This window comes from Sprattus sprattus, assembly GCF_963457725.1.
Source record: "Sprattus sprattus genome assembly, chromosome: 8".
Taxonomy (NCBI): Eukaryota; Metazoa; Chordata; class Actinopteri; order Clupeiformes; family Clupeidae; genus Sprattus; species Sprattus sprattus.
The window spans coordinates 14210908-14344131 of NC_137927.1; the positions used below are offsets into that span (position 1 = coordinate 14210908).

Consider the following 133224-nt stretch of genomic DNA (forward strand, 5'->3'; position numbering starts at 1 on the left):
TCACTCCACACAGCAACATAATCTCAACTCTTAATCATTGTTTGATGCTGCCATCCTCCAGTTCAACCCTGACAATTGCTATATACCAATGCTAAGTCATATTCTTCTGTGTTAAAAATGAAATTCTACGGAGCTAAGACCTAAAATGTCATTCAAAGGCCTAATAAACCTCTGTCTCAGAGTAGGAATAAACTTGCCCATCCTCCTGCTTAACACTACAGAGAGTGCTCCTTTATTGTGTGGTCAGCAGTCCCTCAGACCTTGTCTTTCATTAGGGAGATGTGAACCTTTTTTTCTCTGGCACAAGGAGCCAATGAAGGAGCCAACCTTAAGGAAGGCGCACTAAAGTTAAAAGGCATCTCCCAGCCATTGAACCCTATGCCCATTATTACCCTGCTCACCCTGAGGATAAAGCTGTCTGTTTGACAGTCCTCCACCCTTTGGAGTTCTGACGAGGTTCAAACATAGAGCAGGGATGAAGAAAACAACATTTTAGAGGAAAAGAAAGTCTCCCATTTCTTTTTTTACTTACTGCATTTGGTTTTGATGGTCTGTGATTGATTGGTCATCAGTTGATGCAAGGTGTGTTTGTGGAGGTTACTGGTGAGAAAATTGCTTGCATAGTACTGATTTGACACCAGCAACCCTTTTCTTCCGATATCCTTAGGCAGCTGACCCAGCTTGGGAAAATTCATGGATACTGAACTTCTTGAAGGAGAGACTTTCCCCAAAACTAATGTAAAAAAAATTGTGCTTATGAAGCAGGAGAAGGTTTACCCCCACCTCCACCCAATCAAATTTCAATTATTCCGTAGCAGGAAGAAACACTTTATTATGGAAGCTCACTGTATTCTTTAAAATCTAGTATTTTCCTCCACCAGGGCCAAGTAATTAATCATCCATACATGTTATAAAACATCAGCTTTCTGTGGGCAAGCTCAGTTCTTCCCTTCTGTTGTCGAAATGTGTGAGTGATTACCATGGGCCTAAATATATTATATATTCCAAAGTGTGGAAAATACACATATGGCGTTGTCTTTGAAAAAGCACTTTATTTGAAGGCTAAGCGGAAAAGGGAATGTGGTAGATAGAAGTGTCTCCTCTAATATGCAGGTGCCACACACTAATTCACAGGACTGAAAGACAGAACTAGAGAAAGTTCTAATGGTGGTCAAGAAAGCCTGCCAAAAGATTTGCCAAAACCAGATGTATCTTTAATGTGGTGTAACAGTTCTGTACAACTATTTCTGTATATCCCCCACCTGTCTTGTCTGCAGAGAGTGACTGAGAGCAAAAGAAAAAGCGAAGGAGGGGAAGAGAAAGAGAGCACAACTTCTTTAGGTCGTTAGCAACTGACCTGAATCCAGTCCACCCACTGATGTCGGTATGCGTGTGTGTGTTCTTAATCATCTAGCAATGGCAGCATTCTTCAGAAACTAGATCACAGTGTCAAAATAAAAGACTTAGTAAGGATCAGTGGGAAATCACTGTGGAAATTAAGCAACCAGAGTTCAAGACTTCGGAGGGATGGAGAGTGGGAGGCTTTGAAACACAGGCACTTCAGGGCGCAGAGGGGGTGACATAAAAGGAAGCTTATAAATGCTTGCATTCCCTTACGATACACACAAAAGAAAATGAAAGATAACTGATACTCGGCTGAGGACAGTAAGGGATAGAGAGAGAGAGAGAGAGAGAGAGAGAGAGAGAGAGAGACTAAAGCAATCTGCAGTTCAGGGAATAGAAAGCAAATATAAATAATTCATGCCTTATTTCTGTGAAGGAGTACTGTCCTGCAGTTTAAATATTTGAGTCCAAACAGGGGCTTTGTGTGTTCTTATATACAGGTCTGACTGAGCAACACAAGCTACACTGGTCTCACACTGGACATATAAAGACACAATATCATGTCATGTCATTTAATGGGCCTTCATGAGGTAAAATGGAATTTTTCGCTATTTACTCTGTGTTATACACTGATTTTGACATGAACATGTTCAGTGCTTGTCCACTGGCCAAGTTATAAAAAAAATGGTTTCCTACTTGATAATGTGCTTATTCTATCACAAGCGTTCTTCTCTTGTTGTTGTTCTATTTCCACAAGCAACCTAAACAGGACATAAAAACACAATGTACCATCGCGTAACTCTGATGAACTATGACCTCTAGGGATCAAGGAAATGCTTGCTGACCAGTGGACAGAATGTGTGGCATTGGTTTTGTTCTTCAAAAATGCAGACAGGTTTGTGCACCAGACCAGGGTCTTGCAGACGTCATCAGATACGTTTCAGTCAAGGTTGGCCAAACATACAATAGCTCTAATATGAACAGAGATTTGGTCCCAGTCCTGACAACTTTGCAGAAGTGACAAAGAAGATGAAGAGTCAATGCATCCATATGACATTGAACACACCACGAAAACACACACATACACACACACACACACACACACACACACACACACACACACACACACACACACACACACACACACACACACACACACACACACACACACACACACACACACACACACACACACCACAAATTGTGTGGGCACACACTGTACATCTTCGATATCTAACTGTGTCTTTGATGGGTTTTCTATTTCGCTATGGTGCATGTCAGGCCATAAATAAGAGCACTAATGAAAAGCTTGAAATAAAATGACACAGGGTGTGTCTGGTGTGCTTCCTGGGCCATCAGGAGGGGAAGAGGGGCAGTATAATGGGAGATCGGTTTCAACCTCATTTACACTTCCCCCTTCTCTCCTCACTCCCCACTCCCTCACCTCCGCCGCCACCACCACTGCTATGCTTCAGCGGCCACTCTCCCGGTGCGGAGGTCAATGCTATCCAGACCTTCCATCTCGCACGGCACCCTGGTCATAAAAAGACATGTCGGCCCTTCCAGAAATAGCCCCCAGGACCAGATACAGAATCCTGTCTGCCTACGTCACCTTATCGAAGAGAGAAGGAGCAAGAGAGAGAGTGGATTACAAGACCTAAAAATAAATGTGAAAAATGACTTGTACTATCTGCCTGAAGTCACTCACTCTCTCTCTCTCTCTCTCTCTCTCTCTGTCTCTCTCTCTCTCCTTCCTCTCTCACTTTGCTTCAATATTACAGCGTTCAAGGGTCAGCGGTTAAGGTTTCGTATCGGGGGAATGGAATTAGCTACATCATGCACCTGGCTGTACACAAAGCAGTGCAGTGGAGAGTAGTGAGAAAAAGCGGGTAGGAATTGTCAGCCATCCTACGAGTTTGGCCAAACGTACAGCCAGGGTATTTAGATAAAACATTTTTTTTTTTAAATCACATCATCTACGGCATATCGGTTAAACGTTATATGTTTTGAGAGAACTGGTTTGGTATTTTGATGCCCATGTATGACAGACCCTCTATTATTCGTTGCTAAGAAACATTTCTGCTCCCATCCCCAGTGTCTTGGAGAGGAGGGGAGGGGATGGTGAGGTGTCTGCCGCTCATCCTGTGACGGCACTGCGCTGTGTTTAGATTCATGTTGCACAATGCAGCGCTCAATTAACAGCTCTTCAGTGTGCGCTTTAAAGTTTTCTTTCATCTTCATCTAAAGCCCCTGCTTTCAATATGCAGAGATGGGTGAGATCCCTCATTCTCAGCAGGGCCTCTGTTTATCCTCTCCACTCTTTCAAAAACCGTTGTCTCTCCATCACGAGTGCCAGGCTAAGTGCCTGAGCATTAATGCAGATTTTAATCTCTTTCATCCATTTAAATGAGGGAGAAAAAAAATAGTTAAAAAGAAAGAAAGGGGCTTGAGGTTTGTTTAATCTAAAATACATTCCTGAAGGCCTCACCACTTTTTGGTGTGCGCTTCTTTCCTTTCAATTTTGTGCATTGCCCGGACAATGTGTGAATGTCCCTATGCATGTTTTTCTTTAAATTGCACATTAAAAGCCCTTGAAACTGTGAAATAATGGTGCTTACAATGAATTGGACCGTCTCCTGTGGCACTGTCAAGTAATGGCAGTGATGACAATGAACCTGCCAGACTTACAATACAGGTCTGCATTGGCAAAACGAGCCTTCCCAAGGTAGAACAAGTTTCCTCGGAATTGAGAGTTTGAAGAGCTGTCTCAATCAGTGGCACACCACGGCTGCATTGTCTTGGAGTGGCCAACTGCAGTCACCTCCGACTGACGGAGCTGAAGAGAGCAGCGCGATCCACAACGCCTAGCAACACAATCAGATTACCAATGAGTTACGGTTATTGTCAAAAGCTGTGCGTCTTTTCGCCTCTTTTGTTTTTCATGGTTCCCCAAGGACTTTGGCCTTTCGCCCTAATTGGTTCCAAAGCACACCCTAACACAACCATCTTGAACAGACGCCTATGCTGTTCATCTTGGTGCGGTTGTAAAGATCACTTTACAAACAACACAAACGCCTTAATAAGAGACCAGGTGGGTAACTGATGTGGTTACTAAGTGGCTCATTTGCATCCTTTAGGCATATAAAACAAAGCAGCAGGAGGGGGCTTTAAAAGGGCCTGCAGACTTTCTTATGAGTACAGAAGAGCCCTGCTGGACGCTCCAATCAGTCATCAAACTCTTCAGGGGTTTTGTTTCATTCTTTCACCCTCACTCTTTCAAACACACACAAACACACACAAATACACACTCTCTGTCTCTCCCTCTCACACACACACACACACACACACACACACACACACACACACACACAAACACGCAAAATGTTAAAATTTTAACAATGAATATTAAAGTGAGCACCTATGGCTTTAGTTTTTGAACTGTCAGCGTAGCCTGTGTTTAAAGTTGATGGTAAAACTTTCCTGTTGCGAACACAAAAGCCAACACATCAACCTTCCCAATAAGATCTGAATGAAACATGATTCATCACTTGCAGTCCTTCTTTGCCACGCTGGCATGGGATTGAAATACAGTCGAAGCTTACCATTTTGCCAGAAATGTTTTACTTTTAATGGGAGGCAATGCACAGTGTAAGTAGTGCTGTTTGTAAACTATTCCTGGATGTTCAAAATCTCTACACAGTGGCAAATTCTAATCTGCCAACCAGCACACACCCACACACACACACACACACACTATCTTCTACACAAGCACTCGTTTGTACAAGCAGACTTCCAAACCATGCTATCACAAAAGATTGTGAACTTAGCCCCACTCACACCTCACACTCACAAACGCACACGCACACATCTCTGTTTACCAGGAAGAATGGCTCAGGACCCCAAGCTTTTAGAATGAGGACAGGTGTCTGTTTTATCCATCCAGTCTCCTTTAAACCATCTCAGTCTGCCCGCCACCCACTCTGCCAGGCCCCTGAAGCCCATTAGGCTGTTTGGAGTTGTTTTCCAGGAGGGCCTCGGCACACAGGTTGCTGGGCTCGTCTCGACACTCCGCCGCATCTGCCTTCCTTTTTCTTTCAATTCTCGTTCCCTAGTCAAGCGCAGGAGTGGCTGGCTAATGGTGTCTCTCAGGGGAGCACATCTGCTGTTTAATGTTCTGCTGTGGTTTATGGAGGCATCAGCGTGCGCCATAAGAACCGCACCTGCGGAACCGTCCAAACAAGAGGAACAGCACTCTTATTGTAAAACGCCCTTGTAACATAAATATTTCTCTCTCTTAACTCTAAACTCCCATAATGAAGCTGACAAATTCTAACCACATGTCGGTGATACATGGAGGAGAGACGTGGGGGGATAAAGAGAGAGAGAGAGAGAGTGAAAGAGAGAGAGAGATTGAATGAGAGTGAAAAAAAAAGAGCAAAAGAGAAAAATGCACTCCAACACAGGAGGTGAGAGGGAAATTTGAAATAGAGCACAAGTTCATGTGTTCAATATAAGAAGAGATGCATGCATAAGTACTGGGATGATTGGCATCTCTAAGACTACACACTTACATTAAGCACGCCAGCCTAAGCTTTGAATCTCATCTAGCACTGTATCTCAGACATCCCGAAATCACTCCCAGCTCTCACCAGCAGCTTGCCCAGATTCTCTCAACATCACTCACGGCCGTCTTACCCACCGTTATAACACAGTGCCGTCTCAATGTCCATGACGTTTACTTCAGTCTCCTCTCTCCTCGTCCACTCACCCCTCCCCAGAATCACACTGAGCGAGGCCAGCTCCAGCTCTCCGTCCACTCCACTCCAACATGAGTAATCACTCCAACATGAGTAATCACCCAGACCATGGATGACAGATGCTTGCTACGATCATTAACAGTCTGGGCAAAAAAAAAAAAAAAACAGTGCTTACCGAAAGATGGGAACTGCATATACAAGCCACATGCTGTAGTGGAAAAGTATTACCATGGGAGTGTTTTAGTGAATGAGGAAAAGCGTCCACGATCTCTTAAATAGATGAAACTAAAACAAATCTGGGCTATTTATCAGTGTACCTGCCTGTAGAGCCGCCATGCTCCATCTTCCATATAGGAATTAGGTTCAAACAAAAGAAATTCTTGCACGGAAATCAAGGTAGTGCTTTCTGAATTTCCGCTAACTGAAGTCAGTCCGAGGGAAAGTCTCATAGCCGGCCAAGAAAGTGAATGAATGGTTTGAGAGAACTGTATGCATTTCATCACTGAGAGGACATTTGACTTTTCCGTCGGCATTGCCACCCGTCAAACCAAAGTGTACTGGAGAGCTTGCAGACCAGTAGATGTCATGTTGAAGATTTTATGGTGTGAAGATATGTTAAACACAGTATGAGTAAACCCCTTGTCAGTCAACAGTTCTTAGGTTACAGGCAGTTCACATGTCTGATAAATCATACTTTAGAATGAAGTCTGATGGAACATAATATAATGCTGCGTTGTGTGTACAGGGCAACCGCAAATGGTTTTCGAATTCATATCTCTCTGTCCCTCTCGCTCTCTCTCACACACACACAGACAGACTTTAGCCAAACTGATTTTATGCATCATGACCATAACAAAAAAACTGTGCTCTTTTTGGGTTGTGCGTCTTGGAGATTTAACCCACTGTTACTGGCATAAAACAAAAAGGCCATCTGTTTTCCTACAGATTTGCTTATTTCACAGCATATTAATACAATTTTAGTTTGACAAAAACTGAAACAAAACTGTTATGTCATCACAAAAGATTACGGAGTTAAATTAATAACCGAACAAGAACAACCGTCAAAGCCATAAAGCAGTAAGGACACAATGCAAACATTAGACAAAACTGGAAATGAAACAATCATTTGTTCATAGTGCATCACATTAGTTCTAAGTTTGACAATGTGAAATGCTGAGGTATGGAAATGAATGTTTTTACTTCATAACATTATCTTATAAATGACTTGTTTGCACCCGTGAGTAACCATAACGATCATATCAGGGATGCTCTGGCCCGCTTTAAAAGTAGATGTACCTTGTAACACAGCAGAGGGGGAAGTGTTTGTTTTTTGATGCATCAAATAATGGGAGTATGAGACTGCCATTACAGGAAACTTTCTAATTCACTTGTGCCTTAATAAAGTATGATCTATAGCCAGGCGTATCGTTTAGAACCTCAGCCATATCTAATTATCTAATTTCAACTGCAACAGTTTGGTCTTTGTGCAAAATCGAGATCGTTAGCAACCCCCAGGCCATAGCTTCATGCTTATATCCCTTGGAGTCACTAAGCATTTTATAATGTCTGATTTTAAGAGAGAGGTTTTAGGGGTGTGTTAATGGTAATGAGATGATGGGTGTGTGTGAGTGGAGTGTAGGGGTGTGGTGTCAGAGATGGTCAAGACCCTGCGTCATTAGATCATAAAACCCTTTTAAAGTGTCAACCTGGACACAAGGGTTTTTAATTAGGCTGTTAGGCCATGAGAGGTAGTCCAGTTCTAATTCAGTCTGTCAGCAAGCATGTATGATTGAATGGTAGCCCAGGTAAAGGAGTTGTGTCTTAATTCATGGTACTGCGCTCAGGAAAAAACCTCAACAGGTGCACAAGAACTAGGAATACGTTTCTCATTTACTCCCTGATGAAAACATTTACAAGCCATTTAAGCGGTACAATATAATGAGTCCCACGGCACCAAAACACACAGACTATTCATTCTGAAACAATAATCCAAAATCCAACACAAGTTACCCTTCCCTGTGAGTGCATCGTTAAATCATTTACACACTTGTAGCCAATATTGCCTCAAACAAACGTGGGAAATGGTTGGTTTTTTTATGGTCTCTGGGGAGAACTGGCATCGATTGCTGATTTAATGAAAGCTTCTGTTCCTTCTGGCTCCCTGTGCTTTTCCCATTCCACACTCTTTCACGTCACTCCGCTTAAAATGCCTCCCTTAATCAGATTTCTGTTAAAAGCCGTAAATAGAATCATGGCTTGGTTGCCAAGACACGCTCCCCAATCCACAGCACTAAGCCAAAACCTGTGATGGGTTCTGTCTCTCTGTTGCAACAGGCAAATAACTGCATGCAGCTACAGTTACTCAACTCTGAAATGATAGCAGTAGCCAAAAGGGGTGACCTACTCCACCACAGGTAGTCACACTATGACCTGCATAGCATCCCAGTCTGGAGTCAAGCAGTCCACGTGGACACAATCGTTACATTAATAATGCATTTGGTTGACCCTATTTGAAACACAGTTTCAACAATGCTTGTTTTATGTGAAGTAATTATTTTGATAGATGCCCATCCACACAGAAGTAGTCTCTGTGAAATCCAGAGTGGGACTTTAACACTGAAATATAAAAATTCAGGTTTTTGAGAGGGCTGTTCAGCAAGATTTACATCTGGAAGCGTTCACATCAAACAGATCTTGGCAAGGTCAGTGTCTCGAGCGAAAGAAAAGATGCTCTGTTTTCAGGTTGATAGGAGGTGCACAAATCTCAGCCATCTCACTCCGTGCACAGTTTACACTTGCCATATTTGAATTGGAGGTACTACTGTGAAAGTCAAACACAAATTGAGAAAATAAAAAACAACCTGTGATATTATCTCAGCTAATCACGCTGTGGGGTCTCTCTGAACGCTATGTTGATTCTCCAAATATTGACCCATGAAAGGTCATAATATTAAACTGAATCAGGGCCGCTGCATGGTAGTTCTGGGTGAGCCTCACACATTCATATCATGTGGTTTGTCTCGTCCACTTTCAACTCCCATCTATGCCCAGAGGTAATGGGCATAAGGTTTATTTTTTCACATTTCCACAGTGAAAACAAACCAACCTAGGGATGTCACGTGGACTTGGAATTCTCTGCTCAATTAAGGAGTTCTGTAAAACTGCAGATCTACTGGGAATGTGAATGATGATTTAACTTTCATGTCTCCATTAATTGATACATAAACACTTTTGTTCCTACTTTTAAATGTTCCAACTTTGTTTCTGAGAAATCATGTTGTTGGTTAGGTCATACGGTTTTTGTATTGTGGTAGGAATAAAAAATAAACCAGACGTTTCTATGTAATTCAAAGATAACGTTAGCAAGCTACCACTGATTTTATCGAATCGGAGGCAACTAGCATTACCTCAGCTAACATTGCTACAGCTACTCCTGCTAAAGTGGTGAGAAACATCAGCGTATGATGGCTCACAACGGATTCTGACTAAAGTATAACAATGGTATAATGCACTGCAGTGTTTGTAGAGCGGTCAGGATGAACAAGAGGAAAACGTACCAGATACTACCAGATACTTTGTTTTTTAGGCCAAAAAGTTTCTTTTGTGACTTTGTTGCACCTAGTGGAATTTTAACGCCAATATTAGCATGTTTCTATAAACTAAGGGGATGTGGTGTAATTTCAAGCTAACATAAGCAAGTGGCTAATGAGTGTTAGTGTTACAATCAGCCCTACTGAAGAGTGTTCTGTGCTTGGATAGGGTTAGGCAAAAAAAGGAGACCGAAGTTCACAACCAACAAACTGCTTGATAGACAGAGCGCTGACATGCATGTTTGTCACAAGACATCAAAGAAGACACACATGTTATGAACTCATTTGCGTTTTTAATTTGAATAACAGAGAATAATGAAGTAACTAATTTAAGTGTAACTTCTCCCCCAAGTCTGTGCCTAACCCACTGCATTATTCTGGGAAATGCTTTAAAAAAAAGTGGGCAGGGGGCCGAGAGGGTGGGCAGACCATCTCGATTAGCATATGAACATGAGCGCAGTTTCACTTACACTCAAGGGCAGGGTCTGGGGGAGTGGGCCACCAATCTCTAATTAGAGGGCGTTACCATCTAAATGTAATGATGTAGAGAAGTGCCAAATGGTCAGCAAGGCTCACGCTGGGTGTCCACGGTACATACGTCTTGCGTTTAATCGCTATGCGACAAGTCGCCTGGGGGCGTGGGCAGAAAATTAAGTTTGGCTGTAGCAATGTTCAAGTATATGATCTTATTAGCAGCTAGCTAGCTAGCCACTATGTGCTCGAAGGTTCCATGTCAATGTTCCGAAAGCCCATTATTCCGACAGCCCGCTGTTCCGAAATTGTGAGCACAGCAACATGAACCACTACAGCCCACATGCACATGAACACACAATCATAAACATATAAATGCCTTCATTTCACAAGCATGAACTTTAATTCAGAATATTGTTATGGCATGGCATTTGCATTGCGATGATACAAATACTTGTATGATAACCAACGCATGCACGCCTTGTCAGTGCTTGTAATGTCCTGCGACAATCTCCCTTGTCAGTAATGTCCTGCGACAATCTGCCTTGCCATGCACGCCTTGTCAGCGCTTGTAATGTCCTGCGACAATCTGACAATCTGCGGTGATTTCCTTTGCACGAATGGTTCCCTATATTCAAAACCAGAGTAGGCTAAATTAACAAATATTCCCTAGCAAAAGTGATAGCCCAGTGAGAGTCTCAGCTCCGCTGCGCAAATGAAATGCTATGTGTGTTTTGTGCAATTTAAACTAGTTTTAAAGTATGCCAGGGGGCTTTTCTTTCGGAATATTGAGATTTCGGAATATTAGGCTTTCGGAACACTGAGCCGTCCCCGTGCTCCAATGGGTTTTCGGTTAAAGTTTTCGCGGCAAGCTAACAGTTATAGTTCAGAGTTCAGTTAAGATGTTGCGCTGATTACTTTAATTTATAATTTGTGTATTTATTCTATCTAAACCATATATATCAGCCAGTTCAATCACGAAAATGTTGTATGTAACTTATTTAGCAGCTAGCTAGCTAGCTACAATGTGTTTTCAATGGGTTTTCGGTCAAAGTATCAGCGGCAAGCTAACTAATAGTTGAGAGCTTAATTTAAGACCTACAATATCCGTTTGACCTCACAGCATTCGTGTAGCATATAAACAACAAACCGAGTCGATTAGACATTTAAAAGTCGTGTAGATAACCTTTATTCACATTAAATATGTCCCGGTAACTGAGTCCCGAGACTCCGCCATCTTGTTTAGATATTTTTGATTACTCCAGCTCCTATGAGCTACGTTGACTTCCAAATCACACACACGCTGAACTGATTGGCTCTCAGCAGGCAGCAAGCCGCCTTCATTTGCATAGAGTTAAAAAATCCCCAACTTTCAGCAGGCAGCAGAGACGACTTTTTCCTCAGCAGGCGACAAATCGCTTCCATTCTATCCCAATGAGAGCGTCACGATGTCGCGTCCCGTGGACACCCACCGTCAGGGCTGATTTAAACCGGCATTTTGAGACATTTTCAAAACATAAAATGACAACTTTTATTAAATAGTGATTTTGTCGAAATAAACACCTGCACTGATGCGTTTTATCAAAGTAGTCATATAATTTAGTTTACAGCTCAAAAAACACATAGAGTACAGTACCTCTTTAACATTTATGGTCTTTTCTACATCTGTTCTCACAATTTGGCAGGGTCCTCCATGCATGCTAAGGCCCACCTTAACTTGGCAGCCATCAATTCCTGAACGACCTCTACCTACATGATTTACAGGGTTCATACACATTTTGACCAATAAAGTCCTCTGAAACCATACATTCTCTGTAGGTGGTTTAGTGACAAACCTGGGTAAGATAACTCAAAGTAAGTGGTAAACCTCCTAAAAGAAGACCCCTATGGCTTTGTTTTTCTAGGAGAACAAAGTCATATGGCTCTTACATTTTGAAGTTACATCTAACTCTGACTTATCTTACTTAATTGTGTCACTTAGCCACATACTTGGAATACACCCCTGGATTAATGTAATTCTTTCTCCCTTTTGTGTCTAATGTTAGTGTGAGTATCTGTCATTTAAGTGTTGTGTTGTGTGTGTAGCCCCACTTATGTTGGTGTACCTGTGTACCTTCATGGTGTGGGCTACGCCTGTATGAGATCTCCTTTGTGCTCAATTCATTCTGTGTCTGTTTAGTGGCCAAGACTTCGGGATCTGCTGCATGAGGCAAATGGCCAGCCACCTGGGTCCTGGACCATCACACAATGGACCAAACAGTGGGGCTCAGCCAACACCAAGCTACATGGCTACATCGAAACACCGTCCACAAGGCCTGCAGGACACAACCTCAACAGAAAATCCTGGGTACGATTCAACAGATGCTGGACAGGACATGGACGCTCCAGAGCCAACATGCACAGAATGAACCTTTGTGATGCCCCTGACTGCCCCTCTGGAGCCCCGGAGCAAACGGCTGATCACATCATAAACGACTGCACCAAGTACCAGTGCCCTAGTCTTCAGGCACTGTCTACCCTGAACAGTGAAGCACTGGCATGGCAAGAGGACACAAGCTTAGTTATTTAACAGTATTGAGATGTATTTTGTGACATACAAATATATATATATATATATAGTGGCCAAGAAATGGCATTTCTGGGATTGTGCAGTGAATGTTATATGGGACCCTGCTATTTAACCAGACACCTTTGTGTCTGCCTCCATTCTTCTGGGCCAGCTCACCACATTAGTGTCGGAAGTGGGATAATACCCCCTGGAGGAATGGAGAACCTACTACTGCCATGGTGGTCATCAGGGAGGTCACTACCCCATCATCACTTTGCTTGTCTCCCCAAGACTTCAAGAACTTTTCCAGACTGTTTTCCTGCCTTCCACCATTCCATATATCGAATGCTAGCTTTATGTCTACCTAGCCTTCTGGAATACTCTGGTCGCCAACGTGCAAGACGTGCAGGCAAGTAAGCAGCTAGACAGGCAGCCAGGTATTGGCATTTTTGATGAACAAAATTATTGGACAGGCTTTTTACAGCCCTTCAGCCCAGACAGAAGAATGAAAAAGAATCAAAGGGATTACCAGTTTGAAATGGATTACTGAGAGCAGTTAGCTGCAAACAAGCTTTGCATTTCACTTAACCATGTCTGTTAGCATGTGTGAAGAAGTGTCCTGGTGTCGCTGTAATGAAGAGGAGCACTGACTGAGCACACCCACACCTTCAAAGTGGCCAATAGGAAAGGAGCACGCCAAAAAAAGAAGCAGATGATTCTTCTGGGTGGGCATACCCCACCCCCCCACGTGTTGAAATGAAACATACCTTGTCCTACTGGATCCTGAATCCACTAGTGAATGAAGTCTAATCCTCATTGTGTACGGCCAGTCTGTATTTGCAGTCAAGCGTCTACATTCATGGTATTGGAATCCACAAGACATGACAGTCCACGAGCAACAGGAATTCGACTCCTACCCCCTTGCTGCATACACTGTTGAGCAAAAGGGATTATTTAATTGAACTCACAGTCATTAAGAAATGATACAAACATAGTGTGTACATGGACACAATCAGAGGAATTTTAATGAGGGACATTTATTTGAATACTTCGTTGTTTTCCTTTACTCACACTGAAGCTAATTCTGTTGCAAAAAAAACAGTATACCTAAGAATGACTCCTGCTCTGTACACTAGTAATTGCTTATAGGTGTTTGACACAAAAAAATTTACTTATCTCATTGTAATAGGATGTAATTTGATTCTTTGCATGCCTAAATCCAACATAATCAACATCTTTTTCCAATCACAGACCGATCAACATGTCTGCCAGACTTCGACGGCAAATAATACATTATTTCTTGTTACCCCATGTCAGGAATCCCCCAGACTATGGTGGAATAAAAGCATATTCGAACAAGAGACACTTGCTGACGCTCTGCTTATGAAGCGCCTATGTCTGAGGGACCCAGTATCATTTAACGGGTTATACTGTATGGTTGGCAAAACAGTCAGAAGTACAAGTTTAGCGATTACAAAGCAAAGGTGAAACACCTTGGACTACCAGAGCTAAATGTAAACAGTCTGAAGAAAAAAATCAGCTGCAGATAACTCCAGCGCAAAAAACTTGAAAAAAAACAAAGAAATCTGATGTAAACCACCTCATCCTCAAGGTGAAACCCGTGAACATTTATAGTAAAATATGTCTGAGGAGATTATTGAGGTGTCTGAGCCAGTTATCTAATGTTAGCATGCTACTACCCACAAGGTTAAAAGCGAAGAAAAGTTGTTTGTTTGTCTTTTTTTTGCTTAGATTTTTTCAAAGTTACCGAGAAATAGACACCGTGCAATGTAGGTGGAGGTGTCTGAGCAAGCTATCTAATGTTAGCATGCTACTACCCACAAGGTTAAAAGCGAAGAAAAGTTGTTTGTTTGTCTTTTTTTTGCTTAGATTTTTTCAAAGTTACCGAGAAATAGACACCGTGCAATGTAGGTGGAGGTGTCTGAGCAAGCTATCTAATGTTAGCATGCTACTGCCCACAAAGTATACGGCGATGGGTTAGCCCTTGTGAAGACCGTATTACTATTTATGCACAATTGCACCCGCTGACAAGGTAAGGTACCTACATTATTCTGGTGCCCATGTGCATTAAGGTGATAATTTAAAGACGAGCTGCTTCTGTGATAGCTAAATTCAGCTTGACAAATGCTACATACAACTCTTAAATAGAAACTTTCCGCCCAACAATCCCTCAGCTCTCTCCATTTTCAACTACCGTCTCGATCTCTCCTATCTTATTGACTGCAGGCACGCGGCGGTTTCGTCTCAGGGGTCAATGCACACAGGGAGTAAACAAAGTTGCGTTAACTGCGTTAAAATAATTTATCGCATTAATTTCGGCCACAATAATCTCATAGATTAACGCTGTTACTTTGACAGCCCTAGTTTTTTTTACATACTTGTGAAATGTGATTTTATTACAGCTATTTCTTTGATGATTTAGCATACAGAAGAATGCTATTTTTTTGTCTCAGGGTCTGTCTAGTCATTGTGGATTGTTTGATTTTTGTGTCTACCCCTTTTTTTAGAAATGGTGCTGGCCACCTCCTATATTTGTTCATTATTCTTGTCAGGTATGTGGATCCATGTAGACCTTTAGACTGCTTATAGTTGTCCTCTGGTTTTTGGGAGGCTTAGCAGGTATTTTTATGAAAGATTGTGACTGCTGATTGTTGTCCTCTGTTTTTTGAGAGGCTTAGCAGGTATTTTTATTAAAGATTGTGACTGCTGAATCTTGTCCTCTGCATATTTAGCGGCAAAGCAGGTTACATTCCTTGAGACGGCTGATTATTGTCCTCTGCTGATACAGAGGCTGAGTAGGTGTCCTGGATTTTTTGAAGAGATATTAAAACGTATATTTTTGTCTCTGAGCTTTTTGGGCCAAACCCACATTTTGACGGCAACCCGAGGCTCTGTCTGTCACAAAGTGACAGTGGTTTAGACAGACTGCCTATAACATTGCACCATCATCAGGAGGCCAGAAGAAACAGAGTTAAGTTGCAGTTTGACATAAATTCTTATCTTCTGTGATCTTATGTTCAATTTAAGTGGTACATAATAAAAGTGACGTGAAAACGTTAGGTGTGAAAAAAAATTGCTGATTTTGTTTCTATCCCGTGATGGCAAAATTGCAGAAAAACTGGAGGGACTGCCTCGAGTGCCTTCTACAAAAGCCATGGTTATTCTAAGGTTAAATGGTTACCGAATGTTGCTTTAACATGAGTTCATATTTACACATGCTAAAAGCCGCCAACTGTTGAGATGGTTCCCTAAGCTAGAGTTCGCTAGGAAAAGCTACGATAGGTAGAAATCCTGCAGCTTCATAATTAGACGAGTTCATATTCATTTCCAATTAAAATGAGTTAATATTACACATGCTAGCAACTGCCAACTATAATGATTCCCTAAGCTATAGATAGCTAGGATAGTTCATAGGTTAACTGGCCTGAGACCTTGCATGTTTTACACCTACTACTCTAAGTTCAAAGTTCAGCTGATTCCGTGTAGACTAAGGGCAAATTAAATGAGCAAGAACACTAATTAAAGAGCATAAGGAACATTATAAAGTCCAAAGGCTGTTTTGTTCATACTTCAAGGATGACAGTGTCTTGTGTGAGCACCTCTGAAGATGACATTATAACATACATCCAACAAATCAAGTCAATACAGAAAAAAACCTTGTCCTATGAATGGCATTGACCCAATTACAGACGGATGAATGCATGAACCATTTCCAAATAATTAAACCGTCTAGCATATCAACAACATTAGCTTCAATGCTTCTATGCTAGCCAGCACTGCTCTTTCTGGCCTTTGAAGGCAATTAAGTGATGGGCCTGAACAATTATTTCTCTTTTCCTAGACATTGATCTTCTTTTTTTGGCTCCTAAGAGGCTATTTCTCCTTACCACTCGAGACATGCACTCAATGAGTCCTTCTTGATTAAAATAAATCGCTGAATAAAGCCTCTGAATTCTGCATGTTCACTGCTTGAAAGAATGTAAAATGGGGTTGAATGGCATGTGTTTAACAAATAGCCTCAAACTAAGTGGAAGACTGTCCTTTGACTTACAACTTCAATGTGCATGGTTTCCCTCAAGTAGTGCTATTTTGCTGCTCCCTAAGAGCTACCACAGATATATATATATTGACAGCAAAATTGGGCCTTATGATAAGGCAATGGCAAAAAAATTGAACAAAGCTTTAAAAAGTGCCCTTTCACTTAAATGATTAAAAAGTATCTGCTGATTTTCATATCTCTTTTTTCTTGACTACTTTTGGGATGTTTTAGGATTTAAACTAAATTAAGGCTTGATTCACATAAGCAGGGGGAATACCACCCCCTACAGTTAGACTCTGAAGCCTTAGAGAATATTATGGTGAATACAGTCTTCATATTAAATGTTATTGACATTTCCTGAGATGACTCAGTCTCACCGTTTCCATCAACTTGTCAAACTGAGGTCCTGAATAGACCACATTGAGCCCTCCATGCCGAGTGTAATATATTTGGAAGCTGCACTTTGAGGGGAAGAGAACAGCCAAGTCCCTGAATGGTACATAGATGAGCTTAGGCCAAACCTTTGAGATGTATGCTATAGTGATGGTTAGAAACACATAGCATTAGTGGTAACACATAACACTAACTTTTTAGATGGTTGGTTTGGGTGCGATCCTGCATGGACATTCCTTTTAGGAGACATCCCAACACTTTCTTTTTTTCTTTAACATGATGGAAGGTTCAGGGTTGTTCCATCTCACTTAGAACCATTTAAATCACCATAAATATCTAGGGAATGTGCAAAAGCCTGAATTGTTCCTTGCTGAATGCAAGGACTAGTTATAAACAGTCGGCACATTGACATCAATTATTTAAGCCGACAGTGTCTTTAGAAAATGCCCAAAGCCACTTAGATTTGTTGTCAATGCTCTGAATACCAAAGCATTCAAATGAGGTGCAATACAATGCTTATAATACAATATGTACTTTTACTCTGGCTTTGCTGCCCTAAAAGTTTGAAAAAAAGGTTGAAGTTGTTTGGAGCATCTACGCAAATGAATCAGCTGTGGTGATGTATTACAATGTCCACTTTCTACTTTCTTTAAAATATTTAAGTTTCTTTTCCTTCCCTGTTTATTTAGCCAATTACGCCCCCATTTTTGTGATTATCACTGAGCGTCTCCTCCTATTTTATTTCTTTATTAGCTTTTTTTCCCCCATGGCACATGTCAAAGCATCACTCACCAAACACCTCTAGACACTAAAATTATGATGGAGGAGTTCTATGTGCACCCATAAAGAGTGATTATTTCCTTTCAAGACACTCAGTCCCCACCTCAGTCAAAAAAGTGCTTCTTGGACGCCAAACTCCACATGATAGATGAGCATTTCTTTAGTGCAAGGCCAGTCCTAGTATGGTGCATGCACTGGAGCGGGTTTATAGAGTCTTTGATAGATGTTGTTTAGAGCAATATAAGCCCCTCGTATGCTAGTGTCAGCACCTGACCTCACCGCAGTGATAAAGCTATCAGATATAGTGTGTGGAATGAGACATGAAATATTGAGAGGTAGGCCACCATCTTGGAAGAAACTCCTACACCTGGCTCCATACCAAAACTGGAATTATAACACGGGTAGATGGAATTATAACACGGGTAGATGGAATCCACCATTCTGAGAGTTAGTTCCGGGGTGTGCTATATTCTACGGTATAGTAACTGTACGACCTGTTTTCATCTACCTGAGCGTTCCATATCAGTACGCACTCAAAAGGAAATATCTATCCAAGATGGCGGTGTGTTGTGGCTAATGTAGTGGGGAGTGTTTCATGTGAATTAAGCTATCTACACGACTTTTTATTTGTCTAAATTGACTCGGTTAGTTGTTTCTGTGCTACGCGAATGTTGCAGAGTATTGAAAGTCTTTACTGAAAGTCTCGAATATTATTTGTAGTTGACTTTTAGCGCTTAGACCAAAAACCCATTTGAAACACACGTAGCTTTTGTGCTAGGTCTAACAGACGTTAAATTCCCAATGCTATTTGTCTGTCGCATAGCAACAGCCACACAAAGGGGGACTATTTTCTCTTGGCTACTGAAATGCGATACACAACGTTTGGTGTCTACAACTTTTTTTGTCCTGAAAGGCAGCTTACTGTTTACTTTAATTGTACTTAATATTTTGGAGTCGCTGGCAACCGTGTTATAAAAGCAATAAGGTACTCGAGTCAGTACGGTATCGTCAATAATGTACTTGTTCGAGGGTTTGCCGGCCCTCCGCTGCGCGTCGGGCCTAACAACTCCCTCGAACAAGTACATTATTGACGATACCGTACTGCCTCTCGAACCTTATTGCTTAAGAATAATTCAAGTGTTTTCTAGTTCAACTGCCCAACAGCAGAAGGGATATTGAATTCAACTGTAAACTTACAGTAATTCAAGTATATGTTTCACACTTCCTGCACAAATCTTTACAGAAAAATATTGTCAATCAACCAACAAAATGGGTGGATGCCCGGGGTGATTCACTTGTCAGCCTACACCCTACAGCATTCTCACGATATGATAATTTAGTACTGTCAGATAATAAACAGCCTAATAAAGCCTTATACATGAACAGTGCTACAATGTCCCTGTGTTAGAAGTGTTATGGAATACATTGTGTGTCCCTTTACATAATAGAAGTAAGAACAACCTCTCTAGTAAATCTCTATTTGAAAAATGTGTTCTACCTGAGTTTACAAGTAATGGTTATTAATAGTACCACAACAGCTTAATACTGTTTTTGTTCACAAGGCCTTTCGAATGTAATAGATGGAAAGTATATCAAGTGAGGATTCAGGTGTGACAATGAGGGAAGAAGTAGCCTAGTCTGGTGGGCTGAGCCCGAAGGCTGTTGTTAAACTAATATTTGAAACAAAATTAATTTGCAGACTTCAATCATTGGAGGTGAGGTCTGAGGCTTTTTTAAAACTGTTTAAGCTGCTACCTTGGTTCCATAACGTGAATACCGTACTCACCTCTGATGTATGGAATGTTCTTGGCAAAGGCAGACCGGCAGAAAGAGTTTACCCTACTCGATAATATTCTACCAGAATCTAATGTGCTAGTATTAACTACATCGGCAGTCCCAATATAACATACTGTACACAAAAGAGTAAGCTTCACAACGAACATCCACCAGTATACTAATTGTATTTACTTAGTAACGGCTATGGGCTAATTCACGATAAATGGCTAATCGCAATTAACATTAACATATTACATCAAGCAGAGCGAATACAAGTGCGGGAAAATGTATAAAAGGAGTGTACCTTACAAATGTGTATACTGGCGTCTCATAGGTTAATCTGCCCATCAATCATATGTTTGGACGTTTTAGAATTCCAATAGATCGAAACATTCACAGCTGGAACAGGGTGCCTGAGGTCTTCAATGCAAACTTGACCTGAGGTCACAAAAAGTCCCTCCCCTTATGTTAAAGAAATTTGGCAGGTGATTTCACCATCAGAGAACAATCGAAAGAGAAGTAAGGTTGGATTGTGTTGGATGTGTGTGAACAACTGTATCACTATTCGCTTTTATACCTAGAGTAGGAGGTCTCCCATCTTTAACAGGGTTACATACATTTAACCCATCAGAAGGAATCTAGCCTAGTTACGTTGCATAGTCACGTTAGCCTAGTCCGATTTGACTTGGGTATCTACAGCAATTTCTTAGCCAATATTACATTTGGCACAATAAGGAAATTAAAAAAAATTTAAACAAACAACATACACACGCAAGAACTCCAAAGAGAAAGAAACACAGAGAATGGTCCATTCATTTTTTCAGATCCGCTAACTGGAACATGTGTTAATTCAACCAAGTCAGGCCTCCCAACAGGCGGACTCGAGCCACCGATTAAGTTGAGGTGTTTGGGCTGGAGCTCAACAGCCACCTGAGCTCCTTGGCCGATGGTGCAGGCAATGCAGCACAACACAGCTGTCCAAATAGACTCTCAATGGCCAGACTTGCTTTTGCCCTAAGAGGAGGCATGTCGTAGACACGCTAAAACCAGCCATATGAGTCAGGCACCCATGTCCTCCACACTCACCAAAAGGGAGGAGTAAATTCATTCTTCCTTTTTTTTTGAAGAGATGTAAAGCAGTATTTAAAGTACCTTACTGTACCTCACCTTACTCAACTGGGGACCTGTCCAGGCAGGATTTGGTCACTCTTTAATAAAGTCTATTACTTCTTCTTTGTACACCTCTTGAATATTCTACAAAATATCAACACATCAAATATCTTTTTATATTAGCATAACAGGTGAGGAAATGTCTCTATGAATTTAAAAACAATATAAGGAATTTTGGTCTATATGTTGTATGTTCCATGAAATGCTTTTTTTCCTTGATTTATTCTGCTTGTTAACCTGATCCTTCCTGTAGATTCATCATCCAATAAACCTTAAAGTTTTCATCCTTGGTGTTATGCAGGATGAGAGGAGAAGCAAGAATGGAAAGCCAAGTAAAATCTGCTATTTATCCAGAATTTAAAAGAACTCAACTCTTTCCCTAAATAACATACAACACTGTTACACTTACACACAACATATCCTGGATTCATCCACTGCTTTTCAATAAGTTGAATTTCAGAACAACCATGTACATTTGTGTGGCAAATAGCTATACTGTACTTGCATGCTACCTGCTGCCATGTCACTTTTATAGTCAGCACAATATATGTTTAATTCCTTCAGCATGTTGGCCTTTCCGAACAGAATGAAATGATAAGCCACAGGGACTAAATATGGTTTGGGCTTCAGACCATGGCGCTACAACACTTAAGATTACGACGCTACAACATAGAAACAAAAGTAAGGCATAAGCCCCATGCTGGTTCAGCAGGCTGTATATGACAAGTCTTTCTATATTCAGCAGCTGTCGATGACAACTTAACTCTGACGGTGAAGGAACTGAACAAACCACCAGTGGCAGAGCTGAAGTAGAACGCCAAACATATATGCATGCAAGCTGGCCACACAAATCCTTGGCTGAACACAAACGTACCGACACATGTACACACAAAATGACAAACACACACACATACACACAGTGGACGTGCCAGTCCATGGAATTGGTTGGTAAGGGGCCACACGGCAGCTTTCCCCCTCAGGTCTGTAATGAGATGTTCCATACCCAGCTGGTGGTTTGTAAATCCGCTTTGGCTAGGGGGGTGACCATGTCAGGGGAGGCAAGGCTTTAGGGGGAGCCCAGCCAAAGAGATGTGGGGTTTGTGTGAAGCTGAAGGGAACTTAATCCAGTACTCAAGGCTGGACACGGCTCTGCATGCTGGCGTCTTCAGGCTCCAAGGCCCTCGGAGTACAAAGGGGCCTCCCTCTCTGTCTCTCTCTGTCTCTCTCTCTCTCTCTCACTCACTCTCTCTCTCTCTCTCTCTCTCTCTCTCTCTCTCTCTCTCTTTCTGTCTGTATCTCTCCCTGCCGATCCCCTACTCTCCCTTGTTCCATCACTCTCCACAGAGGTCCACGTCCTGGCCCCCTCCTCTGCTTTCCTCGCCACATGTATAGAGAGAAAGTGATCGCCGGGGCCTGTTGTTGTTGGACGCCACTGGCGGCGAAGGCGCCAAACCAAACGAAAGAAGCCGGAGCTGAATGACACACAGGTCTCCCTCTCCCTGTTTCCTCTCCTCCAGCCTCTTTTCCTTGCCCCCCGACCCTCTACTACTACAAGCCTGCCTCCTCATCCAGACATGAATGAGCTCAGCCGTCTCTCAAGTGCTCGCTCTCATTCTTTCCCTCGTGTTGTTCTGCTCTCCACTTCTAAAGCACCGTCTGCCTCTTTCAGCAAGATAGATTTCCTCTGATGCACGCAGTGTTTTCTTAACAACATGGCCACCAGTAGGGCTTTGAAAAGATAATGGCATTATGCTCCATGTTAGACTGGCAGAAGCAAGGGTAAATAAATTGAAGGCGCAGTGGAAAGAAATGTAATTGTTTCTGCTGGTCCTGAGGTAAATCCCATGATTATCAGTCTTTTTTGGACTTAGTACTCAGTATTCTCACAAGATATGTCTATAATACATTTTAGAACAGTAAATGCATGACTGGAACACAGGTGAAGACATATTTTTCAAAATACATTCAAAGTTACCAAAGTGAAAATTCACAATGTTCCACCATCAACAGTATCAACAGTACTGTGCAGTATAGCTAATAGCATATATTGTTTTACCAACACCAAGGCAAATAATTTATGAAACACATTTGAAAACATATTTAACTACACATAGTGTGTAGGCTATGCACCGTACACAGAGCACACACAGGCACTAATTGGAAACATCTCTTTGGTTGACGAGAGGAAATGGAATATTACGATAAAAAATAATGAAGGGCCACATCTCCTTACAATTCCAAGCCTAGATTCTCCAGCACGGCCCACTGTAATTTAATCATCATAATCATAAGTACAGAGAATGGAAAGCTGGAAAGAAGGCCGTTTGAAGCATGGAGACTTTGACAGTCTGGAGAGGGAAAACCAACTGTCTGATTCATCCACACCCTTTCTGAAACTGCTTTTTAAAGTACACATACACATTTGATGAAGGCATGTGCTGCAAGAAAAATAAAGAAATCTGATGATGATTTTTTTTTTTAATTGCTAACATATGAGAAGACCACATCACCTTCAATGCTCACATACTATCCCTCAGGTTGTCTTTATATCAACAGTTCACTTTGATTAAAAAGGATTGCATCAAAGGGCACCTCGGTTGTATCATTGCAAAGCCTTACATCTATTTAAACATTCCTTTGTTCCCATTGATAACCTTCATCCACCAAATCACCAAATACATACATGAAAAGCCCCAAAACACCATTTCACAAAGGCAGCACATCTATATGGACATTCAGTTTTCACAACAAGGTGTAATTCACTTGGTTAACAAAGCTCAAACCATTATTTGTATGTGGATTCATCTCATACTTTTAAAGAGGTAGTGCTTGTTATTAAATGCTGAAGCCTGTATTTGAATTTGTCAAGTTAAGCAGTCTGCCTTACTGTTGGACTGGCATGGACCAAAACGTATCACTCAAAAGTGTAAAAAAAGCCGAAAATAGTTTATTTGCATGTAGGGACTAATGAGGGGGTTTCCAAAATAAATACGCTTTTATGAATTGCCAAGCCATCCCAGAAAAGAGGCCACACAGTGAATTTCCATCACATACTGTAGATGAAACATACGTATATGGTGCAAGTCTTGTGAAATCATGCAGGCATGTCAGATGGGTTCAGTAGTGATGGAGATTTGTACGGTAAAAATACTACAGAAAAATAAATAAAAAATAGTAGATAAAAATATATACATTTCAAAACAAAAATCCTGCAAATGCTGTCCTATGTGGCACCACAATCTAGCTCCACTTGGGATCTCTTGAGGTCAGTTTTTCCTTCTGTGGTGAGAGCATTAGAACAGTGGAGAAAGAGATGGACAGAGAGAGGGAGAGCGCAACCAGTCTCGTGGTTTGGCAGAACAGTTCATCTGAAGATTGATATGGTAAACCACAGGAGATGATGGTGCTCTCCATGGTGGAATGACAAAGTGTAAAGAACGAGGTAATATTTTTAGGACAAGACTTAGAGAGTGAGACAGAGATGGATAGACAGTAAACATAAATATAGATGCTTACAAATATACCTGCAGGAGTAACCACCTTATGAAATGGGTACACGCTTGACATGATTCTTGTAGATTGTCTGCCTTGTAATCCTGGCCAGGACATGCTCTTTCCAGTTCTGGAAAATACTTCCAGCAAGTACTCCTTTTTCATCAAAGACCTACGTGGCTACACCGGCCAACATAGTAGTCATACAAGGAAATAATCATTATTCAACCAGATATCCATATGCTGTACAGATTACTGTTGCCAGCTGAGATATGTCCATTCCTAAGGCACGGAGAACGACTCATACAGACATGGTACTGCCTTTGGCAGAGGTGTGCTGCATGGGTGAGACACCCAGCTTCTTGGGCTGATGTTAAATAACACTCACTTAGCCTAAGAGAGGCGAAACAGAGCCAGGCGAATGGGCAGGGCTGTTAATGGGGATGGATGAGACTCATCAGTGAGGGATAGGGAGAACTACAGGGGTGCACAGAGGCACAGGTGCGATTCAACGCCTCCCTCCATGGAGGGTGTGCACCTGAAGACGGGTAAGAAACAAAACAAAGGGCAGAGAGGGGAAGGGATGGGGAAGCTACTATGTCAACTACATCATATCTTCACAGACGTACTAGTTGTGAAAGAAACCCTGTGTCATGGCAAAGAAGTCTGTGTAGAGTGGCAGGCCAATAATGGCACAGAAGAGCATCAGTTTTTTCACAACAAACAAATCTGGTTACTGTCAAACATTCAGTGTTTCAAACTTCAGACTTCGACTATCTGCCAAACACAAGTCCAATACCAGAGTATGACACCAGCTCTATCTGTGTGCAATCAGAAAACCAACTTAGAGCTGCTTTTATGCAAGGATGAGCAAAGACAGAAATATCCCATATCAGGCTTCATAGGGCAGACAGAGGCTCCCCCATGTGGCCAGGTGACAGAACTCTGCTGTCCTGCAATGGAAACCATATGAGAGCCAGCAGAGCTTGAGTCAGGCATGGCACAGTGCATCAAGAGCACATACAGCATGTCATTCCTAAGACAAAGAGGACATACCATTTATTTCAATCAGGTGATTCTCTTCTAGAAATAGAGCATTTTCAGATGAATAACCTCTCAAAGGACTGGTGTGCTGTACTTTAAGGATGTAGTTTATTTGGTATTTTTGGGTAGGCTAGGGTATGTGGATAATACAAATTTAAGGAAACTGTGTTATGTGTATGCTTCAGTTAGTTAAATACAAGGAATGGATCATCTTGCTTCAAAAGTATGTTTCCTTTGCATTCAGGAGTTATCACTAATAAAGTATGCATAGTAGAATTTACTGACTCATTTACCTCATAGTAGAATGTATCTGACTAATTAAGTAAATAGTGTACATTTTTTACAAGAAGATATAATGAGCTTAAAATCAATATTCAGTAAGAGTTCCTGATGTTTTAGTATATACGTAGAATTTGTGAAGGTGCCCAGTAGTATTCCCCTCCACAACGAACTGCAGGCTTCAGCAAATATTCCATGGTGTATATTTTAAATGATTTACATTTGGTAGCTGCTATATAACAATATGTGGATTCTGCTAAACGGAGCACATTAACATGTTTTAGGTGTATGCATGGGCATCTTACAAGCAGGCTCCTCTGATGTCAAAGTCCAACAGCACTAGTGGCAATTACTATTGACATCCTGCTAATTGTCACTGAATAATTAATATTTAGTGTCCTCCAGTAGAGAGGGGCAGAGGGAAAGGTGAATATGCCTTCTCTGGGCATCAAATCAATTTAATGGCAAATCATTAATCGGGAGTAACATTGTTTCATTTAGCATGCAAGTGCTGTTCTTCTCACAGAAGCAGATTTTAGTCTGGGAAGACACAAAACAAAAATGGGACCTCTGTTTCCTAAATATGGTTTATAAGCCCGAGACCAGGGCTAGAACATGGCATTTAAATAAAAACACACTTCTGACATGTGTTCCATACTTCAAGACACCTGTCATACCAGTCATAGGTCCTCATGGAGTTTGTGTTAATCACTTAGCACTGGTGCAGGGAGGGAGTGAGTGAATTTCATCTTGGTTTTAATGAAAAGGGTTTGACTGCCATCTACTGGCCCAACTAGGAAACTCTGAAATAACTATGACTTGGAGAGTGGCGTATACATCAATGTACAATTAATTTATCTTTCCCCAGTCATTTGTTTGAAAGTACTTACAGTATTTCAGTATTACAGTATCAACCTTCTCTTTACTTTCTGACCTTTGCTCAAATTAATATGCAAAAAAAAAAATCTTTACCAAATTTTTACAATTCTTGATGTAATCATAAACATTGATAGCTGTTTATATCTGCCAACACATCTTGTGAATATAATAAATACTGTCACTTTTCAATCAGATCCATAAAAATCCAAGTTATATTAATTTGATATTTGTGAAAGTACACCACATCGCTGAATGCATGCTACCTTGCTGCTGGGGTAAAATTATGACATGACACCTCCAATCATTCTTTTTGATTTCTCTCATGGAAATGGGCTTGTCAGAGAGCCATTAGAGCTAACTCAAGCTCGGGCTATCTGTTATGCTTCACAATGACACTTGATTTATTGCGTCTAATGAGCCCCTATTATTCCCAGTGCAAAATTAATGTCTGATTGGGCAAGCCTGGTGTTCATCATTGAAATGTTTAGCTGTCAAAAAGCATCCCTCCATCGACAAGGCACATAAGCCAGAAAGGTGGGCTCGGTTTTCAACACAACATCACCATCTAATGCTTTCAGGTCTAAACTGCACCACTATCTTTACAAAGCATACAAGTATACCTTGGAGATGTAGATGCACTTTTTGTATTACATTGTTTGCAACAAAGCTCAGTCCAAGCAGTTCTGATATGCCAGATATGTGTTATAGTTAATCCAACAGCACATACTGGACCCACAGCACTAGACACTATACTTTGACACTACATACTTAGCTTCACGTTGCACGTACTGTAGTTAAAGATACATTTAATGTACTTTTATATTTCAACACCATGTCAATGAAATTAACTTACATAAGTTGTTCCAAAATAACACATTTAGTTTATGTACACTCAGTTGGTATGTATAAAATGTGAGCACTGGAAGTAAACTTCCGTACTTGTAAAAGAGAATTTGTTCCCATTCTTAATTTGGTGACACTTTTCAGAAATTAGTTTTCCTTTTTTTCATCAAGTTCATATTACGAAATTGTCAATTGTTTTTTTAAATCACATCTTCTCCATTTGCTGTAAATGTTCTGTATATTTTTTTGAGCTAAAGCTCGTGGGCCATAGGCCTGGATATAGCAGGTGGCAGCTAAATCAGGCTTTGGTTTCATTTCGAGGGACATGTCGTGTTTATCTGTTTTGGCACTGTCCCAGGGCAGAGGAGCATGTCTGACCTGCGCTTATCCAACCATTTATTCCTTTTTACTTTATCCTCTTTATGACAGCAATAAGGCAGACAAAGCCAGATTCTGTAGTGATGGCCTCCAACAGAACACAGATGATTTAAGCACACTCTTGTAACATATGGAACACTGAAGGCTAGCCAAGGAGAGCGTAGTAGGTTTTTGACCACCACAAGTAGTGAGTTTAAAACCAAACCAGAAAACTGTATTTAAGCTGTAAGCTCGTATTTTATAGTTGCTCAGATTCTATCAGAACTACCACTGTATACAATTCTGTAGGGTAGCGTAGACTAGACGGCAGCACACTGTTTTCAAATGATTGCAAATGTTACGGCAGAGGAACTGGGACTTTAACCCCTGGCCTTGTGACTCTGTATTGAGTGCCTCTAAACGTGTGCCAGTCCTCACCCTACAACAGCACAACCACCAAGGCCACGGTGAAATGCATACATAACGCAAACAGCAAGCAAACCAGCTCTGTACCTCCAAAGGGTAGCATTTATTTATGTGGATTATCCTTTTCCATGGCTATGTTAATTATGATTTTGTTAATGAGTAAGGAGCAGCTCATGTGACTTTTACACGGACCACTCATGAAAGTGTTAACTTCACTAAAACAGTTGATATGGTATGCCAGTAAACACAAATGTGTGGCATATACATGCCATAATAACCGTTTTAATATTATCCAACCTAACCTTTGCTCCTCCACTTGGCTTGCGTACTCTTGCGTTCCCTTTCCTGACATTCACTTCAACTCTGCCTGACTGCCTGTCACATTTCATAGCACATAAATGGTCCAGAACTACATGGAAGCTTTCAGGCTTCTGGCTTTCTCTTTGTCAGACTTGCAGACGTTCAGAATGGACAGTGTGCCACTGATGACGTACAGAAATAATTACTGGGGGGTTGCATTCACTCTCCATGCTCAGACTGCAATGTCATATTTTCCTTCAGGCTCACACACGCCACAGCAGTCTGTTGAGCAGGGACAAGACCAACAGATTCGGATCAGTGTGGCAGAACGGACATGAATCTGTTCCTGTCAGCCGAGATGACCCACTGCTCTTTGTAGTTCTCCATAGTCACACAAGCCCCATTAGGCAAAGATGCATTTGCTCACCAATGGCCCATGGCTGGCCTTCACGCTTTCCCCATCCATTTGTCTGCCTCCTGACTTTTTCAGCAAAGTTTAGGAGGAGAGGATGATTTGAGTCGTACCACGTTGGCCCAACCAAGCATGGTTTTTCCGATCTGCTGGGCCTGCTGGAAGTAGTGCCATGGAAGATTTCGATTAGGAAGGATTTTCTATCTCTGGCCCAGGGGATGGTTTGGGCCTATTTCTCACCAAAAACAGAGGTCAGGATAGTCTGGAAAGACTGGCTCGGCGAAAGAAAACCAGAACAGAACGTTACGCTTTGCAAACCAGCCGTAAGCTATGTGTGCATCTGTAAAATAACTTCAACAAGGAAAGTGAGTGTGGAAGAAATTACACTTTTGTTTTGCTTATCAGGTGACAGTGAGGTTGCACTCTTTCTCTTTTTGAACTGCCTGTCATATTTGAAGGGGAGAGGTGATATCATGGTGTTATATTTGAATGCACTGCTGCCACATCATGCAGGGCAGTAAAATAAACTAAGAAACTGAGCATTAAATGACTGTCTCTGAGTTAATCCTAAGTACAGTTTGACAGAGAGGTGCACCACAGTGTTTCTGTGTGGGTGTGAAGTGTTGCTCCATTGTGCTGAGATGAAGCAGGTAGCACAGATGAGGAGGGAGCAGAGTGGCCGTGCAAATGTGTCTACACTGTCTTCATGGAGAAGAAAAACATCAGGGCACAACATGGCCGTGATGCTCTCACGTAGTGTTGACACCCCACAAAGGTGCATGGGATACAGAATGTCAGTGCACTGCAAAAAGGCAAATAGCTATCTCACCGTATAGGGACATGACACAGCCAAAGGTCTTTTTGAAACTGGTTTATGTATGCCACAACCTCTGACTCTAATCAAGGCTGACCAAAATCATATTGAAGATCAACATATTCAGGAGAAGATTTGGTCTCTTGGAGCGGAATGAATGAAAATGACTTGGTTATGTTTGCTTGCCTCTTCAGCAGTGCTACTACCCCTCCATATAACTCTGTCTGCAGGTGGGAACAGAATGAATGAGCCAAACTGTTCTAGAGGAGGCCTCCTCAGGAGGGAGAAGAGAAGGTTTATGAGGGGGTGGTTCAGAGGCTCAGAAGGCTTGTCAATCTCCAGTTCACAGTAAGTAGAGGGGAAATGTATGGGAAAAAACGCTGTCCATGATGGAGAACACTGACAAAAGTTAGGTATCCTGCTAACTGATGTTTTGTGATGTATTCTGTGTTGTGCCATAAAGGATGAGGGAGAATGGTGAGGTGTGTAGACAGTGTGTCATCAAAAGGTTTTTGAGATACTATTAAGAAGATACAAAATCTATCAACAAATGGTAAGCCATACAAATGTAATACCTTATATACAATACATAGCTAAATAGCTTTAAGTTGCCATTAGTTTACGTAACATGTGCTTGAGTTAAACAGTTATAGTCAGTTTTAGGGTATACGAGCACTTGGCTTTTTTAAATTCAGATATTTATCACATTTGTCCATAACTGTTTGTGGCTCATTTATCATTTAGAAAGTTTCAGAATAGTTGTAAATATTACTGTAAATACTACCTAGCCTACTTACTAACCGAGAGTGAGGTCATACCGGGAAATATCAGACTGAGGCTGTAACGTATTGACCAAGCGATAGCGAGGTTGATAAGGCAAAGCCGTACGGTTGAACGGTTGAGGTTAGTAAGTTGTTTATTAAATGGCAGTTTTAGCTCCTTTCATTTGTTAAATGAAAAGAAATTGTGAATAGACACCATGTTGTTTTGTTCAGCTCTCAAGTCGAGACGACACAGTTTGTTTTAGGTGTTGCCTAGCAACCAATTACTTGCTAATTTCAAGTTCCAATGATAAATAGAAAACAGACAACATGGCTCAGCTAAACTGGCTTTAATTTACAGTAAAGTAACAACACAAGTGATTCAAACTATAGTAGTCTAGTCCTCATCATTACTTTCAATAACACATTTTCGCTGCTTCTGAATTTCCTCATGGCTTTTGATGTCTATCAATATCGCTCATTTTGAAGATGACGTCAGAGGGCAATCAGGATCCGTATCAGACTGGCAGACCGGCGAGGAGGTCAATAGGCGGCTGGCATGACTACCCATTAGCCAATCAGAACCCTTATACTGTCGTTGCCATATAATAATATATGGTAAGTGCCTTTGAAAACTGTAATAAGCATTATTTTTGCCAATTTAAAAGTTATTTTCTACCTTTTTCTTAATTTGTGACAGAATTCATGTTACTCCCTTCTGTCAAGTTCACCTTCTTAATTTTGTATTGTCAGGCCCATTTTTTATACATGAAAGTTTGGGCTTTAAAGAATGTGAAAACATTCCTAAATGTATTAAATGAGAAATCCTCTTATTTCAGCTATCTCCATACTCATGCTGCAGCACTCCATCAATCTACCACCTCCCCTTTCCAAACTGTGTCTTTTTGCCTTTTCTGTACTCCCTATGGTTAGTGATGAGGTAGGCAGAACTCTATCAGGCTTTGTGTCCCTGCAGCTATGAAGATGGTCTATGAGTCATTTTTACACTCTTCAGTGCTCTTACCCATCATCACAACACTTGCCTTGGCATAACATTTCCTAATGGCATGGGACTATATTATGAGTACGTCTGTGCCTACGCATCTGTCCTCAACAAAAACACAACATACAAACCAAACATAAATATAAGTTTATAGGTGCATATCAAAACCAAACCTGAAACAACACCTAAAATAGGAACACATCCCTAAAGACCCTAAAGCCAATAGCAGATTTAACATTTAGATATGTAAACATATGCTTGTCTTGCCTTGTTATCTTCACCAGTTCTAACACTTTTTTTAACACCATTTTGGTGTAACCGTTATGTTTGCTGATTTTTATTTTCGATTTGTACATTGTTTTCCATAGCCAAAAAGATACAATGGTTTCCACAAAATGAAAACAAGTCAGACCTATAGTTATCTGTCCCATTATCTAGTAGTCATCTTTATCTTTATAATCTGCTTATAGCTATCTGTTGCTGTACAGTCTGTATGTGAGAGAGAGGTGAAAGTGTCTTTGCTTGTATGGTAGTGTGAAATATTAGTTTATACAAGAGGCAAAAAGGCATCCTGCCTGTTAAAACCCAAAATGCACAAAAGACTTCTGAAAAAAAAAGTAAAACTCGCAAAACCATAGAGGAAATTCCCAGAGAGAAACAGTGTTGACCTTAAAAAGCCTCCTTCCTAGATGGATTCATAGCATGTCTTTCTAAAACAGACCATAGTTCTCACAGGAGCCTCTGGAGTCCCATCCAAATAGGATTTCATATATGTGCTCTCAATCATCTGAAAGGTCATGATAAAAACAAGCCACCAATAGCTGCAAAAATATATGCCCTAAACAATACTGTTATTTTCAATGGTAATATCCACCCAAACAGTGCCATACAGTAGACTCTGCCTGGACTAATGATCTCAATTCAGGCAATTGGTAACAGTAGGTTTCATGCAACATAACATCACAGCATTGTATGTTTTATTAAAATTCAATGCATTTTGACTGATCTTGTCAAAAAAGTCAGAGACAAAATTAAGACAATGTGCCAGGAAGTACATTTACATTAAGTCATTTAGCAGACACTTTTATCCAAAAGGACGTACAAAGAAGTATGAAAAGGTGAAAGTAATAACAGGTGGAAGTATAAAGAGGTGGAAGTATGAAGAGGTGTCATTGATCACTTCCAGGTTATCGCAGCTAAGAGACTTCTCATCTTCAGTGTGACCACCAATGTTGGGCAAGTTACTGAAAATTAGTACTTAGTTACAGTTACTAGTTACTTATTTTAAATGTAATTGAATTACTTCACCAGTTACTGTATATCAAAAGTAATTAGTTACTAGGGAAAGTAACTTTTACGTTACTTTTTATATCTACGTTTAAAGTCATGAATATGAACACTACAGAACAGTCAAATCAAGCAGTAGTACAAAAGTCCCCTTTAACAATTAACTTAATACAAAATAACTGTCTTAGTCATTTAACAGTGTTTTTTTTACTCCATTAGGCCCAATGAAGTTAAAGTGATTGGCTTACAGTATTAACACCATATAAAAAGTAGGGGGATACAAAATAATCAATTAGTGGTTCAGTTAACCAAATACCCTGAAACACCCACACAGTATTCACAATATGCTAAATATATCATTAGAATAATATCTTTATAATACATCCTACTCGCTGGCATGTAAAATACGACATTGTACTCAAATGCAGTTGGCCAACCCATTTATCTTGTCTCCATAGCCACAACAGGGAATCCCCACCCTGATTAAGGTAGGAACTGTATAAGTTCCCACTGGTCCCGGTAGCGCTTCTTTCCCCGTTGCACCGACAGACAAGATAAGGGAGGTATGTTTGTCTTCATTTTACGGTAGTGCGGCCACGATTAGGGACCATGCTGCTATTGGTCAATCTGCGATTTCGACTTCCGGCTCCAAAAAATATGCGCATTTTCAGCGCTTGCATGTCAAGAAACACAATTACTAGGTTTCACTCGATTCACTCGATAAAATGGTACACAATTAGCATTTTCAGCGCTTGCATGTCAAGAAACACAATTGGTATGTTTCACTCGATAAAATGGTACACAATTAGCAGTTAGGTTTCAGTCGATAAAATAATAAATAAACTGTTTTTCATTTAGGAGACAAACTGCCACACAACTAGTAGGGAAGTTTCAGTCTTGCTTCAGCAGGGAGACGAACCTACAATCTTCTCGTTTCTAGACTGCTTCTAATTACTAAACTGCTTCTCTACCTCCTAGACCACTGTCGGTTGATAGTGAAAGGATTATTTATTTGGTATTTGTCCTGCCCATAACATTAATTATTATTTATTATTATTAGTTAAGGCACTGGTAATATTGGCATGGCCCATACATACACGTACCAGTTTAGGCAATGTACAGCTAATATTGGCATGGCCCTTACATGTACGGACCAGTTTAGGCACTGTACAGCTAATGTTGGCATGGCCCTTACATGAACGGACCAGTTTAGGCACTGTACAGCTAATATTGGCATGGCCCTTACATACACGGACCAGTTTAGGCACTGTACAGCTAATATTGGCATGGCCCTTACATACACGGACCAGTTTAGGCACTGTACAGCTAATATTGGCATGGCCCTTACATACACGGACCAGTTTAGGCACTGTACAGCTAATATTGGCATGGCCCTTACATTTAGGGAGCAGTTAAGGCACTGTACAGGTTATATTGACATGGCCCTAGTTAGCAGGTAGATTTCAATCGATAAAATAATAAGTAAGAATCATTTGTTGACATTTACATATTGATTTAGCAGACGCATCAGCAGGGACACTAATTGACACACAAGTAGTAGTGGAGTTTTAGGCGTCGAAGCAGATGCTTCAGCAGGGAGACGAACCTACAATCTTCTCATTACTAGACTGCTTCTTATTACTAAACTGTTTCTCTACCTCCTGGACCACTGTCAGTTGATAGTGACAGAATCATTTATTAGGAATTTGTGACGCCCATAAAATTAATTATTATTTATTATTATTAGTTAAGGCACTGTACAGCTAATATTGGCATGGCCCTTACATGAACGGACCAGTTTAGGCACTGTACAGCTAATATTGGCATGGCCCTTACATACACGGACCAGTTTAGGCACTGTACAGCTAATGTTGGCATGGCCCTTACATACACTGACCAGTTTAGGCACTGTACAGCTAATATTGGCATGGCCCTTACATACATGGACCAGTTTAGGCACTGTACAGCTAATATTGGCATGGCCCTTACATACACGGACCAGTTTAGGCACTGTACAGCTAATATTGGCATGGCCCTTACATTTAGGGAGCAGTTAAGGCACTGTACAGGTTATATTGACATGGCCCTAGTTAGCAGGTAGATTTCAATCGATAAAATAATAAGTAAGAATCATTTGTTGACATTTACTTTTTGATTTAGCAGACGCATCAGCAGGGACACTAATTGACACACAAGTCTCTGAATGATGCTCCTTCTCCAGCTCCTTTCTCCTCACACTGACCAGAGGAGGTTCGGGCTTATATAGACCAGAGAGGGGCTGAGAGGGATGTTAGGACATGCCTCAGGGGGGGACTAGAAACTGTCTACAAGATTGTTGGGGCTGCCTGGAAACTTTCTCGGGGGTATTACCTGTACAGTGCCTTTACTGGTCCGTAGATGTAAGGCTAGGGCTGGGCGATATGGGAAAAAGTTATATTTCGATTTTTTCCCCCAAAAATTTTCGATTTCGATTTTATATCACGATATGAACAAAATCACCCCAAATTTTTTTGAAAAACGTACATGCAAATACCCGCATTCTGGTGCATTTTACCATGTTTTTCTCTGAGATGTAAATCATGTTATCAGCATATCAAATTCACAATTGATATAGGTTTGGTGGCCTGATAATTATGTTGGCTACATTCAAACTGACCACCTCATTAAAGTATGACTGTTCAGGTCAGAAATGGCCAAATGTGTATTGAAACCCAAAGTCTTTAAGGATGGAAGCTGCCAGAAGTAAACGGTTCACGTAGGGGAAATAGTTTTCATACATGGCAAAGCTTGACAGCATGCCCAGCACACCAATGTTTATTTTATTTGTGGCATTGACATCATCTTTCGTGTGTGAGTCAAAGAGAGGTATACAAGTGAGTGACACATTAAAAAAATGGTGAGTGTGTGTTTAGTCGCTGCTGTCGTTAGAAAAACTGCCATTAGCTAGCTAACGTTAACGCCAGATTAGCTCACGGTTGTTATGGCAATAACAATACGATTATAGCCAGATAATGTCCATTGGGTGGTCCACTACAGGTAAAACTTGGGCAACTCTGACTTACTTTCCTCTTCTTCGAAAAAAAAATCCGTATGTCCATTTCTGTGGTCTGCTTCTAGCGCGACGCTCCGATCAAATCAGAGAATGAATGAACATTAATGACAGTTGAATCTGCGTGCGCGATGAGGCTGCGTAGTACACCAGGAAAACGCGGAGTGGATTTATATTGCTGTGGGTATTCCCCACTGATAAAGTTGAACGGATTTAATTGTGAAGCAATGGAAAGAATAATGGACTAGTAGACCAGCAGTCACGCACGCACTATTTTGACTGCAAAAGTGGGGGGGTCGAAACGACTTGTTTTGAAAAGTGAGGGGGTCTTGTCCCCCCCAAATTACATTGTCGCGACGCCCATGGGCTACGTGCGGCGCTGTATTCGCGGGTCTGTGAAAACATTGATTTTTTTTTTTTTTTGAAGGCGCCGTCTAATCGAACGTCTCATTTAAAACCGTAGAAAAAAATTACATCGCGATTAAAATCGAAATCGAAAAATCGCCCAGCCCTATGTAAGGCCATGCCAATATTAGCTGTACAGTGCTTTAACTGCTCTGTAGATGTAAGGGCCATGCCAATATTACCTGTAGAGTGCTTAAACTGGTCGGTAGATGTAAGGGCCATGCCAATATTACCTGTACAGTGCCTTAACTGGTCCGTAGATGTAAGGGCCATGCCAATATAACCTGTACAGTGCCTAAACTGGTCCATACATGTAAGGGCCATGCCAATATTTCCTGTACAATGCCTAAACTGGTCCGTAGATGTAAGGGCCATGCCAATATTACCTGTACAGTGCCTAAACTGGTCCGTGTATGTAAGGGCCATGCCAATATTAGCTGTACAGTGCCTAAACTGGTCCGTTCATGTAAGGGCCATGCCAATATTAGCTGTACAGTGCCTTAACTAATAATAATAAATAATAATTAATTTTATGGGCGTCACAAATTCCTAATAAATGATTCTGTCACTATCAACTGACAGTGGTCCAGGAGGTAGAGAAACAGTTTAGTAATAAGAAGCAGTCTAGTAATGAGAAGATTGTAGGTTCGTCTCCCTGCTGAAGCATCTGCTTCGACGCCTAAAACTCCACTACGACTTGTGTGTCAATTAGTGTCCCTGCTGATGCGTCTGCTAAATCAATATGTCAACGAATGATTTTTACTTATTATTTTATCGATTGAAATCTACCTGCTAACTAGGGCCATGCCAATATCACCTGTACAGTGCCTTAACTGCTCCGTACATGTAAGGGCCATGCCAATATTACCTGTACAGTGCCTTAACTGCTCCGTACATGTAAGGACCATGCCAATATTAGCTGTACAGTGCCTTAACTGCTCACTATATGTAAGGACCATGCCAACATTAGCTGTACAGTGCCTAAACTGGTCCGTACATGTAAGGGCCATGCCAATATTACCTGTACAGTGCTTAAACTGGTCCGTTCATGTAAGGGCCATGCCAATATTAGCTGTACAGTGCCTTAACTGGTCGGTACATGTAAGGGCCATGCCAATATTAGCTGTACAGTGCCTAAACTGGTCCGTGTATGTAAGGACCATGCCAATATTAGCTGTACAGTGCCTAAACTGGTCCGTGTATGTAAGGGCCATGCCAATATTAGCTGTACAGTGCCTAAACTGGTCCGTGTATGTAAGGGCCATGCCAATATTAGCTGTACAGTGCCTAAACTGGTCCGTTCATGTAAGGGCCATGCCAACATTAGCTGTACAGTGCCTAAACTGGTCCGTACATGTAAGGGCCATGCCAATATTAGCTGTACATTGCCTAAACTGGTACGTGTATGTATGGGCCATGCCAATATTACCAGTGCCTTAACTAATAATAATAAATAATAATTAATGTTATGGGCAGGACAAATACCAAATAAATAATCCTTTCACTATCAACCGACAGTGGTCTAGGAGGTAGAGAAGCAGTTTAGTAATTAGAAGCAGTCTAGAAACGAGAAGATTGTAGGTTCGTCTCCCTGCTGAAGCAAGACTGAAACTTCCCTACTAGTTGTGTGGCAGTTTGTCTCCTAAATGAAAAACAGTTTATTTATTATTTTATCGACTGAAACCTAACTGCTAATTGTGTACCATTTTATCGAGTGAAACATACCAATTGTGTTTCTTGACATGCAAGCGCTGAAAATGCTAATTGTGTACCATTTTATCGAGTGAATCGAGTGAAACCTAGTAATTGTGTTTCTTGACATGCAAGCGCTGAAAATGCGCATATTTTTTGGAGCCGGAAGTCGAAATCGCAGATTGACCAATAGCAGCATGGTCCCTAATCGTGGCCGCACTACCGTAAAATGAAGACAAACATACCTCGGATAAGGACACGAACACCGTAAACAGGTGGTAATTAATTCCACGCGTTTTCTGGTTAAACAATAAATGTTGGAAACCACGATCGGTGTCCTACCCTTCTTTCCATATGTATGCGCGATTGTATACAAGAGCAATTTACATGTGTTAGCGGCCGTGGAGAATGGGAGATAATTGCGGTTGTGTGCGTGCGTGATTGTATGCAAGTGCAATGTGTGTGTGTGTGTGTGTGTGTGTGTTTTAGCGGTCCTGGAAAATGGGAGACACAGTTGTGTACAGCCTTGTGCATAGTAACGCGGGTAACGAACTCATTTCAATTTCAGTAACTGTAACTGCGTTACTTGATTTAAAAGAATACTTAGTTACCGGCTCGTTACCGCTAAAAGTAGTGGAATTACAGTAACGCGTTACTTAACGCGTTAGTCCCAACACTGGTGACCACAGACAACCAGTTGGTATACATGTACACATTTGAACTCATTCATCAAGATGGAAAATGGAAGGCACTGATCGGGAAGGTCTGAGCCACCTGTTTGCAGAACAGTAAAGCTTTATTGAGCTGGATGAGTACACCACCTTCTAGAAGAAGAACATCTGATGGCATCCAAAAAGCTGGTTGTGTTCTTTTTTTATATTCTGTGAAAATAACTGGCGTGAAAGATGATGCCGCCTACGCACTCCTCGTCTTCGCAAGCCTCTTTGCTTCTCACTCTGTGTTGTACCAAAGGCACACAGCGCATCAGATCTCTGAGCTGCAAGTCCCCCCATATACAGAAGACTGAACATACAAAGTCATGCCAGGCTTGTCATCTACCTCTGCTCTGTCAAATACCCTTTAAACCTGTTTTAATACATTGTTGCCAGTATTTCTGGAGTCTTAACACATTTTTAAGATTATTATTATAATAATATATACAATAATAATATATCATATATATATTATATATTATGTTACAGTGTGTAATATATATTATATATTATACATTATTATAGGTACTGAAGCATCATGTCTTCTCCGTGTGCTAAAATGTTCAATCAATCAGCTCCTAGAGAGCGGAGCCAAATTACGATATATGCACTTCTGCATGTGTATGTGTGTGTGTGTGTGCACGTGTTGTGTGGTCAGAAGTCTCGCTACCGGTTTCCTGCTGAGCCAGCTCTCATTTCCTCTTCATAGGTAATACAGGAATAGCCAGAGGGGGGAGACAGCACACACATGCATGCACATATGCACCTATAGAAACTGGCTCTAAGGCTGCCCAAGACATTACTGAAGAGTCTTTAGAGACTTTAGAGTGACCATGGTGTAAGAGGCCTGGTTCCCTGATAGCAATCAGGTCACCTGGTATATAAAACAATAGGTATAATGAATGAATGTAATGTATTGTTATTTGTTTGTGCTTCATTTTATTTCTGTGTGTGTGCATCTGTGGGTGATGCACAACTCTGAAACGGTGAGGTTAGCAGTCATAGCACGGTTCACACTGTTATTCACTCACCCACACTCTTTACACCTCTGAAGTACTATGCACCTCGGACTGGCGGAGCATGCTGATGTGTAATGATACAACTTAATCTAACTCATCTATTTCATTTAATCATTTCAAGAAAGACATGTTTTCATGTTCAGTTCCGAGAGAGAGAAATTCCTTAAAGAAAATATACACAGGACCTTGTGATAACCTCACGGTTAGTGACGAAGAGAAGGGCCATAAACACCTCTAGCTTTGGTATATTCACGGTTATATCACAGACCTAGTGTGCATTATTGCTTTCATAGTGCAACTGCCACCCTTAACATTTATCTTCTCTACAGTCTCAACCAAGGTTCACCTTTACTTCTGACTTCTCTCCATGTTTGCAAGACTGGACCTCTGGCTTGCCTACAATCTGTGTTTGGTTGGATAAAGAGGCATATAGCCTGCAAGCATTTAGTGAATTCAAAGCTAGACACAGCGACTGAAGGAAGGATATGACAGAAAAACTCATGACATTTTCTCAATAACAGTGGAATATGTAGCAAGAATATCATGGTAGAACTTCTACCTTGGACTGTGTGGCATAGGAATATAAGGACAAACATAACTTACCTTCAAACTGCTGCAAAAATGTATTCTATCAAAAAGCAACTTTTTAAAAACATTCTATTAACACTTTATTTACACCGCAGTTTAATAATGTATTCTCTTGCTGTCTTCCCTATCAATACGGTAGATTTTGCTACCATGATAATACCATTTGATATTGTGAGCGGATCCTGTTTGCTTGAAACACACATTTAGAGAGGGACTGGGAAAGTACTGAAACAGTGCCACCAGGGGGGTAAGGCTAGTGCATTATTTATATTTACATTTATTCAAGCAGTTGACACTTTATTCAAAGCAACTCTGCTTTGTCGGGGTTAACATTGTTTTTTGATCCGTCCCTAGTAATGGTCCCACTAGGTTTCAAACCCAGGGCCATGTGTGCTACACAGTGCAGTGCAGGAACACTTCACTTGGCACTCTCTATACTGTATCTCTCTCTCTCTCCTAGTCACTAGTTCCCAATGGTTGTCTTTTAGTGTTGTTGCAAGGTCAGAAGGTCATGCAACATTTACAAGAATTAAGCAGGCTCATGTAGTTCAACAGCAAGAGAAGATAACAACTCAATTGGTCATGTGTTCAATTCCAATGACACGACAATGACACACACACACACACACACACACACACACACACACACACCCACATACACAGTTCTGGTTGTGAACAGAGATCTTTTGTTATCTGACATGGATGACTAGGAAATGGAAGAACGGCTGGTTGAAGGTGTAGGAATCGTTAAGAGTTTGACGACTGAAGTGATGTTGCAGCAAAGCAGTCTGAGTTTCTTGGAGAGCAAGCAGATGTAGACGTTGTGATGCGTGATGTACACATGGACTTTGACAAGAAGAGTGAGATGAAGGAAACAACTTCAGAAAGTTTTGCTCAAACACCATCTCACTCTCGCCATCTCTTCCCCCCCCCCCCCCCCCCCCCCCCCCCTCTCTGTATATATCTACCAATTCAATTTAATCCCATTCATCTAGCTCTCTTGGCATGACATCAGTCTATATTGTACTCTTCTATTGCCAAAACAGTTCTTTTTAATTCTCGTCTCTCTTCATTGCAGTTTCCTGCACTACCATACAACATGTCCTGCAGAATGGAATTATTTCTCGCTTGCGTGGTCTAGTGGCATTTTAAGGTTAATTGTGTGACCTACGGTCATGGTCAGGCCCGATCAACTCTAAGGCAATTTCATTGGCTCAGAAAAACACACAACATGTCAGTCAGATGTTGTTAATTGTAACAAGATAGCGTAGAGCGAAAACAACACAATATACTTTTTAAGTGAAATAGGCTGTGAAATATCACTTATAATTTATAGTTTTTTCTCCATACTCTATTTCTTTATGCCTTTTTGCTGTAAGACGTGTGAAATGAAGACATACGATCCACATGCCATCACCTGTCCTAACTGCAGTAGGCAGTGTCTTTTAAAATCGCTTGAGAGATCAGTTCAAGGCTCAGGTGGACGTTGGTACACACCATCCGGTTGCTCTAGGTTTTGAGACAAGTTTGTTGCATATATATAGTACAAGAAACATAACAGTGCACACATGCAGAAGACCCGCACACACTTACAGACAGACAGACAGAGAGACAAAGGGACTGCAACAGATGACCCTCCACCCCTGGCTGTTGCCCTTGACTCTGCCCCAGATCGACCCCAGAGTCATCTGCTGTTTGCATGCTGGGTTAATCTGGGCAGATCACCACTTGTTTGTTTTGTCACAAGAAAACCTTTCTTCAGATGAAAAGCCACTTGAGTCATCAAATTAACTAACTAGGCTATGCAGCTCAAAGCAGACAGAACTTCTTCCCGTTTCATAATCTTTTCCTTTGTATTTTAGAACACTGTGTGGCCTCATACGAGTATTTTTGGTTGTATAAAACTACAAAATACATTTTTTAATTGGAATATAATTCTTCATTTGCTGCTTGTACTGCTTTTAATGCCAGACATTTGTGTAAAGGATACATTGCTGTGCAGAGAGCGTGAAATCTTATCTACACAAACTGGTTTCAATGTGTCATGTTTATTTTGTATCTGCATGCATCACAGTAGTTAGTTCAGTCAGCATGGGTGTGACACTACCTGTCTGTCAACTGTAGTCTTTTGGTGTCAAGAGCAGTGTGTCCAGCACATTAGATGCTTAGACACCCTGACTGCCAAGCTGTGGGTGGATTGTTTGGAGTACAGAACCAGCCGGCTGGTAGAGTAAGTGTGCCCTTTAGAAGCTTCTGCCAAAGCTTGCTTTGACTAGGCTCCATGTCTTACAGCCCTTTACTGTAAATACTAACAAACTTTTGACACACAAGTAGCATTCACAGAATAAGCCTCTTTTGAGCTGGTCATGGGTGTGAGCACCTATCCCTATAACCTAATTACTATGCTGACGTAGGCTATGAGTAAATCTCTTTCATGGAAGCCTACCTCATTTTAACCACTTTATTATTATGAGTAGCAGTTTTCTTCAACCTCTTACTACTGTATATCACCATAGTCAATTATTTTATCAACCTTAATACATGTGTTCCAATTCAACAGAGGTGAACCGCTGAGGGTTAACCAGCAGAATTCATATTTGAGTGAAAATATAGAACTCCCAACCCCTCAGCTCTCTTGGGGATTTACTCATCACCATACAAATGAGTTGGAGGAGTCTCTCTGTATTCATATCAAACATGAGTAATTTCTTGGACAATTGATGATACCACTGCAACCCAGAGGAGCAAGTTAACCCTGTTTCTGAAGAGGTGCTCACGTCAGCCATGTTTAATTAATTCCCTATCTGTGTGCTTAGAGTATGGGCTTAGGATGCCTGACTGAATTATTCATTCAGGCACTTTAAACACATACTCCCCTCACCTTGGCTACCTGCCAGCATGATCTCACTTTAACTATTTTGGGGCTTTAAAGTGATTATGGTCTTGAGATTTCTCCAGGTCGTTCCGCATCAGATGTCAAGTCACCCAGAGGTCTTTATTGATATACCGCCCGTATTTCTAAAATTCCATGGTTGTGATAATGTTTTGCTAACACATACTTCCAACCCGGTCCTGTTATTTAATCTGAGCATGTGTACGGGAAGATAAAAACTATTCATTTTAGTTTGCAGGACTATCAACTCATGAGTCCTGAGAATACAGATGTAATTGTGAGGAACTGTTGGGGAAAACCCTCACATTTGGGCAATTTAGCAAAGACCAAATTCAATCTCTCAGTTGACAGCTTTGTCATTATTCCCGAATGTCCCTGTTGTCTTCCTGTCTTCCTACCCCCTGATGTACCTGAAAGAAGTGTTTTGGTAATGTTGTGCCAAATGTCAGAGAACTGTGAGGTGTTCATAAATTGGGCTTTTACCTCTGATAACAATGAACTTCTGCTACTTCTCTTTGTATTCAATAACATTACATTGCTGTGAACTTTGCATATTATGGTATGAGCACTATTTTTACTTTAGAGGTATGTTATACAACATACTACAAAGCATTCACAATTCATAGGATGATATATAATTCATCTGGTGGTATAATTGGAATAAATGCACATTGGGTATTTTAGACAGGATCATGAAAGGTTCAACAAATGAAGTTGAAACCTTTTTTGCATAGCTATTATTGAGGTTCTCTTTTCACATCCAAGACAATGTTGCTGGTTTGGTTGTCACAGACACTGTAGTTTTGCTGTGCACTGGTATCTATCCAGGTCATCACTTCAGTTAAAATGTCTTTGAGAAATCAAGGGGTCTTGGGAAGGTTTTTTTTCTTCTGGCCATAGTCTGTGTTAGATCTGGCAGTGACCCATATGAAAGCTTTGTTGTTCTGGCACTTTTATATCAAAGAGTTATTTTTGACTAAACCATTTTCCTTAATACTGTACATAGACACAGTGAATACATGTCTTCTGAAATAGTCCTGAGGGTTTCTCAACCCACCAGTTATTGGAGTTGTTTCTCTGTTTAATGGACATTGCTACTTTTATTCTCAAATAGTGTGGTATACCCAAGGCTCTATCATTGGTCCTGCCACTCTGCAACCCTTAGGCCACATAATCCACTTACATATTTCCTTCTTTTGCTCTACTGCTGACCTTCTGTCATGTTTGGACATTAAACCCAATCAAACTGATTATCACACCAGAAGGCATAAATGGCATAAGTGATTTGATGTTGCAAAAGTTAATTTGCAAAATTCTTACAAAAAAAAGGAAGTTCATGCTTTCGGCTGATAATTTGTTTTGCCCCTGGAGTCCCAAAGATCAAACTGGGGAAAAAAAATTGAACAGTCGGCCATACAAGTTGATAGAGAGAGTGAGTAACTGTCAAAGGTAGGAAATGGGGTAAGACCAATTCTAGTGATGTGCACAAGTTTAACTGAAAGCAGGACACTTCTGTTTAAGTTTCTGTTTCTTTCTGCATCAGTGGAACAAGTTCCTATGAGGCTGAATGTAGAGCACCTGACAGATGTTTAAAACATTCATTCCTAGTGGTTCCAAAATTACACATAAAGATAAAGAGCTACCTACATTTCCATGCCGTAATTATATTACCCTTTCATACGGTTTTATTTTTCAGCATTTCTCTCTGCTGGGCACACTGTTTGTGCTTTGCTCTGTAAAATATGTGAAGAATTATTGGCGAATTAATTCACAAATGTCCCTGTACTGAAATTATGTTGAATTAGTCATACGTGGAGGATGGGTTTGTGGCTAACCACGCACTACTTTGCTGGAGCCCATTTGCACTCACTGAAAGAGACACTGTGTCTGGCCATGTTCCGTACATGAAAATGGTTATATATACCATATACCTCTTATACCTTATACCTCTCAGACAAATATTTGAATCACAGGTGGAACAAATTGTTACAGTTCAAATAGAATGAATTGTTTTCCTGCAAATTTCACATTGCCTGGTATTGCATAGATGTACAACTATACAATATGACAGACAACACACGGTCAATTTGAAAGACTATTCAGGGACACAGGAGGGCAAATATATTGGCTGATGTGCAGTAAAATGGTGAACAGATGTGTCTCTCTTTTCGTACAGTGCAGCAGAGCACTAAAAGGAAGCGCCTGTTATACTAAACCTCTTTGTTCCTCTGAAAGCCAGCGATGGGAATAGAAATAGAGAGTAAGTATGTCACATATTCTCAGCTGGACCCGGTCAGAAAAGCTTTCCATACGCTGCGTGCTGGAGTTTCTGAAGCCTTTCTGCATATCCAATAGTATATTGTCCAACCCAAAAGAGGACAAATCAAGCAATGCAATGTGGGGCAAATAAAAGTGAATCAATTAAGTGAAATGTAACATAAATTAGTAACCTTTGCACTGTATATGGTCAGTACAGAAGTTGTGTCGCAGATAAATGAACACAGTATCGATGGGAGGTGTACTGGGAGGCATACTATTACTGGACGATGGCAGGACCCATAACAAACAAGCTCAACAATGGTCCATATGATGTATGTTAACGCAACTTATACAAAAGCTTGACTGATTGTTATTTTTTTTCTCTCTCTCTCTCTCTCAAAAAAAAAGATACTTCCTTTAAAGAACTGAACAATGAGCTCAGGTTTTGTTCAAAATGTAGGTGGTTATGAACATACAGGCTATAAGGGGGATTTAAAGATATCTGTCACATTGGATGACCATGATTATATTTTGAAATGTGTTTTCCAAGATAATGGAAAAGCTGTGGACTACACAATCTGAAGGGGATTTGTTGTAATTTTGTCTCACCTCTTTTCTCGTCATCTTAGAGACCAAGAAGACGACTGTAAAAGGAAAAACTTTCATCCGCCTCCGGAAAAAGACCAGACTGAATTAGGTGCCTTCCTCCAAGGTGCTTTCCAGTGGAATGGTTTTCTGTTGTCAGGGGAAGGACACATTGCGCCCCATCAGTTCCACAATGTGAGATTTTCCAACAGCAGCACAAACATTCTGAGTAAATTCATCATCACATACCAGGGCCAAATTAGGCCCTTCAGTAAGTGTAACCACACTCGACATGATAACAAAAATGATCACCTGTTCCATAAGCAGTGCAGCTATCAACACTCAAACACTCCACAATTAACAACAATGCATCACAAGAGATGTAGAGTCTGATGTATTTATGTCTCCGTAAATTAAAGTGTTACAGTGGGTACTTGCTTCCTAAAGGAAAAGGAGATAAGACCCTAAATTGGATATTCCTCAGTAACTCTGTCTTTGTTAAGGCCAGGAATGTTTGAATTCTTTGGCAGACTGTTGACATATAGGTGCAGGAGCCAGCTGAAGGCTTGCCAGGGAATCACTCTTGGTCTTAGAGATGGAAGTGGAACACCTCCATCAGGAGAGACTACTGAACAGGATCGGAACATATAAGTCGAAACACCTGCATATTAAAGAGGTCTTATTCCTCATACCTCGGTTATTGTTCTCTTATCTGATGGAGGTGGGCTTTGAAAGTAGTTGGTTCATAGGTGCCCACTAACCAAATTCACCAATTGTATTCGATTGCAAAAATCATCCCAGGAACCTGGCTAGCTAGTTGCACTTGCATAGTGGTCAGTAACACTGTATCCATTACAGAAATGTATAAATCCTTCTAATGTTGTTTTATAATCACTAAATATTTACATAATAAATGTTTATAAATACTTAAATATAAAAACACACTACACTTAATTTGTATCACATCATTTTAGACCGTCTAAAGTGGCTCACTGTATAGTAAGGCTTGAAGGTTATGTCTGCTTTCTTGCAGGAACTAGAATGCCTGGGATAATAACTGTCAAGGCCTTAGTCATTCCGTTACACCTAGGGAACATATAACTGTAGCTATTACATGTGTATTACTATATTATAGCAACACACATGTACATTCTAATTCTATGCAGATTGTATTGAATGCTTTTTGGATTCTCATTTCTTACATGTCTCACTATGTAATTGATATTTATACTCTGCAATTACTTCTGCGATCAAATATGTTTTAAAAAGTCACATATGGTGTTACATGTGTGATGTGTAACACTGTGAAGGACATCGCAAGACAGGGTGGGTCTGGCACAAGGCTAATGTGCCTGAAGGCATCCGCAATGGTGGACAGAGTATCAGCCAAAAACTGCTGAGGCAACCAAAGGCAATAAGGCATCTGTAAGTGGAGAACTTGTGAGGGTGTCCAGCTTTACACAGTGCACTAAGAAAAGCTACGTAACTTATTTTAAAAATGCATTCCATGGCAGAAACTCTGCAATTATGCGCACTGTCTTTAGAGTAGCATACTATACCTTTCAGGGCTATCGTGGAGCTCTACAGCCAAAATTGGTAAATGCCCCTTTGGCTCATTTCAACACTATTAATGTAATGACATTTATAGCTCATGAAAACCTTCCATTGACCATTGGATGGATCACAATCTCTGGGAGACAGGTTTTAAATGCGTCTCTTTTAACTTGTTGGAGAGATGGAAACAAATGTGTAAAATAAAATGTATAGAGGCATCCTAGTTAGTATTCACTATTTAAAAAAAAAAAAAACTAGTTTTGGGCACTTTTGAAAATGAGAGAATACAGTATATTCAATGAACGCAGGTCTGTCTCAAAACCGCATTCACTGCTACACATTTTAATGCACTAGATAGAGTAACCACAATGCACGTCTCCATCACAAAGTTTAAAGTGATTTGTTTTTGAAGTCACATTATATTGAGTCTGTTATTTCCTCCTCTTATGAACGCTTGTAGAAACAGAAGTGGAATGCGCAATCCATTTAGGTTTGAATATACTTTAAGTTGCTGTGAGCTGTGCGCCATGCCTCGTTGCTCGTTTATCTGTATTTATTAAACAAGTAAACAAGGTCTCGGGATGTTCATTTGTCAACTCATTGAGAAACATTAAATGGAGACCAAATGGGTGCCAGTGCATGGAGTCAGCCAATGGTAGCCTCTGTGTAGCGGAGTCCTGTAACCTCACCATTGGTTTGTGAAGCTAATCACCAACGAAGGAGAGTAAAGAGCGTTTTAGAGATGACTAGGTTGACTAATTTCCATACACCACTTCGTAATGTACAAACAGCACCGCCCCGCTCTCCCCCCTACTTGTTTGTCTTAAGTGAGGAACAATCCATCGCAGCCGGGCTCGATTGACACTGTCTGCTGATCTGCTACTGCGGCTGGCTCAGAATAACAAGGCAGTTCGTTAATACCCGTCTATCGGGGCTTTCTCCGATACACCGAGCGAGAGATAGCGAAAAAAAAGCTAGAGAGGCAGTCAAGAACATCGCAACGACCAAGTTCCGCACCCAATGATGGCTTCGGGAGATCTTTATGAGGTACTGTAAGCCCTTGTCAGAGGGTTATACTTCACAAAATAGACGAATATTGGAATTAGGAAGTAAGGGGAGGTCCTCTTGCATGGAAAACCTATGTCTTAAGCCTTTTAACACGCAAAACTAACCAATCCACTAAGCAATATGAGGATGAAACCTTTTCGTTTTTTCTGTCTCGCTGGGTCTATACTTTTGTCGGGTGTCTAGCTCGGGGCCGGGTAAATTTGATAGCGGCGGTAGCGAAAGATGTCAACTCCACGTCCCCAGTCTTTAAAGTCGTGATAAAGTAGGCTATCGTAACATGACAGCACAGACATATTTAAGCTGTAGAGGGTTTGATGGCTTGGGCAGTGTACGATTATTTTTTTAATTAGAGGAAGCTTAAATATTGTTGTTCATGTCAACAAATTTGTAACACTCCTTCAAATAGCAGGTGACCACGTTTTACCACAGTGTTTCGAAGACTTCACGTGGATGATAGAGCATTTGACCCACTGTCTTGTTGAACTGTTAACAGTCTGCCTGCACTTTTTTAGTTGACCAAGTTATTTCTACTAGTTTGTTAAGGTTGTACGTGTTTACCATTGATTGGCTGCAATATATTATTCAGATAAGGCTTCTGTGAAAGTTTTGATGATAAGATTTATTTCATATCACCTACGCGTAGTCGGTTAATATTAATTGTAATGCAAACGTGTATTAATAAGGCAAACTAATAGCCTACGGATACAGCCACATCTATGTTTCAGTTTCCTTTTGCGTTGTTGCTTTCGTCATAAAATAGCCTAAATTGCTTCGATGCGTCATTCAGGTGGCCTCTGATCACGGTTACATTTGGTCACATGTTTGTCCAGTGTGTTGGGCTATAGCTCTGTGTCTGTTTGGAACAATTCGTTAGGCCTACAATCAAAGGTGTGACGTGTATTTGAGGTAATGAGAAATACCAACATGAATACGTAAAGTAAAGCCAGGTGTTTTTGTGCTTAGGTGTATTGGTAGGTGTCGACTCCGTGCCGACGTTCTTTGTCATATTTGGGAAATTATTCTTAAATCGTCTATACGCAAATACTTGTTGACTTGAATGTCAAGCTAGGGTGTTGAGAGACAGATAGAGACCGACAAGGTAAACGGAGTTCGCCTCAGAAAACGCAATCCTCCTTTTTCACCATGAGATCTACAGGTGTCTCAATGGCTTAAAGGCTGTCTGTCAGAGTTTGATGCTTGCATCCTGAATTACGTGCGCATTTGCAAATGTTGCAGTAAATTACCCATTTACAGTTTTTGTGGGTTAAATAGAGACCGACCATGCTTTCGTCCTATTCCTTGTAATATTCCATAAATGCACCTGCAATGGTATGCAATGTCAGGTTGAACTGAAATTGCGAGCTGTGGAACTTTGAATCCAACAAATACACATATCTAAATGAAAAACAGATGTTGTCTTGTGCCACATTATAGTTAGTCACTGTTTTTTTTTTTTTTTTGTTATTTAGCAACTGGATGTCTTGTCTGACTTGCACTACAAGTGATGAATAAAATGTACGCTTGTCGACCTGCCAAAACTGTAATATGTAGAATAAGCCATCAAAACAGCATGGATAGCTTGAGAGATCTAGAGAGAGTCTAGAAATTGTCCGAAGCTAATACTAAAGTTGAATATCAAATCAATACCTCCGGTTGTAGAACCGTGAAATGATGAAACATGTGGCTGATGAGGTACTCAGTTGCACTTGATCCACCACCACCAGAAAATTACTTTGGCCAGGTTTCCTCCTCCAATGCTGCACTTGGAAATTCAATGGTTATTTCCTCCTATTTGAGATATCTGAACAAAGCTGTGCTGTGTTAAGAGACCGTATTTTTGATGCAAATTAGTTTCTGCTTAGCATGATAGTGTGGAGGCTGGTGGCAGATTAATCATCATTGCATATGAGACTGCATACTATAGTCATGAGAGACATAGTCATTGAAGATCAAAGAAATGAAATAGAGCTTGATGACATAATATCAGTCTTAGTCAATGCAAAAATGTGTTTTACCTACATGCAAATTAACACTTGTATTTCAGCTGTTAGTCTGCAGTGACTTTACCCAGCTATTTTGGACCACACTAGGTCATGTAATTGGCCATGATTCTGTGTGGCATGGATGATTGGAAGACATTCCATGTTGTCATGCCCCAGCTGTTAGTCAACAGACTGTTGAGAACCACAGAACATCAAGAAAAATTGTGCCACGTGTCAGTATTATTTGAATAAATGGAAAGGGGTAGTGTCTTTGTTCACACAGGGTCATGCTGTAATTGGATATTGTAATCGCCTGTGCAGTTGGCAGGGGTGATGGGTAGCAAAGTGGTAAGAAGTACATTTTTGTCAGAGGCACCTTTAGATCTTTGGTATTCCCAAAAGATATTCAGCTGTTAAACGCTGGCCTGGTTTGGCCCATATTCGACCTTTGGTGGGAGGAAACATGCTTTGAGAAGATTACCACCATGTCATGTCGATCCTGGAATCCTCACCACACACTGAAAGAGGTCCTTGAGGTTGTATCCAGCCTCCTGCAGGGCTGTGGATTATCCTGTTGGTTTACAACCAGTGTAGTTGACAGGCCACTAAGGCTGGCCTCAAGCAGACCACAAACAAATAATGATGTGCTGCGTTTGCTCTGGGAAGGTCGCTGCTCCCCAACTACAAATGTTCGTGTGCGGAGAACTGTAAAGAAACGGGGGACAGCTCATAAAGTTCTGTCATTAGACTGGTTTACTCACGGTGTTGCATTATGATGATTCATTTTCCTTCCCATTAATATGGATCTGTTGGAACAGAATTATTTCAGTGACACATGGGTGTAGGACAGCTCTTGTTGTTTTAATGAGGCTTAACCATTACAGCTGCATTCACTGTCCCACTGGCATGTTGAAATGGTGAGAGAGGAGCAGAATGACACGAAATGAGGGTCTTTGTGGACAAACCGTAGACAAAAACTATACAGTCATAATTATGATGGAAAATCTTTAGCAAGTAGGCTGTTTTCATTGGTTATTTTATTGTGAGCATGTTAGTAAACCCTTTTGCGGAAGCATGTTCATTGCCCTTGTTCACTTGAATAAATGACTAATTTGTTATATACATCGTGGAAAGCACCTACGCTGAACCCGTAGGTTTTATTCCTTTGTTTGTCAGACATTGCGAAGGTCAGCAATATGCTCATGTGGTGTAGAATTCTAGAAAAACTGTATGTATTCTAGCTAGTATTCTAGTAAAGCAACAGTAAGTGTGGTAAATGACTTAGAGAGTATTTTTATGATATACCTGAAAGGGGTCAGTCTCTACTTGTAGCACTACTTTTCACAAGTGTTTTATTTTTTCAGTTTGATATTCTAACCATAATTTGGATGGAGTCCAGTTGCATTGTACAGAATCATTTTGAATTGAAGTATACTAGAGAAAAGTGAATTGTGTTAGTGTAAGCACAGCTCCATTCCACACATGTAGCTAGTACACCATAATGTATATTCCTGACCTTAGTTGCTCTCAAGACATGGGAAACTGGTTGATGCTTTGAAAGCTTTTCTTAAACCGTTTAATGTTTTTTATATTTAATCTTTTGTTGGAGAGTAGTGCAGAAGTTGGAGTAGCCCCCGGCTTGTTGAATGAAGCAGGATTATCCGTCTAACTGGCCTGGCATTAGACAGTCCTTTAATTTATTCTTGACCTGAAGGCGCATTAGGGACTTGCATGTTCTCATGAAGACGTCTCAGCAAACACTCATTCGTTTCCCTTTGGCACTTCTGTGACTAAATAGGCGCCAGAGCGGTAATCACTTCACTGTGGTTAAGGTTTTTATTTACTACAAGGAGCTCTGTGGCTATCATGCACAGTTCCTTCTTCCTCTGACGAGAGGAGAACTGTGCAAAGGGTAATGTGATCAGTAAATGTAAATATATATCTTCTTGCAGATCAATATGTGTACATACTGGAGCATAGGTCCTCAGAAATACGTTTTACAGTTCTGTAATATGGAGAGATCTCTCTGAGCTAGTGAAAGTAATGTATGTTTAACCTTTCGCATGACGTGAATACATGCAGCATAGTATTATAAGAGAACTTCATAATCATTGAAACATCTCCCTGTTGTGCTCCAATCAGGATTATACACAGCAGTGATGTACCTACAAGTGTGTCTGACAACCCTTACACTGACAGCCTACTCTACATTCAACACCCCAATCCAGAATTTTTTCACTAGATGGAAGTTGACCAAATGAGGCCAATGCGTCAGACTCTGTCAGCAGCCATTATTAGTCGAGACAATTTCTACAGAAATGTCTGCGCTGTCAGGGTAGATGCACCACGCATGCCACTTTTCAGATGCCACTTGATGCTGCAGCTAATTAGCCCTTTCACTTGGTGACTGCCAGTGTAACCAAACCATGCACCACAATTTTTTAACAAAATGGGTTCATGTTTGTGCCTTGTCTTGCCACAACATTTCACACTTTCAGTTCACATTAAGTGAGGAAAAGAAAACAGACCATTTACCAGAGTTAAAGGATGTAGAAAGTAAATAATAATTATGACTTGGTTGATAGTGATGAATATGGAGTAGCACTACGAGCTTGAACGGGATTAATGTAATTTGTTGCCTGTGCCAAGTCCTTTACAGTATAATGCATTAGTTACACTGAAATATTCATTGGCCATGATAGATGCATAAATTGTATACTTGTAGCATATATTAATGCTAAATAGGTGGATTTTTTTTGTTATTTTATCTCTGCTCAGAGCTGTCCTCAAAAGGTGATTTACAATTACAATTGTAGTTGCCTTTACAGATAAGTCCATTCATTTATATTTCAGTTCACAATGGCATGATATAACTGATGAAATATCAGTTTTTATATGAAATATTTATATAAATAAGAGCATTTCTTAGAATGACATCATGTTAAGCTGTGCCAAGCTGTGCCATGATCAGCTGTGCCAAGACTGACATCCTACATCCTGTGCGTTGAAATGGACATTGTATTTATGGTTTGTTGAGGGTAAACATTGCCTTTTTGCTGACATGATATCCACACATTTTGTAATTCGAGACAGATGGTCCTCACGGCAGTGTCCTCTGATCATAGCGAACAAAAACATTGTGTTATTGGTGTTTAGGGTGACCGACTGGTTAGTGCATCAGTGCAGTATAGAATGATGATCTTTATGCAGTGAGGAGCTGATTTGTCTTCACCTGTCATAAGGTAGGGCCCAGAGCAACCATCAAGCCAGTGGATTCCTGCTGCTTCCATGTAAAGTGAGTTGCTACTGGTATGCCAGATAGAGTTTTCCTTCAAGGTTATTTAGGTGAAGATGAATGGAAGGAAATGTTAAAACTTAAGCTGAAAATACATGTAAGCACCATGGATCAACAGCCTTTTATATTTTGCTAATTAGCTTGAATTTGGATCCAAAATGATGACACAACAGTGTTAGGACTATTAACAGGTATATGGTTGCATTAGTGGAAGCAGACAAAATTACGAAAATGTATAATTAAAAAATATTATATAATGTGTTATTTTGTTACATGTTGCAGGCAGGGAACAGGTATATAATGTGAAATAAACTGAAGTTTCTATGAGAAAGTGGAAAACTTATTTAGACAGAAAAGGCCATTAAAGAAGATTCCGAAATGACCAAGAGCATGATTAAAGCAAATAAATACACTGAATGACTGAATAAAATGTCCTACAGATATACAGGTGAAACAAGCAGCTTTCTTTGAATCATCACTCCATATTGTGGAGTTCAGTGTTCAAAAGAGCTACACAGCAAAGTGTTTTTCTGAAACCACTTACTTTCTTCTCAGACCAGTTGAACATTTACTCTGTGCACTTAGCCAAGGGTTGTTAAAAGGGAGCTACCAGTACAGTAGGCTTTTGGGAATGGAGACACCACCCATCCATGTGTGCATGTTCCTTACGTCCTATTGCCGTCTCCAATTTGCGATACTAAGAGAAGGAGAGAGACAGATAGAGAAAGGGAGAGAGAGAGAGAAAGGGAGGGAGGGAGAGAGAGAGAGAAGGCAGAGTGCAAAGCACAGATGTGCATTCAAATGGCTCCTTATTAATGGTGATCCTCAGGCTTCAACAAATTATTCTTTTCTTTTCAGTCTTTTTTTGGTTTTGCGCTAACTTTTTTCTTTTGTGCAGATGCAGAAATCCTCACCTCTACCTTTAAATTCTATATTAGTTCCAAACCAAGCGCATTTGAAGCAGTGTGTGTAGGTTGGAGGATGCTTCCAAAGAGAGAGAGAGAGAACATTTGGACTTGAGACAGAACGGAAAATCGCTGATAGAACTCATCTGTCCTAGCTCAACAGAAACAGTGTTTTTACGCTACATCAGAATTAGGAAAAGTTTTGGAGCTTGTCCAGACAATCCATCAATTCTGGGAGTCAGAATCTGGCATTGGCACAATTGAAGTATTTCACAGAAAAACTCATCTCTATTTTTGGACACACAGACCTGCTCACATTATCTTAGAAACACTGTTTCATATATGCAAGAGACATGGTTACAAAAAAATGCAGATTTCCATTGTCCTGAAATGGAATACCATGATCTATTGCTGGCTAAACTGAACTGTTTGTTAAAATTTTTCCAGTGTTTAGAATGTATCAGTCCAATAAGTCGAATGAATCGCTGTTGAGAGTAGAGCTCCTTCCAAGCACCATGAAATGAGTGGAGGCCTATGTAAAATAACTACGGAAATGTGTTAGCATATGAATATAAAACAGATTACGAGCAGTTATTTTGCTTACTGATACCATAACTTTCATACACCACATCACGACATGTGGTCTGAGAGTTGTTTGTGTGATCTCAGGTGGGAAAGGTGGGCTGCTTGCTGAGGTTAGCACGCATGTCCCATGCCTTGCTAAGAGTACGAGGTTGTCTTAATGTTGCTGGCTTCTGTCAGTTCAGGCTTAAGAGTGGTCGATGGCTAGCTGAGGAGTTGTTTACCCCCACTTCTCCAACGGCTCTGCCAGCTTCCTCAACGTCTGGTTGTGCTGCCATCTGTGTTGCTGTTGCTGCTCAGTGGGCATTTGTCGTCACCCCAAGGCACTGACAGAGGTTTCGGGGACATGGAAAGGTGTCATTTATCGCCCTTATCAAGAGGCTGAGCTGTGCTTGCAAAGTTCACCAGATGTTTGTTCAGCTGATTGAATTGAATTGAATTGAATTGAATTGAATTGAATTGAATTGAATTGAATTGAATTGAATGCCTTTATTGTCACTGTACTTTGCAATACAATGAAATTGGGAGCGCTACTCCACTAGGTGCTTAAATACAATAAATAATCATTACAAGACATATAAAACACAATAAATACAATTTAAAAAAAAAAGCAGTAAAAGGAGCAATGACCAGGTAGTGCAACTATTAAAGTGCAAGAAGTGACAGTAAGTGGCTGGGTTTAGCTATGTTTGTTTAGAGAGACTATTGCGTTTGGGAAGAAGCTATTTTTAAATCTTGTGGTGCGGGACTGTATGGACCTATAACGCCTACCAGAGGGTAACAATTGAAACAAGTGGTGGCCGGGATGAGTGTTGTCCTTGATGATGTTCTTGGCTCTTGAGAGGGTGCGGCTAAGTGCAATATCTGACAGGGGAGGGAGGGGGCAACCAATGATTTTTTTCTGCAATTTTTATTATTCTTTGTAGAGCTGTTTTGTCTGCTGCAGAACATGCAGCAAACCACACAGAGATGCCGTATGACAGGATGCTCTCAATGATGGATCTATAAAAGGACACCAGCAGCTTTGTATCCAAGTTGTTCTTCTTCAGTATCCTGAGGAAGTAAAGGCGCTGCTGTGCTTTTTAAATACTTGCTGTGGTATTAGTTGTCCAAGAGAAACAGTCTGTGATATGGATGCCCAGGAATTTGAAAGAGTTGACTCTCTCCACACCCTCACCATTTATGAGGAGAGGTTGGGGGGAGGTGTTGTGTTTTCTGAAGTCAATTATGAGTTCTTTTGTTTTTGTGGTATTTAGGATGAGGTTATTGGCGGAGCACCACTCAGACAGATTCTGAACTTCCTGTCTGTAGGCGGACTCGTCCCCGCCCGTTAAGTCCGACCACAGTAGTGTCATCTGCAAACTTTATGATAGAGTTAGTGGGGAATGTTGGTAGACAGTCAAAGGTGTATAGTGAATAGAGGAGAGGACTCAGCACACAGCCCTGAGGTGAGCCGGTGCTAAGTGTGATGGTGGAGGAGAGATGGGGGCCAGTTCTAACAGTCTGTGGGCGGTTTGACAAAAAGTCTTTTATCCAGCTGCAGGTAGATGGGGGTAGTCCGAGGGTCAGCAGTTTGTTGATCAGGATGTCGGGGATGATTGTGTTAAAGGTGGAGCTATAATCCACAAAAAGCATCCTTACATAACTGTCTCTCTGTTCAAGATGGTTGAGGGCAGCATGGAGGGTAGTGGATAAGGCATCATCTGTGGATCTATTAGCCCTGTATGCAAACTGATGATTGTCCAAGGAGTAAGGGAGAATGGCTTGTACATGTTTGAGTACCAGTCTCTCAAAACACTTCATTATGAGAGGGGTAAGGGCCACGGATCTGTAGTCTGCTAGGCTTTTTTGATGATGATGATGGTTTCTTGGGTATAGGGATGATAGTTGCTGATTTCAGAGAGGAAGGGACAATGGCCTGAGCAAGAGATATGTTGAAAATGGTGGTAAATACAGCAGAGAGTTCATCACAACATGCTCTAAGTACCTTCCCAGGTACCCCATCAGGGCAAGCAGCCTTCCTGGGATTCACTGCTTTGAGAACCTGTCTCACTTCGTGTTGATGCCTCTGGTGGCCTAGAATCAGGTTCATGCTCCTTGCTGGCCCTGGGACACTGCCTTGATGAGGTAACGCTCCTGCTCCACATGTGACCTTCATGACCATGGTCTTCTTCTGCTGACTTGTGGCTTTGGACCAGATCTGCACAGGTTCTCTGCACAACTGTCTTGCACTCTTCCCAGGACCTCTTTGTGCGGCAACCTGCTGATCGCTCAGTACACCCATGCCTGTGCCCTACACCTGCGCCCAGTACAGACATCCACCTTTGCTCTTTATCAGCTGGTCCCTGGATTCGCTTAGTGTACAAGATGGATTTTCTCCTGCGTGTATTCAAAGCTGATGAATTTCAGTGGAAGCTGCAACATGTTCTTGCCAAAGAGGCCCGAGTCGGAAAGCCTTTGATGGAGGCCCAACCACTTCCTAATGTATGTGTTGGAGATGCCATCCATCCTGCTGGCTACTGATGATGGAATTTCCATCCTATCATAAAGCCGTCTAGGTAAAAGCACATGTGGAGGATGCTGAAATACTTGGCTATGATGTTGCTATTATGGTGATGGATGACACGCAAAAAACACATATAGGTCATCCCTCTCTCTTTTTCCACATTGTATTTGCTCGCAGTTCATGGAGGAGTGTTCAGTGCATCCTGGGAAGCCTGGTAGTCCAGCCTTTTAGCAACTTGTGTTAATGTAACCATTGCCCTTGAGGAAGCTGGCCAGAACTAAGATCTTTCCTTCCACGTTTTACAAGGCAATGGAATGGAATTTTGCTCTTTGGGAATGAAGACCCCGATTGCCCGTTGCCATTCTAATTATGGGATGGCCTGGTTCTCGTAAGCCTTCACAGGATCTTTACCAGTTGGGGGCAGTTCTTATACAGCTTGAAGGTGAGCCCATTTGGCCCTGGCGATGAACCTGATCTGATGACCTCTGATCTTGCACAGTCTCGGAGGGGAGGTGTCTCATATATGATGTTGCCGAATATGTTCAGTTTGCGCTCAACTTTCCCTCGGAAGGACTGCTCCAGGACTCCGTACAGGTGTTGTAAAAGCTAAAATGAAGCACAGTAAAAGAACAACAAATCATAATTATAAATGAACTTGACCAAAACACATAGAACAACCTCAGACTGGACTAACAGCAGAACCTCAGACTGAACTAAAATGCCACTAAAAGGGACACATAGTTCAAACCTAGGTAGAGTCAGAATATAAAAGAGAGTTTTTAGTCTGGTTGTAGTCAGCAGCTGGTCTGCAGGCAGCAGATCTCCCTTGATGGAACATAATGGGTCACGAGACTTGAATTATTGGCTGGAGCAAGACCATTCACAGCCTTAAAAACAAACAGTAAAATCCTACAATCTATCCGGATTTCCCTAGGAGCCAATGTAATGGAGCTACATTTCTTGGTCCTAGTTGGTCTAGTTGGCACATTTCCAATCAGCTGGACATGCCTGGACGTGCCATATCGTTTGCATGTGCAAATGACAAAAATCAGGTCACAAGGAAATAAAGCAGACAATTAAAGAAACGCATGGATTGGAGCTAGACAGAAAAGGTTATGTCCTCAATCTTTGGTTAGTTGTATGAACCCAAGCCTTCCCATATTTATCTTGAAAAAAAAACTTTTAACGTTCTCTCCTTCTCTGCTCCTTTCAGTGAATCATATGGTGTGATGATAGTTTTGTTTGGTTTGCCATGCATTCATCTCTTATGATGCTTGTTTGTAACTAAGAGCCTAAAGTCTTAGCTGTTAATTCATGACCAAAACTGATATGTCTGTGTTTTGCACCAATATAATTCATAAGCATAGCTATACACCTAACAAATAAGGAAAATATATGGAGTGTTGAAAGCAGTTAGTTTGCCTCAAGTCTTTAATGTAGTGATAGGTGAAATGGACAGAACAAAAGAAGTAAAGGACATTAAAGAATAAGAAATGGCGATGCTGGTTCACTGTTGGCACATTTATGTGAAGTAGTAAAACACAACATGTTTTAACCCTCCATTTTACAGCCACCAATCTGTGTGTGACTACAGTCTCTTTTAATGTGCAAATATACTGTATATTGGCAGTTATCCACCATGCTTTGAATTATTGTAAGTTAACAAAAACATGATTATTACTTTAGAAGTTTGTTGAATTATTAGTGAATGTTCCAAAGCTGTACTGAGGTAACTTATGGACATACTGTACTGCCTATGGCCTCTTATCTCAGTCCACAGTGGTAGTGGTCTTATCTCACCCATGCGACATGTTACATCATGTGGCATACAGTTTCATCTGTACACACTAAATGAATTAGTAAATATTATCCTATGCTCGGACTTGTTTTCTGTATTTGACTCAAAACATATTCTTCTTACTTTATGGCCTTACTTTTAGATATTATTTGCTATATGTGATACACTGCTAAGTCTAGCATTGAGGTATTGAAATTTGAATTACACCAAACTCAAAAAGGATATTTATTTTGATCCCAAACCTTAACACTTAAAAGCATAGTTTTAATATTTGTACAGCTGTACAAAGAAGAATGGACATATATATGAATCAAGTCGAACAAGCAAAAAAAAACGTCACTGGTAAGATCCTTATTTCAGTCTTAATTCTGCACCAAAGACACATATTAGAACTGAGTGCATCTCTGTCTGATCCTAACTGCTCTCCAAAAACAAAAATGCATTTCCTTCATTAATGCCAAACAGGTACGATGCATACAACTGACATAGAGAAAAGATATAGCATCAAGCACAGCTAGAGGAAATCTTGTTTGCCTATCTTGAAAAACTGTATTCAGATTCAAAAAATATTACATGCATATGTTTGAGGGGTGAATTGTGTATTTTTTGTTGTCAAAACACCATCAACCGCTGTGCAATTATGAAGTCATGAAAATAATCATTTTTAACCATTTTTCTCAGTATTGCTGTGCATTCTGTTTCTCCATTTTAGTACTTTGTATTCCATTTGCAACTGTAACCAAGACCTTGCACAAGCATCCTTATAGTTCATTTTCATATATATATAAATATGTATTTACAGTGCAGTACAGTGCTTTTCAATTTCACACTTTCCTATATATCCTAAGTTTAGTTTTAGAGGTGTAAGAAAATGTTGATACACATGTTTTATGAAACTGTATCGATTCTTAAAAACACTATCAATTTTTAAATTACTCTCTGTCATCAATTCCCCCAGAATGTGTTTTGATATCTGACGGGGCATTTATTTGAGTTCTTGTGAAAATTTCGCCCGACAGCCGCACCAGGGCAAAACTTCTTCTCTGACCCGCAGCATCAGACAAACAGGTAATGACGGTATTTGTACAATCCCCCGACGTTGTTTGGTGATGAATTAACCACAACATTAGCGCCGCTCAAAACATTACGTTCCAACTGGTCCGACGTTTCCTAAGAAATAAACAAACTAAAAACTCACGAAATCCGTGATTTCAAATCCTTGTCCAGCTGTTAACTGACGTTTGTCATGTTTAATGAAGAGAGAATGAGGGAGAGAGATACAGGCAGGCAAACAGACAGACAGGCAGGCAGGCAGAGAATTTAAAGGCAGTTTTACTGTTCTACAAATTAAACAAGTTCACTAGTTTTGTTTAATTTAAAATCATAATTATTGAAATGAAAGGTAGGGACCTAGCTGCTTATGCTTCAATTCTGTCAGAAAACAGTAAAAAGAATGTGTGTGTACTGTGTTGTCAGCTTTATAGAGATTATGTAAGTCACTCTTGATTATTATGCACAACATTGATTTATCTCATTTACAAAATTTGCAGCATAAAGCCAAGAAAAGCGAGACTCCAAAAGCAGAAGGACAGGGAACTGCAGCAAGCAGGTCAGGGTAGCAGCTCCCTTTTATCTTGGATTAGGCCACTAACTAGTAGAACAAATGAGGGAGAAAATATTCGACTGTTTTTTATAAATTTAATTTAATTTATATTTATATTATTATTTTTAATTTTGGCGGTGGTTGCCCTTTTTTTGGTTTGAGCACCTGCCCCCCAAAATGTCTGTGCCTGGTTGTCTTTGATGTTGCTGTGTACAGTTTGTTCAGAAATGCTAATACTATACTTCTCAAACGTTTTAAGGCTTGAGAGCAACAAGATGGTTTTGATCCTTTGAAGTGCTTGTAGACCCTCATAGCAACTACCCTCAAGGATGGATATGTTGGAGCATAAATAACACAGGGCAATGTACAGCTGACTGTTGCTGAGCTTTGAAATGTCTTATACATGTTTCATTGGTTGTCCCAAAGATAATAACATCTCGGCAGTGCAAATCTTTTTCCATCAAAGGTTCACAGGTAGTGGTACTGGCTACAATACGACATGGAACATTATAGTGATAATGAGGTTACATTGATTTCGTAGTCTTGAAACTGTGAGCCTAGGTGACTGCGACACAAATGTCTTTGTCTTTTACCTTTGCACGATATGATGTCAGATAGGCATCTATGGCAAAATAATTCCAGTGACCTCTTAGTGAACCTGGATGGCCAGTTGAAACGACAGATGCAGATGATGGGGAGAAACTGAGACAGAGGGGAAAAGACCAGTTTCAGTTTGGTCTTTCTGTGAGTGGTGTTTCTCCATTGGGAGTATTCCAAATGAGCAAGATGGCAGACCTCAGGCCTCCAGACTGAGTGTGAGCCATGAGGTACGGACAGGTGTACTTGTACTAAACAGCCACATGCAGTGACATGACTGAAACAGCAGTCAGTGCAACTCCTAATCACGTCTCATTCATTCTCAGTCTTAACAGGATCCCTCAAAATGAAGTGACCGTGTTTATTGACTGTGAATCTAACCCCTCCTTTTTTTCAGGTGGAGAGAATAGTGGACAAGCGCAAGAACAAGAAGGGGAAGTGGGAGTACCTGATCCGCTGGAAGGGCTACGGAAGCAAAGAGGACACCTGGGAGCCCGAGCACCACCTGCTCCACTGTGAGGAGTTTATTGATCAGTTCAACAGCTTGCACCTGCACGCAGAGCGCCGCACCAAACCAGCATCCAAGTCCAGCGGGGGAAGCCCTCGCCACCTCAGCCGCCCAGGTGCCCCAGAGCACCCGCGGGGTCGAGGGGACCATCGGAAGAAAAAAAGGACTTCTGTTACGGGGCCCACGGCTGGAGTTGGGGTCGGGCTAGGGCTTGCGGCTGTTGGAGGAGGAGGAGGAGCAGGAGCAGGAGCAGGACTGGACTCCCAACATAAACCCAGAAAGGTGACAGGGAGCAAACCGACTGGGGACAGAGTGACCAAAACTATGACTTACAAGAGTGTGCCAGGAGGGCTCCAGTTTGTCCCCTCTCCTCGCAGCCCTAATGGCCTACAGAATGGGGATGTGGATCCCTTACATTACAGGACTAATGCCAGAGCACATGCAATGCCTGGTGAGCGGATGGAAAGAATGCTTGAGGATATGGACATCAGTGGAGCTCCTCCTCACATGGACAGACTAGGTAATGGCTTCATTCTTATTACATATTCTTATTCTGCCTTAAACTGTGGTCAGCTACAGTTTTTATAAATTATAGAGAAATATAGTATATTAAAGCAGCACAACGGAGGAATTGCTAATCGCTAACTTAACTTTTTAATTGCTATTGTGAATGAATGAAATTAAACACTTTGGTCCAACTTTAAAATTGATGTGACCAAGAACACATTAAATGACTTCATTTCAGTGCAACATAAAAAGGAAAATATTTGTTAACTGCACACAATATGAACAAGAAAAAACACAATTGAATGGAATTTGTGAGAAATCGTTGGTGACTACGTTCACATCAACTCTAAAGACATCCTTGGATTTAAATAGCTGTGGGCGTTTCTGTATGAAAACCCAGGTGCAGAGAACGCAAGTTTAACTTGAGAAACTTAATTCTGGGGAGCACTGCTGAAAACAATAAGAACCCATTTTCAGGTGTTTATGAAGCAGGCGGAGATTTTTCTGACGTTGGTCTTCCGAAGTCCGTAAGAAAACATTCGCGATCGACGGGTTGACGACCTCTAAACCTAGCGAAACCTGTTGAAATTTGCTCACAAAAACTGTCAAACATCACAGTCAAACATCAAGTAAGTGCAACACAAGACGAAGCAAGACGGCAAATAAGCTACTTACTAGTCCAGCAGAGAGTAGTACTTGGGTGGCTTCTGGAAACTTACATAGTGCAGTAATATGCCTATGATTCCTGGTATGGCAATGGCAAAGAGGCCATTCTCAATATTAAACGTCATTGTAGCGCCCCAATTTGATGACAGTTTGCAGTAGGACTCTTTAGCAGTGGTTGTTAGTGTGGACATTTTTGTTTGCAGTTTAAGCAGACATCATAGAAATACTCAAAACTGTAGTATTTGACTGCTTTGCCTGTAGTTCCTGTCCCTAATTCATCCTGTCTCTTTCTTGTCTACTACTAATATAACATTTCCAGAGTTGTATATGAGATGTTCAGCAGGTTAGTAAATTATTACAGAAAAGCCAACAGATAAAAGCTAGATAATATCAGTCAATATTGTCAGTTCTTAGTCTAGCATCAACTGTGCAATTTACTCTCTGTTCCTCAGTTCAGTATTATAGCGTAATAGTTGTGGAGTACTCCACATCAGAACAATGAAGACTCTCCATGGGCTTTCTTATTTCTGTCCGTCTCTAGGTGGTATGAGAGAGAGAGAGAGAGTCCTATTTTTGCTGTCTAGCCCATTGGCATTGCCATCGAAATAGATTCCATTAGTCATCTCCTCTGAAATTGTCTATCCTTGTTACTGCTATAATTATGTCTGTGAATGAAAGGCATCAGTTTTATATGTTTGGTTTTGTAGAGCTGCCCTAAACAAACAAATAAAAAACTGTATTTCCTGCTTCCTGTATTTCCTTAAATCTGTATTTTTTTTCTGCAGAAGCCTGAATAGCATAGCCTAAATTTGTGACAGTTTTAGGATAGCACCCGTATCGTGTATCACCTCCTTTTTTTGCGGACTGATCTTATGTGTTCACTGTAACTCCATGTGAGAGCTTCATTTCTATAGTACTGTTTGTGGGATGAAAAGAAATGATGGCAAGGCAGACCATTTATAGTGGAGATGCCACGGGTCTTTGCCTTTCCAAACTCAAGGAAAGGCAAAGACTCTGAAGTTTAATGTGATTAGGCAAGAGTTCAAGCACAGTGTAGTCAGGGCCTGTTTTTCTTTTTGTGTGGATACAATCCTCTCCAATAATTTGCTCTGTGGTTATATTGTAATGTCTTATATGCACATTCTATCTATATACAGTATGCAGTTCATTGAAGAATATCTTGACAGATCTGTATAGGTTTTGTCATTCCTCAGGTAATGAAGGTTATTTTTTCAGTTGAAAACAGCTGAAACCCCTCCACTGCCGGCAAGGCTTTAATGGCAACACTGAAAATTGTGTTGTTTATCATTTATTTTCTGCCTATGTCAATTCAAGTCTCTTTGCCTCCAGGTTACCTTTGTAATTTACTAAGACAATGGCACTATTTTGAACCTTAAACAATGACTGCACCCTAGCTCTAGAGAAAAAACGGACTTGACAGAGAAGGTTAAGGTCTCTTTTCTTTGACTTTGTGCATTGATATAATGTAAAATGACATTGAAATCAGACGGTCAGAATACTAATTGTCAACTGATTTAGAATAAGCCCTGAAAACAAAGGCAGTAACTGGACTATTTTCCTTCTCCTCATCAAGCTGTAAACACTCCACCAGTGTAGCCAACATGAAACCAGTATGGTGCAGAACCTCTTACAGAATGTCCCCTAGGATTTGTGCTCTGGGGAATTCAGAAAGGCTGGCTCCATATTGAGCAAAAGATAACCACTCAGGTGAAAATCCCCTCAAGCAGAATTCCAAAATATCTCATAATTACGCTTATAGGCCTACCATCTCTGGCTTGTTCTTTAGAACTTCAATTAACCTTTGATATTTGCACATCTATGAGGTAGCTCCAGTTTTTTTGACCGTATTACACTTGCATATTCATTTGCGAAGTTCGTTGTAAAGTTTAAATGAACTGTCCCATCATGACAGAGTTACAAATTAGTGGACCAACGAAAGTGCAGAGTACATGACACATATGTCTGAAATATCTCTCAGTTTCATTACACAACATTTGAGCTAAGGACCACAGTGATTTATCTAAGCTAACATTAACAGAATGCTGGGATATGCTAGCCTAGCAACGAGGGGTATGGACCTAATAACTGGGCTTTGGCCGTAGCAACCATCCATTAAGAACTAGTAACGGCAGTTTATTATAACACATGTGAGAGTTTGTTATTTACTCTACAGTAACTAAATACTGTAGAATACAATACAATACAACAGTGAGGCTGAGAAAGGCCTTATTTGAAGTGTGAGGCAGGCAACACTACCCCTGAAGTCTGGACCGAGGGAGAAGGTGAAAGCAGAGTTGAAGATGCAGTGAAGTTCTTGGAATATTGATCAGGAGTGAATGTTTACATGGAGAGCTTTCTAACAGCTGCTCGCATGGCATGTAAACAAGAGAAGTCTCTCCTATAGACCACTGACCCGTAGATTTGATGTATTTAGGGTTGTTTAGGATAGAGTGAAATACATAGGTGAAATCTTGCTAGAAGTGTTTTTAACAAACCCCATGGCTCTACGTTGTCTCAGGCAAGGACTTTTACCTCCATCTCAGGAGGGGCCAAGGACCATATTTATCAATTATCACAGGAATCGCTGCAGAGCAGCAGGAGTGTGCAGCCGAGCCCTGAGAGTGTCCCGCTGCTACCTGGCCAGCTGTTTGGCACAGCAGTGTGTCCATGCCTCCCCCAGCCATGCATCTTTTCTCAACAGCCTGCTACGTTGTATGAAGAGTACGTCTAAGCTTGCAGTAAAAAGACGTGTCAAAATGAGCACATCATGTTTTTTTTTGTTTTTGTTCTTTTCAGTTCTCAATTAAAAAAAGTCACTTCATTTATTTACCTCCCATAAGGTTTGTTTATAAACCAAATAAACTAATCCTGGGAGGTATTCCCTTCACAATGCATTTTGTTTCTTCTTATTCAGCTCAACTGATTGAATGTGACTCCCAGCAGTCGAGCCTGGCAGAAATCTTTTGAAACTGAAAAAAAAAATGTGTTTGGCTCACCAATGCTGGCTTAATACTGTTCAAGTCTATACCTTCCCCATTTTTGGCAAAATCTAGAACCAAATTGAATTTTAACAGTTCTGGTTATGATAACACTTTTGACATAGAAAGATCTGATGTGCATATCACCAACTAGGCTGATAAAATGACTTACAATTTGCGATTTTAACTTCTTAGAATTGGTGATGATTCCACATTCATCAACACCCATCACCCATCTATCGCTTCTGTGAAAAAACAGTGATGAATTGTCTAAATGCCTTTTGTTGGGGCTTGGATTAGGGTTGGAAGCAGTTAGACTGAAGGCAGTAGTTTTCTGAGGTGAAAAGTAAGGAAATTAATTTGTGTTTTATGAATTGCGGTGAGAGTTGTTTAGAAAACATTTATTTAACTTAAACACTTGTTAAATGTGGTCCCTGGCTTGTTGAACAATGGATGTAGGACATACAGTGGTGGCCAAAATTATTAGAACACCTTACAGATCTGAGAATATTGACCTTTTTTTTGTCTCCGAAACATTATTTAATTTCATAATGTAAATGAAACATGCAGATGGTTGTTCTGAGCACAACAAATATCAGATGAAGTGATTCCTACTGTTTTTTATCCACTTTTAACTCTAATATTTGGTAAGCCCACCTTTGGCAGCAATTACAGCAGCACATCTCTCTGGCAATATATTTCTTGAGAACTTCAACACTAATGTTATCCGATGCCTTCTGCAACTCAAGCCAAAGGCTTTCCTTTGAATGTACACTAGATCTGTCCAGTTTATTTTCCAACTCGCCCCAAATTTGCTTGATGGGTTTGAGGTTCGGACTTTGAGGGGGCCGGTCCATAATTTTCAATGTTCCAGAAGATTCCTTCTGCCACAGGTCGTACTGGCAATAGTTACAACAATGTTTAGGGTCCTTGTCCTCTTGGAAAATAAATCCAGGCCCATTAACGCCACTCCCAGAAGGTACTCCATGCCTCACCAGAATGTTATGGTATACTTTCTTATCCATGATGCCATCAATTTCGCCAAAGTCATCTGTTCCTGAGGATTAAATGGCACCCCACACCATAATACTACCCCCTCCTTGTCTAACTGTTGGCTAGAGACACTCATTTTTATATCCCACCCCCTCACTTTGTTAAACATACACTCTTCCCTTGTTGCCAAACTATTCAAACCTGGACTCATCAGTCCCCAACACTTTATACCAATCTTTCTTTGTCCATTTCTTGTTCTTTTGCAAATTTCAGGCGTTTCACTCTATTTTTCTCTTTCAGTAATGTTTCTGTGCTGCTATTCTGCCAAAAAGTTATTTTTCTCACAGGTTCCGACGCACAGTTCTTGGGAACACTATTGAACCATTAGTCATTGTGGTGTTGATCTCGTCACCAATTCTCGTGAAGTCTTTCTTCATTCCTTAAGACTGAGAATTATGAGGTGCTTCACTTCACACAGTTTATTTTTTCAGCCTCTCCCATTTCTTGGGAACACTATTGAACCATTAGTCATTGTGGTGTTGATCTCGTCACCAATTCTCGTGAAGTCTTTCTTCAGTCCTTAAGACTGAGAATTCTGAGATGCTTCACTTCACACAGTTTATTTTTTCAACCTCTCCCATTTCGGTTCTGGTGGCATGGCGGTCTAAAGTGTATTTTACAGTGCTTAGACTGAATGTCAAGTCCTTGGCTATGCGGCGGTAGCTACAGTCAGCATCAAAAAGGGCCTTTATTCGAACCTGTTGCTCACTCATTAGCTCATTCTTCACCTTAGCCATGTTCAAAGAGCAACATTTGCTTTAAGACTGCCTCTAGAGGCTTTGAATCTAAAACAATAGGTGGTGTGGCCTCAGTGACAAAACCCTTATGTTACCAATCACTTAATGCGGAAGATAGGCCTTGTACATTCAAAAGAATCACAGAGCTGCATCACCAGACTCTTGCATCACCATCAATTTAACCACGACCACACCTGACAATGATAAAACAAGTAATTTGGCTTCTTCTGTGAAGGAACATGATTGTGTGACATTGACAGTGAAATAGGCCTAGTTTGTTTTTGTACGGAAATTGACCTTAATCTATTTATGATAGCTCTATTCTATGGTTTATAGAGCATAATGATGACTTTGTAGGTATTTCATTAGTTTTAAGGGTATTTTAATGGCCAATTCAACAAAAACAACTGAAACCTCTTAAATATGCCTAGTGTTCTAACAATTTTGGCCACCACTGTATGTACCAGGGCTTTTTCGTTAATTTGCTGAGTTGTTAATGTTAGGGGTTTTGACTTCGAATTATGTTTAGGTAATGTCACCAATAAAGCGGGTCCTTGCTAGGCTACAGAATCCAGTGCAAAGTGCTGTTGGCAGACAAAAGGAAGCACAGACCAAACTATACCGAATACCCTATTTTCATTTGTGCGACATCGCATTTTTCTTTAGTTCACATTTGGAGATGTACATTTTGGCTCCTTACACTTTGATTTGGCTCTTAGATATTTAGGGTTTAGGAGCAAAGGGCTTTTTCTGGAGCCCTGATATACACATGACATATGTAAATGTAAGGGGCCACACACGTCACCATGGTCACTTGCATGTCAAGGAGGAAGGACTCTGCATGCTAACTTGTACAATGGCTGATGAGTTTCTAAACAGCTAATGTCTGGCAAGATGACACAGTACAGCTTTAACGATGGACTTGCCACTGAGAATCATTGTACCAGGCTGTTGGAACTCATTAAGTTAACTCCACCTTACATCTGAAGAGACTCAAAGCTGTTTGCTCAGTAGTTCATCTTGTAGACTTTGTTGCTCCAGCGATCAGTACACAGTCAGGATTGGAACATACAGAGTGAAACACCTCAAGCTAAAAGAATTGCTGGCCCATAAACCCATGGCGTTACAAATGGCTGTCTTTTTAGATCAGGCTTGTCAACGATAGCACTATTATTGATTCTGGACGGCATCATGGTCACTCTGTAAGTGAAAGTGTTGTGAGCCTGTCCTCAGCACCTCAAGAGACGCTCCAGGATTAGCAGTCATGAGGATATGTACTCAAGGCTGTTATATTCAAAACCACCTCGCGCCCCGCATGCAGATTCACAAAATACTTTTCTCAAAATATCCACATTTTAACAAAAACATATCCAAGATAAATATTGACAGTATATTCGTTTTTTGGGTCTGCATAATGGGACTCGGATGCCAAACGAATACACCTCCCTGCATACAACCCCCAGAGGCCTCTCTGCCTGGATGCATGCTGCCCTGGCAGGACATGTGATTGACAGGAAAATCAATGTCTTGATTGCTTGGGTCTGAGGAGAGCATTTTTTTCCTCTTACTAAGTTTAGAGCAGTCAAAGATGCTAGAGTGGTTTCCCAGAACATATACTTTGTTGAAAGATGTGAGAATACAAAAGGTATTAAATTATATTATTGCTCACTCCACCAAAAAAAAGATGGAATCCTGCAAAACATGTATGAATGATATTCAGTTTGCATTACATGGTGCCCTGGTTCAGGATTTTTCTGTGTGGCATTTTAATAGTTACATACCAATAGTTTCACATTATTGTAGTGATATGGATAATGATAATATTTTTTGAGGTTCAGATACTTAAGAGGAAATTAATTAACACAGACAGAATGTTTAATGTCTGAATGTATGGATGTGTTTTTTTTTTTACTGCAGGACTCACAAATACTTTGCAGAAGATTGTTGTAAGAGAACATAAATCCATCATGTAAAAAACTTGGTGTACAGATATTCACATTCATCTTTTTTCCCCCAACAGGAACCACTCTCGCAAATGGAGGATTAAATTTGCACAGTTCAGTGAAAAGAAAGTTGGCAGAGGACAAAGGCTACGTGTTTGACAAGAGACTAAGGTACAACGTGCGACAAAATGAAAACAACTGCCGGTTCCGAGACATTGTCGTCAGGAAGGAGGAGGGATTCACGCATGTTTTGCTCTCAAGCCAAACCTCAGACAACAATGCACTAACACCAGAGGTAAGACACTGCCAGCAGATGCACTGGAACAATGCAAGGACTGATCCAGTAGGAATAACACACAGACCAAAGCCAAATTTAGTAACAATTGTTTACTATTATCTGAAGCACAGTGGAGGTAGTCTATAACCCATTGTGCACAACAGTACACATTGCCATTGATACAATAATTATAATATTAATAAGACTTTATTTATATAGCACCTTTCATGCAAAAGAATGCAGCTCAAAGTGCTTTACAGCAAATACAGCTCAGAGGATGTATACGAAATTACAGCCTACATTAGTGTACTTGGTCACAAGGGATTTAATGTTGAAGGAAAAAGAATTAGCTATTAACGTAAAGTGTATAAAATAACCTTGATATATTGGACTACCCATTATTTGGCTGGCACAAATATGCAAGAATAACAATAATGTTATTATTACTATTTTCGCCTGTACATTTAAGTATCATTATGCTATTGTGATTTGTTATGACAAAGTCATGAAGGCTTTTCAACACCAACAGTAACATTATGCTCATCAACAAACAGTGAGCTCAACTTACCAGGCAGGCAAACTCAGTAACAAAAGATGACAAAAAAAGAATCCAAAAATGCATGCAGGGCAAAAAAACAAACGGGAACAAAAAACTAAAAAGACAACAAGCAAAGCAGCACAAAGGCAACTGGCAAAGAAACTGACTAGGTGAAAATGACTCAAAGCAAACTAGCAAACAAGACAAACTGGCAAGGAACAGGTACAAACACAGAAATACAGAGGAAAACTCAACAGGGGAGACAGATATATGGAGACAATGAACAGGTTAATAAGAATCAGGGGAGAACAGAAACTGTCAGGAAACTAAACAAAGGCGGCAAGTGACACATGCACAAACAAAAGCACAAAACAGAGTACAATATAGAGTCCTGACAAGCCTACTGTGGTATAACTTCTATAAAAATAGTTTTCACATTAAAACAAATTAGGCCTAAAGGATAATTCAGTTACAGGTCTATAATACAGAAATATAACATTAAAAAAGCGAACTCATATAAGATCGAACATGATTATCCATATCAGAAAAAATCATGTGTAGGCCTATCTGTGGTAAGTTCATGTAAGACATATTGAAAGAACAGTGGATTGTGTTTGGCTAATATGACACCGTAGGAGATGGTAACAAGTAGGCTTCTAGCATTAAGCTAAGTTTAGTAGCTATGTTTAAATAAAAGCTATGTGTTCATTCTCTGATGCGATGACTGCACAAACCTGTTAAAATGCGTTTAAAATATGATCACTCTAAACTGTAACTGTACCTGGCTAGCATCATAAGAACCAATGGATTGTGTAGTTTGTATTGGCAGTATCTTTACGTTGAGGGCGGGGAAAAAAAACAAGAACTCACAAACAACCAACTACTGGTCAAATTAAGTATGGCAGTGTCTCTTATAGAAAAGTAGCTTGTTGCTAACCTATAGGTGATGAGTTAATAACCTACTTTGTACATACATAATATTGTCAGGGCATACCGTTAAGCCTATATGTCAGATAGCTGGCTTAATTAACACAATGGACATGCACTTACCATTAACCGATCCCAAAACCGTATTTGATTCAGCCATATTTGATCAGTTTTAATTGAACATGTTAGCTGTTCAAATTTAGGATCCATGTTTAAGAAAAGATGGGATCTTTTTTTTGTTTGTTTGTTTGTTTGGTTTTAAAAAAAAAACTGTTTGGCAATGTGAGTGTCTCAATCTTTGCACGGTGATGTTGGGGGGAGGGAGCGCAGTTAATTTCTCATTGTCAAAGGGGGGCTGCCATGAAAAATCTGGATAACATGACACATAGTGTTTAGCATAGGCTATCGCCAGTGTTATTTGTAAATTAACTTTTCATTCATCATTACAATTGCATAGTAGTCTGGGAAGTCCCGCCCCACTTCTTCCGGCCAAATTGATTTTGCCTCAGAACTGGGTCTGGCCAAGTTTGCATACCCGTTCATTTCAAGATTTCCAGAATCCTTGGAGCCAATCACAAACTGGCTTTTGGCTACCTGGCGCGCCATTGGCGGATTTAAACTTACCACGGCTACGTTACAAAATCTACTGCACGGAGAGTTTTTAAACATTGGACATGGTGGCCGCCGAAGCACCGCAAAACTTCAATAAGGCAATTTTTCTTTGAAAACAGAACAGAAACTTGCCCTGGAACAATTCATACAGAAAAAATATGTGTTTGCTTTATTACCGATCGTTGTATCGTTGTATAGTATCGTTGGTCTGATTGGTTAAAGGACTGTCCAATCAGGTGGCTGAAGTGGAGCGCCGTTGAGAGTTGGCCAGACCAACTGAACAAATGGAATGCAGTGAAGGGGCAGGGAATTCCCAGACAAATTGCATAGTGCAATGAAATATGTTTGAATTCATTGTTTAAATTGGTTACGCTGGCTTGCATATTATTGAATTACGTTGTTTAAAAAACAATTCTTTATTTTTCCTGCATCAATTCAGAATCTTTCACGTTAACATAGCGAAGTATATATGGTCCTCAATACAATTTGCCAGGAATGTGAGATATACATTCTGTAAAAAAATGTAATCTGTCAGGTTCAGTTATTTGCCAAATCCTGATATCATAAATGTCTTTGAGCGCATACGAGAGACTTCGAATGAGCAGTTATTCTGCACAAGCAGTGTTAAAGCACTGATATGCAGACTGTGACCACAGAACCATTTATCATTTCACAAGGCAGTCTGCCCTGAGCACCGTTAAGAAACAAGGTCAGTGTTTTGTCAGTTGAAGGCGGGGCGGTCTTGTCTGATCAGTAAACGGAGCAGCCCTGACTGCCTCTGGTTGTAATTTGTAGCAGATGCATAAATGATCAGACCGTGCTAAAGGTCTGGAGAAATCTGTCAGAGCATATTGCCTTTTTAATGATGCTCTGTCCATGGTGCTGGAAGTTTTGACAGTCCTTCACACGACAAAAGCGGTTGTGTCTTCAACTGCTAGATACAACACTGCTGCATAAGAATACAGCAAATATATTCAACAGTGAACTTGAAAGACAGCCTTGCATTGTCTTGCTGCAGATCTATTTTCTTTCTTGTGAATGCCAGGATTTTTCTGTCACCTATTATTTGAGGTAGGCCGGCATATACCCACGCATTTGAAACACGGGTGGTCCGTTCATTTCACAAATGTTCTCAGCAGGGTGAGGGAGGCATGATAAGCAGCTCTGGAAGGCATGGCTGTCCTCCTCCTCAAAGACGGTGGGGGTGCTGATAATGCCAACCTTCAGGGGGGCGAATGATGAGGAGATGAACACTGATGAATAAGTGTGTGCTGTACAGCTATCCTAAAGCTCCATCTAGGCTTATGAAGCTATTTGGAGCCTTTTTTTCTCTCTCTCTTCTTCTCTCTCGCTCCTCCTTTGCTCATGTTGGGGCTCAGTGGACATCCTCAGTGAGTCAACATATTTAGGCCTGAAAATCCCCTATTGCTCTCAGCCCCTCAAGAGTTAGTCAGTGCAGAGCGAAGTGGAAAATGGATTGAAGTGAGCTAAAGTAAGAGAGAGAGAGAGCAAGGGAGAAAGAAAATGGTTGAGAGGCAGTATGTTATTGCTTCCTGCCATCTCTTTCCCTATGCCAATTATTTGCACTAGTTTGAGCTGTGGTGGCTATTGCAGTCATACAGTTGCACCGTTCTCACCGTCAGCCGTGAGAAATGGCCTCCATATCAGTCCCCTTCCTCTTTGTTATGGCGCTTGGTGGAGAGAGGGAGAAATGTGTTCAATGCACAGGCATGTGTAATGCATGAGACTGAGGTGTGAATGTGCATCCATAAACTTAAGCTAAGCTTTCAAAGAGCCTTGGTCTGGCAGTGTGCGGTAAAAAACTGGGGTGATCTGCTCATGTTTTTTACATTGGACATGGACAGAGTGGAGTTCCTTTCCAGCGAATGTATGCACGCAAGTCTGCTGGCCTGCAGTCTGTGTGGTAATGATTATTGGTTTGGACAGAACGAACGGCTGTCACAGTTTCCAATCGCATACAGGCTCAGTCTGGACAGCTCCTGCCTTTGGGTTGGAAAAAAAATAACTCAGCTCCTTCTCAGTCCCCAATTCACATCAAATGCTGGCATTAGGCTGAGGAAGGGCCAGGGCCGGATGCAGGGTGCAATGAGTGAGGGAGATATTAGATTTGCAAGGGGGCAAACATTTTCTAATGTTAGATCGGTCTGAGTCACAGTGATGCAGGCACACATGGATACAACAGGGGAGAACTGGGTCTAAAGTAACATTTTTTAATTTGTACTTGTGCAAGACTGAAAGGCAGTATTTTGTGACAAACAACCTACATCTGTCCTCTGTCAAATACAGATCCTACATGTCAGTCATAGTGTAGTCATAGTGTAGTCTGCCTTATTTGATGCAACTGTCAAACGTGCCTGCTAAGCAACCATAGAGGAGAAACTAAAAAAAAGAATAGGCTACTAAATTTAATAAAAATTACTTTGGCTTTAAAATGCACACTTTTCAAGCATTCTGAGATCAGAAGGACCGCAGAAATGCATTGTTTACTGTTGCTAGACACCATATTTATTGATTATCATTTTCTTTCATAACCTATAGGCCTATGCTGCCAGTTATAACCTGCAACAAAACTAAATGATTATCAAAACATTGGTACTATGAGAAGAAATAAATCCTATAAATCGTTTATTTGTCAACATCAGCGAAACATTTGTGCAACAGAACTTCCCCAGTAAAGTGAATTAGCCTTCCTACCCTGCATGAAGCTGCTATGGTGCATTGACCATCATGCTATATAAAACAACTCCAGAGAAGGCTGTCTAATGGGAGTAATCGGTCAGATTTTATGACTCGCATCAGTCATTGAAATATTCAATAAGATAAACTTCTGTTATATATTTATTTGTTTTGTTTAAAAAATCTGTTATGTTTTGTATGAGCATTATTTTGACCGGCAAGTTTGTAATTTCTGTAAATTTACTAGGCAGAAACTGAGGGGGCAGCGCTGGGCCCTAGTCAATCTATTCTCTACTTCTCTTGCTCTCTCGCTCTCATCTTGCTATGCCTCTCTTTCCCTCTCTCCACCTCTCTTGCGCTCTCTCCCACTGAAGATGGAAGCTTATTCCGCTGACCTCAATCCCTGCACTGAGCAGGATGGATGAATAGTAAAGGCTGATGTGAGCTGAGGCCTCAGGCTATGTGGCCCTCAGCCTTTCACTCACACTTTCATCCACACAAAGGATTGGTGCCCGCACACAGATGTCCATACACGTCCAGATATATTTTTATGGGCACATTAAGTTGCACAGTTGCCACACACACACATACACACACACAACCACATACACAAATGAAAAGATGTTGCAGTAGACGTAGAAGACATTTTAGAAGAAGTAAGCAGGACTCATATCTTTACAGTAGCATTCTCTGTGCTTGATTGAGCTTGTCTGATACAGACAGACCAGCAGTATTGTCCTAGAAATGCAGAAAAACCGCAGGTGACTTTGAGATAACAGGCAGAAACATTAGAGCTGCAAACATACAAACCGTCCACAGACACTGACCCTGACTGGTACATCCTACCAACTACTTTTTATGGGCACATTAAGTTGCACAGCTGCTACAAACACACACACACACACACACACACACACACACACACACAACCACATACACAAATGAAAAGATGTTGCAGTAGATGTAGAAGACATTTTAGAAGAAGTAAGCAGGACTCATATCTTTACAGTAGCATTCTCTGTGCTTGATTTAGCTTGTCTGATACAGACAGACCAGCAGTATTGTCCTAGAAATGCAGAAAAAACGCAGGTGACTTTGAGATAACAGGCAAAAACATTTGAGCTGCAAACATACAAACCGTCCACAGACACTGACCCTGACAGGTACATCCTACCTACTACCCTTGCAATACTGGATCCCTGAGCATGCACCCTTGGGTGGCATGTGTGCAGAATGTTTGGAGTCCCTCCCAGTGCTCAATTTGCACCGCTATCATTGCCCTGTTTGTCTGGGAGGCTCATGGCTTTAATTGACCCTGTGGAGCTAAGCCGGTGTCAGCCCACACTTGACTCTCTGCACACAACTCCACTGAATCTCCGGCAGGGATTACTCCGACAAACAGAACGGGAGTTGTCGAATCAAGCGTGCTATGACAAGCTAAATTGGGTCATGGTGTGTCCTTAATCAGATTAGATTATAAAAAGACAAAAAGAGGGCATCGGGGTGAGGAGGGGGGCCCCAGATAACAGTGGAGAGTAGTCTAGTTCAAAGGCTCCTTAATGAGTGTGTTGTGATACAGGAGTAGCCTTTACCCCGAGGTTGGAGCCATTGAGGGTGTTTCAGTGTTGTCGTCGGCCTCCTCCTCCTGCTCCTCCTCTGTGTTAGTGGAAGGAGGGAAGCCCTCAGGCGGATGCTGGAATATGCAGAGCTAATTTATGCACAGTGTTTTTATTTAAAATGTGCTGGTGTATTTTACAAGATGGAGTTGCCAGCAGCTCACCACCGTCCATGACGGGGCTTGTTATAATAGTCAATGCTCAATAAGTATAAAAGGTGGCCTACTTTATAATTATTATTTATTTTTCTGAACTGTACATAACATCACATCAGGTTCACACTCCTTTAAATGCAGAAGATTTCTGAAGCGGATGTAAGTAAATGCCTCATCCCGACTTCCCCATAAAGGCAGCCCATTTTGTCTCGTATCTCTCTCTCTTGCCGTTCTCCTGTGATAAAGGAGCGTGTCAGTAGCGACGGGGAAGGCGAGAGCGCCGCAAACGAGCGAACCTCCCTCTCAAGCTGTGTGTCTCCCCCTGCCCCACAGATAATGAAGGAGATGTGTCGCGCCCTGGGCAACGCGGCGGCCGACGACAGCAAGCTGCTGCTGCTCAGCGCGGTGGGCGGCATCTTCTGCAGTGGACTCGACCCCTCCTACCTCATCGGCCGCCTGTCCACCGACCGCCGGAAAGAGAGCAGCCGGATCGCAGACGCTGTGCGGTAGGCCAGGCAGACACACGCCATCGGTGCATCACATTCTCTGCACATGCAGAACTCCAATACACTTAGGCATACAATTATTTCAGCAAGTAATTAAGTGGTGAGACATACTGTCATTGGTGTTGGCAGTAGAAACAAAGTGGGGATTTACTGTAGGGGGAGTTTTGGCTCTTCATATCGGTATCCATATTAAATATTTCCAAACCTAAGTGTTTTTTATATCTCTAGCTAAAGGAAGCAGGTGTTTAACGCTTGGATTTATTTGTGAAAGTGATGATAAATGAGCAGTGGCTTTCGAGGAACAATTTGCCTCACTCGCATCACAGGTTTAGAGAGTGACTCAGAGAGTACTCTGCCGTTCTTAAAAGTTTTGCTGAAGAGTTGGAAATTATGTTTTCTAAGTCCTTCTAAGAAAAGCGGGCTGTTTAGACTTGCAGAGGAGCCTTAAATTAACTAGCTTACCAATATCGTGCAGATTGCCTTTTCTGTGATTTTCATTTAGGATGACGTGTTGGCTTATATCGGCGTCTGTCAATGTCATTGATGTACATGTAGACTACACGCAGACTACCTTAACAGAGCTGTCAACATCATCAGCTCACCAGACTCACTTAACTGATTCTCATTTCTCATTCTCAAGTCTCAAGTCTCATTTGAATATTATTTAAACAGCAGCTGACAGAAGTAAGCCTCAATCTATATCAGGGCTTCAGCAGGAAGCCTGCTCTGAAGTAGCAGGAGCAGTAGTCTGGCCAGGGCTGCAGGCTCTGTGGTTTCGGCGGCTGCTCAACTGTGAGGGATAAAAAGAGAGGATGTGATTTGTTGCAATCAGAGGTGACGTTTTGACTCATGCTAAGTGAAATACTGCAGCTGAGAAGTGGTGATAAAAATGAGCGAGTGAGTGAGAGAGAGAGAGAGAGAGAGAGGAAAAGAGAAATAGAGAGAGACTGCAAATTTGTCGGAATTACACACTCTTGTCACTATGCTTCTACAGCAACTTTGTAAGCTTTTATCGTCTACACGGAAATATGCTTACCTTCCCCACAGAACCCACACCCACCTTCAGTCTTTATGTCTGATGTTGCCAAGTCTATCAATCATCGGCAGTCTCTTAACACTCTTTAGTTTCCACTGAACCACTGTGTGGTGGAGACATTGTAGCCTACAGTGTACAATACTGATTGTCCTTGCTGTCTTTGTTTAGGGACTTTGTGAAGGCATTCATCCATTTTAAAAAGCCTATTGTGGTGGCCATCAACGGACCTGCCCTGGGCTTGGGAGCATCCATCTTGCCCCTGTGTGACATTGTGTGGGCCAGCGAGAGGGCCTGGTTCCAGACACCCTGCGCTGCTCTTCGCCTCACTCCCTCTGGCTGCTCCTCGTACACCTTCCCCCAGATACTGGGGGTGGCACTGGTGAGTGAGGACACAGAGTCTTGTCAGGGGAACTCTAATGTTGTACACTGTCAGCTCCTGTTGGTCCTACAGATCAGACTTGTGTCATGGTTACAGTGATGCTTTTTAACAACCTCTTTTGTGTGGATGTGTTTACATTTGCACTGCATTGCATACACTGAAGTTTTATACATTTGTTTTTTTTCATTGCAAACATGAGCTAACAGTTTTAAAAAAGAGTGACCCTTTAAAACCTTTAAACTGTGTCAGATTGTTTTATATTTTAGGGCAGGCTTTGTGAATGTGCCTCCATGTCTGTGCCCTCCTCCATGTCTCTAACCGCGCTGCTCTCTCACACTGGCTCTCTCCCAGGCAAATGAGATGTTGTTCTGTGGGAGGAAGCTCACAGCACAGGAAGCCTGCAGTCGTGGGCTGGTCTCCCAGGTCTTCTGGCCCACCACATTCAACCAGGAAGTGATGCTACGTGTGAAAGAAATGGCTGCCTGCAGTGCAATGGTAGGGCCCACATGAAACATGAATCTCTATTATGGGTTGACACGTGTCCAAGAGTATGCTGTGCTGTTGTTTCAAGTATTGCATTTAGGAATTGTTAACCCCTTTAAATCAACTTCATAGCATCATGTCTTCCTGAAGTTGAATTTATTTTTTTACTTTGACCAAATTTGTGTGTTATATTTCTGTTTAACACTAGAAAATAATTTTGGCGCCGTCATACGTCTCTTCCTTCTGTCACCTAGCATGTAAGCTGAAGTATCAAAACTCAAAACTGTTTCATATTAACTCCAGCATTGCATTCATCCTAAACATAATATTTTCTGAAGCCACATGTGGTCCATCCTTCGCTCACAAGGATTTGGTTCTTGCCTAATCCAGTGCATATTCCGATAATGAAATGCACCTCGGAACCTTGATTAGCTGAACAGAAGAAGGATTGTCTGGGCAAAACTCATGAGGAGGAGGAGGATTTACCACCCCTGTCTTAAGCTCATATGTCTGCTTCAAGCTTTGCGACAGGTTTATGTCTAGAAAAGCACAAAAGCTCCCTGTGTCAGTGCTGTTCTAACAGCATAGTGCAGAGTACAGAAAGCTCAGAGTGAGGGCAGCGGCAAGGTGTTGACTGATGCACCCGCACAAATTTGCATGCAGATTTGCATGGTTAACCCTTGTTGCACTGCCTGAAAAAAATAATCTCATATGAATTATGTAGCCATTTTTCTGTTGGATGTCATGGGACAACATTCACTGTGGGTGGGTGGGAATGATTAGTGTGCTCAGTGTGTTTGAAACACTCTGAGTCAATCAAACACTTCCAACAAGGTAGAGATTTAAGTAGTGGTGCAGATCAAAACAGGAATTAGCAAGGCAGGCCAAGTTTATTTATATAGCAAATCAAATCAAATCAAATCAAACTTTATTTGTACGGTACATTTAATACCAAGAGGTAACACAATGCCCCTCACAAAAGGAATGAATTCATACACATAATGCACAATTCATACACATAATTCAAAGTGCTTTACCAGTGAGCAGATACAAGAACATAATAAGGGATTAAAAAGGAAGAGTGCATTAGTTCAACTAAAAGAACATAGGAACAAAACTAAAAAAGTGGAGTAAATTTGAACAAATAACAAAAAGCATCTGAGAACAGGCAGGTTTTAGGTATAAGTTGAAAATGGCTACAGTTGGAGTACCTTTGAAATCATCTGTAAACTGGTTCCAGAGCTGGACAGCATAGCCACTAAAAGCTGCTTCTCCGTGTTTAATTCTGACACTAGGTATTACCAACAGATATCTCTCCACTGATTTTTGAGGTCTAGCTGGTATGTGCACTGCTGAAACATATCTGAGAGGTATTTCGGTCCAGCCCTATTTAGTGAATTTATAAACAAGCAGCAGTACTTAAAGTCAATTCTGTGACTTACAGGAAGCCAGTTATGTTTTGGAGTAATGTGGTCAGTTCTTTGGGTTTTTGTAAGAACTTTAGCAGCTGCATTTTGTACAAGCTGAAGCTGTCTAGTTGTTTATTTAAGAAGGCCCGTGACAAGACCATTGCAGTGGCCAACTCTGCTGGAAATAAAAGCATGAATGAGTTTTTCTAAATCAGGTTTTGACATAAGGCACACTACATTTAGCTATGTTTGTGAGATGGTAAAAAGCTGATTTAGTTTTTGTTTCACATGGTTGTTAAAACTGAGATCAATTAAGACACCAAGGTTCGCTTTAAAGTCTATTTGTAGATCTTTTTGGGTGCAAAATTTTACTAGGGACATTTAAAAATGGAAATCGGTCCAGTATTGAGAACGCTAAAACTGGCAACCACAGAATGACTGTACAGTGGAATCCTATGGAGCAAGCATGTGCGTCAAAGTAAGCCACTTGTTTTAGCCACCGACAGGCTGGTAGATGTTAATATAAGGCTCTAGCAACATGGAAATTATCCCTACAGAGATACACCTGTGTCTGTTTACTAGCCTGGATGCCAAACCAAACTTAGCCCCGCCCACAAAATTTGAGGTTGGGAAGTTCGGTCTGGCATTGCTCCTTTGGGGAGAAATTATCAGAAGGCTGGATTCTGCCGGACTAATCAAATTGTCAGGGCGGGCTTTATACGATGATGGACAGATGATCAACCGTAACGTTATCAACTACGTCACCAACGCTTGGGTTGAGTTCGTATTCAACATGGCTGCCGCTGGAGAGCTAAAATTTGGGGATTCAAGTCTGTTTTAGAAGACATTGACAGCGCATTTATTTTGAAAGCGGAACAGAGACACGCTATCAAGGTATTTTTCGATCGAAAAGATGTTTCTGCCGTCCTTCCTACGGTGTAAAATGTAATGTATCAGCTGGCCCCGATGGTCATATTACGTTGCTCTGATTGGTTCTAGGTATATCCAATTGAGCGAAGAGGCATTTCGTTTGAAACACGCCCCATGATCACAGCCCAATGGAGCAGTATCAGACTCATATTCTGACTAGAATTAAGAGTATGACATCGTCAGGCTATCTGTTTACTTCAATAACTGTAAAAAGAATATTGTTTGTACAAAAGAGAAATAGGGCCCAGGTTGAAAAAAATTCCGAAGTTTCCCTTTGGGTCGTTTTCTGTCACAATGAGCAGCAATCTTGAGTGTGTCCTAATTTTCCCCAAATTTCCTAGCCGCTTTTAGCTGAAGGAAATAGTTGTATACATCCAGCTTTTAATTTGGTGAATCTATTGACAAAGGAATTCTAGGAAACCAAAGTCGTTTGGTGAGACTGCTAGTTAGATTTGGGTGTCATCAGCATAGCTATGATAAGAACTCTTAGGGCCTGATTTACTAACAGGATTGCGCCCATTTCAGGCGTAAAATAGCAGGTGTAAACATAAAACGGTATTTACAAAGGAGGTGCATTTGAGTAGAGGCGGATATTAACGCTTTGTGGGTGTGAGGCGCAACGAGGTGGGAGGGTATAATGAACGTGGGTGTGTTGCGCTAATATATGGGAGGAGAGAAGTTAAGTGCGCCTAATGATGTATTGCGTGGTATTTACTAAAACTGCCTGGCGAGTGCGCATCTCTAATTTGCACGTCTTAACCAGGAAGCGCATTTCCATTGAGTCTGAAAACGTTGATATGGCAGCAGTTTCAACTCGTATAACACTTTTTCAGTTAAGCGAACCACAAATCATTAGACGGTACAGGTTAACCTGCCAAGCAATACTTCAATTACTGGACCAGATCAGAGAGGACATCGAACCCTCCACCCGGCGGTCACATTCCATTCCATCACTAAATAAATTCCTGGCAACATTGCAAATATTGGCATCCGGTACTCAACGCATTGCTATGGCGCACTGGTCAATATACATTTCCCCAGTACGATAGCTGAAATTAGAGACATCAAACAGGACTTTTTCAAATTGTCAACTTTCCGAACGTAATTGGAGCCATTGATTGCACCCACATCCAAACAGTCCCACCTTCAATCCACGAACACATTTACCGAAACAGAAAGCACACATATTCAATGAATGTCCAGGTCATATGTGATGCAAACATGACCGTTACTAACGTGGTAGTCAAATACCCTGGATCTGTCCATGACAGTTTTATCTTCCGGAATAGTGCCATCTATCCAAGATTGAGCAACAGGGATTTTGGAGAGGCCTGGCTACTCGGTAAATGTATTTGTTTCAGTGGGGATATATTGTAGTGAACCCATGTCCCTTGTAGAAATTATTAATCTTGCCATGTACACATCTATATTGTTTTATAAGACAGTTTATGCATTAATGCCCCCAATAGCATATTCTTTATAATCGCGTTCTTTTTAAAAAACCGGGCGGAGTAGGCACAGATTGCCCAGCGCGGATCTGGTTTGATAAATACCGCGGAAAATGCGGAAAAACACTGTGCGGTATTGTGCAACTGGGCAAAGGCGCAGATTAAGCTGCGGTCGCAATGTTAGTAAATCAGGCCCTAAAGGGCGGAGTTAACACAGATTGCCCAGCGCAGAACTTGTTTGATAAATACCACGGAAAATGTGGAAAAACACCGTGCGGTATTGCGCGCCTTGGCAAACGCGCAGATTAAGCTGAGGTCGCAATGTTAGTAAATCAGGCACTCAGTCTTCAAAGATTTGTCCAAGCTCCCGTCTTGTATATGATGTGAACCACTTGATGCCCATACCTGAAACTCCAACCCAGTATAACATTCTGTGAAGTAATATGTTATAATAAGCAGTGTGGAAGGTTCCCCTAAGGTCCAATAACACTAGCCTGACCAACAGTCATCAAAAAAACCTTTTAGTTGATTAAAAACAACTTTTTCAATGATTTTGCCAGACAAATGGTAGATTGGACACGGGCCGTTTATTGTTCAGTATGGAAGTATCTTCATCATTCTTTTTGAGTAGTGGGCTTTATAACAGCTGTTTTCAGGTACTTAGGGAATGTGCCAGACAACAGTGATACATTTACAATTTTAAGCGGGCCTGTTGCTATGATGAGAAAAACTGATTTGAAAAAGTTGGTAGGCAAAGTATCTAAGCAGCACGTGGAAGAGTGGAGATTCTGTGATGTTTCATCGTCTATCAAACTCAATTCTGACATCAAGTTGAGTTACCCTGTCTTTGTTTCTTTTAATTCCAAATGCTGAGCTGTTAGTAATTGAGAGGATATATTCTGCTTAATTTGATACATTTTACCTAATTTTAAGAATAATTAACAGATAATAAAAAAACATAATTAATCAGATGCCAACTATCAAACTGGTTAGTTAACTTCCTGACAGTTGTAAATAGCAAAGTATTGTTTGTATTTCTACTGATGATATGCTTTGCATATTTCAGCATTGTATGTGCGAAGCATCCCTTTATAGATTTCATAGATCTGGAGGTCGTATTTGAACCTCATGCTCTCAGTCTTCCTACTCTCTTTTTGCAGGAGTTTTTGAGAAAGTTGGTGCTATATGTGATATATGTTATGTATATTGAACAGTCCAACAGGATATTCAGTTAGACATTTTGTTTCCATGGTGTTGGAGCAATGTCATCCATAATATTAACATTATTTAGCAAATGATCTACAGAGTCTGAGAGTTCACTTGAGGTCCCTGGAAGTGCCTTCTTAAAGTGAGCACCTATGTGATCATTTACGTTTTCATAGTCATAGGTCTGGTCTGAATGTGTGAGGACAGAGACACATCAAAGAACACACATAAATAATGTAATTAGTTCCTGATCATAACTTTTCTCCGGATTATATGCAAGTTGAAATACCCTTATATGGTAAAACAATTAAAATCCATACAAATTACAGACAATAGTTCAGTCAGCTCATTAAGAAAAAACTGTTCCTGAGTGTGTTGATAGTTAAAACCGTTATTAACCAAATCTGAGGAGAACACTTAATGAGAGCACATAGGTATTAAAATGATATAAAAGTCACCAAATGATGACTGTAAAGGTTCTCTGAATAGTGTGGCTATTCCACCTCCTCTTCTGTCTGTTCTGTCAGCACTCATTAAAGTGACGTTTGGAGGGACTGATTCAGTAAGGATGGTAGCACCGCTTGCTTGATCCTACCCTGGTTTAGTTAAAAGTATAAAATGAACTGAAAATGCCTTGTTTAGAAGAGATCCAATGTTCAGAAGGGCTAGCTTTACTGTAAGTGATTCAGGGTTTAATAAAAGATTCATGTTGATATGCAACATACTTTAAATTAGTTAACTGTTAACAACTTACTATTTGGTTCTCTGCCCAACTAGGATGGGTATAGCTGAGTATGTAAGCACACAGTGCCCTGACTTGAACCGAGAGTTTTTATAAATACAAGATGTAACGCTTCTACCAAGGCAAGTGGTGTTCCTTTGAAGTTTTGGGATGGTGTTAGAAGGAAAGTAACCATCATTACTGTTGGCTCAGCATACAAAAACTTCAGCAAAGTTTCACTAGATGTATAATCTATGAAATGGGGTTCATTTAAAATTAAAATAGACGCGTTACTATGGGGTTCAGGCTTATTGTCTTATTGTGGTTTAAAAAAAAATAACAATGACAGAGACATCTTGGGTATTTCTGCAATTTCTTCTGTCTCCATAGGAGGCAGCACAGCATTAAACATGTGTCATCTTTAAACTTCACTTCTTACTGTGTCAGTGCACCACTGATTTGAGGTCCATTTAACATTATATAATTCAGCGCTTGTCACTTTGTCACTCATGTAACCCATGACATGTTCTGTGTGCAGGTTCTAGAAGAGTCCAAATGCTTGGTGCGGAGCATCCTCCTGTCAGTTCTCGACGATGTCAATGAGAAGGAGTGTCAGATGCTTAAGCAGCTGTGGTGTTCCACCAAGGGCCTGGAAGCGCTCTTCAACTACCTGCAGAACAAGGGCTACGAGGCCTGAATCACTGCCTCTATGCATCTACTGACCCACATCTCTGAAAACAGGGGCTGGACAGCTGGAGTCATTAAAGGGTTGAGATCGAGAGAGAGTGAGTGACCGGAGACCATCCACTGCCCAGAGAGTGGTCTTGACTTCATGTCGAGGCATGGTCAAGGTCACAACAAGAGAGAGAGAGAGAGAGAGGGAGGGTGCGTTGACTTGACCTTTCACTGCTTCAAATGTGTCCTGCGAGATGTGGCTTTATTGTGGGTCTTTTGGGTTTTCTGTGTGTTGTTGCCAGAGTTAAGCTTCTGCACTAATTGTCCTAGAGCTTCAGTTTAAAGCAAGGTCTGAGATCGCTGAGGTGACCGTTAGATCCCACTGGGAGGAGATGTGGGGCCATGGAGCCTTTCCCCGGATAGTAGGGCGTGAAGTCACCTAGAGGCAGAAAGAGTGGAGTTATTGGCCAAGAGGAAACAGATTCAAGTTTCTTTTCGGTTCTTTTGTCAATGGCCCATGGGTTACGGCATAAGCTTTCTTGCATTCTTCACTCGTGAAGCCCTTTTTCATATTTATTTCTAATGCATAAAAATGCAATGAAGTTTAAAACTTGCTATAATAGCCATGTTGGCCATGATCCTCCTTGATTACTTGATTAGCAGTCTAAGAGGGTTTTCACTTGTCTAAAAAATTCGTTGTAATGATTTTGAATCTCTTCGCTTGTGTCACAAGTGCAAATATGCTAATTCTAAACCAAAGGTTGGTGACACAGATCACAGTTGCTTTGGACAGGAATGCATTCCACCTTTACTGTTACGCGGATCAAAACTGTGACAAAACCTAATCATTTTCAAAAATGATCAATAGTTTTCTAAAAAAATGTATGTACAGTCAACGCAAAGGAGGGGGCAGTGTGCAAAGATGTCATCAGTGATACCGCAGCACAGCTAGTGCCCAGTGGTACAGAGGAGGAAATTGTGGTATCAAACAATTGTCCCTTCGTCTCCACTTCCTGTGTTTTGTCCGCCAGAAGCAACAAGCCACATGATTAATAACAGAAGGTGTCATTTATTTTTAGCCAGCCGTTGACCCCTTTACATCCACTCAGATTTTAGGTTGTTATTATTAAGGTTTAATCCAAACAATGTGATGGAAACAAATGAATATTCACATTATTTCACAATGTTTGTTTGTATGTGTTTGGCCTAGTAGAGTCAGCTCCATATAAATATGAGCGATACATCTGACATTGGTGTGTGTAAACATTGGATATGCCCTTTGCACTAAAGGTTCATTGAAGTGGCCATCAATAACAGAAAGACATAACTGCAAATGCACAGTTACCTTGAACAGACTTCACATGTCTTGTATCTTCTCACAAAATGATTGAAGAGCTAATGCTGAAATTGTCATGCATTCAGTCACTTCTTACACCAGTTTCTTAAGGATGAAGTTATGAAATATATTTTGAAGTTTGCTGTTAAAATGGTGCTCCTTACGTTTGGTAAGGCTTTTGAAATAATCCACCTAAAGAGCATTAGATGCATCGGGCTCCTTACATCTATGATGCACCAATAGCCACATCAACATCTTAGCATACCATAATGACATCATCACCACCTTCATTACGCATCATTAGTTGTTCTTCCTATTCTGTCGGAGGTGTCAGAGCTGTTCAAACAGAGAGGACTAGGCTGTGTTTTGGCTGTGTGAAAGTGCCCATTTTAAGCACTTAAATATCCAAAGTGACAGTAAACACCACACTGGATGGTTGTCAGAAGTGGCATATGAGCTCAGTGGAAAGCTTGGGGGGGAAGGAGAATATTTTTTTATTTATTGCCAGAAGATGCTTCCTGGTGAAATGTGTGTGTATATTTGCTCTTGGTTCTTTTGAAGTTTATGATTGAATTGATTTTGAGTGGTAATGTAAATATCAGAGTGGTCAAAGGTCTAGATCATTGCGCAAAGTTTGTAACCATATGTAAAATTAGGTCAAGTAACTATACATTCACATTGGTTAAAAAAATGGTGTATTTTTGTATCGAGAGAAACATTATGTCTTCTTCGTCCCAAAGTTATCAGATTGTGTCACCACACTTGTCATCAGTTAGGGTGTCCGTGTTGTGATGATGTGATGATGGTTTTGCTGCAGAAGTAAACTCGGTCTGCATGTAATGTCTTCAGGATATATGTGTATACATATATAAATATATAATATATATTTGTTTATATACAATGGCAGATGTAGTTTTTTTGCAATCATTTTTACAATATTGATACTGTTAATTGTATGAAGCTGTACACATTTGCAGTATAGTAGGCTGTTATATTGTGTAATTATGCATGTAATATAATGTAGATAATTGTCAATGTCAAATCTTTATATTTCTGATGTTTTTTTTTTGTATAGCCATAGTGAGCAATTGTAGAAATGTTGCACAGTTTATTTTTTTATTTATTTAAAGATTTTAACCAGTGATCCCTGTGGGGCAACAGTGCCATAATATTTCCCTGAAGCACATTTGAGTTTCCTTGTGACTGATCATAATCACAGAAAGATCATTTAAATGAAAGTGAAAGCCCACAAATGAATCCTTATTGGCTTGTGTTGTTACTGTGTGTGAAATGTAACTTAACAGTCTGCGTTTTTATGTAACAAAGATATTCATCTGTCCTATGAACATGCTAACCTTATCATATACAAATTTGATTGTGATGCTGGACATGCCATTGTACAATCGTGTAATCTTAGAGAGGACTAATGCGTAAACATCTATACTTCACTGAATGGTAAGTTTGTGCTGTCTTATATATACTATATACATATATATTTAAAAACAATACTCATCCACAAATAATCCACAAATTTGTCGTCCGTTTATCAGACTCATGGAAAATATGCAGTGTACATTTTTGAAACGATGTAATTACATCTTGACATTCTGTAGCAATATGAGATGCAAAAAAAATAATTTGTCTTTGACAAGTTATTTGATTTGGATATCACGTCATGAGCATCTTCTGATTTTATCTTCTCAACATGTCATGTCGAGCTTCAGTTCATACAGTCACAATTATGTCCCAAGGTTATATGAAATAAGCTAAAATGTCAACATGAAATATAGAAACACACGATTCATATTTTGATTGTAGCTCTGTAAGACAGTTCACATAAAACGTCTAAACTGATCTAAAATCACATCTACATACTCGACTGGGTGGGGGAGTCTTTATTCTTCTGATGTTTTTTTAGTTGTTGTTTAATGTATCAATCTTGTGTTAAAATATTTGCTCTGTATTATTTAAAAATAGAATCAATTTCACATATTGCATTTGGAAAATAATTTATTGCATGCCTATCTTTCTTATAATGTTTGTTGCATTTGTTTAAATTCCCTTCAAGAATATTTTGATGTTCCCCAGGCAACATTAGTGGGAGGCCAGTTCCAACACCAGTGTAGTTCAGTTCAAATGTTCTGGGTGCCTTAGAAAGTCGTTTCCGGTAGGATATGTAGAACACTGTCTTCACATTCTTTTGGAGAGAGACGGTTGCAATGAATAAAATCAAAGTTGACTCAGATATATGGCTAGTTTGTTGATTTTTTCCCCCCAGATTGGACATTTGGAGGCTTGTATGCATCATGTTCAGGTGTTATGGTACCATGTTAATGCACTGTTCTGAAATAACCCATTAATGGTAATTCATTGGAAAGGACTGTCCCACGCCACGATGGACTCATCTATACCCTGAACTTTCAGAAAAACACAGCAACAGGCTTCACTTGTGAGAACACACAATGGACCACATGCCAGATCCTCTGTTGTGGCCATTTGGTGGCTGGTTTGTCAGCAGAGAGTTTTAAAATGGTCCATCATCCCAAACAAAATGAATGTAACTGAACAGTTTCACAATAGCACAAAAGGTAGATTGTTCATCATTTTTGTCTTCTTGTAGTGCAAAAGGGCAGTGCTGTATTTTGTACAGAATAACACATATATTTAAACTACATTGTAAGTAGACGGGAGGTTCTGTTGCGCTTGCCATCACTCCTATTTCAATATCTGGTGTTTCAAGCAGTATTCCCATGAAATACTGCAACGGTTTCCAACTCGTTTTAATGGTTTGATTTCATTCAGTGCACAGTCCCTAAAGAACTGTCTCAACATAATCCCTAATTTACTTCTGTTTGAACAACTTACACCAGTATGTTCAACTGGCCCACATTATTAGATGGCGGCAGCATTAAGATGAAAATGCCTATTACAATTCTCCACCATATAAGTTCTAAATGGCACTTTGGTTTGTGGAAATTTAGCAAATGTAAACTTAACCTTGTTCATATGAAACCTTTACAAAAAAAGACACGAACACTGTACTTATGAGGCGGCCCAAAACATTACTACTGATGATGCAAGTACATTTTTTAAATTTTGGACATTATTGTATTTAAGGCCTTTATGTATGACAATTCGTGTTCAGACAGTACTTTGAATGTAGGTGAAACATTTCGGAAAAATATACATAATGCTTAGAGAATAATTCTCAGTTTGGACATTCCAAAAAGCCATGAACCTCAGAAAATAGAGCACTTTAAAATCAAAAGAATATCATCACATTGTTCCACAGGCTGGTGTCTCTGAGTCACAAAAATATCAAGGAGAGTTTCTTTTATTTGTACTGAACTGCCACACTGCATGTCAAGCAGGAGAAATATCCCCACTTCATAGTACACCGAGTCAACAAAGTGTGTTCATTTGAAATAGCTTAAAATATCAAGTACAACCCTGCATGGGAGGGAACACCGCCATACTCAAAATGTCCGGTTGCTTCTGGAGAGCTCCAGTGGGCATGGGGACTGCAGGAAGGCTCTCTCTCCAGGCAAAGGGGATCACCCAACCTCAACTCAAAACCCGTACACACACATTCAAATTCGTTCAAGAAAGCAGCAGTCCAGCACCGGTGCACTCTGTAAGATACGCCAGTCTCTTCCTAACGGTCTGGTCACCGAGGCCCTTTGCTGGAGTGGACCCCACAGGGTGGATGGACTCCATGCCGGCCCACTCCTCCTCACCAGTCCTTCTCCTTTGGGCCGGCCTTCAGCCTCTGCTGCATCTCTGCAGCATGCGCTTTGCTCTGCTCCCTCCTGGCCAGGCGCTGGAAACAGAATGAAGGGTGACATTGTTATTAGTGTTAAAGAGACAAAGCTAGTGCAGACATAGACATTGTGTGTGACCACCAGGGGTTTCTTGGTCGACATCTGCATTAGAAAGTGAGTGCTTGGGTATGTCACCCAATAACATGTAACTGACGTTTTTCACAAATGTTGCATGTGACCTCCCACACATGAGCTATATGTTGATCTTTAAATTGTTGTATGTTAATGTTACATTTTATATGTTTTATTGTCATAGTGTTATAGAGTTTTATGTTATTTTTTGGTATATGTTATATGTATGACGTCTACTGCGTAGATGAATGATGCTTGCCAAGTCTTAAGAATTTTGCTGTGCTGAAGCAATTTGGTACATGCAATAATAAACACACTTTGACTTTGACTTTGACACCAATCTTTAGATGCCCCACTATGAAGGCAACTTGTTCCTCACCTCTTTTTTAAGACACTGGCGCATGGCACGGTCGAAGTCATTACAAGTGCCAAAGAAGCGAAGGACATTGTGCTGGGGACAAAAAAAATATTATTAGACAAAAAACACTATGAACATAACTTTAAAAGGTGTACTTGTTTTCCCAATAGTTAAAAAGCAATATGAAAGCAGGGGCAATGTATACCTGTTGGTTCACATGCTTAAATTAAACTCTGTCCCAAACAAAGAAATACTCAGTTTGATTCTCATCAAGAAAATTACTTGTTAAAGAATAGTGTTGCTGAGATTAAAGAAGATTTGCAATGACAATGCTACAGGTAGAACAGTTTTTCAGACGCAAACAATTGTGTCTTAAATATGATATAGAGTACATTACCTCTTTGTGACACTCTCTGAGCTGTGTAATGACCTCATTGCACTCATCGGAGTGCAAGTGAGGAGACAGGTCTGGGTGCATCCTCAGTTAAGGTCTCACTTCTCTGCTGTGGGTTAAAACACAATAAACAAAAAGGCATGCTTCTTTATGTGACTACCAGTCTGTGGTGAAAACCGAGCTGAAAATTAGACTTAATCTACTTACAAAATCATACAGCAGAACTTAATTAAGACATTACAGAGCACAATAAAAGTGATTGCTTCTATTTTAACAATAAGGATACACTGGCCACCATCATCGTCACCACTCATGTTGAAACTTTCTTTTTTTTTCTCTCCAAGGGAGAACTTACCTGCAAGAGAGAAAAGAAAGGCTCGGTCACGGCGGATTGTTGTGTGGTTCAATCACTCCACTGCTTTCATGCAATAGCCTATCCTAATGCTGTTCTGGGAGAACAGCGCTTACGTTCACTCTCTGATCCTACAACTGGTACATGAACTGTGATCCTCCTACCGCGGAAAAAAAAACAATATACATATCTTAAAATACTACTCGGTACGTGAAATTGGTGCAGCAAATATAATACAATGCAATACCATTTTATAACTAACGAATTACGTTCTATACAGCTACAACACAGCATGACATTGAACAAACTCATTGAGCTAATTTAACAACGATGACGCAACCCTTATAGCTGAAGTAAGCAAATAAATTTGCCACAACTGTAAATTAGATTTTTCCTATCTAACTGTCTGAAAATAAGTAACGGTAGACTACACTGTTGTATAACACACAGCGTAATAGAGCCAAGGACTCACTTCCATTTCACCCCTTGAATAAAGCACGGGAACCCGGAAGTAATGTAATGGTGACGAACTTTGCACATGTGCCAATCAGTCACTTGACTTACGACCAAGTAGGAGAGAAGGATGGTTGCTTAGAAAAATAGATTATTTATCCTGGCTATTTTATGGGTATTTTTATATATAAAAGTCCGAGCGTGCCTAATTGAAAACGCTGAGTACAAATATAAAATGTTTTGGGGACAACACTTTGCGGGCGTAAATAGTTTAAAATAACTTTTAGTGCATCCCTTATTCTGTATAAATAACCCCATATGCATCGGGTTTACTCCGTTTACAAATAATTGACAATAAATAGAACTGTAAAAATGACAAATAGTGTCGTTTGACTTCCAGTCCAACAGACGGCAGTAAACACTATTTACTCACCATTTTTTTTGTGGAAGGAAGTGTCGTAGAATGCTAATCTTGATTGCCGATTGGTTGTTTTAAGCTCGTTTTGGCGGTTTGGTCTGGCTTGTGGTCGACCCTGATGATTTTTATATCATTATTGTTTAACATTATAATTGGTGTGTTTTTGTATGTGTGTTTCATTAGTCTTAACATGGATGATGGAGCAAGGACCCTTTTACAGCGAACGTTACGTAAGATACCGACTCGAAAATTAGAGGAAACTATAAAAAAGTGGTCTCACCTATCAAGAAGACAACAACAATCTCTGAACTACACCCAATCGAAATGGATATTACTTCAAAAACTTGTTTCTTTGTGTGAGGTAACGCTAACGATTTTATTCTAGCAATAAGTTCGCTTTATTTGTTGATCTAAGCAACGTTAGCTTGTTTGCCCATAACAGCTATTATACTGTCTGTAAACATGAATCTCACAGTTGTGACGAGCTTTTGTTGGTGACTGTAAGTTACTTTATCAACAGTCTGTAGCGTTAACATTAGCCAGCCAACATCTACGTTTAACTCTTATATTGCTTGCCAAACGTATCTTTGTTACGTCAATTAAGCAAACTGCATGTAGTATTTTCTTTACATTTGTTCATTAATTTATCCCAATATTATGTGTCCGATAGGAAAATGAATTAACAGTGAGACACGTGAGCGAACTGGAGATGATCTGTAAGTTAATTTTATTTCTGTCAGTGTTTTGAAAGATCCTTAATACTTTATTAGGCTACTGAGATTAATACTTTATTAGGATACCGAGAACGCTGGGCTTCTCTTCTTTCTGATGGGATGATGAGGTGTTTCTCTGTTTGGAATTTGTAATTGTTAACCAAAATGTATTCCTTGGACTGTTGAAAACAAAAACAAATCAAATATTTGCTTCTCAAACTAGATTGTATGGAAAATCCTACCCTAGGAACCTGGAAGGCCGGCCATCTTACAGATGCTGAAGGTATTGCATTACACTTTTGTGTCAGAACAAAGTCACAGTTGATTTTCTATGTGGCTTGATCTTGCTGTTGTTTTACGTGAAACTTCTAACTTTCAATCCGTTTCCTTGGCTGTACCCACAACTACAGCTGTCTGAACTCTGTATGAGTGGTTTTAACCTCACATAACAAGAGCTCCTCTTTCATAACACTTTCAGATGATGCCACGTCTCAAGACCTAATGTGTTTTAAGGAGCAATTCAAATCCCACTTGGCAGAGTTGACCAGAAATGTAAGTGATACATTTTGCAATGACATACAGTAAACCTTCCTTCAAATGCAATAAATCCTTCATGATACAGGCGACCTCCTCAAATGTCTGTCTGTTCCATTGCTTTTTTTCTCTAGGTCTCAATCAAAATCAAGAAGCATGAGAATGAGACCATTTGGATACGCATCGCTTGGGGGGAGAACTTCATCAAACCTAATCACTTAAAGCCTACATATGTGGTTCATGATCTTCAAACCCCATATGTTTTTATCTGCAACTTGAACTCAAAGAACAAGCCACTGTTGTACCAGGTAGTTTACCATTTAATCATTTTCTAGATCGCTACCTATTTTACAAGGTTGTTATTGCATGTACAGCGTAATCATTGCATTCATTCTTCTATAAGCTTCACCTCTAATACACTTAAGGTGTTGAGGTGGTCTCCTCCATACATATGAACATATTTGAAAAATTAACCCAGAAAAACAATCAACAGTCTAACAAAGCTTTTCAATTCGACATTGTTATCAATATGGTGTCAAACCTATCAGACACTTAAAACCTTTTTAAATGCAGAGGTGCAGTGTCTCAAAATGAACAAGAACATAGTTGTACATAATATACCTAGCAGATAGAAGGAAAATCCACTGATGAGTCATTACCACACTCTTGCATTTACATCTGGCGGGAAGGCATTAAAGTGGGAACTGGGAAGACCATGTTGAACGTTCCAAATTCGGTGTTGTTCTGATTGCGCCTTAAAATACAGTACGCTTCGGAAATAAGATAGCCTGCCTGTTTCTGTAAAAAACATTGACAGATGAAGTAATGTTTCAGTGGGCTCTTGCAAGCCATGCACATTTATAACTATGTTCAGACTCAAGCAAAGGTGGAGTGCCTCATGAACATGTTCATGCTTATCATGTCGGATAGTAGTAGTCTTGCTTCAGTTTAGTTAGCTGCTAGCCTGCGTCACACCTCCTATCTCGCCATAGCGGCTCTCCCTTTTACATAGACGTTGATTTGGCTCTGTGACTTTCTCTGCTGCTGGAGCTGTAAGTCATGCTTCTGCTTCTGGAACACTGGCATGCTGTATTAAAACACACAGAGCAGCATTAAGCCACCTCTGCTTGGTTCAGTGTAAACAAGAGAGGCGGCATAATGAGGGGTCTTCTTATTGGCAATATAGCAGGATCTCAATAAAGCAAGTCCTCTTTAAAAAGGACTTGTGTCTGGGGCTGAGAGCTAGTTACAAGTCTTATGTGATTATGTTGACACTTGACTTGATTGTCCAATAGCCCTAGTTGTATTGCCATTCTGTTTTTACATTAGAGTATAGTTCATAATGGAGGAGTACGCAGGTAATACTATTATTAGTTCAAAACCAGGATGACCTTATAGGCTTCGCTCGCAGGAGGCTATTTTAGGATAACATATTTTATGTTTTGGGACCTTAGGCCCTAGTTCTGGCCACCAAACATGGCTCCATAAAAGACGCGCATCTGAGCGGACGAAACCTTCATGCGGTCAGGGATCTGCTGATGGGCAACTACCATCAGGTAATGTAAACTTAGACATTATTGGGTTTGTGCGTACAGTTTCAGCACATTAAGCAGATATTTTTGTTCTTGACTTTGTAGTGGTGGCACTTCATGTGAATAGTTATTTGGTGTAATGATGAAAGTGTGTTTGGTCAAATCATGTAATGTGATGATCATTCTGTTTATTTGTTTTGATAGACATTTCCAACCAATCACCAAAGGCCGCTTGAGGAAAGATCCCCTCCTCCAACACGTATGTATGGAGCTGTGACTTTCTAGAAATATGCATATGGTTCAGTCGATTGACAAGATCTTGTAGGTTGTCAAAAGGTTCAATGAAAAAAATCCTGCAGCCTCATGATTCATAAACTTTCGTGGCAGTGGGATTCTAAACTAATTTTATCTTAATATTACTTACAAAAGAAGTGTCCCTCATTTGGAGGTTTTGTGAATTGCCTTTGCACGTTTTGTCTTTTCCATCTCTTTAGATCCCAATATTGAAAATGAGCATAAAGAGCATGCTGAGAAAAGACAGCAGGTTGCGTGTGAAGCATTTGGGGAAGGAAAGGTTCCTAAACTCGAAACTGCCACATACACGGTACTTGATTCACTGGCTTGTTGTCTCAATGTGTGCAACTTGTGAGACAAATGAGGAATATATGACTGTTGTTTATAAAATACAATATTTGTTTCCCCTTCGTGCTTGATTTCCAGTTGGAGACAAGGTTCAGGGGTGGTGGTGGCATTGACACCCTTGTTGATGGTGAGAAACCCTTTAGGACAGTCGTGCAGTTTGCCAGCACCAGCCTCCTGGAATCTTTACACCATTGTGTATCTTCAGGTAATGCTATCTCTTACACTGTCCTGTCCTTAAGATTATTTCTATATGAGAACTTGTCAGACTGCTCATAAAGAGGACCAGTGATGTTTTCTGTAATATTTTCTCAGTCTGAAACACCAAGTCACATGACTTAAGCCCTTTAAAGAATTGACCCTAATTGCACCTTTTTCATACCTGTGTGGAAACACTTCAAATATGTCTAAACAGTATAATTGTAGAAACACATTTTTTTTCCCCACTTTTGACATGCTACTTACTGCTAATTACTGTTACCATTGCTATACATAACATTGCATGTACAGTCATTGCTGCATCACAAACAAATACACCTGTAGTAGTTTTGTCTTCCCAAGACCAGTGACATTATGCAGATATTGATGTTAGTCCGCGTTTACAAGAGGCCATTTAAATACGCTCAGGTCAGATACCACTTATTTATGCTGAAGTAGTGGGCACCAGTATTTCTTTTCCTGTCACATTTTCTTGTCCACAAGAAATACAGAAACGTTAACAGTGTTACAGACCTAAGACACTTTACCAGAAGTTTTGTTTTGATCTCACAGGTATTGCCGATAATCCAGTCTCACCACTGTTGTCATCCATCACTCAGAAAGGACGGAATTACTTTGTCATCACAGACAAAGCAGACAGATGTCCTGATAACACCACTCAGAATTCTAGAGCAAAAGTCTAAGAGCAGAAATTCATTGTGTGTGATTTATGTTTGTTTGTCAATGTAGAGATTTGCACCATAATCTAAACAGACAGTGTTTTCCACTGAGTTAACTACTAGTGTTTTATATCTATAATACCCTTTTTGGGTAATATATGTTCAGTGGAGAAAACGTGGGCTGTTTATTTTTAACAACATATTAAATTCAAATTGTATTCAAATTGTTTATTTTTATATATCTTTAGGCTACTTCTTATCTAAATAAAGTTGTTAAACAGGTTAATTCTGGACATTTCTTATACCAAAACTCAATAGACAGCGTTTGCAAATTATTAAATCTGGGTAAAGACCAGAGAAACTAGTTTAGTCAGGGATTGTACGATTGATTTACTTTTATTGATTTATTTGTAATGAGCTAGGCGCGTGGTGGAGTGTAGGAGGAGCAGCTGGTTGCTAAGAAGGTCCCCCTCCCGGAAGTTTACGTGAACGCATATATGGTGCTCCAGCTTCACTGCGCTTTCTGCAATACAGGGCGGTCTCTGAGTGGAAATATGGCTGCCTCTGCATCGGAGAAGATACAACGCAGCATTGCAAATAACAGAAACGCTGTCGAGGAGCTATCTCCACAGCCAAAAGAAATAATAAAACCTGATATATCGGAGCTAACCAAAGAGGTGCGGACCAATATTCTCTGCACTGTTGAAGGATGTGGGAAAATCCTTCCAAATACCCCAGCCCTGAACATGCATCTTGTTAAGTCCCACAGAGTCAAGGTAAGTACTAATGATAACAATGACTGGCTAACACGTTAAATCTTAAACCCAACCATACTTATTAAAAATCATGCCATGGGGTAGTTGTAAATCAGTTCGAAATGATTCAGCTTTTCCCATAACAGGTTAGCTTAACCCAATACGACAACGTCAACGCTAGGTGATCGAACAAACCAGCGAATGTTTTTGTCTTTGAAACTGCGCACTTATAGAAAGAAGTTGCTTGCAAACCAACGGTGGTAGTTAAGGCTAGTCGTGTCGCGTTTTTAAATTTACATAAATCGGGTGCTGTAAGAGAAAAAACGAATTACAGACCGCTGCAGTTAGAGTCCTTCAAACAACGTGATTCGTGTACTAGCTAGCTAGCAGGTTAGCATCATCAATTTCAAAGAAAGTTGTGCAGCTGTCTTTTGACCGAGTGTTCCTTACATTTTTTTTATGTTCGTAGTCTCTATTTGTCAGTGCAGCTATGGGGAAAGGTATTCACCCTATCCTCTTAGCGTGCTCTGTGGGACATTAACGTGTCTGCTCCAGTCTGTACTTCCAGGATGCTGCCAGAATGTTTTGACATTGCTGCGTTTAGACTGTGAGAATACTGAGGTTTTCATAATTTTAGTTTCCTGAGGCAACTATAACTATAAAAGTGTTATCCCACCAGGGAAAGGTAACTGGCTGCAGGAATTCTCAAAAATCGCGGTGACATTAGAACAACCATTAAAACTGTCAAGGGGCGAATTAAACATCTATGCAGGCTTATTACAGTTCTTCTTGCGTTTCCTTGGTGATCTGTCTTGACCTTGTCCTGATCTCACCTAGATCACGTGCAACATAAATTACAATGTATGTTTTCTGAGAAAGGCATAGATTTGTTTTTGAAGATCCCTGCTATAACACTTCTGTGCTAACGTCATGTCTTCATTCTTTTTTTTTCTCCATTTATTGACTTATATATTAGGGTCATTTAAAATATTAAAGGTTGGTCAACATAAAGTGAAAAGATGACTGTGGGATCATTGTTTAGGACTTGCCTAAGTGACTAACACCACCTCAGTAAGCAGCCATGCTGGGGAAGCAGTGGCTCGCTCACTCCCATGGAGCGCCCCTCATGCATTATTTATTTGTGCACACAGATAGAAAGTCTATGATTTCAGTGTTCTGAAAGGTGCACATTTCAGTGCAGTAATGCAGCCATCAGTAGAGGTAAAAGAGAAAAGCTTGGGGGGGGGGGGTCTGGGCTTAGAATCTTATGTCAGCTTCTGATTGGGTCGCAGCATCGCAGGCAAAGCCTTCCCTCCATTTACTGTGTGCCACTCAGGGCTGGCCAGACAAACCCTACAGCCGTTACGCAGAAACAAAACTGAGTCAATGCCCAGTCACCCCCGCTGAAGTGTCTCCAGGGCAGGCAGATAAATGAATGCTGTGCAGCACGACACTGAGGGACAGGCCCATGATGTGTGGTCAGACGCCGGCTGAATGTTAACCTACGGCTGATTCTGGCTGTTTCTCTCTTTGCTGCAGTGGACTGCTCAGTACTTTCATGTTCAATGTCAATAGCATTGGCCCTTTTTTTTATTTGAATACAGAATAATAGCCTACAAAACACAAAATCATTCACTGCATTTTTTTTACTGAGGACTTGAGTGACAAATATAAATACATTGTAATTCAAAGCCATGGTTTTATTAGGGAGAGGCTAAGGGCTGGAATAAAGGCAGATCAGGCTACAATGTAGTATGCCGTTCAGATGATGTAGTGTCTCCCTTGGGGAACGCCTTTCTCAGTGTATGCGCTGAACAGTTATGTAAGTTATCATGCTGCACATTGATTCAGTGCACTGAGCTGATGGCTGTTAAGTTTTCCAGTACTGTAGAACAGTTTATACACTAGCTGTCCAAGTATCACAGGGTACTGTCAGGGGATTTTTTTTTTTTTTACAGCATTTTAATTAGACCACCCTGCCAATTTCCTTTTGTTATGTAAGGCTAATCCCATTGTCCACACTTTCATAGAAACCCATCAAAACTCATTGAATACTGGCAATCTGCTCGTTCTCATTTACGATTCTTAACATAATTTTGGGTAGCTATTGTTGTCGCTTTCATAGGGAGTGTCACTGCTTAATAGTTAGACCAAGAATGAAATTAATTTTGGAGCGAATCTTTGTGGCGGTCACTCGGGTAATGGTTGCTGTAACGTGTCATTAAAATGCTATGATCTTATATACAAGTCTTTTTTTTATCATTATAAGGATGGCATGGTCAACCCGACTGTTCGAAAGGATATGAAAGGGCCACAAAAACTCTATTGCTGTCCAATAGAGGGATGCCCAAGAGGACCAAACCGACCTTTCTCCCAGTTCTCTTTAGTCAAACAGGTACAGTCTTTAGTATTTTACATAACCATGTAGCAGTCAGTGTCCAGAGAAAAATATGAATTGTATCAATGTTTGACTCTCTGTTAACATAACTGCTCATTAAGCTGATCAATGTGTTGTTTCTAATACTGTCTGTCAAGAGAGCAAGTTTTGTGAGAAGATAATCTTACTTTAGTGCATTTAGTTAATTTAGAGGACTGTGAATAGCTAGTGTTCTGTATCTGATCTATTTGAAAATGGGTGAAATTTAGTCAAAATCCAACATGGTTTAAAACAACTACTTATTAGATTGATTTAAAAATGTCATAGTGTACACAAACTGTATCCCATGCAATCTAACAACTGACGAATATTTCCTAATGTGTACCAGCATTTCATGAAGATGCACACTGAGAAGAAACACAAATGTCTGAAGTGTAGCAACAGCTACAGCACCGAATGGGATCTCAAAAGACACGCAGAGGATTGTGGGAGAACCTACAGCTGTACATGTGGCTGCCCTTATGCTAGCCGTGCAGCACTTTTGTCCCATACCTACAGAACTGGTCATGAGATTCCAGATGAGCACAGGTACATTTTCTTTCACCATCTGTATCTCTTTAATGTATTTATAAAGAAACACGAGCACAAACAGAAGCAGGTCACATCTCAACCTAGCTTGATGGATACCTAAATAGTTTACTCTCTTGTGTCTTCCATAGATATCCACCAGTGAAGAAAAGAAAGATGGAACGCATGATCTGTAGTGCAACTAAAGTCCGACCCGTGGAGCAGACCTATCCCATGACTGGGTCTGAAAAGGAACTGTCCGAGGGAGCCATCCCTACCGAAGGAGCCTGGCAGACCCATGACACTGCAAAGCAAACTCCCAACCCTCCAAAAACCATGCAGAAGCTCCTCCTGCCCAAGCCTAAAATGGCCCTGGTCAATGTTCCTGTGATGCAATTAGCCCACCTTCCAGTCCTCCTTCCTTCGACAGATGCCTTGAGGTCTGTCGTTCTGGCTTTAGATTCACAAGGCTCTTTTAGCACTGTCCATCTTCTCCCTCAGTCTTTTGGAACAGTCATGTCTGCACTAAACACCAAGAATTTAACCTTTAAAGACACTGTACCATTCTCCAGATCAGGCTCTGTTTGTGTCAGCACTGGTATCCAGGTAAGCCTAGACAGTACAGTGCCAACTTGTGACATGGTTGCAGGACTGACATTTAGAGGTAAAAGCACCTCAACAGACATTCAGACAGACATTTCATACCTCAAAAAGGGACCATCTGTGGAAGGGTCAGTGATGAGCACCATGGGAGACTCTTCGGTCTCCTCCTGTGCTCAAACTGACATTAGCGTGAGTGCTCAGGTCTTGTTGCCGGTCAGTGTGCAGACCCAGACGTTTCCCTCACAGGCCAAAACCACTTCGTCCATAGGGGCACAGACAGAAACCCTCAACCAGCTGTCTTTTCAACCCTTTAACAGAACTAGGGAGACTCAGACTAATTGCGCCCCAGAGGAAAAGGTTCTGATGAACCAAGCTGTGATGTGTTCTGGTCTTTTTGATTCTGATTCACCAAGTGTCTCCACACAAACAGTCTTGACAGACATTCCATTCTGCACTAGTGTTGGTGTTGACCCCCTGAGCGCATGTGATTCTGTGCTCTACCATGACAAAACTGAAGGACCCATGTTCAACCAGAGTTCAGTGGCAGACAACCAAACTCAGACCATGACACTTTTCAATGACTTGGAGAATATCCTGTCTCATGGCATTGGTGATGGGGCCCTGGAGAATGACCAGGCACTGTCCGCATCAGCAGCAGGCTGCGGATCAGAGCTGGAACACGTGCAAGAGAACAGCGCAGGTATTGACTTTGACTTTGAGGAGTTCCTAAGTGCTGCACACATTCAGACACAGACCGAGGAGAGTGATCTGGGAGGCTTGAGCTCAGAGACGCAACTAGAGCTGCTTGACATTGAGACACAAACCGACTTCCTGCTGCTTGACAACCTCACTGGAAGTGATGTTACTAGAACTCAGGCAAACGACTTGGAGCAGGAAATGTTTGACACACAGACACAGACAGACCTGAACTTCCTGCTCAACCCAAGCGGTCACATGTCCTTTGGGAATATCCTGAGACAGTCCAGCTTCAACATGAGCACTGAGTCTTCAGACAACGAGACTCAGACAGACATCCGCCCAGCCCCATTACCCCTGCAATGCACATCTGATGGACAAGTGAGGCTTAGCAGCACAGAGACCCAAACAGTAACAAGCTCCTTTGACAGTCTAGGTCACCTGTTCCTTACGAGCAACGAGACCCAAACGGTCATGGACGACTTTCTGTCAGCGGACGTCGCCTGGAACGTGGAGTCTCATTTCAGCTCAGTAGAAACACAAACCTGCGAGGAGCTGTACTCTCTTTTTCAACACTCAGAGAAGCTCAACACTTGAGGACCCAGCTCCCCCATGGCGGCTGGAATTGAGATCTGAAAGAAACTCTGGCTTCTGAAATGTACCTTTCTGAAGGAGGCTGAAGGGTCAGAAAATGGGTCTCCACAAATACTCCTCAGTAGCCTATAGAAACCCCCTGCCACTATGTTCATTAACTAAAATGTCATTCCAAATGTGTGAGGTAGTGAAAACATTTCCCGAAAACTTACTGGCGGCACTTTTAGTTCTCATTTCTTGGTGATTTGCACAGCGACCGAAACACTAAAGGATAAATTGAAATCTGTACAGTCAGAACATGCGTCATTTCAACACTTTATGACAGGTGCTCTTTCATGAATTTTTTTTTTTTTTTTTTTACATGCCCTCATTGAATGTCAAAATAATGGCAGTTGTGAGTACTCGTACAGGAGAGTGTAAGGTAATAGAGTTTAAAATTCAGCAAATTGGTAAAGCCGTCACTTGTGAGAACTGCCCATAGACCTCACTGGAAAGACTCTTTGCAATTCAGTCAGACACTACTATTGGCCAAGAAGATATTTCTTAACCAAGTTATTGCTCTATATATTTGTGAGCTTGCTGTGAGTGTAAAGCAAACCTTTATAACCTGTGATGTAAATTGTGAAAGTCTACAATATGTTAGATAGAACAAAAGTGTGTCACTGTGAAGAAAGGGTAACTGCTCCTTTGCAAGATTCACGCTCACATTTATTATTGCTATCTATTAAGAATACACACTCAGTCATCACAAGGCAACTATTTCTTTCAAAGTAATGCTGTTTACATGTGTATTTGTTCATTAAGCCTACCTAAATACTTTGGACATGAGCTTTTGAAATCTCACAGAAATACCTGAATTGAATGTGCATTTTTGTATTTATTTGTCTTGTTGACTATTTGCACGGTTATTGTTTTTGTTGGTGCCTTATTTTAGTAGAAGGTAAGCAATGGCCATTTTGTTGTAGGTGGTGATACTGAGACATAATATACCATGATGTATAGTGGCTAATCCAACATGTTTTGCCCCTTTTGGGTAACAAATGCCCAGCTATAAGTTGCTGTGTAAAGCAAAAAGATACTTGTGTGGATGTCTGAATATCTGCCATGGAAACCATATTAACCAGCATTCCATATGTGTTGTGTGTGTTTGTGTGAGAGAGAGTGTCGCATCAAAGCATGTGGTAGTCAATTTAAATCTAGCTGAATCCAGCAGCTGCTTCTGCAAACTTGCAAGTTAACCTTATACCAGTGCCTATGTCATTTCCATTCTTCATTCAATTTGACTGTGTGTGTGTTAGTATGTTTGAAAGGAAGGACATGGCTACTTGCATAGTTTACTATTCAACCACACTGTATCCTTTTACTTTGTTTCTGGTACAAAATGTGTAAATGTTATGTGTAAACCTAGAATCACAGCCAAATGTACACTCTAAAATATTTTGATTCCGTTGTTGAGAATACATCGTTTCTCAGCAGAGACTTGATTAATACTAGATGCTTGATTGGAAACGAGACACCTTTTTTTTTATTTATTACAATCACCCTTTAGACTAGAGTCTGACCAATAACTTGTCCCCAAGTGTCATTTTTCATGTATGTTATGTGCATAGATATAGAATGGTATTCTATTTCTATGTGTATCTCTGTTAACCTTAGAATACGAGTAGCACAGTGCCCATACAGGCTGAGATTGAACTGTTTTGTGTGTGTGTGCAAATACGTACGGAGAGAAAGAGGGATCCTACTGGGATGGCCCCACGTCAAGTTCTTTTGAGTGAAATTTACCTCATCAAATGTAAAGCAAAATGACAAACACTTGTTTCTGATAGTAGTTTGGGTCAGAATTTCAACTTGAAAAGTATTATCATTTTGGTGTGTAATTATTTTCTGCATTTTCCAAAGCTGGATTCACACTTTCCACCTCAAACTTTGAAGGAATATATTATGCTGATCTGACCACAAACTGGAAATAACAATATTTGTTAATGTTTCCATTTTCAACAAATTGTTCAAATCTGTGTTCACTTATACTTGAAATGTTTACTTAAAGCGCTTAGTTTTTTTTCCAGAGAAAGCATGCTATTTTGTTTGTGCCATGATGATGTTGAGTTCACTTGAGTTTCCTTCCTGGATGTGTCTTAACTTGCTTAACATGTAAACTGTCAACTAGGTTCTTCTGTTGTTACACAAGCATAATAAATGAGCATAATAAATCATATAAATTGACTTTAGTTTTCTTTACATTCAACATAATTATGTGTGGGAACAAACAAATAGCAGTTGTGTTTTAATACATTTATCATTTATTAATGCATGTTATTGTTTACTGTAGGAAAGGAAAATAAGACCTAATTTTATTAATTGTGCATTTAACATTCCACCGTCAATGTACCAGTCATCACACCCAAATTGTGGGAGACCGGTTAAGCAACCTTTTTAACTAGATTTTTATGTCAAATACTTCTAAACAGCACCTGTAGAGGTACACTGTCACATTATTATTCACAGAGATAGACTACTGGTGTAGAGTAAGAAGATTGTTTAGAATCCTAACCTAATGATGGCAAAACTGCAACTGCAAAATGTTTATTTAGGCTGAGCCTTGCCATCACAGTTAAATAATTAACTGTATTGAATTACTGTATCCAGTAATGTTGTAGCAGTTTTAAAGGTTTGTCTGACTTGTGGAGAATGTTGCATTGGGTTTCTGCATTGGGTTTGGAACATCAATGTTAGGACAACTACAGCTGAAACTTTACACAGGCATTCCTGCAGACACCTAATGACACTGAGGTTTCATGTACATTGAACTCGGTTGCTTGGTAACAGGAGGGCAAACCTATCTGAGCCCTGACACATGAAAGTAAGGAAGCTTTCAAACTTCATATGTCACTGACACCTGCAAGTCTTATCCTTATGAGGTACTGTGTGTTTAATTCACAGTTGAAAATGACTTCACCAGATGCAAGTCCGTTCTCTGTGAGTTTTCTACCTGGATGGATGTGTCAAAATACCTTAGTTCTGCAATATCCACTCATTTGTATGGTGTACTCATAGTGTATGCTGTTTCCCAAAACTTTGTAACTTGTGTAGAAGCATGCTAATATTCACCTAAGAATTCAGTTGTAAATGTGTGCTAGTTTACTGTTAACATTTTCTAAGAACATCATCTATGAAGGCATAACCTAAAGTCAAACCTCTGTTTAATCAAGTGACTGACCCATGACAACAGATGCAGTACAATCAGGACATCAGAGACGGTGAGCGGAGGCAGGGATGGCAACCCTGGTTCCAAACAGTAGAGGCAGTTTAGGTTCTGCCCGTCTGATGGTCTTGGTCTTGTAACCAAAGCAGAGTTTATGTCCGCTGTTATTCCTCGCAGGCGATCTCGCCAGGTCCTCCTGTTTTGGGTACCTCCCCAGGCGGTAATTGACCCGAGGTATTGCGTCATCCATGGTGGAGAAGGGCTGGTCGCACCTCTTGGTGAAGGGAATGCTGAAAGCCGTCAGCAGGCGATGTCTGTCCTGACATGTCCAGTATTTGGAGGCACTGGAGCTGTGTAAACCATCCTCAGCAGACCTGGAGTCCAGGTGAGAGTCTGTTCTCATTTCCCCACTGCCATCAACACCTCCATTCCCCCCAGCAGTGGCAGTAGCTGAGGCACCTCTCTGCAAAATTTCAACCACGTCCTGCACGCTGGCTCCGAAGGTAAGCTCTTCCCTTTTTAGGTGATCTGGGCTACTCACATTTCTATCCGAGGAAGCTTTGAGGGGAGGCAGTACAGCAAAGCAGTTGATGAGAGTGACATTTCCAGCACACCTGTCTCCCAGCACTGGACACTCATCCTCCTGTTTGTGGGAGAGGCCTATGCAAGTAGCAGCTGTACTGTTGATGAGCAGCCCACTAATGTTTGGGACCTTTTGGGGGTTTACCAAGACATTTTGTTTTGGTAGGAGTTCTACTGTATCTTTGTAGGAAGAAATGGCAGAGCATGTGCTGCTTGGGCGTGTCTTTAAGTCTTTGGTTGGGATGGTTTTCTTTGTGCTTTTTTCAGGTCTGCTGCAAAATTCAGGACCATGTCTTGCATTTTCTGATACATGGAGTTCTGCTATCTTTGTCTCAATGCAAAGAAGACAGTGAGAGTCTGCATCCCAGGTCTTCGGTCTCTTACCTCTCCTTTGCATTTGGAACAAGCTAATGAGAGAGGGGCCCCTACCCCATCCCTGGACCTGTTGGGCAAGGACAATGGCTAGTAAAAGACCAGAGGCAGCACCTTATTAAGCTAACACTAACATACTATGCTCTAAAAAGTTATGATTCAAAACCCACAAACACCATAAAAAGAATCAGAATCACTGAATTACAAAAGTACTCACAGCTTCTTCCCAGCCAGTGTGGTTTTCAAATGCATCTAAATCCTGGTCTTTGGCTAAGCATTCTTCACTCGCATCCAAAAGTGTATTGACAAGGCCTCTGTCTGATAACTGATGTTCTTCCATATCCCATTCTGTATCCACTGTCATGCAGACCTTTTCATCAACCGCATAGACGCAAGCTGATTCAAAGCCTCTGAAAGACTCCATTATGATGGTCTTTCAGAGGAAAGTGGCTAAAAGGGTAACATTAGAGGAATTATGCCATTGATGAAGGTGCTCAGCATCAGCAACATCTCAATAATAAGCATGACCTGGATGACTGTTCAAGCCACATAGCCTAGGTTATATATTAAATGTAAGCTTGGCATTTAGCTAAAAGGACAATCAAGGTAGCGTTAGGTAGGGTACGTTAATATACTTACCTATGGCTAACTTTGTTTCTTTGGTTAGCAATCTACTTTAGATATCCTACAAATGCTAACATTACTAAAATAAGCTTGGCCATCTGACTCACCAATCGGACAGTAATTCACAAAATTACAGTTTCGCTATGACTATTTTATGAACATCTTTAGTAGACAAAGCTGCAAATGACGATGTAACAAACGCAAAGACAACGTTAATCCATCAGATACTATAGCTACTTGGTTAGTCCCTCTTGGTTTGTACCGTTAAAAGTACAAAAACGTAATGAAACTGTTAGCTGGATACTTACCAACTAACCTGCAGAGTTACACATCTTGCACACACGACCCCAACAAGCAGGGACTGCCTTGCAAGTGCTATCTGTGTCAGTGTATTTGGCAGTGGCAACAGAGGGCATCAAATATTTATCTCTCTTTAACTGGCCAAAGGACACAACAACGATAAAAGTAAGATCATTGTGTAAAGCGTGGAACGTTGCTATGGCAATTGGACTGAATGAGGATGTGACGTTTTGGAAAAGGGGGCGCGGCAGAGAACAGAACAAAGTAACCGCGCATATCCTCATTTTTGCAAGAATGTATCAGTTGCTATCATCATGTTAATACCAGCGTGATTTTCCATATCGAAACATTATCTCAATTTCCTGGAGTGTTTTGGTAGGCTTTGTCAATTATATTTTAATTGATTGTTTTATTGTTCATACAATTAATACCACGTTATTGAATATACTAAAAGGGTCAAGTTTTGGACTGTGAATAATGCAAATTATTTTGTGATAAGTAGGCCTATTTTTTATTTCGTACGTTCAGGTTTCGGTGTGCAGTGTGCGCTTTGACAGCAGAAAGCTACTTGTAACAGGCTATAACTAGTATATCAGTATATTACTAGTTTAACCGTGATATCAAATGCTCATTGATTTGAAAATTATATCTTTTCCTAGAATTCTACTTTAGAATAATGTTGTAAAGTCGTCTTACATTAGCGCCGAGTGATAACATTATTTTACCAAGTAGACAGTCAAGTCGGCACATCGTGTTCCCTTTTCAGCACGACTGTACCGGCATCGCTTTGCTCTTTGAAAATGATGTGTAACACTTTCCACCTACCTTCCCCCTTCATATCACTACTGTTATGGTCAGAATTACCCTGTTATGGCATTTTTTTCTTATGAATATCTACATTTTCAGGACCTTGTCGGCACTGACCATGAAAGGGGGTGTGCCTCTATAAGACAATTTTCTCTGTTCCTGTGCGCCGGCTGCTTCCTCAGCTGCTTGGAAAAGATTGGCTCAGAAATCCGCAGTGTCACGAACGACGACGAACATTCAAACACGTGCTTAAGTCACCGGACACCTGACGTGCCTCCAGCCTCTCCAAAAAGTCTGAGCAGTACCCCACTTAGACCAATCTGCAGCCTTCTATGGAAACTGAAGCGGTGCACTCTGTTGTGGTCATGCTGCCTCCAAAGAACTGCATCCCGAGAAACTACAGTTGCATAGCTGGGCTTTTCGGAAGCTTGGCAGCTGTAAACCAAGTGAAAGAAGAGAGCGATGGGGAACTTAATGGAGACTGCGAACCACTGGAATTTCATGTGGTGGAAGAAAGACCCAGGGGTAGAGAAAGCTTCCTTAAACCTCCACAGAGTCCAACACTGCGCCGCAGGTGCACGTCTTTGCCAACCCCAACCGAGAGAGCCAAGCTTGAGATTTCCCGGACCAGAAGCCCTTCAAGTCAGAAAAAGGTTCGCTTTGCAGACTCTTTGGGTTTGGAGCTGATCTCTGTCAGGCACTTTGACGACACTGATATACCGGAGGTTCCACAACGCATTTTGAACAAGTTCAGGAGAGAGATTCCTCTTCGTCTCAACAGATTTGACAAGTTCCCCTCAGTGCCTACCCAAACCATTTTTATGGAAATGGAGTTCACAAATCCAGGAACTCTCCCCGACTTTATGGACAAAGTGAAAGAGATGAAAGTGTTGTTGGAATGTGTTCAGAGTGACGATTTCAGCCTCTCTGGGTTTGTAAGGGTCCTCAACATTTCATTCGAGAAGAGCGTTGCCGTGAGGTACACTCTCAACAACTGGATGACATGTATGGATAGTCTGGGATGCTATGTCCCATTCTCCAGTGATGGAGTGACAGATAAGTTTTCATTTAAAATGGTTGTCCCAACCTTTTTGGAGAGCGGCGGCATATTGCAATTCGCAATCAAGTACAGTGTCGATGGAGACGAGTACTGGGACAACAATTATGGGAATAACTATAAAGTGAAACGCCACAAATTCAAAATTTCGCCACCGCGGGAATGGGCGGATGGTTGGATCCACTTCATTTAAACCAGCATGCATAGCCATCACCGTAACACTGTGCGTTTTTGCGCGTAAATTCCTGCTGCAGCCTACCACAGACCTTGAACGACTGCTGTAAATAGGCAAATATTGGGTATTTCACACGGCGATTTTGCTTAGGGCTTTGGTTACGTTTATGGGGCTTGTTCTCGTCACTTCTCTGGCAATCAAAATTTTCCTAACACACGAATTACATTTATAGTGGAATGTTTCCACATTGCATCGCGTCAGTTAACCTAGAGACGTTTAATTTTCAGGTTTTACGCCTTTTTAATGGCTTTTATGTAACAGATGTTCACGTGCAGAGGAGAACGTGCACCGCATATTGCGCAGCTCACGCATCACAAGCTGGTATCTTTCAAAGATAGTGCAACAATACATTTCCACTGCTGCACTAGATTTAATATTACCTTAAGGTTTGTGTCTACATGGTTACACAATTACTGTTCGTGACAGTGAAATCGTAGCCTAAATACATACTTTATTGCTGTAGGGTTTTAGCTATACAAGTCGATTCTCTACAACCGTACATCACATAATAGTGTCCAACATCACATTATTAGCTATTAATACTAATATTTCGTTAACTCTTAGATATGCCTTATTGTATTGAAGAGTAGGCCTACAATACATCTGTCTTGGTACATAGTGTACTAACTGGATGATACAGAGAGGCTGTCTGGTGCACGTGAGACCTGCACAATAGCCTACTGAAAATAAAACCGTAGCGTTCTACTGACAGCCTACCTCATACCAAGATGAATGAAATCCTGGTACCAGGTCATTTTTACACAATGAACACCTAGTCTGGACTGTGGCTAGAATTATAGAACGAGGGTTATCTAGTAATATTTGTATTACCATTAAGTCATCTGGAAATAAACGGTCAAATGTTGAAGCTAATCATTAACGTGTAACGTCTTCCCCTCTTGAGCTGACATGAATCCTTCAGCAAATGTATCCTAATTTATCCTATCCTAATCCACCCGTGTTAGTACCTACACTTATATATGTTTATCAGACACAATACTGTTGTGAACAAAGTAAACACAATGTATGTTTTGGTCTTCTGGTAAAGGATTTGACAGGTCCAGAAAAAGTGGTGGGGGATACTCCTTTGAATTAGCATGCTTCATTCTACTGCCTTACCAATTCATTTTTCTTCACACAAGGAGAGCCCTTTACTAGGCTGTTTAGGTGTAAGAGCCTGCAACATACACAGTTACATGACAGAAATTATATTTCTCTAGAAATGGTATTTCTCTTGACTTGGTTTGCAGGCATTGTTTTGGACTTATTTACCTCAGATCTCAGACTGTGCATTTTTATTATGAATTTCACACTTTCAGTAAATCCAGGTTAACACTATATTTATGTGGGTCCAGTATTACAAATCTTTTATTTTCTAGTAGATATTTTAATTAAACAAGGTAGCCCTAGTCATGGACAGTTTTTCCAATTCTTCCAGCAGTATTTTTGCGGTCTGTTCCAAAACACCTGTAATATCCTTTCATCAAGGAGTTCTGCCTTCCACAAAAGCAATGTTTGTCAGTATTTGTAAATAACAACTGCCGTGTGCCATAATGTCTTCAGTGAGCAAACAAATGCATGTGGCACTGGCTGTTGCGTTTATTCCACTTCTGTATTTACCAGAAAATGTGCAATGGATTGGTTGAATTATTTCTGTGTTTAAACTGGTCTTAAAAATAATAGTTTGTGTTGATGTTGCTCATAGATCATCCATTTTGATCATCAAAAGGCTTGTTTGAAGTCTGATCACATGGTTCATTTCTGTCAGTTTTGGTCATTGTAAGTTTGGGGGATCTTTTATTGTGTTCTTTTCTCTGGTCCAAACACTGACGTTTTCTGGGGTGGTCTCGCATTAGTAAGTGCAAGTTTTGGCAAGTTAATCCATTATGGTATTTTTTAAAGTTGAATAACAAGTAAATGGCTGTCAATGGAAATACATTTTGATCAGTTAAGTTGGCATGGAACTGTCAATATGAAGACATCATATACTCAACTGTGTCTTCATACTATTTATATTACTGTGGGATGTTAAGATGTTATGATAACTGACTCAGTCTGCCAAATAGCCAAGAACAGAAACTTAAACACTAAGACTGAAGGATTTAAAAAATGGGGGGAACTAAAAATGTCCTGGGAAAGATGTGGTCGGAAGACTTTAAACTGTTGCTGTGACAATGTTATTATAAATTCTTGTGCATCAGTGAAACTTGATTTTACCCTTTCAAAACAAAGACTGCTGAAAATATGTTGGTATCACAGGCTTCAACATATAAATATATATACCATACATAACCAAAAAAGGGATATAGGCCTTCAGCAGGTACTTTTTCCATCAAGTGATACAATTTCTGTCTGTGGTGTAATTTCTCATAGTTGGTTAGTCTTGAAAAAGGACCGGATAATAAACTGAGATAGCAATATGAATAATCAGTTGAGGCCAAAAAGTAAGCACAGAAGCACACTTGAAATGATAAATTGTTTCCTTTGTTTGTTTTGGTTTAGGAACTGTCTTGGTAAAGGAAAAGACAGATTGTCAGTAAAAAAAAGTGCATTGCAAGATGGTAACAAAAGCAAATATGTTGTGCTTTAGTCACCACATTACTGTGAATATAGCGGCTATGGAAAATGTAACAATCAATGTGATCCATTTCTTGAATGAAACAGAGACACTGTTAGAGATGTCAGAACTAAATGACAGAAGTTAATTGCATGGTGCCTGGTGGTAAGGTACCTAGGTGGCTCTACCCTAAGGGTCTGGCTGTAATGAATGTGATGAAATGTGTAGGATTGTGCTTAATTATAATGTGCTGGCACTGTGTAGACACTTGTGAGGATCACTCCTTTTTTTGGTTGCACACTGTGGGCGAGATACAAAACTGGTGGGCCGTAGAACATCTACCTAGCCCCCAGCTGCACTTTTCACCTTGTCTGGCTGAATGATAGGACAAGTAGGCAGGAATGATTGTATTAAATAACTGAGGGAACTGATTCCATGTAGGTTAAGCACCTTGGTCGTTTTGAGTAAGAGATGTCTTACTGAGGCTTAGTAGCTAACAGAAACTTGTAGTGCCAGTTACTTTTGGTGTTTGACTCATGTTTTATACACTTTTGTTGTCATGTTTATTTTTTTTATTGTATTCTCTTGTGCACGTGGTTTAGATATTTGCATAGTGCTTTGTTTCTCAGATATTCTTTCGAAACTATGGGTGCGTTTTATTTTTGTATCTATGCAAAATTCATGTGTCTTAAGTGTGTGGATGTTTCATGATGTCTGTCTTTACAAATGTTATATTCAGCACCTTACCTGTTGCATGAACAGCTTACAAAAAATAACCATCATTACTTTTACAGTGGATTTGTAATGTACCTATTTTACTAAGTCATTCATTAAAGGCTTTTGTGATGGACCTCAAAATGCTTATGGCCCATTTTGTCACTTAGCTTGTTATCTATAATTGAATCTTATGAAAAGTGTCAGACAATAAATAGAATTGTGTACCATTAGTGGAATTGACATTTGTCAAGTTGTCAAAGATTTGATATCTGATTCATCTTGACACTGTCTCTCCCTGACTTTGTTTTATATTTGTACAGTGTTTTATGTCAGTCATATGTCAGTTCATATCCTTAAATGGATTAATTCTGTCTGAAATGTCCTCAGTTGGGGAAGAAGTGGCTGTATGCACTGTATGTGTCCACTTTAAGGTGCAGTCTGGGATTCTAATCCCATTCAGCTTATGTTAGATTCAGTGAATTCAATTAACACAGTGCTTCAGCAGCACGGAAGAGACAGGTGTAATTTGATTGGCTGCTGAGCTCAAATATCAACAACTTTTCGCAAAACCAAAGCTGAATCGCGGACAGCATCTTAAAGGGGTCTCCACATACTGAAGAGTGTGTCTGAGGTCTAGAATCACATCTAATTATAATGGAATTCATGTATAGAGAGCATATAATCAAATAGTGAAGATATAAGGATACATCATTCAAAGATAATGTAGTGAATGGATGAACTTTGCTGGCTGACATGTTTGGACTGAAAATGGTATCAGGTTGATGCACTATTTTTGTGGGGCTCGAACACCTGACAGGCCTCACTTTTAGCAGTTCAGGTGATAAGTGTTGACACCATGATCTCCTGTGTAAGTCATATTCATACAAGGAACTCATTCACAGCAAAAAAAAAAAAAAAAGGTGTTCCCCTTTCAAAACATTTACAGAGCCATTGTACATAAGTACTGTACATAATACAGCTGTAAGTCAGAGAAAAACTAGAGTTTGCACTTTGAAAAGGTCATTTAGCGAGGAGAATGAAAGCACCACTTTTCCCTTGTGTGTTCTGCTCTGTAAGTCTCCTCTGCAGGGCTCCAGTGTCACGTGCCCTTTGGGACCTTCAGCAGTATGCGGAGTGTCACCCTGCTGGTGCTGCTGTGCCAGATATATACGCCCACTGTGGCTTGGGGGAGGGGGGGATTTCTGTGCTGGTTTCCTATCTGATAACATCAGCCTCTGTGGACCTCTGCATCTCTCTTTCCCAAGGCAAAGTAGAGGGTGTTGGCTCTCTGTAACCACAACGACTAGACAGGCCATTACAAAGTCTTCTTCAAAGGACTCTTGTGATTTTGTTACATATAATTTCCCAAGAGGTCAGCTCTACTTATCATAAATGTATCCTTATTGTCTGTATGGTGTCTATGATAATCTTTATTAATCATCAGGGTATCCAGATTTTGTGACGGGCACAGGTAGAACAGGAAGGTACTTATGAACACTGCAAAGATAGCAAAGTGGTACACAATGTCCATCTGTTACAAAATAATGGTGATAGAGAGCTGTTTTCTACAGATATACATGTACTTTCTTTAAGATCTGGTTTGTAATAGAAAAGATTATCACTGGAATAGTCTAGTGGTTTTTTTGTTTTGTACATCAAAGTAATTATGTCTGTACCACATAATTTTCATATTTTTAAATGTAAACCTGTAATGACATTAAAGTACAAAATTGATTCAGGTCCTGACACCGTACACCTTAGCATTTATGTTTTGTCTGCTGTTGGAAATGAAGACACAGTCAGATGTTCTCCGTCAAACCGCAGTAGATCTCAGTGGGTGTGTAAAAGTTTGTCATTTCAATAATTGTTTGATATTGAGTAAATAATTCAATGATTTTGATCCATTTGATTCACACACACTTCAGCATCAGGGTTTGGTCCATAGTGTGCTCTAGAAAATCTGAGCAATTCAGAGCCATTATTCAAGCCACCTGAGCCAGAGCAGCCAGAGAGAAACAAGGCTTATGGTTACCTGAACACAGTTCCATACACCTGGGAAATATTGTTCCGTGAGTCACTGGTTTAAAACACATTAGCTGCCTCAGCAGCACTCATCATGCAATTCAAATCGATGGTGCTGTGACACAACTCACTTGATGCATGAAAGTGGAAAATCAAATCAATATGAGGAAAAAATACTCAATACTGTTGCTATTTTGGTTGTGGCATACACGGCTATGAAGATCAGGTTATCAGAGGAGAGTGAGGTCTATTCAAGAATGTATCTCTCCAAGGTCTGCTTGAACCTGTGACCAGATTAGATCAAGAAACCCTTATTTAAATATCGATTCTGTGACTGTCTAGCACTAGCAATTGATCAGTAGTTAATTAACACTGACACGCTGCTAGAGACCAGTGGATTGCACAGACATAATCCAAATGCATGCAAGCGAGATGGTTATATCTGTCTTCTTGTCTTCCCTACAGAGTTCTTTTACTCAGTATTTACTCTGTCTAATATGTAGTAGCCATGAATGTTCTGAAAAATTTCTCTCATTGCCTTTGTTACTGCTCTCTTCAAACCTCAAAACAGCAGCATCTCTGTTATGTAATATTATGTTAGCCTAAAACTCCTCTAATTCAAGATTCCAAATAAAACAACCTTTTCGCAAATATTAAGCTCCCCCCATAGTTACTGTTGCTCCGTTGGACAAGTTTGTTCGGACTAGTTTCACAAGAAAAGGCGATACCGGTTCTGTTTAGCCGGGTGCTGCAGTGTGTATTAGAATGGATCTCTGGGCATCAGGCAGCCGACAGCAAGGACCACAGTATGCGATGGAAGAATATATTGACAATGTTAACTTTTATCAACATGTATCAGTAGGATAGGACTGTCACTCAACCGTTTTTCCATTTTCCCCTTATGCACTGAGTTGCACCAGCCTGTAATGTGGCTTCATAGTACAGTGATGTTTGAACAGACGTAGGTGTCCTTGTTGATGGTATTTATGTTCAGCTAATGGTGAGGGCTAGTCTGGGAAGTCCCGCCCCACTTCTTCCGGCCAAATTGATTTTGCCTCAGAACTGGGTCTGGCCAAGTTTGCATACCCGTTCATTTCAAGATTTCCAGAATCCTTGGAGCCAATCACAAACTGGCTTTTGGCTACCTGGCGCGCCATTGGCGGATTTAAACTTACCACGGCTACGTTACAAAATCTACTGCACGGAGAGTTTTTAAACATTGGACATGGTGGCCGCCAAAGCACCGCAAAACTTCGATAAGGCAAGTTTTCTTTGAAAACAGAACAGAAACTTGCCCTGGAACAATTCATACAGAAAAAATATGTGTTTGCTTTATTACCGATTGTTGTATCGTTGTATAGTATCGTTGGTCTGATTGGTTAAAGGACTGTCCAATCAGGTGGCTGAAGTGGAGCGCCGTTGAGAGTTGGCCAGACCAACTGAACAAATGGAATGCAGTGAAGGGGCAGGGAATTCCCAGACAAGGTGAGGGCTACTGCACAGCTTAATTCACACTTTACATCGGTCAAACTGTTTGGAAATGTTATAAACACAACGTGTTCCACCCGGTCAGGGTGTTGCTTTTACAGGTCCCCCAGCCACATCTTTTAACCACGTTCAAAATTTCATTTTTTTTATTTCAATACAGACAAGGGAGCCTAGCACAGCATAACAGGAAAGGGGAAAGTTGTCTGACTTCCGCCGGAGTCCAAACCATGGTTAATTGATACTCCTTTATGATGTTGCTATTTAGAGAAAAATTGCTCATTTTAGTGGAGTTTAGTCACATCAGATTCATGTGGCAGATGGCAGTTTGATACCATCTGCCTTAGTAAAACAGTCATGTCCGCTTAGTTTTTCAAACAGGAGTTTTGTTTTGTTGTAAGTATGGAGAACAATCAACCTCATTGTTACTAAATTATAATTACAGTAATGTGCTGAACTGGTTGAGTTCCTGATAAAAAAATTATGATGAAGAGTTTTATCTTAAAATAAAGAGGATGCAGGACAACTGAGTTGGCTTAGTCACAGGAGAGTGTAGCCAGATCAGAGCGAGGTTCGCCCACAGTGAACATGAGGCATTAACTGAAAATATGGACAGTAGATGACTCTAAAATGTGCTAAAAGATCTGGCCTGCTCTCAGGTAAATCAAACTTTTTAGTAGCATTGAGTTGTAGGATTTTTGAAAAAGAAAATAATATGAGCTTATTTCTTAATTTCTATACACATATCTTTTAGTACAGCAGGTAAATACCTTAATGTCACATTCAGTGCCACCTTGCACCTTACACTTTTGAAAGGACATTGGTAGCAGTGTGGTGAGTTTCCTCTCACTATCAGCAGTAAATAATGAAGTGATATTTGACCCCTTCTGAAATCAAAGGCTTTACAACATGCTATATCTGGCCGCTTCTTAGCACACCGCTAACCAACAAGTTTCTCTCCTTCGTCTCCCTGCCTCAGAGTCACTGTGTGGATGTTGGCTTGTCTCCCTGAATGTCAGCTGCGGTGTGATATCTCTCTCCACCTAAACCCATCCATCCAGCCCCACACTCCCTCAAGGCCAGACAGCCCCTCCCTCGCAGTATTTGTGGTGCCTCGCTGCACTCCTGGCGTCCTCCATCCAAAACTCACTCGGACAAGAATGAGGTATGACGGCAGTCAGAACGGATCACCCTCCTCATTTCTCTCTCTCCCTCTCTCTCTCCCTCTCTCTCTCTCTCTCTCTCTCTCTCTCTCTCGCGCTCTCTCTCTCTCTATCTATCTCTCTCTCTCTCTCTCTCTCTCTCTTCAGTGCACTCACCTGAATTTATTTCCACAGATTAAAGCATCACTTCTATTTTAAACCCTTCTTTTACTCCCCTGGTTAACAAGAAAGGGAGGAAATGGCTTTAAAATTATGAGGGAAAATAAATATAAATGAATTCTTATACACACATACAGTATTTATCATTCATAGAGGTATGGGTGCTAAAAGTAGTTTTCCCTGTTGCTTTTTTTAAAGACCTAGTACACAGGACATTCTTGGACAGTAATGGATGCTCCTAAAAATAGTTGCTAAACTCTGGTACAAAAATGCAGTCCTCTCCAACTGTTTAGCTATATAACCCCTTCTATATTTTGAATGTCCACTTAGAATTCAGAGGTACTTTGCCTTCATTTAGCATCCGTATGTACCAGGGACGTGCAGTCATAGGAGGCAGGGGAGGCAGAGCCTCACCTGTCATTTTGAAAAGTAAAAAAAAAAAATATTAAAAAAAATAAATATTTTTTTGTATAATAATCATATATATTTATGTATTATAAAATAAATATTCATATTTCTCTAGTTATCTGTGTTACGAGTGTCATTTCTGCATGATTCCGATCATTTCGAGCATTTTTATTATCAAAATCGCTGAATTTGAGCATTTCCGGTTCCCAGTGATCAGCCAATGAACATTGGACGTGCGGTCAAGGGAGGCAGATGCATTGCAGTCTATGAGCAGGGTAGGCAGTGCCTCCCCTAGGATTGCGAAATCACTCCAAACTGGGTTTTACGCATGCGTGCGCAAGCGTAGAACCTTTTGAGTTGAGCTGAAAACGCATTGAAAAATATTGCAAGGGAGGCACGCACTACCACGGATTCAAGAAGGGTGGCGAGCGAGAGGGCACTTGTTGGGTATATAATCTGACGTTGGATTTTCTTCTTCACTTCTCTATTTGAGCTTGACAGCGAAAATAGAGGATTGCATTGCTAACCTGAAGCAGTTCTCAAAACTGAACTTTCAGTCCAAAAAAGAAATTATTGATAATGGGAGAGACGTTGGCCCACCTTTAGGACTGGAGGCATGTTGAATTAACTAAGAACGTTTAAGTATTTTAAGTTAACACAGTAGTATTACACATTTGCATTGGAGTATTTCACGTTTCCCAACGGGACTACATATTCATGCGCAACACGAACCTAAAGAAGCTAAAGGCTGTTGCTGCAGGAAAGTTGCCATGAAGTTGTGAGCAGACTAGGTAGGTGCTAATCCTGAGCTAAACTAGCCACTGATCTATACTGATAATCGTGAGTGGATTAATTTTGTTTCACCTCAAACTGACGGTTATGAGCTCCAACGAAAGTGCACCAACTTTAAATTATACTGGCCAGTAGAACATTTTGGTATTGTGTGCTATGTATGCGGTGTTTAACTGTTTACATGTTAATATATTGTGTAAATAAATATGGAAATGTTTTTTCGAAGCTGTCCGAGTTGGTTAAATGGTCATTTAAATTAGCATCCCACCACCGTAGTTATATTTTCTCCAGACAAAATGAAATGAGCCATATCATTGGTGGGAGGGCTACATACACTAGCTTGCAACTATTAATATCTTATTAATAACTCATCATAATACAATACAAAAACAATTGTTTGAAAATAATGGTATTAGACAATAAAAGAACGTTTTTTCAGTTCTGATCAGATGACAATTTTAAAACCATAGACATATATACATGTATATATACATTATATAGTTTAAACTAGAGCTCAAAATGACGTAATCACTTCCGGTTTCTGTGCCTCACCAGCTCCGAACCTCACTGCACGTCCCTGGTATGTACCATATTACAGCCTCTGTGCTTTTGGATTGTACTTGGTATTCTAAACTGATTGCATAAGCGTAGCGAGACAGGCTAATGTGAAGAGTGGCATTATTCCTCTGAATCATGCTATTTTAAGGTCCAGAGACCAAATGCAATAACTTACAGCAGTGAGCAGTGAGTCTGCCCTTTCTGCTAGCTATGGTTTAACATTCTGATATTGGAAATCAATGCAACACACGTTTGCTTTGCTTTGCTTTCTCTCTCTCTATCTCTCTCTCTCTCTCTCTACCCCTCAACCTCACCCACTCCCACTCAGCCACCCACACACACACACACACACACACACACACACGCACGCACGCACTCACCTCTCTTTCTCATTTGATCGTTTTCTCCTCACATCAGCACCTTCTCTGACTCTGGGTGGGTTTCCTTTGAGAATTGGTGGAACACACTATCCAATTATATTAGCAGAGGCCACAGAGGCCAGACACCTTTAATCACCAGCCCTGACAGGCTAGAGGCACGCTGCACCAGGGCCACATAAATAATGAACGTGTTGATGCTCATTTTTTCCCTATCCCACCATCCCTCTCTTTTTCAGTAAACAGAGTTGCTTGTGGTGGAAACATTGTAAGCATTAGGTTCGATTGTGGCATATCTTATCTGTGATGTTGGAGGAGGGTCCAGTGATCCCCACACTGAGCCTGCCCTGTGTTCTTGAACTCTCTGATGTGTTTAATTATGTCCACAACATTTGGTCTGGACACTGATCAGTTGAGGCATAGCTTTGATGTTTGGGTGAACCTGAGTGGTTCTCACTGTATGTGTGTGTGTGTGTGTGTGTGTGTGTGTGTGTGTGTGTGTGTGTGTATGTGTGTGTGTGTGTGTGTGTGTGTGTGTGTGTGTGTGTGTGTGTGTGTGTGTGTGTGTGTGTGTGTGTGTGTGTGTGTGTGTGTGTGTGTGTGTGTGTGTGTGTGTGTTCATTAGCCCTCACTGCATTTCAGTGTGCAGTGTTTGTAAATGAGCCATCTGGTCCAACCCCTCTGCCCCAGCTGTGTGTGTTGAGCAATAAGCTCTGCCTGTCAGAGCTGCCGCATCCCAAAGTCAGGCGCTTCCATGTTCATTATGGTCAGTCTGTTTACTGCCTTCCTCTCATTCTGTCCTTGTCTGTCTGCTTGCCACTGGCCAGACTGTTCTCTGTTTCTATCTGTCTCTCTGTCAGTGCAGTTGTGCTTTATCTCATCCTGCCATGTAACTCATGTAACTCATGGCAAACGCGTCAGGGTGGAGCTCACATATTAGAAATGAGTGGCCGCTACAGATTTCTGAGAGATGAAGGAGGCATTGTCTACCTTTATTTTGTGTAGGTTTTATGTTATATGTTTTACATTTTTACAAAATATATTACAAAGCATAAGGAAGCTTCCTGGACTCTTTGTTTTCACAGCAACCCCCATGTGTTGGTCACAGTTGAACAGCTACATGCTGCATTCCTTTAGTATTTGGTTGATTGTTTCAGCCTTACCCAGTGGTGTAGTCCAGGGTATACGCAGGAATACGGAGTATAGCCACTTATTTTTCAGTCAACATTGCTTATACCCACTTCTCAAAACAGGGCGTTCATCCTGTGCTGTATGGGCTGCTTAAAAAAAATGCAAAATTAAGAAAATACCCACTTCTCCAGGGACCACTGCACTACTGGCCTTACCCCCCAATATCACAGAGAGATCATCAGGAGGTTTTGGATTTCCAAGTATGTGCAAATGTATTTGAATGTAACATATTCATGTTTGGCCTTGAATTTATCCTTTTGACAGGGCAGTAGTCTCATTGCAATCTGAAGTACCTGCTACTGCTGTGTGGTTTGATGAGCCCATTGCAACCTCTGCGTGGGCATACCCAGATAATCAGGGTTGGTGGAGGGAGAATGTTATGTAAGGGCATCAAGGACAGAATGTGGCCTTAAGGGACTGGCTGGTGGCAAATGCATAGCAATGAGGTACAGAACCAAACAAGTGTTTGGGCTCTGGTATCTTCTCTCCTGCTTCTTCTGCTTTTTCTGCAATTGCTTGTCCGAGTGTAGGGATCCTCTCTTCCATTGCCCTCATCATCATTCTGTCTATTCGTCTATCCTTTACTATTTTTTCTCACTCATGCGTTTCAGGTTTGGTTATTAATCTCAGGTTATGTTATTTTCTATCTCATGCATTCAGGTTTATTTGGCCATTTAAGTGAATTTGGTCTAATTGGCATCCAACCTGTATAATCATTCACTATAAGTTACATTTGTACTTATTTATTTGGGTTGTATATTACATTCCGTTTGACTGATACTTGTAACATTTAAGATTACAGTTTATTGTATTAATAAACTGCTTATTCTTTTAATCCATAATTTATATTTTAAACCATTATTTTAACTCCTTGTGAGCCATGCCATACATTATGATCTCACAAATGTGTATATACTGTTTGGTAATACTGTAGGTAATTCAATAACTTAATTGAGTCAAATTAACTCTATTTTCTGCAATATTTATCACTTAATGCTTTCTACTGTCCCATAAGGTTCAGACACACATAAACCTTCCAGCCTAGTGTTTTCCATTGTTGGTAACAAACTGGCTGTACTTAAAAAAGCCAAGGTTTATGTTGGCTATAATATCAATCTTTCTCTCTCTCTCTGTCTCTCTTGCCCTCTGTCTCCCATGCCCTCTGTCTCCCTCTCTCACATGCTCCTGTTTTTTTTCTAATTCATCATCCCATCAACACTTACCACACCACGTCTCCACGTCTGAGGTCAGAGGATGGGCTGTGTCGTGTTTGTGTCTTCCATAGACATATATAGATATCTATGAGTGTCTTCAGTGACTCCTCCTCTCTGCCTTCCCACAATGCTGCAGTGGCTGCACGAGTGATTCGTTAGGGCGTGATGTCAGCAGGCGGCTCCCTACCCCCTCCCGGCTCTGGCTGTGTGTGCCACGACAAGCAACAGCACCACCATGACGCATGCATGACTCTGCAAAACGTCACGCCTGTCAACACACATAACAATCTGTTTCCTTTTTTTGTCACTTATTCTCACTATCTCCTCTCTTACTGTCGCCATCTTCCTCACATCCTCATCATACTGTCCAACATTCCCACAGTTTCTCACACCTACAGTATGTCTTCACCATGAGATGTTACAGATGTATAGTGCGGAGGAGACAGGGCTCTGGTTTTTCCCTGGGTGTGATGGGCTCTCAGTGGTGAGTTGGTCACTATGCTATATGGCATAGAGCATGTCTGCACCATAGACCCCATGTTGTGCCCTGAGCCGTGACTGATGTAATGTGCAAAGGCTCATGAAATAGTCACAAGCCTGAGGAACAGTCGCAGTCAGACTGCTTTTAAAGAGGCGAGTATATATTACATGATCATGATATAGAATTCACCCACACACACACACACACACACTCACACACACACACACACACACACACACACACACACACACACACACACGTACACACAAGCAACCTCAGTTCTCTCTCTCACACACACACAAGCTAGGCATCCTAAGAGTGCTAGTCACGCTGCTTTTCTGATTGGCTGTTTCAGTGTCATGATACACTGAGGCCAGACGTCACCCCAGGGAAGACACATGTTGCCATATTACACTTTATGTTTTATTTATGGAATTCACTTGCGAGATTAAAATATGTTTAACAGTTGGACAGAAGCCTCGGCAGTGGCTGGAGGATATAAGCAGTCCCTGGTGGGTGGAATGAGAATGTGAAGCCATAACAAAAAACTATCTGATGCATGAACAGAGAGCAGCACAGCCCAGGTGTAATGATAGAACAGACCAATTAGAAAAGGATGATGATGATGAGGACAGAAACCAAGTGTGGTTGTACCTTAAAGCTGCTGCAGTTACAGTAAGTTATAATGCCCATAAATGTGTGTGTCTGTGTGGGCACGTGCGTACATGCATAACTGTACGTGTGCTTATTCCCCTCTCTGTGACCGTGAATGGGAGTTGAATTGCTAGTGGCGCCATCTTCTGGTTATGTATCAAATTACGTCATCTACTGACACCTCATGATTGTGTTTTTTAGAGCGCTCTCTTAAGCTCTCATCACCACCGTTGTATAGGAAAGACACTGACTTGGCAGGGGCTGTATCAGTAGAACACTGCATCAGGCCGCTCAGGACAAATCTAATCACCCCTAGAGAGGCTTTTTGTCTGAGTTTGGAAAGAGCTTGGTTTAAAACTAATTAAGATATTCCATTAAATTCAAACTGAAGACCTGAATTGCTGCTCATTCCTGGCCAAAATACCAGCCCAAACTGAAAATCACTTAATTAACTCCCAAGGGAGTGGAGTGATGTGTCTTGATCTATTGTTTCTGGATCACACAGAATCTGAGAACAGCAGGCTGGGACAGAAGGACACTTGAGCTCCTGTCTCTGGTGTCTAGTAATTATAATTCTGTGTTATTCAATTTCATTTTATTCCAGTGCTTTTTTTCTGTTTGCCTACCCAATTCCTCCTCTCAGCTCGTTTGCACATTTGTCCATACAAAGCTCTAGTGCCTCCATCATGTGGCAAGGGAAGGATGCTTGCCTCACCAGCAACCTAACCAGCTATTTCAGCAGGTAGAGTCTCAACCCCATCACATCTGTTTCCTGCAGCCCTGTAACAAGCCTCACTGAGACGACCATAGCTCTTCCCTCTCCAGATATGTCTGCCAGTATGGTCGGGGCTGGAAATGAGAGCAGGTTGTGATCTCTTCATTCATGTGAAACTAAGAGATACAGCTACAGCAAAAGCTGTGTGTTGATCCACACTGCCCTCCTGTAGCCTCACTGCCTCCCAGTGATGCATTCTGGTCCAAACAGTAGAGCTGTAGGGTGGAGATAAAAATAGACGGGGGAGATGAGGGGGGTTAGGGTTGAGAGTCTGTGTGGTGTCTGATGGGGCAGGGGTGGCATCTCTGCTTCACAGAGGCACCACGCGTTGCTCCGGAATCACCCCCAAACAAACTGAGGCCACGCTCACAGACATGTGCCTCACTGCTCTCCGCGGTCACATGGCCGAGCCGAGTGGAGAGGATATGAGTGTCCCGTGTCGGAGGCAGAGAGCTGGAAACCCCTAAAATAGAGCTCCATCTCTCTGAGGTCTGCTGTACAAGCGCTTGCATTGGGTTCTGCTCACATTATGAGGTTTGTGTGTGTGTGTGTGTGCCGTGAGGAGCATTTGTGTATGTGTCTGCATGTGGGCGTGTGTACATGTGAGTGTGGGGGTGTATGTGTGCACGTGCACGGGATACAGAAGGTGGAAGCTAGTATGGGTTGCCGAGTGATTCACACTGATCATTATTAATGGGACACCCATATATCGTACAGTGCATCTCACTCTGTGGGTTGGGCTGAAGGTTTTTAGTGAAGGATGGGTATAATGCCAGGGACATTACATCCATATTCAAATGTGCATCAGATTTTAGGTTTGTTTAGGAAATGCTTACATCTCAGCAAACAGGAGAGCTTTGTTTGAGAGATATGTTGGTTATCTCAGTGAATCTAGTAACAGAGGGTTACAGAGGTATAGTTTGGCCATGGTCTCACAATGTTACAGCTTTTGCAATTATAACCTTTTTATATGCATGTATGCAGTCGGATAACTCTTTAAAAAAAATCTATCCATGAACAGACAGACTGAAAATAAATGCAAAACAGCAATACTTCAGAGAGAAGAGGAAATGATTACATCGCAAGACAGGTTTATTATATTCTTGTCTGGAGAATACTGAATCTGTACACTTATCTGGAGATGTGGGTTATTACAAGCAATGTATTTTCTTTACAGTAAGACTGAATGAAAAGAGGCGTGCTTGTGCTTTGTGCAAACAGCTCATTTATTTCATATTCTGCTCTGAACTTCTTTCATTCTCTGAGGAGTCACAGTTGATGTGTTTAAGCTGCATTTGCATTTATTTAAACAAAAATGACATGCTGTTTACTATGCCTGAGCTATAGTCTTCACAACAGTAACTTGATTCAGGGTTTACAAATGCAATTGAAATATTCTATGAGAGCAATACAATCTTAAGATAGTAGTTTAATATCAATTAAAGTGCCACGCATGAGTTAAAGGTAAACATCTTTGAACTTAAATAAGGGAATGCATATTTTTGTCATCATGTCTGCCTGCGCACTCTGGAGTACTGTGCAGCGTATGATTCCCTCAGAGTCTGTGGCTCTTCATAAGGTCCCTCTGACTCGTAAACATCCTCCTCTTCCTCATCTTCTTCCTCATTATCCTCATCCTCAATGTCCTCTTGCTGGCGCGATGTACTCCTTCGAGACTGCATTTTGGGAAAATTGACAAAATATTTTGAGTTTGCTGAGGGACTGTAAAATAACTGCTTACATGTTATACCACAGAGAGGATGCCAGTGCATTAATGTTCCATTGGATCCCAGAATGAAAGGTAACATGATTGGCTAGAGAAAGCTTGGATGCTAGCCCACACATTCTACCACACTGGGAAACCACTAAAAGAAGAATGGAGCTGCTATGCATTTACTGCTATCCTGCTATTTTACTACTGTTCACCACTTGGCTTGGAAATCAAAACTGTGAATGTCCAAGTGATTTTGGCAGGGTTGGGCAATAAAAAGTTTGGATGTTGCATGTTTCTTTTTTGTATACAAGTATTTTGAATGCATACCATAAACCTTGAACAAATAATTCAGAGATTTGCCAAGCAAGCATCTTAATTGTATACTGTGCCTTTGATTTATCACCAACACTTTATTCAGAAAAAAAGAAGAATACATAAAATAGGACCATTTTGTTAATTTAATGATGCCTCTGTTGTCCTCTTTTGGTTGATGTATATGCAGACCTTTAAAAAAGCTAGGGAACTAAGAGGCTCAAAAAAGCTTTTACATAAAAAGGAGAAAGTCTAAAATGTAAGCATAAGCAACATGCCAAAGTGGTTGGATCTATCTCAAGAAGACAACTCTCTGCTAACAACAATCTTTGAATTTCAACCAACACTATGTTCAGCAGACGAAGAGCGGCTGTTTTAAGTGCAGGATGTCATATCAAAGTATTCAGTTACATTTTCACATCTTATTTTGGTTTGAACTTTGTGTTTACTCTATTCCACCTGAGCTTGGAAATAAAATGTAAAACATGAAAACAAACAAGAGAACTTATAGATAGGCATTTGTCTCGTGTCTTCAGATTATTTGTGTGGAAGCTTTCCACCATAACCATACCCATTGGTTCTCTTTCTCCCGATCCCCTGATACTCCTTGCTCTTCTTCTTTTTGGCACAGTTTCTCTCGTTTGCCTGATTTGTTTGCCTATTCATCTATTTTCCTTCCATCACCTGGCTTTTCATTTCCTCCATCATGGGTTGGCACCAGCTCCTTCAGTAAACAAATCTGGATCCGTCCACCACAGTACCTCTGCCTGCGAGTTCTCACTGTCTGACGGAAAATTCCCCTTTCCATGCAGTTTCTTTCAATTTCCTCCATCACATGTTCCCTCCAACTCCTATACTCTAAATGCTCTTAGTTTCTCTTAATCCATCTTTTAGATTGCTGTCACTCTTTGTAAATGTCTCCATATTTTTGGGTTAGCTGGAGGGGTCTTGATTTTCCACTAGCCTCTCTATCTAGCAATCCACTGTCCCTAATCATGGTAATTTGGGGATTTTATTATCAACTGGAATATGTGGAGAAAGTTATCACATATCTTACAGGGGAAATGACTACCAGTTTGACATGTCAAGTTTCTTTGTTGAGAAATTCACACACTCACTCTTGTGAAGAGGTCGGCTGTCCGCATGACGGTGGAGTGGGTAGGGCTGGAATAGGGAGGGCTTGAAGAGGTAGATCGGACACTCTGGAGAACCTGGATGTCCAAGGGTAGATCTGTCACCTGGATCCTCCTTGTGAATAACTAAGAAAGGAGGCCATACATTTTGATCTGACCTCACAAACACATTACTCTTTATTAGATGACACTGTGTCCAGTCACTACTCTGAAAATGTCAGCAGAATACAGTTTGTGAGTGATGTAGTAAATGTGAGTCATTTCTGAGCTTACCTCAAGGTCTTTGTCAATATCCAACGTCTCAAGATTCTGAAAGGTGTGGGTGTAGACCTCAAGGGCTTTAGCATGGAAGAGCATCTCAACCATGATGAATTCTGAAAAGACCTTCTGTAATTATCAAAGAAACAACATTGAACAACACCATTGAGTACTCTAGCAAAGCATCAAGCACGAAACCTAGAAGTGAAACCAATCAATCGTCAGTATCACAGCAGGCTTTGGGAGCATGGCAACTACCAGCAATCACTGTGCACCATGCATAACGCCAAACAACACTAAACCTCAAGACAGTAGCAGGAGCGGGGACTCTTGCCTGCATTTGTGTTTTTCTATTACCAACCTTAACATCCTCTAGTTTCTGTCTCTGAAACTCACTGATGGTCTCCTCCATTTGCCGGGTGCTTCTGTTGGCATTGTTAGTGGCTTTCTGTGCACTCACCTCAGCCTGCAAATGGTCATAAAATCACCAGATTGCATTGTCAAGTTTTTACAGATTTGAACTAATTGAAACATTGTCAAATTATTAATGCATGTAGCTTGATTGAGAATGTATGGTTAGAGCTAACATTGGATAATGGAAAAATTAGTGCCAGGCCTGTCCCTTTGGGATAATTTCTTTTCTGAGGGAAAGGATCCACACAATCACTCTTAATGGAGTACCTGAGACTGAGGCGACAAGTCAAGGTAATGAGGCAGACCTTTATGATGTACGACAAACCTGCTGCAGTTGACAAGAGTCATCATGACATTCAACTTTTCTAAAGATGAATTGTTCTAATAACATTTAATTGTAGATTTTAAAATGGACAAACAAGGCATATTATACATTAGTAGGCCTATTTTTACTCCAACATTTATCCATATTATTTGCAATCTGTCTGCATTAAATGTTTTTTCTTTGAGCCAAAATAATCTAGCTTCATCAAACAACACAACTGAGCCAAGTCACTCATTTAATGATAGAGGATACAATGCTCTGTCGGTCTGCTGGGTTTTTCAGTCTGATCTTCTCTAGTTTCTGAAGCTCTTTCATCTCCCTGTTGCGATCAGCGTTGAATCTCTTCAGATCTGCCTAGTTTCAAAGTGTAGAATAATATATTTCAGAGAATATTATATTAAATGAAGTGGTTTTTAATTACTATTCAGTCTCTTATTGAGATGTGGCTACAATCTGTATGTTGTAAAGAGAGAAGTAATGGTGTGTTCTCACTCGCTTGATTTTCACCGTATCTCCATACGCTTTTAGTGGGGTGACAACTCTTGCTTCAAGTCTCTCGACCTGTAAATGTATTACAACATTTTCATCGACGTAAAAGCTTTTTTTTACCACGACAATATAGCAAATAAGCCCATCCACAGTATATTTTGGGAGGCCTTCTACTTCTTAATCCTATAATTTTCTGTCAGTTCTCACCTCCGCCTGTCTGTAGTCTTGGACCATTGCCAAGTCCTCTGCTAGGTTCTTCATGCACGTTCGAAGTTCGGGATCCTCATTGCTTGCAAATTCATTCAGCTGCCTAACGAGGAAGTCAGCTTTGTCCCGAAGTTTGGCTGTCTTTCGCGTATATGATGCGAATGTAGTACAAAACTGACCAAGGTACTTTTCCGAATCATTCAGCAATGACTCTATCGCTTTTAGTTGATTATCTCTGAAAACACAGAAGTCTGCGTCAATGCCATAGTGCTTCTCTGGGCAGCAGAACATGTAGGCTACACCATTTTTCTAGTAATAGTAGGTTTCTAATATTATACAATTTGCATTTCGTTTTCGCGAAGAAAAAGACTTACCTGGAGAAAAGCGAGTTCATGATGATGGTGATATCTACCTAATGCCTGCCTAGTGTTCACCTGCAGTAGTTAGTTGAGGAGTTTCTATGGAAACAACAACAGAGCTCAGGCAACGAGCCTCAGTAAAATTAATTCAACCAGTTGACCACGCGGTGGCAGAAGACTATAAGAAACACGGAAATAAAAGTAAGCTAATGGCAACTAAATAAATCGTGTTCTTTTTTTCTTGTTAAAACACTAACACACTTCAACAACACACTGTCAAAACTACTTTCGCATTCCCTTAGTAAACCTTTAGGTTATTATTGCAGTGAGGCTTGTTGAATGAGGTCTCCAACTTTGCCAGCTTTCTCTTGTCCCATCCTTCACCTCCTTCCGTTCATCTCCCTGGAGTAGCCTATGTGCTAGCATATCTAAGAGGCCGACTGCAATGGAACTTAAATGACCTTTCTGTACACATAGATTATCAGACATAAACAAATTCTTGTAGTGTATAGCTAACATAACCCTTTCATGTAACCTATGGCTGTCGCCTGCCTGGTATGGTATGTATTATTTTGTTTATTTTTATATTGTATTATTTAAAAGTATGAAACTTTTGAGTGGTCTTGGGATCATAATAAAAATGTTTATGATACAAAATGTAATATAGCAATTCAATTAATTAAAATACTGCCATAGTGCACCCCTTTTGTATGGATGTGTGAGTGGGAGTAACGTGTACGTGTGTGTGTGTGTGTGTGTGTGTGTGTGTGTGTGTGTGTGTGTGTGTGTGTGTGTGTGTGTGTGTGTGTGTTTGCTTAAAAGACAAGGTGGGTTGTGAATGAGGCTTTGATGTTATCTGCCAATTTTCCCTGGTGGACAGCTGTTATGATAAACACTGCTGTCTAGTAGCAACAGATCCTCTCCCTAGGTGCCGCCCCACCCCTCCTCTCCCGCTGCTCTCTGTGCAGGGAAGGGAAAACACTGGTCTTGCCAACCTCTTCACCAACACAGCCGGGCTGTCGCTGATGTTCACAGATTACAAGAGTGCTATAAATGGGCACGGAAGCACACCCATACACAACAGTAACATATTTACACACTTTCACACATACACACACATCAGTGGCTGAATATTTACCAGCGGTCACCCACATACACACAAGACACATCAGGCAACGCAATACACACATACGTACTTATACTCACACAAACACACATGCAGAGATGAGCTGTACACGTATGTGTATACACATACACTCACTTGTGTTCACACAACTACACAAAACAGTGGTATGTGTACAACACTGCAATTGCTCTGAAAGCGGATGGCCAAAAACAGAATGCAGATGAAAGAGCTATTAATGTACCTGAATACACAAGTCAACATGCACGTGCATGCACACACACACACACTCACACACACACACACACACACACACACACACACACACACACACACATACACACACACACACACAATCACAGTAGTACTATGCACTGATATACACATGTGTGCTATAACCACAAAAGCGGATGGACCTTGAAATCAGAACACAATGGTTCCCATACCCAGTGCTAATTGGAAGGGGAACCCCAGGCTGAAGGAGAGGGCCTTGGGGAGGAAGGAGCTCCACATGCCTCTTAAATAGAGAATCAAAGGCCTGGGCAGGTACACTTCCTCTGCCTGCTGTGGTTCCTCACTGCTCCCATGAATGAGGAAAAGAAGGTTGGGAGGACCGATGGATAGAGAAGTCAAGGGCAGGAATAGAGATGGGGAGAGAAACTGAAGGTGCCTCATCCGTACAAAGATATAAAGTTAATTGATATATATATATATAGGCAGATAAAGAGTAATCCGGGTCATGCTTTGCTTTCTCTACCTCCTACACTCCCTTGTTGTGGTTTTACATGGCGTTCCCCCAAAAGTATTTTTCTCTCATCTCTCTCTCTTTCTCTCGTTCTCTTTTTCTCTCTCTCTCTCTCTTTCTCTCTCTCGCTCTCTGATGTTACACAATCCTCTCTTTCGGCCTAATGGGGAGAGAGAACGTTTGCTCATGCTTGGCGTGGAGCCCCGCCTGGGCTTTTTTTTCACTTCTCTGATGGATCGCTCAGGCCTCGCGGTGTCAGTCCTCTTCCTGCTAGCCTCCGCCGGCCGTGCATGATGGAGGGGGTGCGTCATCATAAATGAGGAGAAATAGAAAAATGAGTTATGGCGCGGTGGCGGCCGCTGCCACAATAAAACACACCGTCTCCCCCCCACACGCACACAATCTGTTCCCAGGCAGCAAAAACCACAGCACTCAAAAGAGAGACAAAGAGAGAGGGAGAGAGAGCTCATAGACAGAAATGTTGAACACACACAATCAGAGGTGATGACATCTTTCTGTGGAGGAGCCAGGCGATCACAGCGTTTGAGATATTGCTTTCACGCACACCCTTTCATTGTTATTCTATCGTTCTCCATCTTCCCTCTCCCCATACCCTGGTGCTCTCCCTTCTAATGATGGAGACCTTGCATGACTGTCAGTGGGCCTCTCACCAGGTCAGGTCCAACCCGAGGCTCGCCTCTCAGTGCTGCCTCTGGGCCAAGACTCAAAGCTGGTCCAAGAGGAGCCGTCCCTGAACTTCCTTCCCCGCGTGCAATGACTCACGCACACTGACTCACGCACACTCCTAAACCCAGCACGCAGGCTAGTGTAAGCACCAGGCAAACTGTTGGGTGGCCAGAGGTCCCCCAGAGGCCCGAGGGCACCAGCTCTCTCCCATAAAGTCTGGCCTCACTTGTATTCGCCTCCCTCTGTAGTTTAGACTCAGTTGTCCCCAGTGAGAACCTGCCCAGACTTCAGTCCGTTCTCGTCTGTCTTGATTAATGCCAGGCCATGTTCTTCTCATTCAGCTGCCATCCAAACAGGGAGCCCCAGTGTTTTGATTAGACTTCTCCGGTGCTAACAGAGGCTGGGGTGTGCAGAGTGTGATTAGAAGGCTTCAGTCAGGAGTAGGATGTATTATGTTATCCCTTGAGGTGTTTGTGGGTGAGCTTCGACCGGGAAGTGTGAGTTCATAGTTGTTCTCTTTCTCTCTCTCTCTCTCTCTCTCTCCCTCTCTGTCTCACTCTCTTTCCGTTTGTCTGTCTGTCTCTCTCTTTTTCTCTCTCTCTCTCATTTTTTCTGTCTTTAGTGGTAGGTGGTAATCAGTAGTCATAAGCGTCCACTACTAGCTATTACCCTCCAACCCTCCTTGCCCGAGGCATCACTCACCGAGAAAATACATCACGACAAC

The 133224-nt window shown here is 40.9% G+C and overlaps 7 protein-coding genes across 10 annotated transcripts; 4 read left to right on the top strand and 3 right to left on the bottom strand.

The window, feature by feature from the left end:
• Positions 1 to 48536: 48536 nt before the first annotated feature.
• LOC308368910 (chromodomain Y-like protein 2) lies at positions 48537 to 85929 on the top strand (the record flags this gene model as incomplete). The annotated part of the gene is made up of 7 exons (XM_080843206.1): positions 48537 to 48590; positions 62277 to 62907; positions 70370 to 70587; positions 77448 to 77620; positions 78825 to 79035; positions 79387 to 79530; positions 85771 to 85929. The coding sequence occupies exons 1-7, from the start codon at positions 48564 to 48566 to the stop codon at positions 85927 to 85929; spliced, it is 1563 nt and encodes a 520-aa protein (XP_080699332.1). The 5' UTR covers positions 48537 to 48563.
• Positions 85930 to 90561: 4632 nt separating this feature from the next.
• On the bottom strand, positions 90562 to 92745 carry cmc2 (C-x(9)-C motif containing 2). 4 transcript variants are annotated; one of them, XM_080844181.1, is made up of 5 exons: positions 92713 to 92745; positions 92175 to 92243; positions 91892 to 91962; positions 91516 to 91587; positions 90562 to 91063 (listed from the first exon to the last, which is right to left on the bottom strand). In XM_080844181.1, the coding sequence occupies exons 2-5, from the start codon at positions 92200 to 92202 to the stop codon at positions 90977 to 90979; spliced, it is 258 nt and encodes an 85-aa protein (XP_080700307.1). In that variant the 5' UTR covers positions 92203 to 92243; positions 92713 to 92745; the 3' UTR covers positions 90562 to 90976. The 4 variants fall into 4 exon arrangements, with proteins under 4 accessions (XP_080700307.1, XP_080700309.1, XP_080700308.1 ...); XM_080844183.1 differs by lacking the exon at positions 92175 to 92243 and adding an exon at positions 92244 to 92400 and having other exon boundaries at positions 91892 to 91994; positions 92713 to 92741; XM_080844182.1 differs by lacking the exon at positions 92175 to 92243 and adding an exon at positions 92244 to 92400 and having other exon boundaries at positions 91892 to 91997; positions 92713 to 92741.
• A 1053-nt stretch (positions 92746 to 93798) lies between these two features.
• Positions 93799 to 97447, top strand: cenpn (centromere protein N). The gene is made up of 9 exons (XM_080843376.1): positions 93799 to 93827; positions 94048 to 94107; positions 94303 to 94376; positions 94493 to 94666; positions 95813 to 95914; positions 96095 to 96149; positions 96385 to 96494; positions 96611 to 96737; positions 97301 to 97447. Exons 1-9 carry the CDS (start codon positions 93821 to 93823, stop codon positions 97429 to 97431), a joined length of 840 nt encoding a protein of 279 aa, XP_080699502.1. The 5' UTR covers positions 93799 to 93820; the 3' UTR covers positions 97432 to 97447.
• Positions 97448 to 100927: 3480 nt separating this feature from the next.
• On the top strand, positions 100928 to 103002 carry atmin (ATM interactor; the record flags this gene model as incomplete). Its single annotated transcript, XM_080844072.1, has 2 exons — positions 100928 to 101127; positions 101259 to 103002. Exons 1-2 carry the CDS (start codon positions 100934 to 100936, stop codon positions 103000 to 103002), a joined length of 1938 nt encoding a protein of 645 aa, XP_080700198.1. The 5' UTR covers positions 100928 to 100933.
• A 3248-nt stretch (positions 103003 to 106250) lies between these two features.
• Positions 106251 to 107582, bottom strand: cUnh16orf46 (chromosome Un C16orf46 homolog; the record flags this gene model as incomplete). Its single annotated transcript, XM_080843478.1, has 2 exons — positions 106251 to 107228; positions 107376 to 107582. The coding sequence occupies 2 exons, from the start codon at positions 107580 to 107582 to the stop codon at positions 106251 to 106253; spliced, it is 1185 nt and encodes a 394-aa protein (XP_080699604.1).
• A 1639-nt stretch (positions 107583 to 109221) lies between these two features.
• Positions 109222 to 110139, top strand: LOC308369028 (protein phosphatase 1 regulatory subunit 3E; the record flags this gene model as incomplete). The annotated part of the gene is made up of 1 exon (XM_080843361.1): positions 109222 to 110139. The coding sequence occupies one exon, from the start codon at positions 109222 to 109224 to the stop codon at positions 110137 to 110139; it is 918 nt and encodes a 305-aa protein (XP_080699487.1).
• Positions 110140 to 126242: 16103 nt separating this feature from the next.
• On the bottom strand, positions 126243 to 129980 carry LOC308369156 (CBY1-interacting BAR domain-containing protein 2-like; the record flags this gene model as incomplete). Its single annotated transcript, XM_080843501.1, has 8 exons — positions 126243 to 126410; positions 127879 to 128019; positions 128167 to 128280; positions 128513 to 128617; positions 129143 to 129244; positions 129383 to 129451; positions 129587 to 129821; positions 129961 to 129980. 8 exons carry the CDS (start codon positions 129978 to 129980, stop codon positions 126243 to 126245), a joined length of 954 nt encoding a protein of 317 aa, XP_080699627.1.
• Between the last annotated feature and the right edge of the window lie 3244 nt (positions 129981 to 133224).

Excerpts from the sequence above, each read along its gene's own strand:
- cmc2 (XM_080844181.1), bottom strand. The coding sequence starts at position 92,202 with ATGAGTGGTGACGATGATGGTGGCCAGT. Across the intron at positions 91,963-92,174 it reads TGACGATGATGGTGGCCAGT|ACCTGTCTCCTCACTTGCAC; the intron begins GTATCCTTATTG and ends GGATGCACCCAG. Across the intron at positions 91,588-91,891 it reads TCAGAGAGTGTCACAAAGAG|CACAATGTCCTTCGCTTCTT; the intron begins GTAATGTACTCT and ends TTTTGTCCCCAG.
- cenpn (XM_080843376.1), top strand. Across the intron at positions 96,150-96,384 it reads AAGATCCCCTCCTCCAACAC|ATCCCAATATTGAAAATGAG; the intron begins GTATGTATGGAG and ends CCATCTCTTTAG. Across the intron at positions 96,495-96,610 it reads TCGAAACTGCCACATACACG|TTGGAGACAAGGTTCAGGGG; the intron begins GTACTTGATTCA and ends CTTGATTTCCAG.